The sequence below is a fragment of the Corvus moneduloides genome, chromosome 2 (genome assembly GCF_009650955.1).
Source record: "Corvus moneduloides isolate bCorMon1 chromosome 2, bCorMon1.pri, whole genome shotgun sequence".
Lineage (NCBI taxonomy): Eukaryota > Metazoa > Chordata > Aves > Passeriformes > Corvidae > Corvus > Corvus moneduloides.
The window spans coordinates 117,573,272-117,717,450 of record NC_045477.1 but is presented as its reverse complement, the minus strand read 5'-3'; the positions used below and the strand labels follow the sequence as shown (position 1 = coordinate 117,717,450).

The 144,179-nt window shown below is 42.9% G+C and overlaps 2 long non-coding RNA genes across 2 annotated transcripts; both read right to left on the bottom strand.

Annotated features, from left to right (window-relative positions):
• Positions 1-77,355: 77,355 nt before the first annotated feature.
• On the bottom strand, positions 77,356-104,685 carry LOC116440335. Its single transcript, XR_004238564.1, has 3 exons — positions 103,281-104,685; positions 80,125-80,177; positions 77,356-77,752 (listed from the first exon to the last, which is right to left on the bottom strand). It is a non-coding gene; the product is annotated as an uncharacterized LOC116440335 (long non-coding RNA).
• A 7,473-nt stretch (positions 104,686-112,158) lies between these two features.
• On the bottom strand, positions 112,159-123,197 carry LOC116440334. The gene is made up of 2 exons (XR_004238563.1): positions 122,933-123,197; positions 112,159-112,513 (listed from the first exon to the last, which is right to left on the bottom strand). It is a non-coding gene; the product is annotated as an uncharacterized LOC116440334 (long non-coding RNA).
• Between the last annotated feature and the right edge of the window lie 20,982 nt (positions 123,198-144,179).

Below are 144,179 nucleotides of genomic sequence, written 5' to 3'. Positions count from 1 at the left end.
GCATTTCAAAAGCAATCAGGCAATTTACCCCTCACATTTGGACCAAGACACAGAGGTGAGAAAGTCAGAAGGGAAAGATAGTTTGGAGAGGACAATTGCTGACTATAGTAGGAAACACTCTGCTAGAACGATAAAGAGAAGCAGGTCTCCTGAGGAAATGGTCAGCAGAGGAAAACACAGGAGGTGGGAGATTTCATCTGTGAGGGTGCACGGAGCAGGGTGAAGAAAATAGTGCCTTCCCTCTCACATTCCTCATTCTCTGCCTTCTTGCTCTAGTTGGGTTTCCGTGTTTCTAGTTGGGGTTCCATGTACTTACTCTAGAGAACACAACAGAGGGAATCCAGACGAACTTCAGTCATGTCTGAATTGCCAGGCAGCTGAAATTAGACCATCACTGCCAGCAATTCAGTGATGCACCTTTCTGCATTCCCATTTTGCAGCAGGACAAAAGTCTCAGCCTCTGACCCTAATCCCTCAAAAAAACCCACCCTAAAATGCCACCACCACCAACTATACTGACTTTGCCAAAAAGAGAATTTCTCAACAATGAGGACAAGGATGAAAGCACCTTCTTACCCCATTAGAGAGCAGCTGCTGTAATTTTTCAGTGCTAGTTTTTGCCACATAGAAGGTGACTGTAGATGATCTAGCTCAGCGCTAGGCTGGAATGAGATGCACAGTGTGCTCCAGGAGATGTGGTGTGGGATGGGGAGCCAAGAGCTCCTTAGGTGCAGCTCACTTCCTGATGGAAACTTCTGTGATGTTGGTCAAGACATTTTAAGTATTCCTGGCCTCTCGTTTTCTGAAGGAGACTTAAGACTACCATTTCACAGGGATATTATGAGGATTTACCTTAAAATGTATTTCTGAAGTATTTATAATGGTTAATCAGCTTTTCCATTATGGAGTACTTATGTTATTTGGCTGGCTTCAGCCACACGAATTCACACAAATGCTATACATAGAATACTTTGGTGGAATATTGTGTTTGGCTCATCTGAGTCACGGTTTCCATTCAAAAAGAACCGATTGTTTTAATCTAAATTATTTTCATGAAGAACCTTGTAATAAATGCTTCGGGAAGAACTCGGAGATGGAGCGTGATAAAATCGTTAGCATGAACTATCTCATCAGAGTCGAAGGCAGATATGACGGCTGCCTACCAGTGAGCTGCAGAATGGGAGCATTTGTGGTATAGCACAGGAAAAGAATGGAAGAATGGGGGCATTTGTGGTATAGCACAGGAAAAGGAAAAGCACTGTTCTAGCGAAGAGAGGACAATGCAGATCACTTCATGTTGTGCCAGCAGCTGGCCCCCGAATAAGTTTAAGATGGAAATTTTGAAAAAAAAAAAGAAGGTCCAAACCATCAGAAGCAACTTCTGGAATGACCTTTCAATTGCGGGAACTGTGGGGAAGTTGGAACTTTTTTCAAGATGGGGATACAGTCATGTTTATAAAGTCCTCAGGGAGATGTTAGCTGGTTTGCTTTCCAGTTCCTAATTTCTGCAGCTCCACCTATTATCTTAGGTCTTGTCTTCAATTCTGCTATCTATCATTAAAGTTCCAATGAAGGTGGGCAGAGCATCTCCCATTTTTTATGTTAGGAGGAAGCCCATGGCTATTTTAAGAGAAATTTATTCGCTGTCTGCTAAGAAGATGGAACATGTAATTCTCCATAAACTAATCTATTTGTTATTTAAAATCATTTACTGGCTTAATGCTCATAGACAAGATTTATAAAGTATTCTGATCTCTTTATTCTAATCAAATCACTTTAATCAAAGATAAAAAATACCCCCAGAAGCTTAAAACACGTGATCATTTTCTTAAAAAAATACAGTAGATGAAAAACTGATACTGAGTTTTGTATGTACACAGTGTGAAAATTTTAATAAGTCATCTGCCTTTAATTAAACATAACATTTTTTGTTATCCTCATGCTATTCTAGGATAGGATGTTTTTGTCATTTTATGGTTTTATTGGTCTATGGAATAGTCCAAACAATTTGAAAATGTGGTTAGATTAGTTTTCCTTTGGGTTTGACCTCAGTAAACTTATCTTGTGGTCCAGCTAGATTCTCTTTACTGTATTTATTACCTCAAGACAGTTGTTGTGTGTTGAATTAATATAGTGTGAAGAAGGGGAGGGGGTGGGGGGGAATTGGGTGTTTTCTGTTCTGTGGGGGTTTTTCCCCTACTCCTGAGAGCAACTTTGAGTCATTCTTCCAAGAGATCCTACTCCCCGCTGCTAAAGAGGGCTGTTGTTCTGTGGAACAGGAGGGTGGGGGAGAGGCGACTTGAGTCATCTCGGCTGGTTTGTCCTGGCATACGTTTCCTGCCCATAAATTGGGATTGGCAGGGCTTGTCAGTGGCAGGCAGCCTGGCCGTTGTTCCGGCTGTGCCTTGGACGGCGTTTGCTGCGCCCGTGTGATGTTCGCGGCCGCACGTGTTTCTTCAGGGCAGGAAAACGGGGATGCAGCGTGGCTCGGTGGAATCTCAGGCGGGCGCTCGGAGGTGTTGGCCTGTGTTCCGTACGGGTTTGTGGGCAGGTGAGGTTTTCAGCATTGCTTCTGGGTGAGCCTGCTTTTATACACTATTCGTGTCTTTTCGCAGCAACCCCTCACAATTAAAACGTAAAGCATTCATTAGCGCAGGCGCTTTTTTTCTTGCGGGAGCCTTTTCTGGCACGGGGGGCTGTTAATTGTTAATCGCTCAATAATGCCTTTCAATAATTCCCGTTTTTTATTGACTCGCGCTATCCGCCGCGCGCAGAAGTTTTTCGGAGCAGCGCCGGCACATCCCTCACCAGCAGCCTCTGCTTTGCGAGCCGCTTCCAGCTTATACGTGAAAATAGATCTGTATACGTGTGTGTATATAGGTAGCAGACAGGGCTTCTCTCGGCGGTGAGGCGGGAAGTGCCGGTTTGCGCCTCTGCCCTCGGCGGGGGGAAGCGAGCGAGGCGATGGCCGCGGTGGCTGTGTAAACCCCAGCTCGGGGGCGAGGATTAGCGTAATGTGCGCCAGACATTCCTCCCGCGGAGATGCTGGCCGGTGCTGAATGCGGCCGTGTCTGTGTGAGGCGAGGGAGTTTCCTGCTTTAAATCACCGAGCAGGCTCCGGCTGGGCGTTCCCTCTCCCGCTCTCTGCCCTTTTTTCCTTCCCCCTCAATGAGTGTCCTTTGTGTAACCCCGCTAATTCAGAAAATTCTCCGCCGTAATTGGAACTGCCCCGTCACGTGGCCGCCGCCCGCCGATTGGCCGCCCTTAATTGGCGGGTCGCTATAAGAGCGGAGCGCGGCGGCGGCGGGCGCTGCTCCGCGCCGCTCCCGCGGCCTCGCCGTCCGCCGGGCCCCGCGCAGGGGCCTCGCCCGCCCGCCCTCGCCGGTCCGGGGCTCCCGGGAGCCGCCTGTCAGCGGGAAGCGCCGCCGGGCTCGGGTGAGTGCGGAGCGCAGCCCGCGGGAGCGCCCGGCCCGCGGAGCCGCGCTCTGCCCCGTGCGCGGCGCTGGGGAAGGAAGGAAGGAAGGGGCGCACCTGTGGGGCGCGGGGGGGAGCGCCGCGGGTGCTGCCTGCTCCCCCCTCCTCTTCTCGCCCAGGGGGAAGTTCCTCGGAGGTTTCTCGGAACCCCGTCTGGATAAAAGTACCCCTAGCACGTGTGTCCGCGACTTCCTTGTCGCGGGGAAACTCCTTTCTCCTTCCCCGGGGGTGGGAGCTGGACCGCGGCGTTCAGGTGTGGGTGGTGGTGGGCGAAAGGAGGATCCCCGGTGTGCGGGGTCCCGCCGAAGGGGGAGGCTGGGGCTGCAGGCGCTGGAAGTTTGCTTTGCCATTGTTTTTCGTGTGTGGAAACTGAAGTGACTTTAAATCACGAGCTAAGCGAGATCGCTTGCGTTCTGCGTGTTAAAACTAGATATAACTTCCCACGTGCATGTTACTTAATATCCTCTCAGTGTCTAGAAAAAAAGTAATGTACTTAAGAGACACAGTTCTCTTCAAGGCAGAAATATAGTGATATATAAATATACATAAATATTCAGGATGTTGGGTTTTACAAGACTTCTGAATATAGTGTGATCCTAGGAACCATGTTACCGTGTGAGTGCATATAAAAACGTTTCTTTCAGTTATATTTCAATACGGTACCTTAATTGCTACATTGAAAACTGCCTGCAAGTCAGATGGGAAACAGTAGTGCCCGTAATACATGGCAGACCTTGCGTATTGGTCAATAAGTACAGAATGGATATATTATGTGGAAGTTGTAACCTGCGTTTCAAATCTGCTGTTAAACTTAGTGAGCTTTATTTTTACTTTCTTTTTGAGCTGTAACTTATTGAACATGCATTTGGAAAGATCTTTGGTTACAGGTTAAAAGGTGTCAAGCAGAGTATGGTCTTCTCCGTTGGTTCTGATGCATAAAACGCTGTTTCTTATTTTTAAATCTCTTGCTTTCATCTGTCTCAGATCCCCATGTGAAGATTTTTACAACAAGGGCAAAAAGAAACTAGCTAGTGTTGAGATTACATTTCTGGTATGAAGCTTGTCTTAATTGTTCAAAGGCCTTTCTCTCTTTCCTAATACAATTTTCGGAAGCTCTTTGAACAATGCTGCGTATAAAAATAGAGCTCAAGGTTCTTGTGTAGCTAAATTTATTGCAAAAACGAATAGGAAATGTCTAATAAGAGAAGCAATAAAAAGAATAGATGTTGAGATAAGCGTGTCTTCCAGAGGCACTCTGGCTTCACAAATCGGGAAGAGTGTAATCCAACTTCTGCTGTTGGAGTCTCCTCCTCAGCTCAGGTGTGGCTGGGCACCATCTGAGGGTAATGTTCTGTTTTCAGGCTTGAGCACACGGCTCTGAAGTTCTATGATTGTGGTGGGGCTGGGGAGCAGCTCCCTGCAGCTGGGTACGTTTTTACTTATAGATTTACCAATTAAAATTCCAGAGGAAGAATTCATAAGGTTAGCATTCTTCCCAGAGGTCCCCCTGCTCCCTTCCCCCCACTCTCCCAAAAATAAAAAGCACATACTACTCTGTTTAAGTAGTCAGAGCTTGAAAAAAATTTAACTGTAGTCAATTTGTTGTCTATTATTAAAATGATCAGTCCCCTCCCAGTGGGTTTCACTCACCTGTTTTGAAATGCTTGTATGAGGTGAGGGCTGACTGATTTAAGCATAAGCTGAAATTTCGAGAATTAAATAAACATGTTCCAGTCAAATTCTGTTTAGATCATGTCTGTTACTTGTATTTTGGTTTGTGTCATACTGTTGACTGTTCCAGTTTATTCATAAAAAAACCCCTTACGTTTTGTAGTATATGATCTCATGCAAAACCACATTTTGCCCTCATTCTGCTAGTAAGTTTTTGCTGTCTGATTTTTGTGAACATATGTAATGAAAATATTTGTTTTAAAAAAGAAAATGCCTGGAATGACAAAATGCTTTGGGGGAATCTGAAATTTTAACCGCAACAAGTAAATTTTGTTATGTGTCACAATAACAGTTTTTACTAATTATTGCAAGTGGTGTTGCCTGACTGACGTAGAGAAGGGCAAACATGAGGAACATGAGAAATGCATTAAAATAGCTTTTTTGAGGGGGGGGGGGGACACTGTTGTAGTTCTGTGTCAGCTGGCAGCTTAGATGCTGAAAGGGTTATGTGGCTGATTCACCTCTGTCCCTGATTTATTCAGTTGTTTGGTAACATTTCAGCAGCGTGTGGATTCTGTAAAATATTTTGATTGTGTGGATAGCAAGGCACGTGTGTGATAGAGCAGCACTGCATGGTGACACCCAGAATTGTCAGATAGCAGCAAGTTCCAGACTCATTGATTTGGGTGTTCTTAGACCATGTGCTGGTGCACATCACATTCCTCTCTCGCACATAACACACACTGACCTTCTGGATATGGATAAGTTTTTGCAACTAAATGGGTTCTTTGAGTGAGAAATCCTTATAATAGCTACAGTGCACTATGGAAACTTCAAATGCGTGGTGTGTACCCTCCTCACCCTGTAGCATCTTGAACTGGTTGGATTCCATAGGTCATTTCAGTGTCTGATCAGCACACAAGCACACTCCCAAGTGTGGTGGTGAGGGATTGCTTTTGGTAGTACCATGGTTCCCCACCTCTTAAACATTACTCTTTCCCCTGCCCAGGAATTGGGGTCTGGGTTAGCTGTTACCCTTCTAGTTAACCTTAACTTAGGGAAAGTTTGTGATAGGCAGGGATGCTTGCTTCCAATCCCTGAAGATATGTTACATTTATTACATGGCAAAGGAAGGAGTTGCCCTTTAGATTATTTTTCTTCACTGCAGTTCTTTGAGCAAATTTTTCTCCTTTAAGTGCTAGTTGCATTGAAGTCTGAAAACTGGTTTCTTTACATGGAATCTGTTCTCTACAAATGCAGAAACACTTCGTTCATCCATCTGTAATTTTAGTACTGCAGATAGTTCTTCTGCCCCTATAATTGTTAGAAATGCATGATTGAAGTAGTTTTCTTTGAGGGTTATCATGTTTGATTTGTTCTTACAAATTACTTGGCACAGCTGAAAAGTGGAGCTGGTGTTACTTGTTTGCTTGGGATTTGTAAGAAAGATGAAACATCTTTCAAAATACGTGTGTAAGAGATGTAGCAATTTTATAGGCTTGTGATAGGCTGTTAATATTTCTTTAAATGCCTTGTTGAAAATCCTCAGCACCAAAAAAACCAAAGTTAAACTTAAGCTGCTGCATGGACAGACTGAGGTGGAGTGCATATCTAAATCCTCTTGTCTCCTACATATGATAATTGTGATCTATTATTGGCTTCAGTTCAGAATGCCAGAACATCATCATCATTTCTGTGAAGATCTTGTATTGCTCATAAAGGCTGATGAGCAGTAGTGATTTAAATAAGTGATTTACTGGTACAAATAGTAGTATCTTAAAAGTCCAACAGTCCCAGGACAGAAAAATCTGTTTTTATGGTTCAGATATAAAGTTTAAGAATGAATTGACTCAAGCAACCTTACAGAGTTGCTGGATGGCTTTGAAATTGATGATGGAGTGATGACCTACAAATTGTTCTTTCACTTTCACACCTTCTGTCTGGCACATAGGAGATTCTCTGGACCATCACCCTGCCCAAATGGTTTGGCTGACAGTTTTTAAGCAGATCCTGATGGCTGTGTTTCTGACCTGTTCTCAGAGATAACTGACACGGGCCTATTGTGCAATTCCCAGCAGAAAAGCTTGCTTTGTCTAGGCTTGCCTAACAATACAGATGCTGCTGAATCTGACTATTCCTGGCGATAAATTTTAACTGAAACTCTTTGTCCAAGAAGAACAGTTTAAACCTCCTTTTCAAGTTTGTGTACTATTATATCCCCACAGTGTCTCAAAAGTCAGGTCATTGCATTGCCTAAACAGAGATTTGGAAAGGTTGGATTGGGTGTGGCTCACAGGAGAACATGCTCTGTAATCTCCTAGAAATTATTCTTTTTTTTGGAGCCTGAGTTCTTTATAATGGTGAAAAATTTCATCTTTGACTATAAAATCCAACAGCAAGATACGCTGGTGTAAGCATCTGACTTCAGGGAAGAAGCTATAGCTGTTCTTTCAAAAAATATACTATATTGGCACAGCTCATACTATGTATTATAAGATGAGGTATTGAACCAGGGAAACTAATGATCTGACAGAATTATTGCCTAGAAACACTGAGCAAGCAACATGTTTCTCAGATGGAAAAACTCGCTGACTTTTCGTATAGCCTTGTTCAGATTCTTCCCTACTCCTAAAATGTACTTTATTTCTCTGTGAGAGCACAAGTGAACATTAGATCATATCAACCAGCAAGAAGTAAGTTTTCTAGGCCAAGCCCTTACTAGTGGTTGCATCCATTTTGAAAATTTCTGGCTGTCTCCAAAGGTTTTTGTAGATGAGGGAGAACAAAACCCCCTTCATTTTGAATATGTGAAAGCTTACTCGTGTTACAACAATACATGCTTGCTTTTAGTACTAGGCAGTGATGCAACCCTCCCAGTGAAATCTGCAGACTGGGCTTATTCTCTACATAACGAGATATCAAAGTCAACATCCTGAAAAAAATTATGTTGGCCTTGTAATGGTCATTCTGCACTCCATCTTTACAGTAATGCTGCCTAATACATGTGTGAGTACCTTTCTGCAGAATTTTGGGTTCCTTTTTGCACATCAGTTTGTGCTCTTGAAAAGTTATGCTCTGTAGTTATTATGTGATGAGATTTGTCTGTTTCATAATCATCTTGAACCAGATGTTTCACTTTTCTTCACCATCAGAAATATCTCCTATAAATAGATGCATAGTGCTGTACGGTTTTGTAGCTGTCTTGGTCATGGTGAAACTGCATGTTGATAAATCAGTGCACATTTTAAGAGCAACATCTGGTCTAAATTTTGTAGCCAGCTGTTCACACCTTAAGGAAATCATCACAGGTCTGGATGGCTTGTGAATAATTAAATATTTTTGTTTTACTAATCTTTTGCTGCCCTTGTCTAACAAGTGTGGGGTTGGGCAATACACGTGAAATGATTTCTATGCTCTACCTTTATTGCAAATACTTGGAGTAGTTGTTCATTTGAGAGGCCCATTTAACAGATATTAAAACCCTGAATAACAGTATTTAAAAGAGCAGACTTTTATAATGCTTATACCCAATCCTACTTTAAATTTCAGGCTTAGTTAAAATTGATATTGTGATAAGGTTCAGCATTTGGAGGTGCGCTTTACTGAATGGGATTTGGATGCTTTGAATGGGAGATGGTCATGTGAATGTGATCAGGTGATACCATTCTTGGTTTTGTATAAAAACTGGAGGTATTTGCCAGTATCTACCTGCAGATACAATGGAGAAGTTTGTATGCTAGCAAGTTGGCAAAAAAAGGGTGAAAAATTTGGGAGTATGAGGAGACAAGATACTTGTCCATCCTGATTTTTCAGGAGGCATCTGCAGAAAGGAAAAGAATTGAAAATTTGATGGGTTTTGAACTATTTCCTTAATTTAACATGTGGGAAGACTAAACTTTCAGGCAAATGTTGCAAGTTGTATCCCAATTCACTAATTAGTAAGATGACGGCCTTTGAATGGAGGAGATCTTCATGTAGCATCAGCAAATATTTAACTCCTCAGACCTATTGGCTTTGGTTAAGCTTCTGGATGAATTAATGAAGATCTAAATATTCATCATTAATGACTATGTTTGTGGTATCACTAATCACTTATCAGTGCAGAAGTCCTTTTAAATCAGTTTAACATGTCTCTTGTAAAGCTTGAGCGTATTTAGGTGCCTGATAAATCACTGATTTCTCAATAAGTAAATGAAGGTAGAAGTGTTCTGCTGGATATGTTTTATGTGTGCTAGTAGTAATCAGTTTGCACTGTGCTTACAAATAGTCTTCTTTTTGGGAGCTTGCTCTTGACAGAGTCCCTAGAGAGTGAAAAAATTAGATTATCATCAGTAATTAGTGCTTCCAATTTACCTCGAACAGCAAAACCAGCCTCCAGGGTGCCAGCTCCCTAAGCAGGCAGGTATTTTGCCCTGTGCAGTGTGACAGGGATGAAGTGCCTGGGTTTGGTGGGCAGCAGCTGAACTGGGCATGCTGTGTTGGGGGCTGAGCTGAGCCCTGGCTGGGAGAGCTCCGCGCCTCCTCCGAAATTCCTCAGGGGAGGAAGGAGTGGATGGGAGGCCTCCCTCCCCACAAGCAGCTGTGGAATGAGAATGAAATCCAATGTTTATTCTTTCTCCCGGAAGCTATAGGAAATGTAGCACTCACGTACATTGCATAATACTGTTTGCAGTTGTGATAGAGAAAGCCTGAGCAGGGCGCAAGGAGAGCGAGGTGTTAGAAACTCTGGTCTTCTCAGGGAGGAACAACCACAGCATGGGCTGTGAAGGTAATAAGCTGCTTTACCAGGGAACTGATCCTTGCGTAAGGGATTCTGAGCATCCTTAGAAGATTTTTGACCTTCCTTTAGTAGGTGCCAGCTGAACCAAGCTGCAGTGCAGCGTCATTAACTCTCAGGAGCATCTGTTGGTGCAGACAGGAGGATGTGCCTTGTGGCTGGAGAGAGGAACTCGAAGTTGAGTGGCTGCTTTGTTTCCATTCTCCTGCCTAGCCCAGACAATCTACTGGTGGAAGCTGTCTGTGATTTATGTGTCTCGTAAAGGAGTTGCTCTCTTGAGCGCTGTAGTGGTCCAGTCCCTGCCACTGTTGTCAGCTACAGGGGTCTGGCTCTGCTCCATGATGCTCAGATGGCTGAGAAGTTGAAATGACTGATGATAGCCAATCTTCACATCCAGAACATAAAAATGCTGCCCTTTGTCAGACAGGTGTAGTGTGAGCTTCTCTCTCACTAGTGGCACCACTTTTCCTGGGAGATCACCTGCCTGTCTGGAACTGCTCAGAAATTGTTGAGCAATATCAGGCAGGTCTCACTAAAGCCTTCTTTAGTATAGCAGCTGGAGAAGGCAAAAATCTCCTGTCATATTCAGAAAATCAAGGTGCTTTCTTCCCAGCTGGCTTCTGGCTGTGGGAAGAATGAACCTCCAAGACTCTGAAATCCATATACAAACTTGGGGGAAGTGTGCTGATGTCACGGTGATGCTCCAGGTTGCAACTGCCTTGCTGGTTTTGTTCAGCTGTTTTCAGTAGGCTGAGTGATGGGGAGGAATGGCTCCTGCCTGAATATGAAAGGTGATGTCTTCCACTAGGTATGTCAGTAATAGCAGCAAGGTAGGAGAAACATTTATGTAAGAAAAAACTGACATGTACCACTTGTTTCTTATACTACAAAAGAAAGCTCTTAGGACTGTTATCCTATCTAGGTGTCTCTTTCTTGGCAATGATGTGTTTTAGTAGCACTATTATATAACGAAATTTCCCCTGAAAGCATATGTGGATCATGCTCTAGAAAATGAGTACAGAAGATGGCAATATATTTGAATTAGAAATCTCTAATTGCCTCTTAGGTATGAAGTACCATGGCATTCCTTGCTCTCCTGTTAGGCACAGGATTCATCTGCTTGGTTACCTGATCTGGTAGGGAGGGGGGAAAAAGCTGTATTAGCAAGCTGAGTGCTGTATTTTCCCCAGGATGTTCTGCTCAAAGAGCTGCATATTGTAGCCAGAATGCCCCACAGTAATTTGTAACTTCGGAGATTGACTTGTTCGGTTTGAGCACTTCCAAAATGCTTTTGCTGCCTGATAAATTTGCCTACTGGAACTTTCTTATTTCTTGGCTGAGGTTAAAAGCAATGCTGTGGTGGAGGAGCAGTATGCAGTTCAATACCACAGAAGCACACATCAATTAAAAGGTGCCTAGATATGGGCAAGGAAGCTTAGTCAAATATTCATTTAGGGGAGGGGGGGGAAACTCCAAACAAAACGCTTGTATGTTGTAGATAAAATTGCTTCTTTGTGATAGCCTGGAGAGCCAAACCCATGGGGAAAACTATTCCTGGGATGTCAGGTAAACCTGTTTCTGAAGGGTTGCATTCAGGAGCCCAGTTAGGTAGGAGCAATGAAGGTTCTGATGGATATCCTGAGCAGCATAGTTCTGTAGTCAGACCAAAGGTGTTTTCTTCCTGGAATTCAGCCTTTACTTTCCCTGATTTATTTGGTCCAGAGTTGCTTCTTTGGCATCTTAGGCTTGTAAGTGCAATTTCTATGGAATTTCAGAGATGGATCTTATGGTTCTGAGATGTGCTGATAATCAAAAATTGTTAAAAGAACTTGCTTAGCAGACACCTTGATTTAAAAACAACACACCCACTTCATTGTGATGCTATTCAGGGAAATGATTCAGTGCAGTTTCAGTGGGTTTAAACAATGGCCTAGTGGCACACCTATTTTGTAGAAAGCAGAGTTTTAAATGGGATGCCTGTTTTCTGCAAGTCTATACATAGCTAACAGCTGCAAGGTGATACTTAGTAGTGTCTATGTCCTGTACAGAGCTTCCCTCACTGCATTCTATTTTCCCGTGCACCAAAGACTTCCAAGTGAATTGGAAATATTGGAATGATTTGTTGGATCCTTCAAGTTTTGCTTTCAGAACTGTTTTATCTTGCAGTAAAACATAGCTGGGGCTTTGAGTTGATTCACACACAGTACATACAGCCAAGTCCATTTTAAAAGGTACACTAGATTTTGGGCTTTTTTCCCTCACTCTACACACAGGCTGTAATACCACGACAGCTTATTTATCTTTATCTCTTTGTTCATGGCTGGTTTGAGTTGCAAATAGTAAAATACTGCGGACAGCTCACGGGCTGGAGCTCAGCTTGCAGTCTTCAGTTCTGTACATAAATTTGTGTTCAGAAGCAGAAATAGTAGAGCTGGGGCTGACAGTGGGTGGCAGGCTGCCGTGATAAAGATGTGTGTGAACACACCTTCGTGCTGAGCATGGTGTGTCAAGGCAGAATCCCAGACTGGCGTCCCTCAAATACAATGTGAACTTTGCCTGCTTTATCCCTGCCCACGTGCACCTCAGGCACACATCTGAGTGTGACTGTGCAGTGCATGGGTACTGTACAAATGAGTCAGTTCCTGTTCCTTTGGCTGAAGCTTCGTTAGGAGTTCTCAAAAAAGTATTTCAGAATGTGGATGTGGTTAGCACACTCATTTTCCAGGCATCTTAAAGGAAACCCACATCAACTGTGAAAGTGACCTTTGAACTCCTCTGTCCTGCCACTGTCAGAACTTGGGCAGTGCTGGATGAGAAGGCTGGTTTGCTTCAATCTGCATCTTCCCTCACAATTTGCACTCTTGCCATTTAGGTTAAGTGCCTGGTTATTCTTCAGGAGAATTTCCAATAGCGTGTCTGTGTATGACTGATCACTGGTGGTATGTCAGCTGCACACGTAGTTAGAAGCAGCTTCTGACAAACTTTGGGTCATATTTAGTTCCTTACCACATTTTAGTATTGAAAGCAGTTAAACCCATTAGAACCTGTAGTGTTATTTCCTAGTTCTTAAGGCAGAATGTGGTAAAAACCACTTGTACTGCATCTCCTGGGGGTTAATATATAGCTTCAGCTAAGTTCTCTTGAAGGCATCAATTATTAAGAGCCTCTTTTTTGAGATGTCAGAGGGATTACTTTCACTGAAAATGTCTGTCTTGTACTATGAATCTCTGTGTATTTAGAATGACATACTTTTAAAACAACTTTATCAGAGTCTTCCTGCCTTATACCATGGACTTTTTTTTTGGTACATATAATTCTTGTGATTATATGCATCAGGATCTAGGCTCTGAATGGCATTATCTCCAAAATTACTGTTTTAATGTATTTCCTTTACTTTCCTGATACATGCAGCTCTGCCATCTAATTGTCATCTTGTGCTGATGTTTGTGTTCTTGCAGTGCATTGGATTTCCCAGCTATCCAGTGATGCTGTGTGAGGCATTCTGTCAACAAAAGGGAGATGTTTCCCCTGGGAGCCTTTAGAAGGCTGCTGCAGTGGGATGGAGAAGCAAGTCTCCAAATGGGAACATACACTTCATTTAGAAGAAAATGCTGCTACCAAATGATGGGAAAATGCTTTGAACCTGTGTTGGAACATAGAATTCTCAGGTCTCTTACCTGTAAATCTGTGCATTATTTACAGAGCTTACTGTGCTGTATAGGTGGAAAACAATTAGAGTGGAAAAGCTGTGTTATCCATAACTCTAAGGCTTGTACATGAGTGACTCTGCTTTATTAGTAAGTAGTTTATTATTGAGCCTTCCTTACAACATTTGACAGGGAAAAGGAATTGTTTCTTGCATTACTTCACATGTTCACAGCAGTAGTTATGAATCTCTTATGGGCAGAGAGATAAAAAGAAGTAAGAGTTATTCTGAAGTTGATCATGCTATTAGCAGATACACAGTGGAGAGCCAAGAGTGCCTGTCATCCTTGCTGCCTATCAGAAGTGTTCATGCACATGTTTTTGTTTGGGCTTCCCCACTCATCTTAAGAAAAGAGTGAGGATGAATGAGATTGGCTTTTTGATAGTAGTTCCTGTGTTAGTGCTGTGTATTACAAGCTATCAGGCTCAAGTAGACTTTAACAAATGATTTATCAGTATAAGTCTACCTGGTGTTTTTGAACTATGTTTTGATAATACTTAGACTTTTTAACAGCTGTTACGCTAAAAAGGCAGTATTTCCTTCATCTGATATTAAGAATAAAAGCATGCAGTGTGAAATCTGAATTTAATATGGACACATTTAAGTTCTCTTAAATTTTTCTCAATGTCATCTTACCTGTAATAGGAATCTAGTTCTAAAGGCTCTGCTTCAAAGATTAAATTTAATTGCAGCAACGGATCTGACACATTCCTGACTGTTGTACAGTATTTCGCAGTGAGTTACTTCCCTTGTCCAGGTAACCTTGCATTTAGATAAACTACTGTGCATGAATATAGAACTCTGACACTTGTCTTCTGTGCTTATTGCAGAGATTGCTACTGATATTTTTCTTTTTAGACCAACAGAACAAGTACTGACACACGTCAGTGTGTCTTGCAGCTGTAGAGAGATGGAGACCACCTCACTTGTGAAACAAATCTCTGTTCTGAACTGCAATCTTCATTCACAATACTGATGCAGACACATTAAATGGTTGATCTGTGTCCTCTGCTTGCTGATTCATACTTAAGCTGGCTTTGAGTTTTGCCCTTTTGAAATGCTTGTAGTGTTCTGATGTACCGTAAGTTTTTGGGTTGCTTGATCATCCTCACTGTCCTGTCTGGGTGTTTGGTGTTTAATCCTACCTTTAGAGTATACTCTGCTGTCATTTCTTCATGCTGCATCTCTGATTATGAAAAAGCCCTTTTGGGCAGGAAGTTGTTGAATTGGAGTAGGCCTGATTCAAAAATGCTCTCATGTTTATTCTAGTGTACTGTGGTTAATTCAGTACTGGAATACCTTAAAATTACTTGGAATAAAAAAAGCAAACAATCCTACAGAACTCTTAAAACTTCTCAGAGGAATAACCAAGACTTTCTCCTGCTCTGCAATGGTGTTTCTAAGAGTAGGAATAGATAATACTTGCATTTAGAATAGATGTCCTATTAAGTAGCAAAATTTAACAACAGCTGAGTGGGCATTGCAGTAAATCAAACTGGATGGAATAGGGCAGGTATAGCCTGGGTTTCTATAATACAGCCTGTAATCACAGTCTGCTTTGAGTTGGTGTTTTAAGTATGTGTTGGGAACCAGGAATAATGGCTTTTCAGTGGAGCTCTTCACTTGGAACCTGTAGTCACACGCTCCTGAAGCAGCACTTACTCAGGCCACATCAGGAATGTCATGAGAAGCTCCAGTTAAATCTGCTGTTGTAACACAGTGTTCATAACTCTCCAAGAGACCTTCTCAAATTGCAGAATGAGTTTAATCACTGTCCACCACGACACACTGTAGTAGTGGGGTGTTAATCTCTCAGCTTTGGTAGCAGATCCTGTTTAATACACAGCTCAAAACTGAGATCCCCTTATAATTGCTGTGGTCTGCTGTTTTGTGATAGCCTGAACCTATTAGCAATCCATATGAGATTAAATATTACTGATATTCCATACTATCCAGGATTTCCCTTCAAGAGGCTTTGCTCAAACTCACTGGTATGCTTGTCCTTATTATTTTTCTTAGTATTGTGAATTCCCGTCACTATAGTCACTGCCTGCCCTGAATAAATTTGCCTTCTTCATTTTAAGGTCACCTTAAATGAAGGACAATATTTCTTCCTGTTTGTCCTGGATATACTTTTGAATTTTTGAGTATTCCTGAGATTCTTGAGGTATCCCATTTAATTGGATACTTGAGTGAGTTACTTTTCTGTTCTTTCCAGTCACATCTTACACAACGGTCCTGGGCTAATTTTTGCCTTTTTTCATGGAGATGGTCTAAAAACAGTTCATGTTATGGAAAAACTGAAAGATAGTCTTGGCAAGATTCTGAGTGGGTAAAACAGCCTGGAGATCATATCTATCATGAGAGAAGATGCTTCTCCAGCTGGTGCCTCCTCTATTCTGTTTCGTGGGAGTTATACACTCGCACAAAATATTTCTATAAGTTCAGTCTTCTCTTCCAGGTTCTGTATTTCCCCTTTTGAAAAGAGGGATAAAGTCAAAGTTAAATTTTCATATTGTAATGTGTTCACATGCATTTTTTTCACCTACTAAGGTCATGGGTTTGTGGTTTTTCTTCCAAATCCCATTTAAGACTTACCCCAGACTTTTGTGCCTTTTTAGCATAGTTATTGTGACATTTTCTAGAAGTTTACTGATTAGCACTTGCTGTGTACAAACTGCTTTTGTGCTGATGGATGCAGCCCCGTGTTTTGGTTCCCTCTTAATTATCTGTATGATAATTAAGAGGTCAAGCATGAGAGGGCAGCCTGGCTTTGACTTACACGTGTCACTCAAATGTTAATGGCCTTATTACACAGCTCAGCTAGTGGCCCATGCAGTACAGTCCTAGATCCAAACAGGTCTTTCTGCTGAAATGCTTAAAGAAGGTAAAGCAGTACTGACAGCCATCTATCTCCCCTGCCAAGGCACTTGTTTGTCCCTGTTTACCTGATCACTCCAGTGAAGTGCATGTATGCCTGTATATTTATGTGGAAGGAGCAGGGGATCCTCACTCGAATGGTTGTCTCAGTAAAACAGTCTTCTTGTTTCCCTAAGGTCCTTCAGTTCTGTGTACTTTAAAACTCCTCTGCTGGTTAACTTGTAAAGCTAGAATTGTGTGACTTCTTCCACAGTGTTCCTGGGAAGACCAGTTTGGAATAAGAATCTTACTAACTTTAAAAGCATTGGTGCCACTGTCCCTTACACATCACTATTCCTGCTTTCTCCTAAGTTAAATATAGAATATTGCCTATCTAGAGCTGCATGAATTGGTGTTTGTAACCTGTGTGTGTGACTGGCTGGTGTTTATTACTTCATGCAGATTTAACACCAGTAAATATTACCCTGGGTTCTGTAGAATAGATGCCTATTTTAGGAAACTTCTTAGCACATTTTACCTGTTGCTCTTCTGCTAAACGTATCTCTCTTCACCATTTATGGTCTAAAGGAAGCAAAGTCATGTGAGCTGTGGGATAAACACACACAGTTAGGTCTCTGTGGCACAGTAGCATGCTGTTGTCATGTGATAATCTTCAGGCAAGATAAAATGTGCCCTTGGCTTTCAGATGTCTCTTGCAAAGATTTCTTAACACTTGAAGAATTGCGAACCTTATTCTTGGTCATTGAAAGTTGCTGCATCTTCTAATTTGCAGAACACTTGCCTAGAACACCAGTTCTGGTTTAATTTTAGATTTTCTGAAGACCTTGACTGCATCTGCATTGTAATCTGGGCATTATGTTCAGATTTGCAGGCTTCTGAGGGCTTTAATGCTCCCTGATGATTTTTTTTGAAGTCCACCTTAAGACTGTGTTGTGCTTTTGTTGAAGTTGTAGATTCTGCATTTTCTTTCACACACTTGTAACTTGCACCCTTGGGTTTCCAGGGTAAAGATTACTGCTGTATAGCAGGTGTGACACCCTGCGTGGACTTGTTCTGTTTGTTGGGATGGTTCTAGGATTTACCAGGGGGAGGAAGGTGGCTGACATCTAAACTGCATGTACTGGAGGGATAAAGTGAGTACCTCTCATTCATAAGACACAACAATGCCCAAACCATGCCTGTAGCCCAGATTCCCAATCCTTCAGGTTTACAACTAATTGGTTTAAAACACCTATCTAGGTAGCTATTTTATTTTCTTTCCCCAGCTTACCTGGACCTGCTTGGGGGCCAGAGTTACTTTCCCTATAGCACTGTAAGGGATGTTATATTATTAGAACTTATATTTTAAGTTCTCAGCATAGATGTTTTAAGCTTCATATTGCACTTGGCTGGAAGAGGGGGGGAGGATGTGTTTACTTCCCCCAGTTGAGTTCGCTTCACAGGAAGGCAAGTAGGAGATGGTGGGCAACAGGACAGTAAATGAATTTATATTTGCCACCCTCTTGTTGCATATTTGTGTGATACAGGACCAGGTAGCTTTGTAACATCAGCTCTGTAATTGGCTAATTAAGTACCTTATTTTGTGAAGTTCAAGTTACACAGATGCTATTCTCCTGTGAAGTATGTACTAACTGCACTTAGGAGAGTAATTATCTTTAAAGTAGGTCCTTGAGAAAGATACAGAAGGATCACACTGTTAATGCTGCCAGTTAGTCTTAGAAATTGTTGGCACTTGGCTTGTTACCCAACTTCTGGATCAAACTGGTCTCATCCCTGGTATGCTTTCACTTGTTTACTAGGTGCTTGCCATTTCATGCTTTTTCTTTCCCTGATATTTTCTTCTTTTTTTTTATTTTTATCTTTTCTTTATTTTCTTTCTGTCATATTTTCTGCATGTAAGTATCCAGCATTAATAAATAACAGTGTTACTAAAGATGAGGGCCCCTGTTTTCCACACAGACTGGGTACTATAGAGGCTGTAACTGCATGGTAGCTTGAATTGAATTGCATGGTAAGGACATAGCAGGGCTTTCAGAGCTCAGCCATCAAAGATTATGTGCTGTAGGGGTATTGAGAGAGGCTTGTTTGAGTAAGTTCACCCAGCATCAGAATTTATTAGTATTTAGTCTTCAGCTGAATCATATCTGCACTAAAATGCAATATTTTGTGATTACCTATTTAGTTTCTGCTCATGTTTCAGCTGCATTGATAGTCAAATTGTTGATATTTGGCATGCTGGGGGTGTGCTGTTGCAAGGTGCATGCATGCTGTTTAGAAAAAGAGAATTAAGCTAGCTAAGAAACTGATAAAATAATTCTTTGACAGCTGTTGAATCCTTAGGATCTCTACTACAGCAATACTGATGTGCTGTGAGCACCAGCTATTTGCTTCTTGAATGGCTGGGTGGGTCTGTTCTGCACATGTTCTATACCCTGATGTGCCTGAAAGTGCTGGTGTACAGTGAGTCTGGCAAAGCCATTGCAGAGGCACAGGGGCTGTGACTGCTGAGGGGAACCCAGAACACACAGGTTGTGGGGGGAAAGTGTTTTTTTCACTTTTTTTTTTCCATCTCTTCTGTGCTTTGGCAGTCTCCTGCACTCTAACCCTTCCTCATGCTTAGAAACATTTGGTTTGTGTCCACACAAGCAGGTCTGGTTGTGGGTGTTTCTCTAGTACATTTTGTGTGCACAGTGCTACCTTCCCTATGTCTTGTAAAAAACTGAGCTGGAATCCTCTGGCAAGGTGTTTGTTTAACACTGTGTGCCTAAACAGAAACGTCACTGGCACTGTTTGCTGCCTTTATATAAAATTCTACCTTACTGCTCATAAAATTGTGATTTGATGAATAAGTTAATTCAGTTTCTCACATTCTATTACCATCCAGTGGATGGTTACAATACACTGGGGTATGAGCATGTACTAACAATAGCTGACAACTGAATGTTACTCACTTGCAGAACAGTGTGGTCCTAATGCAGGCATTAGAGAAACTTAGTTCATTACTTCCTAGCATACAGAAGCCTCTAGCTTAGGGACCTTAACTCATGCTTATACCCTTCCATGGAAGTTTTGTGCCACTCTTCAAAGCTGCAGGCTTGAAGGAATTATTCCATCAATTTCATTTTGAGCAGTTTGCTTAACTCCTTATGAAACCTATTTTATTATGGCTGTAAAACGTATGTTGAATTAGTCTACAGTTTGGCTTGGTCATTTTTTTGTGTGCTCAAATTAGTATTTACAGCATCCTTTATGGATTTCTGCAGCTAAGCCAGTTTCTTATCTGTTTGTATCAAATCCTTCAAAGACCATGTCTGTGAGGTCAATGCAAAAATAAGTCCTGGTTAAAGGTAACTGTGTTTGCATTTATCAGCAATCAAATTTTAAAAACAAGTTAGTTAGTTGGCCTTTGAGAATGTGAGTGGTTTTGCCTTTAGGAAGTTGTTTTAGAAGGCTGTGCCAACTCTATACCTCCCTAGGCTTGCTTGTACTAGTGCTCTCTGGAAAAGCAATTTAAGAAATGTCTTGGGCAGGATTTTCATAAATCTATTCAGCCCAATCAGAAGCTTCACTTAATAGAGCAATGTATAAATAGTGCGGAGAGTCAAGTGACCATCAGCTGGTCTGAATGGGTTTGACCACTACAGTCACAGGGTCTGAGGTATGCAGGAGCTGGGATCACTGAAAACATGCTTTGCTGCAGAGATATCCTGGTGCTGGCATAGTTACATAACTGCAGAGGAATTCATGTGTGTGAGAATGAGTTTTAATTGGACACCTGTATTTAATGTTGGTTTCACCTTCTGTGTCATTACTGTGGAGTTTTAAAAAAGAAAAGTCACTGCCTTGATTAACTTGCCCATTTTGTTAAGTGGTGTGTATTGCAATGCAGAGCTGAACTCCACGATTATGCTTTTCCTTTATAAACTCGGTGCCTACTTGCTTGAAACAATGCACTGATCTGTTTTACTGAATTCAGAACTTAAGACAGAATGGCTCTTTGCCTAAGTTCATATTAGGTAATTAGAAGTTCTTGGCATGCTTGGTAAATGCTGAAATTCCATTGTGTTGTCCATTAAGAATGGGGAACTATTTCTTCAGCTGCAGTGCCAGTGCACTAAATTATGTGTTCTGGCTGTCCCTAGTGATGGCTTTATTAAATCTCAGTGAAACTGTCAGCTCTGGACTTGCAGGGATGCTGGCTTGCTTTTGTTTGGGAATTTACTGAAGCCAACATCCAGGTAATGATTTTTTAAATTTTTTTAAATTTTTATTAAAAGCATCCAGCTTCTCCACTTGTAAATATCACAGTATGGATTCTAGTAAACTAGTAAACAAACTAGTAAAATGTCACCTATTTCTTTATGGTCAGTTCACTTGACACCTGTGGCTGTGATGTCCAGGACAAGAACATTTTACCAAATTCAGTAACTTCACGGAAAGAACTACTGTCCAAACACAAGTAATTGGTATTTGCCTTCTTCCTTTCCCCACACAGCAAAATATTTGTACTGAATAGCTTTTCCCCCCCTTTACTACAGATTTGAATGCTTGTCAGTGCCATCCCTGTCCTTAGAATGTACTAGCCCATGATGTGACTCTCACAGCAGAGCTGTTTGATAAGAACCTGTTTGTTGCCTTTCCTGTCAATTCTGTAGCTTTGGCTTTAAAAGTTATTTGTTTAATCCAAACCAGAAAAAGAATGGTGGCCTGTGTATCAGTTATGTTTCTTGTCCTGATTGATGTACTTGAAGATCATTCAATCGTATTAAACATACCTTGATTCAGCAAGTACAGGTGTGAGTCTGTTAGGAGGTGATTCACAAGTTTTTTAGTCACCTGCCTTTTTATTTAATGCACAACACACATCCAGTAGGTTTTTTCTAATTTGAGCATGATATGGTGATGGGCTCAGTTGCATCTTGCCTTTTTTTGGCAATAAAACAGTATATTAGAACAGTTCACCAGTGTCAAAAGCTCTGTCTGTTGGTTTTATAGAAGACAGATGGTGGCTTTTTTCAGTAACTTGGTATTTCTTGCTTTCATGAGGCAGTGAGACTCCTGTCTGCACAAATATCAAACCCAGGCACTGCTCAGGATTATGGTACAGCATGAGGCTTCAGGTTACATATGTGCGAAGAGCTCCTGCATCTCTGAGGTGTTCACAAACCTCCTCCCTTTCCCGTCCTGCAGGAGCTCTGAATTTGAAGTGACCCAGCCCTTTGTCATCTGAGGAGCTGGACCTTTTCCTGCTGCCCTGGTTAGGGCTGGGATAAAGTTGGGTGCAATGCACACCCTTAGAGGTCTGGGAGAACTTCACAAGTCTGGGAGTTCTTACAAAACACTGCTCAAGAGCTGCCCCTCAGCATCACCTGCCTTAAGACAGAGGGTGATACCTGGGTTCAAGGCTCTGCTCATCCGCTCACCTCACTTTTCCTCTTACAGTTGCAAGAGCTCTGGCTAAAACTTGCAAATGATGGAATAGTTGATAATGTAACAAATCAAAAGTTCTTTCATTAAAATAAAAATGTCTAATTTAAAAATAACATTTGTATCATCAAAGGTCTAGTAAAGCTGCTGTCTGAGCCTTGGCCTCTCCTTGAAGACACAGTGACTGTGCTTTCTCTGGCTTGTTCCAGAATCTGCTTGATTGAGGATTGGAGGGGGAGATATTTTCTCTGAGTGGCCCCAAGCCCAAAGTGCCTGTGGTGGAAAAGCTCTGTCTCCCTTTGTGGGATGATCCTTGCCCTCCTGAATACTGCTAGGTCCTGGCTGAGAGGGAAGCCGGGAGTGTTGTGCTCTGAGGTTGGGAATGGCTTTAGCTCTAAGCTGCAGAATGGTGGCAATACTGCAGTGGGTTATGCTGGCTTGGCTTGAGGAAGATTGAAGCCAGGGAAGGGTGAAATTAGTGCCTGCAGAAGGAGGGAGAAGTGGACAGGTTGCAGTGAATGAATTGTGCAAATCACTGAGGTGAGTGCTCCAGCAGAGAAGTGCCCATGTTCAATGCCCAGCTTCTGTGCCCATTACTCTTGTGCCTCTGGTACCTATTCCTGGGAAACCCCTCTGTTGTGCAAACTCCAGAGGGTGGCATAGGTACTGTATAGGGGCTAAATAATGTTTGTTCATCATTAATAAATGCTATTTGTGTAACTCTGTTGTGGAAAAAAGTTCAGCAGGGCATGCATGATTCTATTACAATGGGGGCATAGTGACTACCACTCTTTTCCAGAAGTATCTGACAGCAAGCTGTTCTCTTACTCCCTTTCCAATAGACCACTCTTGAATAACTGCTAATATTGCTATAGTCTAATCAAACATTAGTGGTAAAAGTGCTCCCAAAAAAATAAATTATTAAAAATACATAAAAATTCTTACACTTGATTATGGATCTGTGTTTAAAAAGAAGAAAAAAGAAAACCACTTGGCAGGCTGATGACAGTGTTAAAATACTCTGTCACTGAAGTTGAAAGTCTTCCCAGTTCCCAGATAAATGTTTTATTTAAACAAATGCTTGAAATATTTAATGAGCTGTTGTAACTTGATGGGCATTTTTTGTTTCTTTTTATCAATAATGATATTTCTTGCAATGAAAATCTTAATGTGTACAAAACTTCAAGGAGTTACCTGGAGTACATTTCAGGCACCACTGGAAGGGCAAGCTAGGCATGTATCCACTGGGATTTTTCTGAGATGTGCTGCACTGTGCTGGGACAGTTCCTGAGCTGGCAGAGAGGAGCCAGGATTTCTTCATTTAATAACAGAGGTAGAAGAATTTCAAACCACCATGAATGGGAGTTTTTTTTATGCAAAGACTTGATGTGCTGGACTGATTTCTAATAGAAACTAACTCTAAGCATCTTCCCTCCTCTGCTAAATTACACAGTTGTACTTTTTTCCTTACTGCAATGTGGGATATGTTTTCCCATTGGAATGTATTGGGTTGACCCTGAGTTGATGGACAGTCTTTAAGACCAATTACGCTTCTCACAATTTACATATTTAAACCGCACAGAAAGGCGGGACTGCCCCTTTTTGTCGGAGCTCGCCTGCTGGAAGGTGGGGGGGCTCCGAGCCTCCCGGCCCCGCCGGGCCGGGGCCACTGCCCCTTTCCCCCTTTCCCAACACTGCGGCACGGACCCTGGGTCGCTGGGGGGGACTGTCCCAGAGCCGCAGGCAGCTAAACCCAGCCATGGACTGCTCACAGCTAAACCCAGCCATGGACTGCTCACAGCTAAACCCAGCCATGGACTGCTCACAGCTAAACCCATCCAGCACGGCTTCTGGGGACAGGCGGGTCCCTCTCCTCTCCATGCGGAGCCGGCGGAGTCAACGGGAGCTGGCAGAGCCTTCTGTCTGCAGCCAGCACACTTCGTGCTGAACTGAAGAGGACACCACGCAGCCAGCAGCACAGAGGGAGCGAGGCTTTCCCCACCGTAAAGCCTGAACAAGAACACCCTTCAACATGGTGGCTTCAGAGCCAGGGAGAAAGAGAAGTGAGCCACATGTGACAGAGCTGAGCATGGCGACGGGAGAAAAGAGGGCGGCGCCGCGATTCTGGCGCGCAGCTTAAAAGAAACCTTCTTGCATGCCGTGGTAAGAAACTGTAGTACCACAAACTGTTTGTCTCTGTAATCCATTTGAAGAACATGGGGGGATGGAGTATCTTTGTGTGCCTGTGAAGATTGTGAAGAGTGCCTATGCCAGGCTATATAGAAGTAGTAAGAGGCTGTTAGAGACTTGTGGTGAAGAAAAGCCTTTGTGTGCAGGCCAAAAGAACTTATCCTTAAAAAGATGAATAACGCAATGTGATGGCCCATGTTTTGTAGTGTGAAGGAACTGTGAGATTTTTCATGGGAGAGATGTTCTACACACAGCAGATTGATTGTTTCCGGGCGGATCTGCTGTTAGTGGCAGTTTGGGAACCACGTGCAACTGAAGGAAAACCCTTTTTTCCTTAAGCATAAGAGAGAGACTTTTCAAGAACTGCAACACTGACTAACATCCCATGTTCTGTTATCCCTTGTGTGAGCTGGGTAAAAGGAGAGAAGTGCTGGAAGGGGGGGGGATTTGCTTTAATTTTGTTTTGTTATTTTCTCTTTACTTTTAATTCTATTAGTAATAAAACTCTTTCATTGTACTGCAGCTGTTTAAGGTTTGTGCCTGCTTTGCTTTTTCTCCTAATTCTTATCTCACAGAAGGAAAATAAGTAAGTAATGAATATTTTGAACCAAAACCACTGCATTTAATTGGTGTTTCCGCCCGGTTTCGAACTCAACCCGCCACACCCATAAATTTACTTTTATTTACTGAATGCTCTTTCTGACTAAGAACAGCCTGGTTTTGCATAATTCATGGATTTTTTAATGTCATGTTGTACAATATTGTTGGAGGATTAAGAAGAAACTTAATGAGACTTCAGTTCTGCTATTATTCTACTTCACATTTGTGAGCAGTTCTTACTATTTGCATTTTGGGGCAGGTCTTAAGTAATACATAGGGATGAAACAGGTTATTTCATAATAAAGATGTAGGAACAGAGTACTTTTTAACTATAAAAGCCGATGACTGCGTACTGGAGGTGACTGTTTGGGCCACACACTTTTCCTTTTCTGTTTGCTGTCCACAAGAAATATGTGTGATACCAGCAGTGGAAAGTTCATTTACGAAGGCTAATCTACAGAACTCTTTCATGTACTGATGTTAATTTTTTTTTTTCCTGATTGTTTCTGCAGGTCGTGTTGGATTAATGCTGTGGATCAATCAACCCAGAACCTGTAGTTGCCCATCAGTCGCTCAGTAGTCAGTGTAGATTCTGTCTTTACAATCAGCAGCTACATCTGGCTACTGGGTCTCTGATGACATCTCCTACCTTCTATCTAGACTTTTTGTTGGATTTGTGTCTTCTCTTCTGGGTGCAGAACAAGTTCACAGTGCAAACAAGTTAACGCCTGAGGTGTGGCCCTAAACAAAGGATTGGATATCTGTTGGATCTGCTTCACAGTGGGAATCAGATTAAATACCTGGATGTTTTGAACTGGAAAGCAACAGCCTTCTCTGTAGCCTGGTCCTGGGGTTTACAGTAGTCAAAGCTGATGGGAATATATACAAATTTGAGCTGAGAAAATAGTTGGATTTCACTTTTTTCAGTGAAAGATCTTTAACCATTCCTGCCAGAGAGAAGGTATTGAAACACCTTTGCTGATTGCATACCTACAGTGTGCTAAGGGAGGAAATGTACTGTGAACTGGGATGTGCATAGCTGGTTTTTATCAGTTCTATGTGAAGACTGTCCAGGTTTGGGGCATGAACCTGGCATACAATGTAGATTTCTGTGTTTGTTAAGCAACAGCTACATTGTCTGCTGGGTTTCCAGCTGCCTGGAAATACAAAGTGGAGGGTTATCTACACTTTTTTTTTTTTTTTTTTTGGGTCAAGTTACCTCCCTTATGTCTCTGAGGAAGACAATGCAATTGATGTCCAGTTGCTGCCTCCCCCCCCCCTGTTCTCACACAAGGGATCCAGCTGGTGTCAACTAGAGCTTGGAGACAGGGTAGATCTGAAATTAGTTGATATAACTTCAAGGGATTGAAGTGTGGAGACACCTGAGCATGAGTAAATGTCAGGCAGAAGCTAATGCCTGCTGCCTGAACAACCATTAGTTTCCCTTGGTAATGGTGCTTCACTTTTTTTTTAAATCCTCTGATGGAAAGCTATATATGTGTGTGCTGTACAGTTCTGGAATTCTTTTTGGAGAAGGGAATAGTGGGGAGCTATTTATAGGCCTGACTTTTTCTTTTTTTTTTTTTTCAGACGTGTGCTCTGTATAGCATGACTTATATACAGAAAGTCCCTAGAAATAATTGGGGAGGAGTAAGATAATGTCTTGAGTGCTGATTCCAGCTGGATCTCTTGTCATTTAGTGGCACCAAACCTAATGTGCTTCACTTGTGCACCACATCCAGCCCTGCAGTGAGAAGAAGGGCAGTTTCAGTTTGAGAACATTGGGCCTGGAATAGCAGGGCACTGTTGTCCTTCCAGACCTGGTCTGCAGTCAGAGTAGTAAAAGGGGAAGCATGTGCATCACATGTCTGTGCTGTTAACCCTTCTCTGGTGAGCTCTGTGCTGATTCCCCATGGAAATCAGGAAAGTTGTGATGGCTTCTCAGCATGAAGCAATGTATGGTTTGGTTAAGCTTGTCTGGACTATGCATAGGTGATTTTAGATCAGCAGGCATCCAGAACCCTTGCTCTGGAAGGGCAGTACTCAGGAGGCTGAAGGGCTCCTGAGTGCTCCTGCCAAAAACTGTGTATTTTGTTAAAACAAATAAAACTTCTCATGCAAAAAACTGTGTGTCTTTTCTTGTTTACTGCATCAAACTTAGGTTTTCACCGGGTTTTTAGGACCTGTAAAGGGACTATAAAGCTGTTCATTATGATGTCTAGTGTAGACAGCCCCTCAATACTTATGTCAGCCTGGCTGTTCTCAAAAAAATACACATTCACTTATGCATTTGTACCTTAAGTAAAAATGTACAGACAGTTGCCAACAGTCAATAGCTGGCACAATTAATCACTCCCTATTGAAATAACTGCAAGTAGCTTTGAAAACTGCTTGTTAAGGCTGAACAAGTATTTTATCTGTTGCTTTATGTTGTTTTCCTCAGTGCCAGTCTGTTGGTATCTGTATCTCTGATATTGCAGAATTGGTAGGGACTTTGATTTATCTGAGTCTTTTCCTTAAATTAACTGGCACTTTCTCTGTGCTGTTACTGATACTTCATTCCATATAGCCTCCTGAGTCCTGACCAGCATATGCACAGTATTCCTAAAAGTGATAATAAGCTGCTCTCTGCTGTGTTTTGGTGGCTCATTTAACTTCAGCAGTACTAAGGAATCAGCAGCTTTTATAGCATTGCTTTGTTCCTCTGTTTATGGTTGTTCAACTTGACCTTTAAGGACTTGTGTCAGAATAAGGTTCATCTGCCCCAACTGTGTACATGACAAACACCATAAAGAACTGAAGAGCAGATCAACCTCATGTTCAGCATCAAGCCCCTCTCCTATTCAGTTTCATTTCCCCACTGTATTTCAGTTAAACTTACCATGTTGAAATCCCCTTTGTGGGCAGGTACTTCTGGTTCCTCTTATTCTTCTGTCATGCTACTTGGTTTTGTATATGGACACCTTTAAAATTTAAAAAAAAAAGGAAAAAAACCCCACACGTTACTCTGTTACCTTACTCTTGAGGTTCTTTACTTTTCAGTGTCTAGCATAGCTAATGGAAGCATTTAAAAGGGGTTATTCTTCCTACTGTGATTTTTTTTTTTTTGTTAGTTCTTTATTCCTTCTGTATGGATTTCAGTGAGACTGGCATAAGAGCATGACTCTTCCTTCCTCTCCCCTGCTGTGAGGGTGCCTTTACTACTCCTGGTTAAACTGCTGCTAACTGCAACCAGAAGTCCTCCTTCAGCTTCAGTGAAAGAAACTGGATCCTGTGACATAACATTTTCTACCTGTTCAACCTTAGTGAGGTTCTCAGAGTTTACATTTTCTTTGTCCTTTTGCTCCCAGCAACACCCATGGCTGTCTTTTCATGACGTTTCTCTGCTGTGATGCTCAGGAGTGTGAGATCTGACTAAGGTGAATGTTGTTTTTCAGACAGGAAAGTAAGACCAAGGCTCGCTCTTGCCTGGCCAGAGCTGTTCCTCTCTTCACAGCACTCTCTGTTTGCTGTGAGGGTGGTGAAGCCATGGCACAGGTTGCCCAGAGAAGTTTCAGGTGCCCCATCCCTGGAAGTGTTCAAAGCCAGGTTGGACGGGGCTTTGAGCAACCTGGGCTAGTGGACAAGGATGGAACAGGATGATATTTAAGGCACTAAATGGTGAGAACACAACTGCTAAAAATCTTGCTTTTATCCCTTCTAAGTACAGAGCTTGGAGTTTGGCATTCAAACCTGATTTTCCCCAACTGCGCCCTCTTTCCTGCCCAAGCAAATAATGGGAACTAAGATAGTAGTGGCAGTTGAATCTGTTTGACCTGGTAGATTGAAGATCACAGCACTTTCCTAATTCTCTATTTTCAATTGCATCTCAGTTTATGTAATATCTTCCCACACTGATATTTCTTCCCATCCTCTAACTTGCTTTTAGAATTGACTTGAATATCTATTTAAATCTTAATAGCAGGAAGAACAATATTTTTACTTTCTGGCTCCAGATAACTGCTAGGAAAGCCTCGCTGCCTACTATTTCTCTATTCTGTGACAAATATTTCTGTAGACTGAACTTTGTTTTCTTGGCTATGTTTATTCTTTCTATGCAAATCAGGATTGAGAGGATACATTTAGCCCAACCTTGATGTACTTGCAGCATATCCTGCCATATCAGTACATGGCAGCAAAAAATACATTCTGTAAGTTTCTTAAGAAAGAAAAAATCCAAACAACCCTGCAGCCATTAACTTTCTGAAATAGCATTAACCAATACAAAACCTGAGGCGGGGACAGCAAAACCCAAAACTATGATTTTTGTAGAACAGAATAATGAATAGATTGCTTTAATTGCCCAAAAGTGTGAACAGCCATTCCTAATGGGAGAGCTCCATCCATTGGATAGGGGGCTTGTAATTAAACTATGGAAACCTGTAATTTGGACTTCTCTTGTGTCCTGAGTAACTGAGCAGATTCTGTGTCTTGTGCACAGCTGCTTTTTGGGGGACTGTTTGGCTGTGGCTGTTTTTGCAGCTCCACTCAGCACAAAGGAATTCCTGAAGAGTTACCTATGGAAGGTCAGGGTAGAAGGAAGGTGCTGAGGGTTAGAGTAGTCTTTTGGAGACCTTCCAGCGGGCACATTTTCTTTCCCTCAGCATGAGCGAGCATTTTGCAAAGGCATAAACACACCTGGGACTCCTCACCAGAAGTACCCTCTCCACAATGGGCTTCGGTGTCCAACTTGAATTATGTTGGTGTGCTTGTGCATTTTCACTGCCGAAATCCCCCTGCTCTCCTGAAGTGGTGTTTCAGGCAAGATGAACAGCGCTGAGTCCTTTATCAGATATCTCTTTCACAGAGGGTCGTAGCACAAATCCTGTAGCATGGAAGTGCTTGTATGCAGTGCTACAGCATCCGCAGAGCCTGTGGGCTTGTTTGTGCTGTGATGTGTTGCTTTGTGCAATAAAGGGAAAAGCGAGACCTTGGTTTTGTGGGTGTTTGCAAAACAAAGCTCTGCTAAAGAGGTGTTTAGCTTAAGTGGTCCTTGGCGCTGGAGAGCACTGCAATTTCTGAATCTATCCTGTCTCAGGCTAGCCAGCTACTCTAAAAGCAGTTAACCAAAACTGCGGAAAGCCTTGAGAATCCAGTTTAATAGTGGCATTTTTCTCTCCTGCTGTGTGGCTTTACAGCTTCTAGTTGTAGCTCACAGAAAATGCGGAATTGTTTTAGGAGACCGCTCTGAGGCAGTGGTGTGGCTCTGGCTGTCTCTGTGTACAGCAGCGAGTTTTAGTTTGAAGGCTTTGAAGAGCAGTTGCTGCTCCTACACGTTAGCAAACTATCCTTTCAAGTTGGTAATTTTTCTATCTACTCCGAAAGTCTTGTTCTGTAGGTTGCTAAGTAACACCCGCATGTATTTAATTTTCCATGTGCTCTGAATGCCAGTATTCCATGCAAAACACCTTTCCAAAATTAGTGTCTGTCAAGCTCCTGAAAGGTAGTGGTGCTGAGATGCAAGTCAATCATGTTGCCTGCTGTAGGTGTTAATTCTTCCATCTAAAGACACTTGCAGAATCACTAATAGGGTGAATCTCCAGTTCCTTTTAGCTACAAGAAAACAGTATCTTCTGAAATACTTGCACACTAATTCCAGAAAGAGAAGTAAGTTGCAGAGAGCACACTTAAAATATCAATTTGTTCATTATGGTGATAACATATCCTTTAAAGCTTAGTTTTCTTTAGAGTGCAGAGTTCTGAAGGGACCTGGACTGAATCATTAGGTAGGTAATTTTCCTGTGCTCCAAGGCTGGCTGACCACTGACTGGGTGGGTGCTGAGGATTTTAGAGAGGGGCAGGCATCATGAAGATGTGAGGGAAGGGTTGATGAAGAGTGTTGGAAACTTTCCCTTTCTTTTAACCCATTTCATCTCGTCGAAGGAACGATTGGATCTGCATCTTCTCTTCTCCCACCTCTAGAAATTCAATATACTGTTCCACTGGACATATGTGCTATACCAGACACTTCAAGTATTTTTCTTCCTGTTTGCCTGTGAGCATACCCTGGTTGCTTGTATAGTCTAGGCAGGTGGGCTGAGCCTGTTTTGAGAAGAGTATCAACACCTGAACAGGGCACTGTATATGCTGAGATCAGGAGCTGCTGTTCCTTTCCTTGAGCGTGCTTTCCCTGTTTCATGGACTTCACACAGCAGAGTGTCTAGTACACTTCCATGGAGCAATGAAGTAACTCTGGATAACTGCAATTACATGCAAAACATGCACATAAAAGACATTACAATCATGGCAGCACAGCCAAAAATACCAGAACTTTGTAGCTGCCGCAACGACTAAGCCAAAAATGAATGAATGTGAAAGTAAACAAACCTGCCACTGCCTTTTGTAACCTCTGTAAGCCCAGGCAGCTGCTGCAAACAGAACTGACTGATGAGGTGTAGGATTAGGAATTGCAAAACCTCTTCCTAATGTCTCCCTCTGTCTGCTTACAGACAGATTAGCTGGCTAAAGATGTAAGAGTGAGCCCTGCCTGTTGCTGAATGGCCAATCTACAGTGCTCTGCAGAAGGTTCTTACTCCTTTCTGTCACCCAGTTCCTCCTGGCTGTGACAGCCACCCCGGGTGTGACTTGGCTGCTGATGGATGTTTTAGCTGCTCTCAGTTATTGCTACATTGGTTTCATTATCATTCCCCTGAAACTTTTATGCTGTTCTCAAAGGCTAGTGATACTCCTTTTTTTTCTTCACCTATGGTGAATAATGCTAAAAAAAGGATTTGAGGTGCTGGTTAGGAGGTATTTCAGAAGCCAAATTTTCATGGAGGATTTTCACCTTAAGTGAACTTTCTGGTAATTTAGAAAGACATGGATTTACATGGTGGAATCAGCTGCCAAGCTCCTGGGTTTCTTTGTGTTTAGCAGTGTTACAAAAACCAAAACCATTCCAGTGGCCAAACTTTCTTCAGTTCTCCCCTAACAACAAGGACAGTGTGATTTAATGTGTTCTCTTGGATTCAAACTTGTGCTGTGTGGTGGGACCACAAAAGAAAGTTGCTGTCCAGAATACATGTTGCAAGTGTGTCAGATCTTCATCTGCCCCATAACACCCCTGTTTTGCAGATGCGGAGTTGGGGCATAGCGAAATTAAAGGCCAGCCTTTCTCCCCCCTCTCCATGTGAAAATCAGGTTTGACTGGAAGTCTCTGAAATGCTGCACCTCCTGAGTAGCTTCTCAGCCCTGAGGGAAAAACCTGCAGAGAACTGAAAGTCATTGTTGTCTTTATTTAAGAGAAGTTGGAAGACAGAGGAGAGGATGAGAGTTTTGGAAGGCTTTGAATGCTGATCAGAAGAGAGAGTTCTTGTCTTTACTGACACAGCCTATATAAATATGAATATAACCCAAGGAAGTGGGAGAGCCAGATTTATTGCCTTTGGATTGTCCTGACCCCTAAGTTTTAGACTGATGGCAGCAGAGGGATGGCTTCCCTTAATAAAGTAACATTGCTCTGCTGCAAAGAAATGGAAGTTCATCCACCCAAAGAGTAGAAACACAATGGGGATTTGGTGGTCAAAGCAGACATGATTGAAGTAGAGGGTGGCTTGAGGTAGGAAACCTGCTCCTTAAAACTGCTGGGCACGTTGATTAAAGCGCCCCTGGATGCAGCAGCCCTAAGAGCAGGATTGTTACACTAGTGTTTTGCTTCTCAAGGCCCTCCTCCTAACAGTGCATTTTGTTTTCACCCATTAAAGGACAAGATGAACTTGATCCCAGTGTTTGTAATGAGAGAGGGCACAGGACTGGAATCTTTCTTTCTGCTTTCTTGTTGTTCTCTGAACTTTGCTACTTACTCCCTGCCCCAGAACAACCAAAGTGGGAGTATGACTGTTGCCCCCTCCAAATCTGGGAGGTACAAGAGACTAAACCTGAAAATTCATCAGATGTTTAGTCAGTTAAAAAACCTAAGTGAACAACAGTATTAGTTTTGTCCAACTCTTATGCACCACAGAGTCTGGAGAAAATGGAATATAAAGTTCAGACCTCAGCAGATAATGCTGCAGGATGTTCTCAGACACAGCTGGTGTTTTGGCTGTCCATAACTGGGACTCCAGGAACTCTAACTGGAGTTTAATAGGCTCTGGTGTACAAAGGCCAGCACCTCTATAGGTACTCATTATGTGTAATACTGTCAGAACAGGAATATAAACTCTCAGAAAGGGATTTAACCACAGATAGATACTTCCTTGAGTGCTGTGTTGACATTCATTGTTTATCTGTTCAGACTAGTCATATTTGGAAACACTGTTCTATTCTGACATATGACTTTTCCCAGGAGCAGCAAGACTCACAAGGAAGATTTCACAATAAAGAAAATTCTGTTCCTCTTTGTGGGAATGTTATAGTAAAGCCATGACAACTCATTTGGCACAAGATTGTTTTGTTTTCAGCAAGGATTCCCCACCCCCCCACCCCTACACATTTTTGATGTGCTTCCATGTGTTGGGATTTTGTTTTGGTTTTTTAATGTCTTTTTTTTTTTCAGGAGGGTGGGGGTGGATCATTTTACATTTAGCCTCCCAGCCATCCACTTAGAAACCAAATCCTGCAATAGGTATGAAGAACCCGAGTCCAGGCTTGTGTGGTTCGGTGTCACCACCAGCAGTGGAGTTGCTCCTAATTTATCACCACATGAACAAGTTCAGCATCAGTCCCTTGGGATGTGCTCAGCTGGTGCAGCACTGGAATTACACATCCTGCTCCAGGCAAAGGGGAGTCGTGGTGTGAAATACTCAGAAGTGGCAAAAATGCACAGGCAACAGCTTGAATACCAGGTAGCAATTCCAAACCTGCAGGACTGGAAAGGCTGAGTGAGATACCTGCAGTAACCAGTGAAGCCAGTAAAGATCAGACACCAGTATCATTCCCTGGCTCAGTGTTGATCCCATGTAAGTCCAGGGTATATTTGGAAGTCACTGGTACTTCTGGAGGTTGCAGTTCTTCTGATGTCTGATCTCCTTGGACTTTTGTTTAACTGCAGTGCGCAGCGTTGAAGTGGAAATTATTTTTACCCTGTTACACCAGATCTTTTTCCAAAGTACAAGGCTAATTAACCAGGTTTCAGTGAGTTACACTGGGGATGACAGTCTAGCAGCTGAAAAGTCATTAGGCTTTTTTGCAACCTTCCCTGGAGATAAAGTGGTTATTTTGGGCAGAATACACATATGGTGAAATCTGGTCCTCAGTGTAGTTCTTGGAAATCTTCCTCATGATCACAGTTTGCACCCACCTAAAATTCCTAAGTTATAAAGAGGGCAGCATTTTCCTGCCTCAGTGTTTACTGCCCCATCCAAAAACTCTCACTTAGGTTTTTAGGAGCTGGAAGAACCACAGGGTTGCACTTTCAAAGAAGAAAGGAGAAAGACGGGAGGTTTTCAAAGATGGGAGTTTTTGAGGATAGCAAATAAAAACCCGATGGCATTGCCAACACTTCTGAAGCGTTTCTGAAAAAGCTGGTAGGCCAGCCTTAGCCTGAATGTGTTTGCTGCTTGTTGCTGAAACTATAGTTCAGGTTATGTTGCTGTTACTATTCTAAAACCTAGGAAGTGGGTGTTTATAAGTGCAGTCAACATTCCCTCTGAGCAAAAAGCTGGCCTTAAAAGGGAGTTGTCCCAACAGCAAGAAGGATTATTTAAAGAAAAGAAAATGCTAAATTTTTGCTGTTCAGAAAAAAAAAATTAAAAAAAGAGGAGGAAGCAAACCCAGGGATGGAATATTACAGCATTGCCCACACACAATTTTTTTTTCCTTTCTTTAGTGGCTTTTATCCAAAGCCATTCAGTACAGCCAGTGATCATTTGTGATGGAAAATGAGTGAAATGCCTTTTTTGCACATTTAATTGTTTTGTTTAATTAGGAAAAATTTCAATAGCAAATGCACAGAAATGCACTTGCCACTGGTAGCATTACAGTATTTTACTCCTCCCAGTCACTATAGTCAAGGACAGGCTCCTGGTGTTTCACTTGCACCTCTGTTTTGTTCAGTGGCTCCCTAATGTTTTGCTGCAGCACTGGAGAGAGATGGCAGTGAGTCTGCCCAGGGGATACCCTCCCAACCTGCCACTGGGAGAGAGGGATGCTGGCTTGAGGTGAAATGGGAGGAGGAAGGAGGTGGGGATGGACAGTCCCAAGACTGCAGGAGCCTGCTGAGACAGCTGCCTCCAAGCAAGGTGTTGTAAGTCACAGTCTAACAAGGACATGGACTATGATACAGTCTGTAGCAGGGGCTCGTAGTCCAGTAAACCCTGCCCCAGACCTGGCGTTATTTAACACTATTTATAAATCACATGATTTCCAGACATCTCCAGTTTCCGTGACATCTACTTTTCTACTTTCAGTCTGATGCTTTCTGTCCCTTTTAATCTTCCTCTTATGCCTCCCCTGCACAGGGATATTCTTAAGGCACCTCGTCATCGACAGAAAGCGAAGCTGCTGCTGGGATTTCTCATTTGTGACCGGAGTTTCTCTTTCCCTCCCTGCTGTTTGTGGCAAGATGCTGGCACTTTCTGTCAGCTTCTTCTGGGTTTCTTGACAAATTGGGTGCTCTCAGAAAAATCAAGTGCAGTGCTCCAGTGGTGTGGGTGTACACATATTTATCCATCCAGATATCACTAATGCACGTGTGCTGTGTGACAGAGGGAAGCTGAGGAACATCTGCACAGGATAACCAGCACTTAAGTCCTGTACAGCACATGCATTAAAATCCTGGCACCTGTAGTCCTCTTAACACAAAATCTCTCAAGTGAAACTTAAATCATGGTTTGAGCCCTTGGGATTGTAAAGCGGGAACAAGCCTTTTCTTTTTTTAACCTTGTGAGACATGAAACAAAAACAACCCCTTCAAACTATAACAACTTATTTTCAAATGTATTGAGAAACATGGGGAGGGAAAGAAATGAAGCAGGATTTCTGCAAAGAGGGCTGCAGTCAGACCATTTGTACTGCACAGTGTGAAATGCACACAGGGCTCCTCGTGTCTGCGGGTTGCAAATCAGTCCCTCATCCCCTGCCTCCTGCCACTCCAAACTGAGTTTGCATCCAAATTGTTTAGGTTGTGTTCGCCAGTGAATCTTCTTTTCCCAAAAAAAGAGGAGAGCTACAGCAGTCTGTGCTCACCAAGGAGGGCAGAGTGTTCTGCAGTGCTAGCTCTGGCACTGCCAAACCCAGGACGGGCTCTCATGTCTCAGCCTTACTGCGGTCTCGTTGTGCTTTGGCTGCAGTTCACCGAACAGGATGGCTCTAGCAGACAGGACAAAAACAAGGTGAAGTGCAGCCAGGGTTACACAGCTGATCTTGGTAAACTGCTGCAATTAAAGCTAATTTGTTGTTTCACTCCTCTGTGCCATCTTTGTGTCACAGTGCCACTTGGCTACAGAATGATGCTGTAGTTGGAGCTCTTGGGTCAGGTTGAAGGAGCATGAAACAACATTTGTGCCTGTGCACTGAGGTTTCTGTCTACATTGGCCTAAGTTTTATAAACTTTTTTTTTTTTTGTGCTAGTCTGCCCATCACAGCACATCATCATGTTTGTTATTCCCCCAAAACTCTGAGAGTAAGGACTGGGAAGTCAAAGAATACTACTGAACAGAGAAAAAGTCACAGGCAAGAAACGCCTGGAAATGTAGAGCTCTCAAAATGTTTTCTCCTTGAATATTCAAAGTGAGGACATTAAGGTGGAGAATTTGGGGGAGGAGTGCAAATTTCCTGTAGTAACTCACAAGGGGTGAGGTTGGAACTGCTAAATCAGTTCTACTCCTTTATGATCAATTGTGATGTAAATGCTGATGGCTGCCTAACAGGCAAAACAAAGTAGGGAAATGATGAGTCATTTGTACTCATAGCTTGTCTGAACAAGTAATGTGCAAGTCAAGTTTCATTTAAGTGCAGCAGAACTTTCCCCCAAGGATTCTTCTCACAAGGCAGGGCAGTGGGAGACCAAGGAGGGCTTTGGAGCTGCAGCCATGGGCCCCTCAGACAGACAATTTCCATCACGCCAAGGCTGCCCAGCTTCAGTGCCCAATATTCTAGCTCCCAACTGCTGCTCAGAGGGAAAAAGCACCTTTAATATTTGCCTTGTAAAGCATAATCTAAATTAATCTCTCTATTGATTATCCTATGTCCTATTGCAATTTTTTGCTTGTTTGTGTGTTTGGGTTTTTTTGCATGAACAAAGATCCTTTAGTGAAAGGATTTTCTTCAGCAGCAGAATACTTTTCCTTCTCCACAAAAGGAGGGATGTCTATACTGATAATCTAAGATACAGCACTCATTAGGAAGTTGGTAGCACAATTCCCAGTGACTTCAGCAAACCCAGGAAGGACACCCAAAGCTCATGGAAATCTCCAAAGGTATCTGTGGTGCAGTAGCACGAACCTAACTGTGACATCCACGCTAAGTGTGCCCATCTGTAGCTCAGAAATATTGTCCTTTTCCTGGCAGCTGTTCCGAAGGCCGATGTGAAGCCCGGTCCAAGCTGCCTGCTGTCATCTGCTGGGATGTTATTGAAATAGATGCATGGGAAACAAGTCATGGTTGTTCAAACCAGCCAGAAGTTGGGGGAAACCAATTTCAGAAGCCAAGGTGCTGTGTATGTATATATATAGCAAAGGTACAATCCTTTGAAACTGTGCAGTGAATAGGATACAGTTGGAAACGTGCTGCAAAGGGAACAAGAACACAGTCTTGCAGTTTTGAAAACTACTGTTTGAATAAGTAATCCAGTTCCCAATTCAGAACTAAAATAGCCTTTCTGTTAGTGCAGTGCTGCAGTCTGTCACAGTTGGCAGTGAGTTTTCCATTTTGGTTGACTTTAGGTTTAAGTAATAGTAAGAATATGCCTGAAGTGCAGTTTCTCTTCACAAAAGGCCTTTTTTTGCACATTATTTATTAAAGGGTGGCCCCATCATTTCAGTGTTGTACAGTTACATGTTTTGGTAAATTTCCATCTATAATATGAAGTGTTATTTGAAACACAAGTGTGTTTTCTACCTAAGTTTTGGTAAATGTATCTTGGACACCTTCTGTCATTCCCAGAATGTAATTTTGTACTTAATTACCTGGCTAATAAAGATTAAAGGTCTGATTCAGATCTTTGTTACAACTGGTGGCATGAATCAGTAGGAGCATTACTGACTTGAGGCTTTTTAAAATTCTGATTAAATTACTAAGGAAAAATTTAATATTACTTAATGAAAGCACATGCCAGGTAAAGCAGTGGGAAATGTCCTATTATTCAGTTAATAGGACTTCAGTGAGTCAGTCAAAGGCTCCTGGAACAATTTAGAAAAAGTTGATGGAAGAACCCCGGGAGGTTTGGATGGTCCCAGTGTTGCTGAGCAAGCAGGTACAGTCAACCAGCATCAGCCAGCAAAGCACCAGGGCACGTGAGTGGCAGAGAGCAGCTCCAAACCACAGCTGGGGATTTCTCTGAACATGCATTTCATGAGACAGAACTGCAGTGTCAACTGTGGGGCAAGAGATAGATAGATTTTGGAAGCAGCAGGAATAATCAGCAGTGTAGCTGATCCTGAGGTGAACCAGGAGCAGTGCAGCAGGGAATCTCAGCCATCAGTGTTCACATGTCTGAAATAGAAAAGTTCACAGGAAAAATTGCAGAGATCAATGTCCAAGCAATCCTGTGCATGATGTATCAGTTGCTTGTGAAGGAAGCACTTCTTTTGCTGAATTCAGCCAGACGTGTGAAACAATCCATCCTATTTCGAATGAGCAGTTGGATGGATTAAACACAAATGTAATTAGCTTTTTCTCTTGTGCTTGATGCCTGTCATTTAAAATGATGAGGAAGCAGGAGAGAGCTCTGCTAAAAGCCTACTGTATTACACTTGTGAAAAATGCTTGGCTGTTCTGTTTATAGACTGCTCCAAAGCTGTAATCTTGAGCAGCCAATAAGGGACTTCACTATCAGCAAAGCTAAATAAGAACAACCTAATCATTGTGTCTTAGCATTTTGCTTATTGCTGTAAAAACACAAAGTGCTCATATTTACTTAGAAGGATCTAGAGTGCACTATGGGCTCCTGTGACTAAAGGAGCTGTCCTCCAGTGTAATTTAAACTTCCTTGCTCATTCATAACCACAACCACAAGGTTAAACTGACCTTCTCTGTTCTTCTGAGTTTCATCCCTGAAAAATGCACTGAATACCCACCCCTGCCAAAACTAGGGATGTTCCCTTCACACGAATTTTAAGTCTAATACAGAACCCTTTCCCAGGTATGTGACTAATTCTGAGTCATATTAACAGAAGTTTTTCATCTTGAATAAGGCAGCATGTGTCCTTCCGTCTCTCACCATATATGACAGATTTCTCTCTTGAAAACTATGTCCTAGTGGTATGAAAACGAACATATCAGCCTCAATCCTTCTTGATGACAGTGCAAACACCCAAACCAAAAGAATGAAAAACTTGGAGGAGACCCACTGTCCTCAGACCACTACAACAGAGAAGAAAAACATTGCATGAGATGCCAGAGCAGGCCTCAAGAAGGGAGCCAAGAGCTCCAAAGAGAAGGTTCTGTCCTCTCTGGCCCTGGAGTGTCTGGGATCTTCCAGCATGCTTTACCCTGTGAAATGCCAATTCAGGAGCATCTGACACAGTGCAGAATTTTGACTGTGATAGGCAGTGAAGTGTTTAGAGAAGCCCAGAAAATGAGATTTTAATTTTGGGACTTGGCAAACACTGCTCCAATTTCTTGCTCTTGAAGCACTGTGCTGTGGGACAAGCATCAGAGATTCACCAACAACAAATCAGTCCAGTGGCATCTGATTCCCAAATAACAGGATTGAGTTGCAGCCGAAAGTTACGGACTGATAGAGACTAAGCCCTGAATAGAAGCTAAATATGTGCATATACACATGGATAAATAACCTTAGAGAGGAAGCTCCTGTGCTGGTTGTACTGACACGGCTTATTAATGACAGTCATACAGAAAGGGGAAACAAACCCATGACAAACAGGCTCATATTAGTTATTTTCAGGCCCCATGATGTAATACCATTTTTCAGGCACTATCACACAAAGTTTCTCTTTCTTGAGTTTCTTTTTCCTCTAGAAGGAACAGAAACTTAGCAAGTGCTGCAAAGCACAGTCAGTCAATGCCTGGAATGTGTCCAACTCACTGAAGCACATGAAAATGCATGGGAGAAATGGGTTGATTATTAAAAAGTCAAGCCTTATAGAAAGTAAAGGGAAATATCAGCAGCTATTTTAGACACTTGTGTTTACTCTCAGTCCTTTAACCTGATTGTTTTAAGGCATGTTAAACTAAGTGTGAAATGTACTTATCAGTTACCTTGCACTGCCAGTTTAGTGTCAATAGGAAAGTCATTGTCTCAGAAACAAACTCTTCATGTTTTGTTTTGTTTTTTTTTAAATAATCTGGAGTAAAAGCATAATCCATCATCATCCAGAGTGGTGAAGAATTTTTTTTTTTAATTGTGAAGGAAACTTGAAATGCCAAATAGCTATGTTAGGGAGCTTTGGTCTGTAACTTACAATTAAAATATTTTAATGTAAATGATAATTAAATGGTCTTGGAACACCTCCAAGCAACTCTGTGTCCTGATGTGTGCCTGATGATGTGTCCCTCAGTGTAGGATACCATAAGAGGTGTTCATAGCACCACCAACCTTGCCCTGTAATGCTACATTTGCTCTCTTAGCATGAGCAGTATGATTTTTTTTCACTCCTCATCTTTCTGGTGCCAATTTCATAGTTAAACCAATTAAGGCTACACCAGGTGGGACTGTAGGAACCATGTGAAAAATAGAGTCTAGCTCTGGGTAATGCAATAGGTGCATTTATCAGCTTCAGCCTTGGTAAGTGGATAGATAAAGCAGAAGCCAAATTGTGGTCCTGGCACCTTCACTTCTTAGCTGTGAGCTCACAGAATAATTTTTTGTCTACATTTAGAGAGTCCAGCTCCTCTTGGCAGTGTTTTCTCCTTGCTCTGTGCAGCACCTTTCCTGCTGAGGTGTTACTGGGGTGTGCATTAGCTTGGCCATGGAGCTTGAGCTGCCTACCCAGAGCTGCAAGGACACCAAGATGAGGCCACACAGGCTTCAGCAGAGGCTGCCACCAGAGTAGAATGATGAGAAGCTTGCTTTCTGATAGTGAACAGTGTGTTAAAAGCCCATGCTGGTACATCTTCATTGCTGCCTTCAGTGCTGGCTGGCACAGATGTGCTATGCCTCCACTTTACTATGTAGATGGATTCATTCCACATCTCCCTTCCTCCCACTGGCCCTTCCATAACACAGTAGGATTCTGTCACACTCTAACATATTTTTCTCCCCATCCTCACGTTTTTCTTTGAAAACACTCGTTGCAGGGAGTGGTGGTGCTGAAGCTTAGTGTGACACCATCTGTTTAGCAGTCCCAGCCTGGTTTCCAATAGCCCACCTGAAATGCATGGTTTCTTCCAGCCTTTCCTTTTTCTGGAGTGCTGGCTGAGCAAGCCACCTTGCTTCTTGCTGGTGTCAGCAACCACAGCCTCTCTGAGCACATCAGGGTGTGGGGAGAAAGTCTTGTTTCACAGCCAACACTTGCAGAGTTTCTGTCAGCTTCCACAGAGCCCAGACTTCACCCAGGATATCCCTGCTTCCCCCACAAAATGTTGCGTAAGTGCTCATGTAATCCCATGCGAGGTAGTAGGACTGGCCCTCCATGGCCACACCAGCTTTGTCCAGGCACAAACCAGTCCTCAAGCACTGTAGGGACGCACCCAAGTCTTGAGTAGCCTGGTTGTGGAAAGCTGACCTTGGCTGGATGCCAGACACCCACAAAAGCCACTCTGTCACTCCCTTCTGCAGCTGGACAGGAGAGAGAAAATGTCATGAAGGTTGATGAGTTAAGTACAGGGAGAGATCACTCACCAAATACCATCATGGGCAAAACGGACTCAAATTAGAGATATTAATTGAATTTATTAGTAACAAAATCAGAGCAGGATAATGAGAAATAAAATAAAGCCTTAAAAATACCTTGCCCCCACCCCTCCCTCCTTCCCAGCTCTACCTCCTCCCATCCAGTGGTACAGGGCGATGTGGAATGGGGTTTACAGTCAGTTCATCACATGTTGTTCCTGCCACTGCTTCAGCATGGGATCCTTCCCAGGGAGAACTGTTCTCCATGGGCTTCTCCACTGTGTGTTGATCCCAAGGGAAACAGTTCTCCACAAATTGCTCCAGTGTGGGTTATTCTTCCCTGGGGTCAGTCCTTCAGGCACAGCCTGCTCCAGCCTGGGTCCCCCACAGGGTCACAGGTCCTGCCAGGAAACCTGTTCCAGGGTGGGCTCCTCTCTCCATGGGTCTGCAGGTCACTGCCAGGACCCTGCTTCAGCACAGGCTTCCCACAGGGTCACAACCTCCTCTCAGCACCCCCTGCTCTGGTGTGGGTTCCTCCACAGGCTGCAGGTGGATCTCTGCATCCCCGTGCCCTCCATGGGCTGCAGGGGTGCAGCTGCCTCACCACGGTCTCACCAGGGGCTGCAGGGGAATCTCAGCTCCGGCACCTGGAGCAGCTCCTGCCCCTCCTTCTGCACTGACCTTGGTGTCTGCAGGGCTGCTCCTCTCACATATTCTCACCTTGCTCTTCTCTGGCTGCAGTTACATCTGCACAATAACTTTTTTCCCTTCTTGAATTTGTTATCACAGAGGTGTCACCACCATTTCTGACTGGCCCAGCCCTGGCCAGGAGCAGGTCCATCCTGGAGCTGTCAGGGATTGGCTCTACCAGATGTGGTGGAAGCTTCCAGCAGCTTCTCACAGCAACCACCCCTGTAACCCCCCCACTACCAAAACCTGGCCATGCAAACCCAGTACAGTGGTCCAGGGCAGCAACAGCAGAGCAGATTTTGCAGATCAGCAGCTGGATGTAGCCTTCCCAGTGATGGGACAGGGGGAGGGAATATGAGGGCTAAGCAATGGCCATGGCAGCATGTGCCCCAGGAATCATGCAGGGTGTACAGCAGTGGTGCCTGGAAGCTGGAGCTCCTTGGTTATTCAGCTCACACTGCATAAAACAAGTCCTAAGGAGCTAAAATATGGCCTTTGCCAGGAAAGAAGTGCAAGACGTCAAGAACAACAACCCTGCCCATATGCCGAGTATCTTGTACTGAATCCCCCATAGCCTGGTGAAGTGCATTGCCAAACTGACCCACTGACCACAGCCAGACAAGTCTCCAGGTGCTGGGCACCAATTCATTCTGAAAAGTGACTGCTCCTGGTTTAGGACCAAATATCCTTCTTTCCCATTAATGCTCTGCTGTTGGCTCCATCTTTTGCCATCACACACCATGAAAACCAAGCGGGAAAAAGTAAATGTCAAGGAGAAGTTAAAAACATGATATGCTAATTAGCAAATGTTCTCAGAGTGTTAGCCCCACATAATAACTACTGACCTGTTTGGGTATATTTTCAAATGCTCTTTCTTTTTTCATGTTGGCTTCTTCTGCGGCTTCGGATTAAGCAGTTGCCTAAAAGCCTTCATTTTAAAGTATGCATTGCACTCACCCATCTGGCAACTTTATGTTGTATAATACAAGGGAGTGCACAGTATGTGGCATAAATTACAGACAAGAAGAATGAACAGCACAGCATGTAGGGTAAATTAAAGCAGGCATTCTTCATGGCCCATAGCAGAGAGGGACAGAACAATTTTGCATCATAAATACAGGAAAAACATGTGTTTTCAAATGAGAATTAAAAAAAATAAATAAATAAAAAAGATATGCCCTCAGAGGCAGGCAGCTTGTTCCTAGAGGCAGCAGCAACCATGCAAAACCACATAAAGGAGTAAAGAAAGGCATAATGGTAGATAACAAGAGGTAACAGATTGCAGGAGGAGGACAAAGAAAGAAACCAAATGCTGAGATGGAGCAAGCCCCAGTGGACTTTTAAAAACAAGAGTGCAAATTGAAAATGAAAGGAGCAGAAAGCACACACAGATCTGAGGATGAAAACCATTCCCACTGTTTTTTTGTGACATGGGCATATGTAATGCACACCGGTTGTTAGTGACATATCACTTAACATCAAAGGGTTCACAAATAAGATCTCCTCTCCATGGCCTGGTGAACCCAGCATAGCCTCAGGAGCCTTCTGCTCTGAAGATCCAGAAGTGCTGACCATCCCATGCTGCTCCTCACCCTCTGGACCATTGTGAGGGCCTCTGTGTGTGTGAGTCCAACCATGCCCACATAGGAGAGAAGAAGGGGGGCAAATTGGACAAAGTGGGAAAAGTTGAGTAAACCCCACTTGCTAGCAAATGCCAGAGCTTTTCTTCTGTGCCTGACCTCTCCAGTCCTGAGTGTTCTACTTGTATTTGTGAGCTTCCACAACAGCTTATGCCAACCTAGGGCATGGTTGTTGCTCTTTCACTGTCCTGCCACGGCCCTTTCCTTGTGCCAGCACTGGTGCCTGCACTGGGAATCACTGCAGGGAGTCTGCCAAACTAACCTTACCAAGAAAAAAATGGGACTAGCTGCAGATCAGTGTTTGCTCTTCTCCTTGCTGGGGGGGAGTTACTCAAATTGTGAGCCAGTTTAAGCTACTGAATGGGCAATTTGAGTTCTGGGTTGGAGGTGCAGGACCGTGGCAAGTTCAGTTTAGAGGAGGTTAAGCTGCCATGGAACGGTGCTCCGGCTGTTTTCCTTTCCCACCCTGAGCTGTTTTTGTCAATTTAGAGTATGTTTTTCTCAAGGCAGGGAGTGTTTCCCATTACGTGTTTGTGCAGTGCCTAGCAAGTTGGAACCCTGATCTGAGGTGGAAACTTGAGGCCCCACCATAGTACAAATAATAAATGTAACACAGTGAAGAACAGATGCATTCACATATGGTGCATTATAATTCAGACAAATAAAAATTCTTACGTTGTATGTTAAAATAATTCTATATGTGCCACAGTTAGCATGAAAACTGAAAATAAAAACAAAGCCATGAGGAGTCCAGGCATTTAGGAGTCCATACCCGACTTCTGCATCCACAAACAGACTCCTCTGTGGCAAGTCCTCACTGCCTTATCATGCAACAGTGCCATGTAACTTTAGTGTTGCCCAGGTTGTGCTGTCTTTTCTTTTAATGTTAATTTCAGAATGCCTTTCCAGCCTTCTTCCCCAGCCAACCGTCCCCTTGACTGCACATATGCGGCTGTACATAAAATATCCACAACTTTTTCATTTTGCACAGCTCCCAGAGAGCACACCATTTCTGTCTTCTTGAGAATGTGGTCCCTAGTGGCAGCATCCTCCTGGGGAGTTTAGGTTTCCACTGGACACTGAATAGGGATCATTGTGACAGAGGGTATTTTTTCCTGTGCTGTGCTGGCATTGGCAATAATAGTAGCAACAGCTATTTGCAAAGAGGAAAGTTATTTGTGGCAATCTCTGGCATGTAGTATTATTTAACTCTTTTGGAAGAGGCACCTTCCAATAAAAGAAAGAATGAATTTTGAAAGAGTTACAGCCATATGGTAGTTCTGAGTGAATTCTATAAGTCAAGTTCTCACAGGTTGACAGAGGTGGAAAAAAGTTCTTAAAGTGTGTCTTTTTTTTAAAATCACACTAATTCAAACTTTGTTTTGCCAATTTTCATAAGATTTATTCTGTATATAACAAGTGATGCAGACTTTGAAGGGTTGTTTTACATTCTTCGAAAATAATTAAATGTTTTAATTCCTTTTTAAAGCACCAAAATCACATCAGGCTCTAAAGTCATGAGTTTTGCCTCTCTAATTAACATTCATAAATACAGCCTTAGCAAGGGTGGCTTTCAAAAGGATGATGCATTTCAGGAATACAAATTTGCATATACAAACTGGATACACCAAATGCAGCATTTCTGACTTCTCAATATCAATTTACTTCTTTTAGCAATTTGCATCCTTGCTAATCAGTGAAACACTAAGAAAAAAAAAAGCAGTTTGGACAATTGCCAAAGGTATATATATCCCAAGGGAGCATAAATCAAGGCACTAGTCCTCTATGCTGAGCATTCATTAGTAACTAACATTAAATTGAAGTCAACCTTTTTACAAGCAAGGAAAACAGGCAATCCTGGAAATTGTTTTACTAGCAGCTCTTTATCCCACTTTTCCTTTCCCGGGCAACTGGAGGAAACACAGTCTAAGCAACACATTTGGCATCAAAGATCTTATATAGTTTGCACTGTATTAATAGATTTAGAAAATGTGCAGAAAATCATATCCATAGAAAAGACACATAGGGCCAAGCTGTTGCCCAGAAGCAGGACATCTATTTAATAGGTGTGGACACAAAAATTAACATTTCTACATCAGTGTCATCTATCTGCTTGAGAAATCCATTCTAGTAGATGTCAAGCACTGACCATACAAAGGATCACAAGCAGTGTTTGGACTTCAGCACTGGTGGTAGCAACTTCACAGTAAGAGTGAACTGAAAAACATCAAGTATTTCTTCATTCAAACCAAACTGGTTCTTGCCAGTACAGTGGGGTAAAATCCTTGCCATACTGTGGATTTAAAGTTGCAGAATAGGGCCAGACTCTCTCCAGCCAGAGTATGAACTCAGAAGTTTGTTTAGGTTGCTGGACCAGTGCCAGTTTACAACTGCTAAGGAGCTGATCCCTACAATCTTTTTCCTTTTAAACCAGTCAGAATGAACCAAGAGAAACTCTTCAGCCCTACGCTACTGCTTGCCTGAGGAAATATTTTGAAAGGATTCTTGCCTAAAATGTAAATATCTCAAAAACTAACTTCTGGGCATATACTTGGTGTATTACTGGAATTGCTGAACATCCCATATAATATGAGCATGTCCTGCATCCTATGTGAAAACCCATGTATCCAGTAATTTTCTGGTACTTTTGGAACAGCTGCTCACTTCTCCAGCAAAGCAGTTAGCACACACTATTAGAAGTGCAATCATGCTATACTGGAGTTCTTTTTCCTTAGTTCTAGTGTGTAAAACCTGGCAACTTTACCTTGGCAAAGGACTAAGAGTTCTCCCAAACCTGCAGTCTGTCTGAGCTTTAGCTCTGCTTAACGTGGGGAACACCCTGGTCAGCACCCTGGGCCTTTGTGGTGTCTGCCAGCTCCATGCCAGTACAAGTGACTGAGAACAGCTCGCCAAACGCTGAGCAGAAATCAACCCCGTTGCTCCAGAGGCATTCCTTAGGGAGAGCAGACTCAGCTGGACATGCCCAATGTTACCTTCTCCCTCTGTCTTCCCAGAGGGAATAATTGGTTGGATTAGTGAGAGGCCAGGATGAGAAAAAAAGCAGGTCATACTCTAGCAGTGAAGACTATCACCACCCACTTGTCACTCCCTTCTCTGATTTTTCTCACAACCATCATCTACAGTGAGAAGAATATGTTGTCTTTTAGGCTCCCACTCCTGTCCAGCTGGCTTATCCTTTTTAAATTCTATTTCTCTAATGATTTTAGCTTTCCTCCCTCTAATCCTGGAGCCCCTTTTTTGACTCAGCACTGATCACTGTGAAAAAATGCAACAACAAAACTTCCTTCCTCCTTTTTCTCCCATTTGCACAGGGCTGGCAGAGTTTCTCAGTGCTTGGGATCTGGTTCATTTGGTGACCTCCTAGTGAGTCACCAGGAGCACACAGCCACAGCCACAGCCCTCTGAAGGCACGTGGTGACCTGCTCCAGCCGTGCAGAGCTGGTGGGGAATCACAGGACTGCAGTGGATGAGTCCACAGCCAAGGAGTCAGCAGCACCCTGATAGCCAGGAGGAGCTGTGGGTTGGCAGGAGCTTCTTCCCTGAGTCTCCTTGGGTGGCAGCAGCTGGCTGGGCATGGAGAAGCCCTGCTGGCCCTTTGTTTTCCACCTGTGAGTGTGCAAGGGCAGTCAGTCTGTCCGTGAGCAGAAGAGCAAAGAGCCAGAACGTGTGCATGTGCAAGGGGTGAGTATGGGGAGGAGCTGTTTGGAAAGAGAGCTCATAACCATGGTTATGTGTTCGTACACATGTGGGTCTGTAGGAGAAGAGAGAGACCAGCTTGTGGACTGGAAGTGATGGGAAAGTTTTGCAGTTTTGATTTTGACAGTTTTTCTGAAGATAGCTCACGGCTTCTTGCACAGTTCACAGAGGAACTGAATTATTCCTTTTCCAGGCTAGCACTTTGACTAAAGCCTTTCTGTGAATTTTTATGGTATTTTTCTACTCACTGTGGTATTCACAGATATCAAGGGGGGTGGGAGCAGAGCAAACAGGCCCCCTAAATCCATAATCACAGTGTGCAGTTACATTCATGAATGTTACCATTGATAAGCAGAGTGTGTTGTACAACCAACCAAGCGTTACCCAAACACAGAGCATTTTTATATGACCCATCAGAGCTGTAAGGAGACATTTTGATGCTGGGAGTATGTCCTCCACTCCCTGCTCCAGCCTGCACTTCTCCAACTCCAAAGCTTCTTCCGGCCACCACTGTTGCCTTCAGGTTCTCTGGTTTGCAGCCACAGTGACAAGACCTGGTACTGGTCAATTGCTTTTTCCCCAGCTCAAAATGCCCCTTTTACCCTGCTGTTCCTCTCCTGTTCATGGAAGGCTTGCACCCTCCTGTAAACCAAGCCTTCCCTTTCCTGGGAACGAGACCTTGGTCTTGTGTTGCAGCCCATCCAACTTGAACAAGTTCTTTTTGCATGTGCTTCTTGTGTGACAGAAGACATCTGAAGTATCTTCCAAACATATACAATCAGCCTCTTCCACTGCAGTCAAGGGGAGGTTTGACAACAGCTGTACAAAAATTGGGCTCAAACTCTCATCTAAAAGACAGATGAATAAAAAAATGCAACAGACATTGCTGCTGAAAATAGATAATTTCTAATTCCCACAGCTCCCTCTTTGTGGTTTAAAATAAGCCTTTCTGCATTAAGACTACAGTTTTCAAACCAACAGAATTAAAAAAACCGAAATGTTCTTTCTGAGTGTTGTTTCAATTACATTTCCATGAGTCTACATACTTTTGATGTGTGAATTTTCCCATTAGATTCAGATTGCTTTGGTTTGGACTCCATCGATGAGGCATACCCTGTGCAGTGGCAGTGGGATGAGACCTCTCATTTTTACATCCGAGGGACCAAAGGAAATGAGTCAGCAAATTGGCAAGGTCCTATCTGATTGCAAAACTGCTGAGCATGATCAGTCTTTGGGATTCAATACCTATCCCCCTGCCTTGCAGCTCCAGATCAGTCTGCTATGGGATCGTGGTTTCAGGGTCATGAATGAGCAGGTACTTTTATTTTCTGTGCTACTCTAGTCTCTAACACATGCATTTGAAGGACCTCTTAGTTATTATCATGAATATTTTTTACTCCTGTGATTGAATCAGCTGCTGCCTGGAAGCATTACATTTAAGTAATGGATTGTTGTTACTAGTGGGTTTTGAGTTAAAACAGACGCCACAAAGATTGTTCTGGCCACAAAGAAGCATGTGCAGGAAATCAGAAAAAGATAACTTGGAGGAGTAAGACTTGGGGTAGCCTTTCAAGAAGCAGCAAGTTGTCTTCTTTTCAGGGTAGAACTTGACCCATTTATGAAAAGTACTCTATGTTTGTGCTGCCTGTGACTGCATTTGATGGTTCAGGAGTTTTCTTCCACTTCTACATTCCCTGACTTCCACCTTAGGCGTGTTCTATGCCTACTTGGTGCAACAGGTCACCCCAAACAGACTAAGATGCATTAAGCATTTATTTCTTTTCTTCATGTCTATTTCTAATGTATTTCATCTGCTGTGAAAAGCAAGTGTGAACCACATTGAAATAATGAAATGTCAATACACAAATAATACCATTTCTCAGGGACAATGTAAAGGGCAGGAACATAAACTTAAGTCTCAAAGGCAATAAATGCCCCTAAATTAGTCTTGAAAAAATGCATTTCATCTGGATAAAATGCATTAAAATTTACATATTTTGGCATTACTTGCTCTTCTTCCCTATTAAGTACATACTGCTTTGCTGATTATAGAATATGGCTACGGAAAGAAGGTAAGTTTGTTCTAAGGAAAGCACAGTAATTGCCCCTATATTTCCATTCAACCACTCTCCAGTTTTTAATGTCCAGTCCCTCCTATTATATTATATCTAAATGCAGTTGAAAATCCATTCCCTTGGGATTTTTCCTCCTGATTTGGTTTGGGACAGGTTTTCATCCCAGGAATGCCCAGAGCGTGGCAACTAATAATGACTCTGCATCTTGGGCTATCACCAGCACTGGGTCTGGGGGAGTTAAAAATTTATATACAAAGAAGCAAAAAGAGCTGTTAAAATTTTGACTTCAGTGCAAGTCATCATTGACCATATGGTCAGGTATTTACCCCAGCTCCGTGTTGTTCAGCAGTCAGAGAGGTTTGAGGGGGGTGGGGGTGAAGCAGGGGGTTGTTGTTTTGATTTCAAAGTTCTGTGCAGCAAACTGTCTCTAAACTGCTGTCACCACAATGCCTCTGAACCAGTGTGCTGTGTGAGTCTGACTGGAACCAGCCCCAAAAAGCACTGTCCTTTATCCTCCGCCTCCCCACACTCTTGCTGTGTGTCCTTCAAAGCTGAGCTGGACTCTGGGACCTTTCTTGCACTGGCCCACCTTGCCTGACTTGCAAGCAGGTAAGACCTGTCAAACCAAGCACAGGAAAGACAATCAGAGAGCTAATACTGGCATTTTCAACTTTGCTCCTACTTTCAGTGGTGAAAAGCAAGTTTGCCTCTCAATTGTTAGGCTACTCAAGTTGCCAGAAGGGCAAATAGCCAATATACACCCACTGGCCACCTCTGCGGGGCTTTATGTTGTTGTTTGTCATTTATTTCTGCGGCTGGTACTAATTTTCAGTTTGTCATCCTTTGACTCATAGAAATTCTTCCCCTTCGAAAAGGATGCATCTCCCTGCCGACCACGGAAAAAATGTGGCATGCAATTCAGTCCCTTCCTGATAACACCGGAGACAAGGAGAGGGCAAGTTAGAACACCATGATGAGGAAGTTCTGTCATTTCCAGAAGGAAACATGATTCACTGCGCAGAGCATTTTTGGGAGCCTGAATCAGAGCTGTCGAGGAAGTCAGTTCTTGGACAGTTTAATGTTTAGTTTAACTATGACTTTCCCGGTGAAACGCGTGCCTCTCCCCACAGCCAATGGGTACGGAGAGATCAGATAACATGCCACCGAGGAGCAGGCGAGAAGATTGCCAAGGAAGTGGCTTTCAAATGTTTCGGGTAAAATGAGAAGTGCCCCAGAAAAATCTGTCCTTAAATGTCATTGCAAAGCAGCGCTCTCCTGAAGGCAGATTTGAGGGAGAAATATTTTCTCACACTTTTCCCGAGCACAGCGCAGGCAGTGGGAGGGACCTGCAGGGTGGCCATAAGGAGCCTGCGAGGAGGGGAGGGCCATGCAGTGAGCTGCAGCCGGGCTCCTTCCCAAAAGGTCTGGAATTAGCGCGCTAGCAGAGAGACGGCTTCATTAGTCATGGCACAGACCTGCTAAGTAAAGCTATCCACAGAAAGAATGAGTTGTGTGTTAGCTGCCAACAGACTGCAGGAGAAATTCAAGTTGTTGTTTTAATTGCCTATTGTACCCTAAAAGAATCACGATTTGATTATTGTAGTGTCCCCCCTCCGCCCACCACACACCCCCTACACGCACACGCCAGAATGCAGGAAACAAGATCAGACTGGAGTGTCTTTCCCTGATCTTTTGCCTTCCCACCTTCCCTTCTTCTCCACAGGAAAGACAGAGACTTACTGGCAAAGTACGCATCTGGGAAGCATCCTCAGCTCAGGAACTGGGCATATTCCTGGGCTACCACAACTGGTTTGGAGCAGGTGGCCAACTACGCCTTTTCTCCCCAAATGTAGTTTAATAAAGTGAGGAGAGAGAAGAAAATCTATGTTATTATTTGTGAAGATTAGCAGACTGTTGCTGTGTTTGTGCCTCGAGGGATGTATGTATATCACTGAGGTCGAGCAGAGGGAACTGTCAAGATATTTACTGTATGGAAATACGTGCAAGGACCCAAAACGTAGTGTAGGAGGGCGGTGTTTATAGCCTGTACATTTAAATAAACAGAAACCATCCTTCAAACTCACTCTTTGCACTCTGTTGCATAGGGATTTACATTTCTGGCCTCGTGTATAAGGAAAGACTGAGTATTAGGGAGAGGCAGTGTTCTTATAGGATGTGAAAGGAAATAATGGGACACACTGAGCATGCCTACGCATCCCTCGAAGACGTCACTCTATCTGGGAGCCAAAAGGTAAGGGAGTGGGTTTGCTGACTATGACACATGGTGGGAGGAGATCTGAGACACAAAGGAGTCATGGGTGTGAACCAGGAAACAAGACCGTGCCCACCCAGCTTTTTTGTTTGCTTGAGGAGGATGTAAAATATGCTTACACCAGTTGTGCTCCAGCTCCAGCGCTAATTGTTAACAATAAAAGGTCACCAGAAAACAATTGCTGGGAACCAGAATTACACAAGGGGCCTGGGTAATTCGATCACTCCTTCGCAGGAGAATGCCATCCCGCCAGGGAGCGGGTGCTGGGAGATCCTTGGGAGGGACTCGCCAGGTCAGCCGAGGAAGGGAGGTGCGCACTTGTGTCAGTCAGACCTCCCCCGCCAGCTCCCTGCTCCCAGAGGGACACGCACGCACCAGACAGTTTCAAGCTTATTTAGGAGTTATTTTAGGGAGTTTAAATGCAAGGTGAAGGGCTGTTCTTTTTCCTATTATCCTGGGAGGAGAATATTGGCTTTGACATCCCTTCCTATGGCAGCGTTGGGACTTTGAGGGGGCGTGCCGGGTAGCTTTGCACAGCAGGAACAAGGACTGCCATCCAAGGGAGGGCCAGGGTGAGCTGGAAGGCTGCTAGTGTATCCGAAAGGAAAAAAGAGGGAGGTACCGCTCGAGTGTCTTATTCCCTCCCAAAATACATCTCCACTTCATGGGTGTGAGTACTGCTGTGGAATAAATTTCTAAGCTAGCATTAAATTCATCTGTGTGAACACCAGAAAGGGCTGAAAAATCCTGCCAGCATGTTGGATAAGTACTTTGACAATCCATCCCGTCCCAGCTCTGTGCTCTTGTGGCTCTCTGGTTTACTTGCACGTCTGCTTGTGTGGTCAGCACACCATGAGCACTCACTGACCGTCCTGGTTATTTAACCTTCAGGACTGAACAAAATTAAGGGATGTCTGAACCAACGAGAGATGCTTTTAGGCTGTGTCCATACTGAGGAACAGCCTGAATGTTGGAGAGAGGCTGAGTTCAGGCCCTTTTGACAGTCAGTGGTGGGTACAGCAACAAAAATACCAACCCTGTATGGATTTAGAGGCGTTCTGGAGCATGCCATGTCTGAGCAGGCTCAGACCCTGTCTGCCCTGCCTTAATTCCAGGTTCACACAAGTTCAACTATTAGTAAATGGTCCAAAGACAGTTATTTACCTTTTCCTATACCTTGCCCTCTAAGAAGTTGTATGTGTATCTAGCCCACCCTAACTTGAAGTCCTGGACCCTGAACTTTCTGTAGCTGCGTCCACCCAGAACAGCACAGCTTTTTTACCCCCACAAAGACTTCCATCAGCCTCAACCTGCTCTCTCCCAGCCCTTCAAATCAATTCCTGCAGCCAGACTTCACAGCTAGGGAGAGAGAAGAGACATATGTGGAAAGCAGCCATTGGGGGACAGTGCACAACTCTTTTCCCTTTCTCCACTGATTGCACATGTCTGATAGTGCCCATGCGATTTTGAAGCTGTTCTGTTTTGTGATGGGCCTTAAGTCTGTTAAAAGAAGCCACTGCCAAAAACCATTTTCTCAAAAATTCCATCAAGTCTAGAGATAGAGGCAAGGATGCAACAGATGACTGAGAAGCTATTCCATAGGTGTTCAGTACAGAAAATTTCTCAAGAAAGCTGTAGGAATAGCATGCAGAAAAGCAGGATGGGGATAATAACTTCTCGAGCAGCTGAAGGACACTGTGAGAGACGTTAGATGATTTATGTGACGAGAACTTGCTGAATTCTCAAACCTTCCCACATGCTGCTCCCTCGTGTGAAGAATTTTGTGTTCTGCAGACAAGGAGAGCTCAAGGAGTGACAAGGCGCATCCTCGTGAGGTCTGGGAGTGAAAAGGGGAACAAAGATTAATTTGGGGCCAGGTTCTCACCGACAACACCAAACACTGTAAAAAGTGGAGGCAAGAGACCTTTAGTTCTCTTTGAAGGTATGCCAGGTATGTGCAGAAGCTGTTGGAGCATGTCTGGGGTCCTGCAGATGCCATATGCAGGTCATAGAGTCTGGGGACTGTGGTGTGCCCAGTAGCTGTGCTAGAAAAGACACTCAGGACACAGGACTCTGGGTGCTGTAGGTATTTTGTCCATCTATGAATCCAGCCCCATTTAGTTCAGTTTGGTCACAGAACATAAGAAAGATGCCAATAATCTCATGAGGATCCAGAGCATTGTTGCAATCCCCACAGATACAGTAAAAATTACCTGTGGGGGAAGGACTGAACAAACTGTATTTGCTTACTGTAAAGAAAAAGATAGGCATGAATGCTGAGAATGTTTTTAAATATCTGACAAGTTACCACAAATAGCAGAACACAGAACCTGTCTTGAGCTAGACAGGTAGAGAGAGGCTTCAGCTGGAATAGGGAAGATTCTTATTAGACACCAAGGAAAACCAACCCCAACCTTTGTGAAAGTAAGATTATGAAGCCCTGTAATGGATTGACTGGAGAAATTCTGGGTCTCCAGACTGGATGCCTTTAAGAGTAGAAAAACAGCAGCCAGGAAGGACAAGGATGTAGCTGATGCTACCGTAGGTAATCTCCTGAGTTCCTTCCAGGTAGTACACAAGCATTACAGGGAAGAAGACAAAAAACTGTTTTCTAAGTTGTCCTTCATTCATTCCTGTTTCCACCTGTATCACTTGTCATTCCAGCTGCATTTAAAATGAGTAAAATTATTCCTCTGTTAACACATGACTGTGTAGTAAAACCCAGGAGTTAGGAACAAGTAGGTCTTGAGAAAACAGGGGGTATGAGAAATTTGTACTTTTATTATGGTGACCAAATCCTCTTTTTTCATAGAGCAGGTCTGATTTTGTTCATTTGCTCTCAGCAAGCAGAGTTAATGGTTACCATTTTCTGTAAAATAGAACTTCCATTACTGAAAAAAAATCATTTTACAGCACTCAGTCTTCAGCCAATAAAGTTTAAAAGCTGCATGAGGAGTTTTACATTTTGAAACATTTACTTTTAAGTGAACTATAAAGATGAGTCTTAATGCCCAGATTTCTGAATCAATAAAAATGCTCAAATGTCTTTGTCAACAGCATAGTGAAACTGAAGCCAAAATGCCACTAAACAAAAGATAAAATCTTGGATGAAATACCCTGGCCTTTACTGTCACTTGTGAGGAGTGCTGTCCCTTCATATAGAGGTATGAGCAAAAAGTGAGTCCTGCCACCATGTCTTACCAATGGGTCCTTATGAAGTGGGCCCAAAATAGAACAGTTAAAATAGTGCAGCGTTTGCTGTGTGCACTGGAACTTTTAGCACATGCTTTTGATGAGAAGATCTTTATGACAGTAAATGTAGATACTCAATGTTATACTTAAGGTTGAATTCCAGCTTTTGTCCTAAATCCTTCCTCCTTCTCCTCTCTGCTATATTTTTAGCTGCTCAAAACTTTTGGAAGCAATTCCTTTTGTGATTACAATTGCCACATTTGCTGTTATCACATCCTGGTAAAAGAATCCATGTTAGATTGATTAATCTTTGTTGGTTTGGGGGTTTTTTTCTACTTGTTTGGATATTCCTAAACTGTAATTTGAAACTCAGCCCTAGCCTAGCTCAAAACTAACAAACTAAACACCCCAGAGGTATGTGAGAGAGACCTGTGAAACAAAATCAAGCCTCAGGCATCAACTGAATCCATAAGGGTTCACTACCCACATCACCTTTTATGGAATCATGGTCCACAGTTGCAATAGAGATTTCAATGAGTAATCTAAAATTGGAAGGAAAAAAACTTCATGGTTCAGCATGTTAAAAGCATTAATGTCCTGGAAAGTGCTAATGTGGCTGTGGTTTGAAATCTCACACTTTCTTGTCCCAAGAGGGACAGGTACACGTGTGCTCTCTGCTGACCCTTAGGTTTGGTCCAAGGAAATGATGCCCCATTCTGATGGTGTTCATAGATCCTGCAGTCTCAGAAACCTTCATGTCAGTGGTATAAAATTAGGGGACAGATTAGTTGAAGCATGATGATTAATCATGACTTGAAATCACCATGTACACCTGTTTGCAGGTTTGGCTTTTCACTGTTGTTTTTTATGAGCAGGTAGTATAAGTGTGTGCTCACCAAAAGCAGCCCCAGCCTTCAAGCAGGGTGACTGAAGAAAAGCCCTTTCAGTACCTGCAGAGCCAGACCTTCAGCAAAAGGCAGGTGTGTTCCCCACGGCAGAGCTGTCAGCGAGAGCATCACAGACAGATTTGCTTAACCAAAACCCCATTTAGGAAAAAAAAGCACTCCTAGCACGTGAAGTTTTCTGTTATACAGAGCCTGAAGTACAGTCCTAGCTTTCCATGGGATTGGGATTTAAGGAGCCTGAAGGAAAAAAGTCACAGCTTCATAGAAGCCATGGTCTACAGTGTAAGCAGCTGTTGAAAAATTAGTGTCTTTGCTAGGATGGTGTGGGGAGATAGGGACTGCAATATTTATCTAATGTATAAATGCATGTAGGCATTTATATCTCAGTGCAACCTGTAAGGGGAAAGCAGCCCAGCCTAATTCCCTTCCTCAGGGCAGAGCTTGGAGTGTGCTGCCTGTCCCATCACGTGTGCAAATCTTCATGGACAAACAAGAACTTTCTCTGGCTGGAAAACAGTAACTTGTAATGCAAGGCATGCCAACCTATGTCAGCAGTATTGCTCCCCTGGCACTGCTCCTCCCCGTTAATTGTAGAGTAGAAAACATTCTCCTTCAGGCTTTTCCTCTAACTACCCCAGTGTGAGAGCCAGGAACTGTGGACATTTGTGTGGAGGGAATTTGGCAGCTGAAACGCGTGGAAGCCTGGCTCTGGCATGAGCCTTTCCAAGAGCAGCATCTGGACTCCTGGTTAACTTCCTGACTGATCTCCTGCCTCAGACAGGATGCCAACCCCGGTAAGTGCACCAAACATAAGGGGAGGGCTGGGCAGAGGCTTGGACATGTCTTATGGTTTAAAAATAGCGGAGCAAATCCAAAGCACATTGGTAGAAAGGCTGTAACTTCAAAGCTCAACTGGAAAGTGCCTCCTCCTGATGTTCGTCTTGCAGATTACTGCCTGGGTTGAGTTTCTGCCTGTCCCCGCAGCAAAGCTGCAGCTGCAACCTCACTTATACAAACAGGTGTATTTGGAGCTCAAACACAAGACCATTTCTGGTGCACAGTGAACAGCTTGGCTCAATTTACAGGGGCATCTGTGTCAAAACTGTTGTGATGCTTGCAAAGTCCATCAGCATTTTGCTTTTCTGGGTGAAGGCGGTAGCTCTGTATGTGCCATTTTCCTTGTTTATCCTCTAGGAGAAACCTTTTACTGGCTTTCCCAAACAAAAGGAGGAAAAGGTGCTATTTAGGTTACATCTCAGCTGTGTGTATGTGTGCGTATATGTGGTATGGGGAGAGTGTGCATGTGTGTGTATAGGAGAGATTTTCCTTCAGTGCTGACTCAGAGATTACAGGTGACTGCAAAGTTATTTGGTTCTTCTTCCACCCAGACAAACCACCTGCCAAGCTTGGCTTCTCCCTTGGTGTTTGAGACATCCACGTTAGCCCCTTACCTTCTGGAACTGCACAACTGTGGAGATGAAGAAGCCAAAACACTAAAGCAAAGGGCCTAGAGCCAGTGTGTAGGTTACGTGCGGGTTCGGTCGGGACGGAGACGGAGACGAATGGAGAGATCTCTATAGGCAGGTCTTGGGACACAGTCGGTTTATTGTAAAGGGCGTGGGTATTGGGGCACTGCTCAGAGCTGCTAGACTCAGCTCTGAGCAGGCCCAAGAGAGTAAGCAGGTGAGAGAGAGAGAGAGGGTGTAAGAGCAAGAGTGGAAGTAAGAGTAGAAGTGGAAGAGAGGAATAGAGAATGAATAGAAGAGAGAATGGAAGTGAGAATGAATAGAAGTGTCTGAAATCCTGGTTACAATACAATAAATCATCTTCTGTACTGAATATTCTAATTGTCACTAACCAATCTAATACAAGATACAAATCCTATAGCATTTACATACAGCCTATAAGAGTTCTTATATTACCATAGAGTGTTACATCTTAACTTCTAAAAACTACTCTTTGGACCCCTTCTGCTGAGCTAGTAGGGTCTGCTCTGACCCTTGGACCTGTTTGCAAGCAGAGGGTATTGTTCAATCAAGAGGGGATTATCTTCAGTGGCCATACCATTGTTTTCTAGTTGTTCAGTAACTAAGACCTGGTATTTCAAAAGTGGCTTTCATTTCGATGTTGCCTGTAGTTTTCATATTCCCAAAATCTTTTGTCAGGCAATCATATTTCCAAGGTTTTCCTGTTTCATCCTCCCCAACACCAGTGGCAGTGTGTTATTCCAGTACCCTGCTCCTACACATCTTGTGCATCCCAACCCATGCCTGGCTTTCACCACCACGGTGTTTTCAAATGTGAAAATGTGACAAGGCTTCTGTAAGTTCTCTGGGACCAGAGTCAATCACTTTTCCTGCACGCCAGCACTCTGTACGTACACAGATGAAAACATGCAAGGGCTTGCAAACTGTATAAACACCATCCAGCACACCCTTTATACAAAGATCACCCACTTTTTTGATTCACCATGTCTCTTTTCACCACAGGGAAACACTTCTGAATAACACACACAAAGTATTTTGCAAGTTGGAGACAAGTGGCATTGGATGAAAACTCTTCAACCACTGGTTTCTCTTGCCCTTCTGCAGTTCTTTTTTTTCCATTAGCATTTTCATCCTGTCATTCTTGTCTAAAGATGAGGAAGAGAACAGAAGAACAGCTAAACCCAAATGCTCTTATCCACGATGTACATTGCAGCCTGAGACTCCTCAGTACAAGTACAAACGATGCTGATTTCCTGCTATGACAAGGTAGCAGGGAGGTGTGCCAGAGGAGGAAAATGATCTTGTTACAAAGAGAACCTTGTCCAAGACAACTTTATTACCAGACATAAACTCAAGAGAGTTAAAAAGCTCATTTTAAAAAATGATCAGGTGCAGGGCAGAAGGATTAAGTCAGGACTTAAAAGCTTTCCTCCAAAGTGTGGCAAATAGATTCTGAACTCTGATCATGTCTGCAGTGCCAGCAGGTGACTGATTCATCTGCAGCATGGGAAGAAGACTTTTTAACACCGTCCATACAAGGGATATTCCACTGCTCGCAGGACACCCTGGCCTACTTCAGTCACTTGGCAATTCTCATCAGGCCATGAAGGCAAGTTAGTCATGCTCCTGTTCACAAAGTTTCTGACACTTCTGCTTTGCAGTAAGCCATGAATCCTCAGAGAGACACTCTGCCTGATGGGTGTCGTGCAACGAGTGCGACTGTAATATCTTAAATTTTTTTCCAGGTTTGTCTGATAAGTGGGTGGCAACAGTTAGAGGCCAATTTGTGCTTTTCCATCACTCTGTCTAGACATATTTGCAGGCACTGCTCTGCCTAAAAGAGGAAAGGGTATATCATATATTACACAATAATGGGTTATTTTTACTTGTAATGCATTAAGAGACTGTTTTCAATCAGAAACCGTTTGATATGAGGGTATGTTCTGGACGATAAATGGAAAAAGTGGAGCATATCCTTTTTTTTTTTCTCTTTTTTCACACAGCAGACAATACCCATACTTTCCATATAGACAGGAAATGGCTTAGGTTTATATATAGAAATACAGTCTATTTTATATGCATACATAATGTATTGATTTATTTTAAAACTGTCACTGTAATTGGATGAAGCTGCAAAATTGATACACACCTATGTAAATACTTCAGTGCAGCCCAGAAAACACAAATCTGGAATCTTTAAGTGGGACTCTTGTCATCAGACTTTGAAGGCATGACATGCATGGTGTGAGGGTCATGTGCTGTTCAGTAGTCACTCAGAGCAACCAAATCTGCTCTATTCAGCATCTGTGTGTCATAATTTATAGCCCTACTTGATTCCTGCAGTATCTTCTCACAGTTCTATCTTCTCACCACCCCTTCATCCCACAACTCCCAATGGGGCAGCAGTTCTTTGTTCTTACTGGCACCACAACAAGTGGGGGTGGGTCCCATTCTGGCTCAGGGCTGTGGGGATCCCCAGTCCCAAATTCCCTGGCTGCCTGCCACCTCTTTTGGCTAGAGCTGTCCACTGTCCTCTTCTGTCTCTGGATCATGAGAAGGTGCTCTGCGTTCCTCAGGAGTGGGATGTGTCCATAGCAGAGCACTTTTCTGCACAGCCATGTGCTGTCTGTAGCCACCCCTTCCCCAGGGGAGCAACACATAAAAAATCTTTTCCTGGGAGGGGCACAGTTCCCAGGCAGAAGCTCAGTTTGGATTTGTTTTGGTTTTTTTCCGTATCTTTGTGCTTGTGCCCCTGAGGACGTGAACATTGGGAAGGTGGTGAGCTGCTCCCAGGTTTCTGGAGTCCAGGCTGCTTAAGCAGTCAAGGAATCCCTGCTTTATCAGTGCTGTTCTGCAGTTCAACAGAGCTAAATCACTTTTTGACTCTAAACTCTTGCAGAAGATATTTGGATTGTTTTAAGATGATCTTTCACTAAGCTGAGACTCCAGGGGTTAGGAAGGTTAGGAGCTACATGTTTAAAACTGTGTTCAGTTCAAATTGGATGAATTCCTGCTCACCAGACTATGAGCCACAGTCAGGCATTATGGTCAGATTATTTAATACATTAGCAAAAGTGAATTTGATGGACACAGCCACCAGCTGGACTGTGATCTGATAAGGCAGTCACAGAGAAGACATAGTAATAGGCCAGAAAAAAAAAAATTGTTTCTTTCAGGCACTGTAAACAGATTTGTGTTTACTTTATTGAAAAGGACTTTTTTTTTTTCCTGTGCTACCAACATGTAATCTTTCACTTGACTTAATATGTGCTTGATATTGTTTGTTTGTTTGCTTTTACATATGCTACATCCCTTAATGGGATTCTTCAGCCCTGTATGTCATTTCATGTAGATAACAAACTTCTCCAGTGCTTCCCTTTATATTTCTCAAGCTCCACATATCCGCATTGCTCTTTTCAATACATTTTTTCCCCAGCTGTTTTTTAATAAGGCAAGAAGTACAGTGAGAGTACTTGGCTACTTCCTACTGCAGCCTTTAATGGCCATGGTTGGCAAAGACTCGCAAAACCCTGTTACAGATAAGAAAATAAATCTCTCTCTACCATGAAGCTGTGGTGTAAGGACTGAAATACTCTCTAAGCCGTAAAAGTTGAACTTGGAGTGAGGAGAACTCCAGCCGTCACCTTGCATATTTCATTTGTTACAGGCCATCTGTGTGCATCATCAGGGATCTCAGGAAAATATTACTCAGCTGTCTTTTATCTCTGTCTAGTCTAGCTGAAGCGTGGGTAGCAGAACACAAAGAAACAGGTTCCTACCCTCAGCCTGATGATAAAAGATGCTGGTAACCTAATAGAAGCAAATGTTCTGTATTGATTAATAATACAGGGCTATAACCCGCTGAATCTGCTGCACATGGAGCAGAGTTTAGAAAACAAATAATGAGTTTCTTCCTTCCTAATAAGCTCCTTATTAGCTGTTGAAGTGGAATGTGAGAGTAGAAAGTAAAGCTCAGGTATCAAAAGAAGTGGTGATGACGGGTTGAGGGGGGTCACTTGTGAAAACAGTGGAAATCAAATCAATTAGGCCTGTCAGCTGGAAAACATCATGGGAAATTAACACTTGTTTGTCTGGATTCCTGCAGCCTGAACAAAAGTGCACAAAAAGTGTATTCAGGTAACAAAGAAAGTGTTGTATTAAAACTGTGGTTTCACTAAAGGAAAAAAAAAGTGTTATGTAAGGCTTACATCCACTGACAGATGAAATAAGTTAATAGGATGCAACTTTAAAACCAACAATGAGCTTTTACCTTTCAGAAACAAATGCATCTGCACAGCAACAATGGAAAGAGGTAAAGGTACCACCTCTGTAAACTTTAGGGCTCATAAAGAGTAGAACCTGGCAGGGCACTGCTGAAAATGGTGAGATTTTGCCTGGTTACCGTGAAACTGAAATTACAGCTGGTGGCATAAATTGAAAAGGCATGCAAAAAATCCAGAGAATATTTGGATCATGGGGCTACAAAGGAAGGTAACCTTGGGGGCAGAGGCCTTCAGGAGTCTTTGGATCTCAACCTCATTTCTGGTTTATTTTGCTTTCTCTCACTTCAAGTTTGAAATATACTGAAAGGCCCTTCCCTCTGCTGAAAAAGAGTAGTTTTGTTTTGTTTGTTTTTTTTTCATATCACACTCCAGGAGAGCAACGATGGTGCCAGGGCAGTTACAATCAGAGCTTCTACTGGATCAGTGCCTGACTGAGGAAAGCAGGAATTCAGGTCTACAGTCTCCAAGGCCTCTGACTAAACTCATTAAAACTTGGACAAAAAAATTAACCAGTGAGATGCATTGGCCCTGATCCCTTCCCCTCCCCTAACTCTAGCAGACACCAGGGAGTTCCCTCCAGCCCCTGGGGCTGCCAGAGGTGTGACCACCCTGGGCACAAGGCAGCGATGCCCTCCTGTGTCAACCTGGACTATGCAGAGCCCAGACCTGGTTACCAAAGGCAGGGGCTCAAGGTTACCTGCACACAAAATCAAGCTTCAGCCTGCCAGATGGGCTGATCTCGTGAGTGCTTTTTATCACTGGTTAATTCATGTAGGTTCTACCGAGAGACCCCAAACTGCCATGAAATGTTGTAGGAATAAGCCATAGGATCAAAAAGTTTCAACGACTTGCACTTGTGCTGAAATAGAAGGGGCTTGTGAATAATTTCTTTATATTTTGAACTTGTGTTACCATTATTGATTTTCATTGCTATTTTTTGATGCAAAGTATTTGAGGTACCTTTCAAAGTCTGACTGAATTCCAGAATAAAAAATGCAATTGTTTTTTCCCTGTTCCCGTGTTTTATGCACTGACTACACATACACATTCTTGGCACACACCACAGCCTTTACAGTGCACAATTTTTAATGCAATTAGAAAAAGAAACAATTCCAAATGACAGGAATAAATTAAAGGAATGGCTTGAAGGTGCAATCACAAATGGCTTAGTATTTTTCATTCAGAGGGAATTGCTTCATGAAAAACATTTCTTCTGACTGTCTAGCAGTTTTTGAATCACCTTGTCCAGTGATTCAAGAGTCACTGCCATCCCTATCTGTAGTCTGAATTATTTTATTTGTAAAAATGTGTATAAACATTTTTTTTCTATACTTGGGTGAAATAATAGAAGAGAGAAGTGTTGTTTAACTTTTATCTTTGTTACTCCAGCCATTGAAAAGCCCTGGTCACTCCTGCTTTCACATATGCCATTTCACAATGAAGTTGGGATATTAAGTCAACCAACTTACACATTTCAATGCAAATAAAATGTAACAAAGCAAGAGCTACTTATTGCCCTTTACAGATCAGTGGTAGGGAAGGTGTGGAAAGCTATTTGGAACTCCCCTGCTCACCCCTGTTAGCACATGCATGCTTCCTTAAAGGAGTGATTACACCTTGCTGTTGGCAGTGCAAAGCTTAGTAAATCTTTACATTTTCACTATGAAAGAAGGGAATTTCCTCTTACTTCTGTGGGCAGCCAGCCAGTGAAAGGTGATGGGAAATACATGACATCCTGTTCTGCCTACCTTTCATCTTTGCTGTTCACAGATGCATTTTGAGTCTGACATGCAGGTGTAATTAAAAACAGGTTGATGCCATGCACAGCTCAGCAGATGCACACAAAATTAGTACCTGCTGTGAATCCAAGTACTTTGGCTTTTGTGAAGCAGCCAGGCATTTGCAAATTGTCTCTTGTAACTGCAATAATCTGAACATAAGGATAAAGTGGATTGTGTGGCTTTCACTAGCACAGAAAAATGGCAAACACTTTTCTCAGTAGTACTCAAAGCAATATAATGCTAACTATTCATGCTGATGTTTTTCAAATAAGTTAACAATTATGCACTGGTGCATTTCACACTTCAAAAAAAAAATCCTTCTTTTCCTACATTCCCTGCTTGTGTAGGCAGCAACACAGCACCCGTACTCTCCAGCTGGCCACTGCTGTGCTGAGGCTGGAAGGGGCTGGTGCTCTAGTCAACCCTCTTTGCCATGGTCTTTAAAAGGTATTTCTAAGGAGGATTCAGTTCTCCAGCCTACTCACTGGAAGCACTGTGCTTAGCATGCCTAATGCTGCTGCCATACCTTCTCTTCCCTAAGAGTCAAATCAGGAGAGGGAGATGCAGGCAGGAGGTGCTTGCTCTGCAATTGCCTGGTCCTGCCCTGCTGCAAACGATGAGAGACTCTTGCCAGGAGGGGATTCTAAGTGGGGACCCACACCAAAGTGACAGGGAGCAGAGGACGGGGCCACAAAATTTGATGGCAGAGGGGCTTTCAGCTGCAGTGCTTCACAAAGATGCCATGCTGGCTCCTCCCTGGCAACTGGCAGCAAGAAAAACACAGTTAAAGGAAGATCCATCTCTTGCCTGCCTCACCAGCAGCTCCGGCAGGTTTTGTTGCTTTCAACACTGGGGCAAAGTTGGCTACCAAAATCCTCCCTGCCTCAGTTTAGTGATCCCAGACCATGAGTAGGAGCAGTCCTTCACCTCCGACAAGCTCAGCACAATAAATCTGTTCAGCTGCACATTTCAGCTCTGTGGTGTCAGACAGGATAATGAGAGCTCCAGAGTCCAAGTGCCACCACTCCAGTCTTAGAGCAGTGCCACTGACCACGCTCCCTGTGAGTCAGCTGGTGGGAGGGGAGAATTAGGCCCAACATGTCTGGGCTGAAGCAATGATTTAATCAAACTGCTCCTTCCACCTCTGACAAGTGTCTTTTTATGCTTCGTGGTGTTTAGTTTGAAGTTGCCAGTTGGAATTTTTCACACCTGTGGTTTATTTAAGTCCTTATTCTGCTATAGCTCTACACATTTGGGACAGTAAACGTGTCCTGTAGAGCTGTGAGGTATTAGGTGAGGGAAACGTTTATGTACAGGTGATGAGAATAAATGAATGATACAGGCATTGCTACATTTTCTATTACTTTCCAAATACAGACAACTGCTACCCATGACCTCCCAGCTCAGAAAACCACTTTTAAATGCTGTGAGGAACTCCTGACTGAGTCCTCCAAGTATTCGGAGTTTGTGTTCTGGCTATTCATGCAAGCAAATTTTTCATACCACATACAAATATTCCCAAGAATGATCACATGGGCCGATTGTGTTCATTAGGAACACTTAATAAGAGAAAAGGAATTACTTCAATTTAATGTAATCACACCTGAGATCAAAATCTATTTAACATAAAGGAAATTAGAAAATATTTACAGAACAAAAATTCCAAAAATAAATGGGAAACCCACACCAAGGGGAGGAGGGGGGGAAGCAGGTAATACTAGCAGATCACACTGTAGGAGAACATTGCCATACTTGAGAAGTGGAGTTACAGAGTAACCCAGAATAATTTCAGACAGTACAGTGGGTTGATCAAGACTTTAATCAACACGTAAGCGGGAGATTATTTTTTTTTCCCTACCGTTAGACATTATTGTGATAGTTTATTAATCATTCATTTTCAAAAATCCTGGCTTCTTCCAGCAGTTTAAAGTTAACCAAAGAATAAGCAATTGTATCTATTTGAATTACCTTGCTTCAGACACAGTAGAGCTTCCATTGTCAGGGCAGCAAGAGCCAAACACTTCCAACTTCTATTCTCAGCTGTAACAATTCAAACTGATTAGTCAAAAAAATTTAAAAAAAAAATAAAATAAAGCAACATATTATCTATTTTTTTGTTATCGCATCTTTTAAGGCATTTTATTCAGAACAGCTGTGTCCCTATTGTGTCTCATCACTGTCCTGTTCATCTCACTTGCACTCTCAAGATAAATGATTTTTAGATGTACATGGCTAGACCTTGCATTTAAACAGGCTCTAATCCCCATGGCCAGAGATACCATGAATAACTGAAATACCAGAGAATGAATAGTTTCACTAACCATGTTTTGTCTTAAATAATCTGAGCACCTGGTAGATCCACACACATTTAATTAATTTGCTGTTTGCTCCATTGCATAATTAACCATTTAATTTCATTGCCCTCTGGTTTTGCTCACTAATTAATTATTTCTTGTTATTTCATTGATCAGCTACTTGTACATTTCTTGCTTTTCCAGCATTCATGTTTACCTTCTTCTTTTTATATCAGCCCTCCTCCCTTTTTTTTTTTTTCCTGCCCAATTTCCATTCCTCTTTCTTTTCTTTCTCAGCTGTTTCTCACTCTTCTGTCTCAGCAGTGGAGCAGCCCAGTCCTCACTGGGGCACAACCACTGCCCCCAGACCCAGAATGGACCCAGCTGGGCACCATGTTCAGGTGTTGGAGAGGGTGGGGACCTCACTGACAGAGCAAAACCTGTTTGAAGTGTGATGATCCCAGGAGACACTGTCATCCCAGCTGCAAATGAGTCATTTCCAGTTATTAAAGCAAACATAACTGGACTGGGTAGACATGATTTAGGACAAATGCTGCTTGCAGTTGTTTGAAATGGGAAGGGTTTAATGACTTTGGGATTTTCTGTTCCTCAGACAGAAACTGCTCACTGGCTGATGTCTTAAACCTACCGTTAATGCTCTGTGGCATCCTGCAGGTTACTAAAAAGAGTGCTGTATGCACAATATAACAAAAATTATCTAGGAAATTAGCTCCTATGGGTACACACAAATCTTTACTAATGCCGAGAATACAGATTTGTTTCCCCTCTCCTCTGTGAACCGATGTGCTCATTGTCCAATCTGGGTTCACTTAATTCTCCCAGAAGTCTTTAAAGCTATTTCTACTAAACATTTTGGGTATTTTCTGTTCTCACAAACTGCTTTAGTGAGCTTGCACTCTCTGCTGCAACCGTTCAGTCAGCGAGTTTTAGGAATGCAATGGTGACTTTGAATTCAATCTCCTAATGTTGGGCTCTCATTATCTAAGTGTAGCCGATGCATTTTATTTCTGTGAAAGCTTGTTTGGATTTCCGCCTGCCCCACTCTGCTCTGGTTTAGATTTCTTGTCTGAATGCTGTCCAGAATCCAGTGCTTACGCTACCATTCACCATATCACTTTTTGCTAATTGCTCCCATATTCGAAGGAGTCACGTGTGCCAAATTGCTGGATTGTGACTGCACTCTCAGGCAGCTTCTAGCACCTCCCCAAAGAGGCAATTAAAACTCCAAACAGTGCAGGGACAGGAAAATTGCCTGTCAGAGGCTCTGGGGGTCATCTGACATTCCTTCAAAAATGTCTTTTTTGTGTGTTTGACCTTTCTAAGAGAGGGAATATCTTTACTGCTGGATTTTCCTCTTTCTTTCAGCAGACTGAAAGCCTGTTTGGGATGATCATTGCTTGAGACGATCAGGTAATGTTTACTCTGATGGATAGGACTATCATGGCACTTCTGCCCAGGTGGTGGTCCAGTGAAGGACTGAAGTCAGCTCTTCATTTCATGGACATGAGGAACGCTGCTGATCTCAGCAAGACTGTATGCGCCTCTTGATCCTGTCAGTAGCAAACTGGTCCCAGAAACTAAGAAACAGCTCAACTTGAGCTGAATCTGCAGAAGAGATCAGTATGTAACCGTGTGTCTTGATGAATTAAGCACTTTTCCTAAGGATTGCTCCTACAGATTGATATGACTCTTGGAAAAGGGTGACACAGAGGCTCTGAAACACAGAGCAAGGTGGGGCCTAGTTACTGCTCAAATCTGGTCCTAATTAGGAGCTTTTTGTTCCTATTACTGAATAAAAGGAACAAAAATTCCCTAATCCAATATTCTACGTAACAACAGGTGAATGTAGCAGGATGAAGGCAAATGACATTTCTGGAAAGGCAAAGAACCTCCTGTGACTGAAGGAACATCATTAAAAGCAGTAAGAATGGTGGTTTCAAAATCAGTTCAGAGTATTGGATCACACAGGAATTCATTTGGCTTAGGTGTAGGCTTAGGAACTAGTGGGGGAAAAAGACATAAAAATGCTTTCTGCCCTGTGCTGATGAGAATCAGTGAATAGCTCCACATCCAGTCCTGCATGTCCTTGGTAATCTGGGAAAAGCATCACTAATGCTGGGTGAGCCCTGAGCCCCAGAGCACCCAGGATGGGTCATGTTTCCCTTCACCTTCCAGAGGAGCCTCCTCTGTCTGCGGGGGGACACCAAAAGTCCTTAAATGTCCAGTGAAAGCTTCTCCATATGAATCTTCAGTCACGTTACACCTGAACACATGTTTTTGGACATCTGTCTTCCATTTGAAAAACAGAAGGCTGAAAAATGTTTCTGGGTCCTTGGAGGGGGGAAGGGGAGGGAAGGGACAGAGGATGCAGCTTTTCCAGCATCAGGATCCTTGAACCAGTTCTCCAGCAGGGTCAAGTGTCTCATTCTTTCTCAAGAGCTCATTTTTATATTTACCCAGGCCCCTCCCTACACACAGGGAGCTGCTCAGGCCTGGCAACAGACACATGTAAGACAAATTATTTGGTGCTGGGTAAAGAGCTCCATAAAACCCCAACCGCTCTTGGTGCTCTAGCTGGCACCTTGGCAAAATATATGTATCCATTCACCCTGAAGGTGGGACTGGCAATAGAAAATCTTTCCATAAAGAGGAAGAAAGCCTTCAACAAAAGGGGGAAAAGCTGTTTTTCAACCAAAGTATTCCACTTCTCAATTTTGTAAACTGATAAAAGGGTGGGCACTCCGTGACTGATGGGAAAGGTGAGGCTCTTCTGAGGTCAACTGGTCCCATGGCAGCAGAAATGGCCCTGTTTGCCAGGTGCCAGCCAGCAGGTGCAGGTTGTCCCAAGGTATTCTCCCTCAGAGGGCCACCAAAATCCCCAAAGAGGACAGCTCCAAGGGATCAGCTATGCCTGAGGTCCGCACATCCCTCTCAGATGTCTAGAAATAGCATCTTTTTCAGATTCAGCCCAAGTTTGCCAAATACTTGAGCTATTTCTTTGTCTCTGGGACCAGTTTGCCAGTGACAGGACCAAGAGGAGCAGGACTGTTCGTGTGACCCTGCTCTGGATCAGGCTGCACAGGGGGCTGCCACAGCCGATCGATCCCTTTGGCCTCTGCTCTGCCGGCTCCGCGGCGGAAATGTCAAGGAGTGAGGAACAAGTGTGGATTTGTCTGGGTTCAGTGGCTTTGAGACAGCACCTGGCAGCACAGTGCCCAGACAGACATGAGCCTTCACAAAAAGTTGGCTCTGGCCCACAGCAGGCTCTGAGCTCTACCAGGCAGAGGGTCCAGGCAGTCGGTAGCTTCCTGAAGGGATGTTTCTGGCAAAAGGGGAACGTGGATGGAAACAGCCCTGGTTTAAATTGCTTAAAGTAATATTTGCTGGGGGAAATAACTTCAGAGAGGGGTGTCTGCAGCCCTGTTGTGGGAGGTGCCTGTCGCATAGGCAGAGGATGATGCTGTGTATGGTTCCTCCATAGTTTGTGGCAGATTCTTCCCTGCCTCTTTGCCCTGACTCCTCCCTGTCATCAATCTGGTCATCAATCCCATGTCTGATTTGCTTTTCTTTCCCTCTCCCTGCCAATTCCTTCCTCTCCTGCTACTTCGTACTAGCAAATCAAGGCAGGTGAATTTCTGAATTTTTCAGGAGAAAATGGCCACTGGCACCACACCAGGGACCTCCCTCACCTCGGGCTGCACTCAGTGCCGGTCAAGTCTCTGGTGAGGGTGGGAGGGGGCTGGGGGGAGCAGCCAAGTGAAGTGCTTCAAGCTGTGAGACATCTTCTGTTTACATTGCAGGCCAAACCTCTTGGATTTGAACCAGAATGGCCACTTTTTGTGGAGGAAGATACATCTGTGGAGAGCAGGAAGGAGTAGCATGTATCCTGGTCATGGTGTTCTCCCAGGGAAAACAATAATGTGAGGCAACACTCTACCTGCTGCAGGCTGCACATTGTCCTGCTCGATGGCAGCAATGGCTGGGAAAGCTGGCATTACACCCTAAATAGGGAGCAGCTCTCCGGTGCAAAAAGTCACCTCTGCGCCGCTGCCACGCTGCTCCAGATTTTCCTTTGGAGGGGCAGATTGCTCAGAAGGAAGTAGCAAGGCAAGCCCAGTGTCATGTGGAATAGCTGAAATTCCTCAAGTTCCTTTTTGCCAGGATTTCAAGCTGTGAAAGACACATGATCTCTGCTGCTTGAGATTTTAACTGAGGATTTTCCCCAACAGAGATGGATAGGTAGCTGTACAATTTTACTTTATTCTTTTTCCTACATCTGAGTTAAATCATTGTTAGGGCCTGCATTTGGAAACAGTAACCTCAGATGGAGTTTATCAAAAGGAATATATGACTCCTTACCCTCAGGAACTGATCTGCCCTAGGATCACTTTTAGAGGAAAACACAATTAATTCAAATTTTTTCTCCTTTTATGCCATTCACATTGTTCACAGCATACCATGAAACTGGAGGTTGAGATCTAGAGGCCTCAAACCCCTCATTGCTGTGTTTGGTCTCAGTCAGGGGCCAGTAACAAGCTGTACCTATAAATCTTTCTTGTATGTCTGTAGCAGGAGCTGCTGTCCATTTTCACATTGATAGGGAATTAAGTTTAAACACTGAACAGCTTCATGCTGATATTCGCTGATTCATCAGAAGTAGATGAGATGAGGAAAAGAGAAGTTTTATTCCTTGCCACGTCAGTCATTTGCTAATTGCCCAGCCCAGTCCATCAGGGGGTACCTGGTTAACTGAAGAGGCATTGCCATTTGAGGGGAGAGGAGAGATGTCAATAATTTGCAGACAGGAATGTTGGTTTCCCTAGCTCCTGGTCAGCCTCGTTCCCCCTTGGTTGTTTTGTGTCCCTCTGCGTGGGCAAGGACCCTTGGTCCCGTGACTAGAACAGTTCCTCAGCAGAGCCCCGGCCATGTGGCTGGAGAAATAAACATCTCTGAAACATCTAGCAAGAATCAGTCCATATATATTTCTTTTCCATGGGCCTTGTTGTCTGATACATGTGTTGCAGTATCCCCGCTGTAACAAATGGTGGAGAAGTGTGAGCAGAACAATCCCTGATCCCTAAGGACAGCGATTGATTTGTGAGTAAACTCTGGGTTTCTCTTCTTGTTTTTGTTTTGCTGTTCCATCTCTAAACTATGGAGGAACCGTGGAAAGACTCTTGGCTCTCAGAGCCACATATGGACATTTATCTTAAACTTGAAAAGATTCTTGAACAACGATTTATAAATTTTAGCTTAATTCAAGCTCAAAAGGAACGGAAACATTTCCTTTCGTGGTTGTTTAAGAACTTTTTCTATGTTTCTTGGGGTGTAATTCTTACCAAAGACTTTTGGAACACCACTTGGACACAGTTAATTTTTGAGTCAAAATATATGCCAATGGAAGAATATTTTCGTGAATATTATTTAATTACCGAGACTGTTGAGCAGTGTCAGCTGTGTCCTTGTGAAGTTAAAACTGCTTCAGGGACTGTGTGGCCCAGGCCACGTGGACCGAGCGCTCTGCGAGCAGCAGCGAGGCAGTTCCCGCGTGCGGGCGGAGCCACACGAGCCGCAGTGTCGGTGGCGGAGCGAGGCACGGCGGGAGCGGCGGGACCCAGCGGTGCCTGCCCGGCCCCGTGCAGCACGTGGTGGAGCGAGCCCTGTGAACGCCCAACCGAGAGGGGCGGCGCGCGGGCGGCGGGTGGCGGCGATGGCGGTGGCAGCGGAGCAGAGCCGTGCCCAGCCGAGACGTGCGCTGGAGCAGGGCGCGGGGGGGTCATCGCTCGGGGGCCTGGCCAAGACGTGGGCGTGGCCTCAGGCAGCAGCAGCGCAGCTGAGAGCAGAGGAGACGGCGCGCGGGGAGCTGAGCGGTGCGGCCCGGCCCGGCCCATGCGGCCCTGAATGCGACCCCGGGAAGAGTGCGCAGGCACGAGCAGCCCCGATGGCCCCAGCAGCCCTGGCAGTTCCAACACGGGAGTGAGCGAAAGCAAAAGAGAAAGCAAAAACACAGCAAGACAGAAAACAGCAGCCACTCGGAAAAAGGAAAAAATCACCGTAGCTAAGGTTTTAGGAATAGTAAAATGGTATAATGTTAAACAAAATTATGCTTTTATAACAAGGTGTGACAACCAGGAAGACATATTCGTTCATAGAACTGGTATTAAAAAGAATAACCCTGAAAAATACATCCCAAGTTTAGGAGATGGAGGAGTAGAGTTCAAAATTGTGCAAGGTAGAAAAGGGTTACAAGCAGCAGAGGTCACTGGGCCTGATGGTGTTTTTGTGAAAGGCAGTATATATGCTAAAAATTGTAGTCATGTTAGACAGTATCCGCATTATAAACAGTCCCTACAGTCTTCCTTTCCTAATCCCACCTTTCCCTTTTACCCTATACACAATATGAACCCTTTCCTAAGTTTACCCCATCCCCGATTTATCCCTAATCTGTTTCCCTCACAAAACCATGCCTTTACCAATTGTTTCCCCAAAAATCCCTTTCCAATGCCGAGTGGGGGATGAAGAGGGGGAGGGAAGAAATTAACTATTGTTGTTTAGAGTTCCAACAGGTACAAATGGAAGAAACCCTCTCCTGCCTCAGTTTCCCACAAAGCATGCCCGGAGAGCCCTGTCTCCCTTCTGTCAGCCTTAAGATGTTCCAGAGAATCTGTTTGGACATTTAAAGACTCGGGAGGGTGGCTTGTTTTGTTTTGAAACTGTTCTTGTTATGTTTATTGAGTTGTTTTCAATGTTAAGTTTTAAATCTCTTTTGTTAAAAATAAATGGGTGAAATGTCGGGGTCCCTCCCCCCCTGCCATGTGGTCCTGGGAGAGGGGCCCTGGGGGGAGGCACGGAGTTTCCCTGCCCCTGGTCAGCCTCGTTCCCCGTTGGTTGTTTTGTGTTCCCCTGCGCGGGCAAGGACCCTCGGGTCCCGTGATTGCCTCAGTTCCTCGGCAGATCCCGGCGATGCGGGTGGAGAAATAAACATCTCTCTGAAACATCTACCAAGAATCAGTCCATATAGATTTCTTTTCCACAGGCCTCGTTGTCTGATCCATCGTGTTGCAGTATCCACACTGTAACACAGGAGTGTTGAAACTGCCTCTTAAATAAAGTTAGAGATCAGCAACCTTTGGGGAGGGGGCGAGAAGATCTGGATTTGAAAAAAAACAACTGTAGGAGGCACCAAAGGAACATGGTGTAAATGAAGGTTAGCATGATTTAGCAAGAAGGCCCTGTGACTTTGAGCTCCTTGGAAGAAAATGAAGTGTAATTTACTTTAATTTCTCTATCAGTCATGTCTTTATGAACCTTTGCAATTCTTGTTATCTGTTCCAGATTTTTTTCCAGAGAAGTATCTTTACTGAACTTAAGATCACAGTTCATTTCCAGATAAGTTCCAGATAATTAGCTAACAAAGGCATTACACATAGAATTCCTTCTCCCTGTGTGTCTGGAGCATCCATACAAAGAGCCGACACCTCTGCAAGTTTCTCTGCAGTGTCCAAGTCTCCACCTTCCATGCCTTTGCTTCCCAGGACAGCTTGAGAGCTGACAGTGCAGGGGCAAGAGGAGAGGAAGTGTCTCCTGGTGACCCCATGCTAACCAGGGCAGTGAGGTACGCCTTTTTACCTTCAGAAAGTTTGCCACAGACTTCACTCAAGGCCAGGATTTTACTCAGGGTCTGTCAAGCTCTTGTCTGGCCTGTGGATTTGAGTGTTTTTGGAGCACATTTACCCAGCATGAATGACCAAGTCAGCAATATGCAGCTGCCAGCTCAGCCATGGTGGCTGCCTGGGAAAGCAGGATGAGCTCCCTGCTGGTTGAAAATAGGGCAGGTAAAAGAACAAGGTACCACGATGCTATCACAGCTTATTTCACTTTTACCCATAGCTTTGAATGAGGCCAATTACTGCTGGTGAAAAGCAACTCTATCACCTCCATTTGAATTTTTTTTTCTTCTAATGCAGATATCTACAGCTTTGTATTATTGCCTTAATTTTGGAAATGAGAAAGAAGAAAAGAGAAGGAATGACACTTGTCCCTGATGATACAGCCATTGTCAGACCCATGAGGGAGGCTCTGAAATGCCTCCTCTTAGTCTTGTTCTCATTCCTCTGGGTTATAAAGACATGACAGATACAGTATATGTTCTGTTCTTACACTCTGCTTAGCAAAATCAGACAATTAGGAAGATTCCTTGAACACAAAAACTGAAGACTGAATGATCCAGAAATGTACTTTCTGCTGTTTTCTTTGCTTTTTTAAATAAAAAAAAAAGTGTTTATTTAAACTCTGAAATAAATTCTGTCTATTTGCTACCAGGTTAAATCTTATTTTATTTCCTCAATTATTCTCTCTAAAGGCTTTTTTTCTCAGCTTGCATTATGTTGGATAACGCTTAGAATTAATATCACATAATGTTAGTCTAAAAATACATGTACCATTATTATTATCAAATAGAGATAAGTGTGCGTTGCCAAGTAAAAAGAAAGCTGTGAAATATAATGCCATGTACTGGGATTTTTTTCATGATCTTCCAGAACATGAAGGATAGACATGGGCTGCCAGATACTCATTTCTGATGGATAAATGCAACTGTGGTTTCCATAGCTATGCAAGGTTTTGTATAGCACCCATCACCATGGTATCTAAGCATCTGTTGCTGCTGCTGCACACTTGAGTCCATGATGCTCTGAAGAGAATTAAATGAAACAAATGAATAGAAGGTCATTGAGCCTGGCCATCCATGATGTGGAGTGACTTAGGCCGGGTTCACTTGTAAAACAGGGTGGTTGTTAATCTGTCTTTTCACAGCTCTTCAGTTGCTCAGCTCCTTGTTTTGGTAGCACCTTACAGGAAAGGCGTGTCTGTGTCTCAGCCAGTGCCTCTCCCACCGTCCCAGGACATGGCCACCAAGGTCCTCAGCTATGCACCAAGTCAGACAGGCTGCTCCATGCAGTCTCACTGCCTTCTTTAGGACCTGTGGATCCCAAGATCCTTCCCACTTGGAATCACGAAATCATACCTATCAGTTAGGTTGGAAAATGCCTTTAAGGTCATGGAGTCCAACCACTAACTCACCACTAATCCATGTCCCTAAGAGCCATGGCTCCAAGCCTTTTAGATACCCTCAGGAATGGTGACTCTATGACTAACCTGGGCAGCCTCTTCTAGTGCTTGACAACCCTTTCAGTGAAGAAATTTTTCCCAATATCCAATCTACACCTCCCCTGGTGTAACTTGAGGCCATTTCCTCTCATCACGTCGCTTGTTACCTGTGCTAAGAGCCTGACCCCATCTGGCTACACCCTCCTGTCAGGGAGTTGTAGAGAGCCAAAAGGTCCCCCCTGAGCCTCCTTTTCTCCAGGCTAAACACCTCCAGCTTCCCTCTGCTGCTCCTCACCAGACTTGTGCTCCAGACCCTTTCCCATCTCTGCTGTCTTCTCTGGACATACTCCAGCACCTCAACATCTTCTTGTCGTGAGGGGCACAGAACTGGACACAGGATTTGATGTGAGAATTTTGTCTGGGATCACTTTCAGAGGTTTTCTTCCCTGGTCTTTCTAGCTGAAGACCTCTTATGCGATTGTCAGGCTTTCATCCTCTCTGCACTACAGGAAGTGTTAAGTCTTGGGAATTTGGCTTTCACTATGCAGTTGAGATCCCTCTTTGGCGGGATCCCTCTTTGAAGATTTATTCAGATTTTTCTTTTCTCCAGGAGATTTCCTTTATCTTTAATCAGGGAGGTTTACATCTTCCTTTTACCAGACCATTGGTTGTTCTCTCCCTTTTAACAGCACAAATATTTCTTTGGGATGGTCTGATGCAGTTTTTATTGGCTCAAATATTGAATAATTCCTGTGCTATCTCATCCTTGGCTATACTTTTTGATGATGCAGATGCTCCCCGTACTTGGAAGGCAGCATCTGAACTCAGAGCAAAATCTTCCTCTAATGCAATCCTCACGTTGTATAAGAACATGTGCATTGACAACACGATTTTACGCATTCAAATCAAGAGAATCAGGGGTGAAAGCTTTTAACTCAGCTGTGCCTGAGACCAGGTACAAGAGTCACTAAGAGTTTTGAGGCATTAATAGGGCCTGAAGTAACCTGGTCCGCAGGTTTTTCTCTGAGAGAGATTTAATACACCTCTGCATGAAGATGTCAGGATCAGGTCTTGGAAGGTGAACAGCCGTGTCTGTATATCACTGTCCTTAATCAAAGGATCATAGAATGGTTTGGATTGGAAAGGACATTTAAAGGTCATCTAGTCCAAGCCCCTGCAATGAGCAGGGACAGCTTCAACCAGATCAGGTTGCTCAGAGCCCCATCCAACCAAGAGGTCACAAATTCACAGATCCTTTCAGACTACACTGCCACTAATGAAGCAGTCCCATCAGCCCTCAGCACCTCTTCCTTCACCCACACCCTCCTTTTGCTTGAGCTGGCACAAAGCAAAGTGGTTTGGAGAAGTGGAAAAAGTCAAAACTAACTCATACAGACTCTTCTTTTTAAACCTGTCCAGTGCCCTGCTCCAGTTCATGGCACAACATGTGCTTGAGAAAGGAGATGGCATTAGGCAAAAAACTCGCAGCTGGGACTGGAAAGCATCACTTCTCCTGACCGGAGTCGTGGCTAATTCCTGGTTTAAGGGAGCTGTGAAATTGTGCCATTAAGGAGGGGTTAGCTGGCTTTTGATTGCTGAAACGACCCCACTAATTGCTGAGCCAGGCCAAGAGTTTCCTCATTAAACTCTGTTCTGTGACTCTGGATCTGTCACATTATCTGTCTTGAGTTCCTATGCTCCAGTCTTTTCATCCGTGTCTTGCAAATTAGCTGCAGGACTTCGGGGGATGATTCCTTAACCAGCCCTTTCAGAAGGACATCCATTTTCGTGGGGGGATATTACAACAGGCATTTGTAGTACCAGGTTTCTTAGCTGACCTATTTCCTCTAGTTTTCTCAGCACGTTATCATTGGTTAAATAAAGCCTCATTAGGAGAGCTGGCTCCTCTGTCTGATTGCAACGTTCTATTTTGTATTCATGGGTTCCTTTACTGTTTTCTGCAGTTCCTAAAAAAGTCTGGCTGAATGTGGGGCAGGAAAGGGAAATCTGCAATGCTCTCTTTTAGACTGCACTAGCAAATACCGTAAAAATCAGATTCTAGAACTTCCTATAAAATCAGATGTTTTGAGAAAAGCCTGGAGCCTGTGCTCACAGAGTGGGTGGATGTCCTGCAAGAGCAGCAATTACTGTACAATAAACTAGTCAACATGTCTTGTGTAACTAGCATGAGTCTTTATTATGGGAATATCACCCATGCTGACAGATCAGGACAAGAAAACCACCCTTCTCCACGCACACACACGCACGCCTGAGCAGACGGGAGGGCTACGAGGATGCACCACAACAGCATCCCCCAGCTCCAGCTGAAATCATGCTCCTCTTCTTTCACTCAGCACCCACCACAAGCCTGGAGATGGCTGATTTTGTGGGACAAATGGAAAGGGGACCCAAAACCATAGATTTTCTTCTCAACCTTCTGCCTGCCACACCCAGGACAGACACCGAACGGGCAGGGGGGTGGCCGAGCTCTCCCAGTGCTGCTTCTGCACTCGCACGAAGAGCCGTCGATGGCAGCAATGTCCTTTCCATTCACTGCATAGTACTCACATCCCCTGGTTTGCTCATGGGAGGGGGCAGACTCCGTACTTGCCACTTGAAATCTCACTTGAAACTTGAAGAGATGAGTGGGAGACAGAGAGACAGTAAAACAAGTTGGCATTTAAATTTGTCAATTAAATCCGCAAAGATTCACTACCTTGGATTTTTGCTGCATCATTCCCTAGTTATCCTCTTTCAATGCCTCTGTCTTCCCTTCTGCAACAGCCTCCTGTGCACATGCTGCCTTACAGAGCACCACAGATAATTTTCTGGTTTTTATTAGCTTTCCAAAAACACATGTAGCTGGACTCCTTCACTTCAGCCCCCTTAAAGTTTTATAGGGTGTCTATTGTAAAGCTAACTTCTTCATTCATTTGCTCATACAGGGAATATTTCCTTTGAACAGCAGGCATGTTCTGCTAGAAAAGTCCCTCTGGGAAAATATGAAGCTTTGAGAAATGTTCTGTCCTCCCTCAAAGAGGTCCCATCTGAACACAGACTACTTCTACTGCGATTTGACTATCAATAACCACCCCCTGCTGTACCAGTATCTGCTGAAGCACCGAGCTCTGCAGCCATCCATAACTTCCAGTGAAATGTAAGCAATTAACCCGATTTTAATGTTACACAGGTATGTTACCGACAGTCATCTGTAATTCTTTAACATTCTTCTCAGTGTAAATCACCTCAGAGGCAGGGCAGCCCCTTTCCGAAGGAATTTCAACAAATGCTGAGTTAATAGCCAAGGAGCAGAGAAATAGCTTTAAAAAGGAAAATATACCTCAAGATTTTTCACTAAAAGAACCCAAACAAACAAACAAACCACAAACAACCCAAGACAAAAGCCTTCAGTTTAAATTAATTCAAAATGTAAAAAGGCTTGGTAATACAGCTGCCCAAGAGAATGATTCCAAAGAAAATCTTTATGGGATTTTTTTTTTTTTAAGGTAACTAAATTTCATATGATTGCACAGGAATAACCAAATATTTCTGCAGATTTGGAGTTTGAAACGCATTTTTGCATTTGAACCCTAATATTTCAGTTGCTCAGAGACCATGTAGGTGCACGGGATCCAAGTGGGTATTGGGTGAAGGAAGGACAAAAACTTCTCTTTCATTTCCTTTCCAAATCCAAAATTCAGTCTTCTGCATTTAGGGTCAAAAACCCAAAAAGCATTCTCCTCCATGTTTGGGCTCTCCCACATGATGCCACCAGTGCACAAGAGTGCACCAGCAGCACACCAATTCCCACTGCATGCACTTTTCCTCTCCCACTGAAGCCATCCCAGAGAACTGCTCCTGCAAAGAGAAGGGAGCAGGCCCAGCTCTATTTTCAGTGTCACCCTGGCAACCGCTTTCCCCTCCATCTGGATGTCACATCAAAGAGAGATCCTGCCACCTCTGAGGTTTAACACAAGCCTTACAACTTCTGGGGAGGTCTCACAGCCTCAGCCCCAGCCCCAGAGACTGGAGAATATCTTCCTGCACACTTCCCTTTTGAAACTTTGGAGCATTTAGCTTTCACACAAAGAAAACCAAGAAAATATGGCCTAGTTATACTTTAAAAATTGGAAATCAAGACAATTAATTTAGGGAGTTTTGTGATTTTAAGTTTATCTTTGGATATTGGAATGCCTGAGGTTAGCAGTACTGCCCCAATTTAGCCCAGAAATTTGAATTTGTGTTTATGCAGCTAATAAGAGAAATAGATTTTCCGTGTGTTTTACTGGAGTGCCTGTAAGGGAGCCATATTGTTTATCCAGCACAAATATCCAGGTTAGTGGGGTGGGAGTTTAGCCTTTCTGCCCCTACGCTCCCGGTGGGAGGCTGGACAACTCCCCCAGAGCAGTGTCTGCTCACCCTCCTTGCCCAGCCAGCCCCAGTCACTTCTGCTCCTCCAGCTTTAGGCCACCCACACCTGACCCCGGTGCTGACCACCCTCAGCCCTCACTTCTCCTGCACCAGTGGCAGCAACAACATCTCTGTGGGAGGGTGAGAAGAGAGGGATTTCTACTGGCATTTTATTCTACATTTATTTTTGTTTTATTGTTGTGTTGCTGATGCTTCAGAAGTCCCAGTTCTTCAGAGCATCCCTTGCTTGTAGAGTCACACAAGCTGGAATGCCTCATGGGGCCATTCAAGGTACAAGGACTGATCCTGAGTCAATCAAAATCAGGAAAAAAAGATATTCACTTGTAATTATTTTCCATGGCCAGAGCTGCACAGTGCAGAGCAGAGAGGACAACATATGGCCTCTTTCTGAGGCAAATGTTGCAGCTGTCCATTGCACAGCCTTGAAGTGCTTTCCACCCAAGCTGCTCATGGTGTTTTGGCCTTGTTAAGTATTATGATGTCCATTTTAAAAACCTGTGCAACCTGTGGCCCATGGGGCTTCCTACAGCCACGCAAATTGTCTGAGATACACTTGAAACTGCAGGGAAATACCATATGCCTTCAGTTCTGTCTTTTCCTCCCATTGGCTGTTCTTTAGTGCATATCTGAAAGAAAAAATAGAAAAAAAAAATATGAAAAAGACCGTAACTCCATAACTTAGGGAAAGTAGTTATTCTCCCACAGTATCAATGAAACACTCCCACAGTCCATCACTGGGTCCACAGTCTCCCATCTGCCACTACTGCCAAGGAAATCAGGAATTACTAGAAACTGTAAGGAATTATGCAGTACCAGAGGTGAGAAAGCAGCATGTGTCTTTTGCTACCTGTTAAGGATGGGGACAGGATCTCTGACCAGGTTGCCAGTGCCTGGGAAAGGAAAGCTGACAGGCAACTTCCACATGCCTACCACAGTCACTCCAGGTCTCTGGAGCTGCTTTTGCCCATCCTCAGAGACACACAGAAGTGGGACAAAAGCTGGGTGGGTGGGAGGAGGATGTCTCAGACACCTGAGTATAACTGAGAGGTGCCCAGCTGGCAGTGACTGGTGCTAACAGCAAGTGAGGGAGCCTGTGCTGTGAAGTTCTACTTCTGTGTCACTTGCCAGGGGCAGTGTCTCAGGCCGATGTAACAAATAAACCTTTTTATAGGTGGATCTAGAAGCCTGATCCACATCCAAGCTCTCCATGACCATGGAGGGGTCTCATCTCCCATTAAATCCTGGTGTTTGCATGTGGGTAGCCACTGGATTAGCTACAGGTGCTGTTCTAGACCAAAACTTTACCTCTGTCTAACATCTTGGAAAAAAAAGGAGAAGAAAAAAGACAAAATCAACTTTTAGGGAATTAATTTACAGATAGATTATTACTAGTGAAGACAATAGAATCTGAGTGGAATAGGAGATTAAAACCCCCCAGAATTCTCTTGTAAGTACTGAAAAAGTATCCTAAATATACAAAGAAATTTCCATTTAGGATGACATTTGAGATGCACTGCAAGAAAAAAACCAAACCCGAATCAACCTTCCCTGTAAGATCATCAATACAGTTGCTCCAGATTAATGCTGATAAAACTGAAATCTGCCTTCCACCCACGTAAGAAATCTGTGATTAGCAGGTGGGAGATCACACACAGTTTGCAGAAAATTTATATATTTAAAAAAAAAAAAAAAAATCAGCAATGGAACAGAGCCGGTTGACTTCCCATTCTGGGTTTGTTCCCAATAGCACTTATGCAAAGTTGTGGGTTTTTTCCTCCTTCAGGCAGATTTTGGTTGTGTGAAGCAGCACAACTTGCCCCAGAGCGCGCTGCAGAGCAGCAGCAGCTGCCTGCCATGAGCTGCTGTTCTGCAGGTCCCTGCTCCCCCGAGCATTGCTACAGCCAGGGCAGGAGTGAGCAGCACTGAGAGTGAGATGTGCCACCCCCTTAACGTGGCTCTAGTGCTGGAGGTGGAGAACATGTGGAGGAACATTTTCTTTCGAGCAGAGGCAGATGGAAGCAGGCACTGAACGGAGAGAACGTTTCTGATATGCTGTGCTCCCACAAAACCCACTGAATGTCTCAATACCAGGATTGCACTGAATTTAAAGGAGAGGAAAATAAGTGGAAAAGCAGAATGACTGAAGGGTCTATCAGATCTGACACTCCAAAAATATGGGAGACAAGTGGGAGAGAGGTAAGCCACACTTCACTCCATGTCTGTAAGCAATGAGTGCTGGTGACAAAAGACACAGATCTTGCTCCTGACAGTGAGTGGGTCTGATATCTTTGATGTATTTAAGTTTCCAGTTTCTCAAGCAGAACAGGATAGTAGAAATTTAACAATCCCACACTCCCAACACAATGAAACATGTAAGATATTTCTAACAGGTCTGTAACATGAAGGTAGAAAAACAAAGGAGAAAAGATTACTGAACTAATGATTAATCTTGTCACTTGGGATGGAGAGGGGATTGTGATTTAAACACGAGGAAAAAAGACAACTTTGGGGATGGCCAGGAGGACCAAAATCACCTTCAGGAGAGGGACTGGAGATGGGAGAGGACAGTGCTCTGCTGACAGGTGTCTGCTGAAGGAGCCACACCACCAGGCTGTGTGGCTCAGAGGCACTCAGGTGGTCCCCAGCACAGCCAGACTGTCAGCACGTGTAGGGACTGGGCTGGTCAGAAGGGCCTCTAACTGCCTGTATAAAAAGAAAAAAACTATATATATATATATATATGGTTTGTTATGTGTTTGGTTTTAGACAGAGAATATAAACGAATGGTTTGGAATTTTTCCTGTGAGGTTCTTGATTTCAGAGACAGGGAGGCTGAATGAGGTTGCAAAAGCCAGTCAAGCACTCACAGGCTTTCTTGCATCTCTGATTCTCTCTCTGGGCTCTGCTCCCCCTTCCTCCTCTGGAGGGGGCCCACCTTGCAGTTTGGGAAACATTGCTGTAGGATAGAAACTGGAAGGTAGGCGAGGAGCTGAAGGCTGTTACAGGGAGTGTTTTAGTTTGACAGGGTAGGAAAAAAATGGAGCAATCTGCAGTAATGGCAAGGGAAAGTTTTGTTGTGTTTGTTTTGCTTTGCTTTTTACTCTGTGCGACTCCTTTGCTATTTCATTGAATTCCCGACCTCTCCCTCTCCAGTATTGCTCCATCCCTCCTCAGCCATCCCCTGAAGCCTCCCACTCACACGTTTGTTAAGGATTAATTATTTCCTTTACACTCATCCTTGCCAGCCCTGGCCTTCCCCACATATTCAGAGCTTTACCAAGCTCCTTCACCTCTGCACAACCCAACTTCTGCTCGCTCAGAAACCCCCTGTTTGAGAGACGACAAACCTCTATCCAACTAGCCAGGACCATTCTTTCTTTCCCTCCCTCAGGGCAAATCACCGGCCCAACCTCGAAGCCAGGCCTTCCCTTGACCTTGACACTGGGCATGTGCTGCCACATCACCCAGAAAGTCTCACATCCCTGCCATCGGTTCCACCTGGGCTCCAAAACCCCTTTATTCTTGTTCTGGCCCTGGAAAACTGAAGAAAGCAGCAGGAAATCCTACAACTGGCCTTTATCAGATCAGTCTGGTCTAGGCAGAAGCTGATGCACTCTGTGCTTGGGCAGCCCAAGGGCTCACAGGAATGCTTATCCCAAGGGGTTGCAGCCAAGCTGCTCCAAGGCACTGTGGCCACCCTGGCTGCCATGCAGGTAGTCCCAAGCACTGACCACACTGCAAATTGCAGGATAAACACTCTCCTTGCCCCCCAAAAACCCAACCCAGCCCACCCAACAGGTGGAGTTTGAATAGCTGCAGTTCTGTCCATCACCTGTATGACCAAAGTGCAATGCAGCTACATGAACTATAGCTTGTGTCCAGGGGAAGGCTGGAGGCAGGAGAGGGGAAGACACAAATCACCCAGGCACAGAGAGGAAAAGATAATGAGGAAAGCATGTATTTATAATACTTTTTTTTGCCTGCAAGGACACCTACACCTTACTCACAACAGGAGTGTCAAACACTCAGATCAACTAGAACTGGGGGTTTGGGAGGTGGAATTTTTGTCTGGCTCTTTCCCTTTTAATGAAAAGTGTTACTCCATCTCAGTAGCTGAAACTTAAGGAGCCTTGTGAGAAAGAGGTACCCTCTCCACTGCCACTCAGGATGAATACATTGATTTAAAGACAAAACAAATGTGTTTGTCCTTGAAACAACTGTGACACTGCTGGCTGGAAGAGCTGTTTGCATTTAAAATGGTATGAGAGTGTGAAGTGTGAAAGTTATATATACAACACAGATTAGAGAAGAGCAGCCTTTCCTCCTTACTAGGAGGATTTTTTTTTCCCCTTTTTTTTTGCCATTTGGAGCCATGCATCACAGGTACTGATCGCGTTCTTCCTTTGCGTCCCGAAAAGCAGGAGGGTGTTTGCCTAAACATGCAAGCACAGAGGCAAGACTTGTGTATTTTATATAGGAAGCTGCTTTTGTTTGCTGCCAGTTGGATACACAATGTGCTCTCTACAGGGGATCAAGATGTAGGGCTGTACAAACACCAAGCAGCAATGCCTTACATAACCGGCCCTGGGGGAGAGTTATGTGTCATGAGGAGAAACAGTTTTGCCAGGAAAGGTAAAACTCAAGAGGCGATGTAGAATTCATGGAAGAAAACAAGAGGCTGGTGGAAAACGCAAACCCAAAGGAAACAAACTATCTGTGCAGATTATCAGCAGGCAGACGGCTCAGTCGGAGCAGATTCACAGTCAATTCACTGCTCATTGCAGCGACTGCATCCTGAACTCTTCCCTCGTGGCATTTGCCTTGTTTGCCAGCACCAGGCACATGGGATTAAAAGCACGGGATGCTGCAGTGGTGCTGGAGATGGGACCAGATCTGGGGTGGGAGCAAAGGTCCACTGACTGTGTGGTTTGGGGAAAGGTGTTTACTGTGAGGCTGGTGGGGAACCCAAGGCAGATGCTGTCCCCTGAGTAAAGTGCTGGGCCTGGAAGAACCAGGGATCTTGGGGACCTGTTAATGCACCTTTGCTCCCCACCAGGGAACTCCCTGGCTGTGTGATGAGAACAAAGCACATTGGGCTCCCCCTAAGAGGGCTGTTCAGAAACTCTCTGTTCCCATACAAACCACTGTGGACCTACATGATCAAAATAACCCCAAAATGGCATGGAACAGTGGTTTTTTTTGTTTTGCTCATGAATGAATAGGTAGGTTCCCCCATGGGTGACTTGGAAAGACAGACCCTCTGGGAAGAGAGAGACACTGGATGAAAGAGTGAAACTATCTTGTAATTTGTTGACAACCTGAATCTTTGCATGCAAGAAGGTCACTCACTGCTGGGCCTGCTGAGAATGTGGCCAACTGTAAAGCAACAGCTTTTCTAAACCTGAATCAAGAGAGGACAGTGAAAATATCACTGACCATCCCAGGGAGTACCCCGAAACTGCAGATTGCTCCCTGATGCACCAACAACAGCTTCTTGCATTTTAAGCCACCCTATTAATACTTATTTCTCTTTGGGACACTCCAGGATATCAAGTGACCTCTCCAAAGCCTTGCAGACCACATGGAGAGCAGGTACATGAAATCAGCCTCACCAGCCCCATCCATTAATTTAAAAAATTAATGAATTAAGACCTAGGAAATTAAGAACATCCCTTCTCCACCTTCCTATTAGCACTGCCTTCAAGGATGATCCCTGTCTATACAAATGTCTTGGAAATGCAGGACACCATAAGGAGCTGAAGGTCTTAACCAAGACATCAGTAAACATCCAAGCCAAGCCAACCTCAATGTTCTCTCTGATGATGTACATTATTCCTGCCACTTCACTGAGGGTCCTTCACCTGACAGCAAGCACTGGCCGATGATCACTGCAGAATTCCAAAGAAAAGATGGAAAACCTAATGTAAGCTGGAAGCAGCAGTGAGCTGCTGCACTGTGTCTGCTGCTAAGCAGGGAAATGGGTTTGATTTTTATAGATGTCTTTTGCACTTCAGAAAAGTACTGTAATTGCAGATACCAAACTGAGTAAGAAATGGCAGTTCTGCTGCCAGTGCAGACGAAACGCTCCCCAAAGCCTGTTATTAATAGAAAGGCAGGGGCATTGCTGCAAGATAAAAAGGCCAGGGAGAACTTTTAGCCATTTTCCAATTAGAAGGGGGGGGGGGGGGGGGGGGGGGGGGGAAGGAAAGTCATTCTAGACATATTCTGAGGTGAAGCAGAAGTCAGATTTATAGCGAACTTGCAGGCCGTGAATACAAATGTCCTGAACACCAAATATCGACTGAGCAGGGACACCCTGGCTGGCTCCCATCCCGGGCCCTGCAGCTGGGAACAGGGAGTGCCACTGCCTTGAGCAAGAGGTCTGTGACCCAGGCTGAAAGCTCTGGAAAGAGGAGGGGAGTTTTGGTGGTGCTGCTGTTGAAAGTAGTAGAGCTTTGCTGAGGGCTTGAGAAGAAGTTGGGAGATACTCCAGATCTGCTCCTACGCCTTCTCTGTCTGTGAAAAATGTTCATAAGACTCAAAGCCTCAGAACTGGCAGCATTTTTTTGGTAGAAAAGTCAACAATTACATCCCAAACTTCCCAGCCCAAAAATCTGAAGGAGATCTGGGGAATAAAAGAATCTCCTTGCTCAAAAGATGCATTGTTACAGTGGGGATTCTGTAACATAACAAATTGTATTTAAAATAGCAAAACCACAGAAAAAGACCATACAGCAAGCCCTGTGGAGAACAGATGCCTAAACAGAATTTCAAGAAGAATTTCTATAAGAAGATAGTTTTGTAAGAAGTGATTTTGCTACTCCTTTGCAGTATTTTTTCTTATGTATAATCTTGCTAAAAAATGAAAATATGGAATTGGCATACCCTCCACCTTTCTCCTAAAACTGCTTTTTTTTTTTTTTTCAAATAGGATTAACTGAACCAAATAACAACCTGAAACCCTGCTTTTAATGAACTCTATGGAACCTGAATTCAATTTGCAATCAGAGAAATATTTGATCCTGGATTTGGCAACTTCAATTTATGCTTGCAGGTCAGACACAACCATTAAATCTTTTCCAGAAGTATTTACAACCCTGAATCTGAAATTATTTGTGGTACTGGTTTAAGTGTTTGCAGGATTGGAGCATAATATACTTCTGAAAAAGGATTAATTGTTAATCTGTAAGGAAAAGGAGTTTGAAGTACAATTGCAGAATAATTTTCAAGTGTGCTGTTCTTTGGAGCGTGTAACACGTTCTTCTGGCCAACAAGATAAATCCTGAAAGCGTTAAAGTATTTTTTAGAATTTTACCTCAAAAACTTGATACTTTGATATTTTCTCAGGACCTCGATAAAAGAGAAGTTCATGATTTTAAATATTTTAGAATGAAACCTCAAGAAATTATAACTTATATTCCTTGATTCCTTAGCAGATTGTAAAACTCAAATTGAACCCATGCAAACTGACAATGAAATAGTGACTGACAAAACTGCAAAACATAAAATACACTTTAACCTCCCAATAAAAATCTATAATTATTCTTCCATTTTTTAAAGCACCGCAAATGGATTAGGAACTTGTCGGAATTACAGCTTTATTTCTATCTCCATCAAGGCAGTAGAGTATGACTGATAGGGAGAAATAAGTGTTTCCTAAATTGATAGGAAAACTTTGCTCTTAACATAAAAACGTGATAAAATGGAGAGATAATTTATGTAGTTCTATGATTTAGTTAAATAATTTATCTCTTCCAAGATAGAGATGATATTTTTAAGAGGCTTTATTCCTGTTGAAACAATTTTTGATAACAGATTACATGAGATGCCAACATATCATTAAGGGTCAGTTTTCCTTTCAATGTAAATCACTACAATTCTATCATGGAGGTTATCCAGTATGAGAGGTAAAAAAATATTTGTATAGCTCTTTGAAAAGTAAGTGTTTAATTAGTATGTTTTTATCTTGCACAATTGAGAAAGTATAAACATAATAATTTCAAAAATAAGTAAAATATCAGATGCTCAGCAAATGCTTTTTAATTTATAATAATGTACTTCATCATATACATTAGGTAGCATAACATTTCATCATGGAATAATTTTCAAAATGTATTTTATATTCAAATTCAGAGCAATTGAACAAAGTGAAATTTAAAATCCTACTTTTGGGGAAGAAAAACCCAATCAAATCTGTAACAATAAACGTGGATTTTTTTTCATATTTCTCGTTTCAAAATCAACACTATATTTGTTTGGGGTTTTTTTTGTTCCTCCCCTCCATGCTCAGTAATATCCCCTTTTTTAATTCATAGAATCACAGATCATCAGATGAAAAATAGCTAACATAATGACAGGCAAATTGCCAACAATCTTAGGTGGTTTTCACTGCTGAAAATCCTGAATTGTGAACACTCTTAAAACCCATAAATTACTGGCTTGGGAAGTGTTCCACATAGGCTGTAAAGAAGAGGCATGTAAGGGAAATGTAAGGCTTTTTTTCCCCTGGAGTGAATGAATGTCCATTTTCAGATCTGTGCCTCACATTCTTTGATCTGCTCTTTCCTTTATACTTTATATAGTTAAAAAAAAAAAAAAAAAAAAGTCCAAATGTAATCTGGAATTGGTTGAAATCCAAACAGGTCACCTGTGCAAAGCTGCCTGTATCTTGACTGTACCTTGACGAGGTCCTCCCCCTGTCTCAGCTATGTGGGAGCAGTTCCCAGCCTCTCATGCAAGTTGGGGCAGTTCTGCATTCCCTGAGCTAAACAAATATTGCACGAGGTACAACTTGATGAGGATTTAGGGATGTTTCAAAAACTGCAGGGAATCACACAGTACCAGTACACCAGGCTGAGCAAAGCATTCCCTGCCTACGTGCACGGTGTTGGGGTGTGAAAGCTGGGGACAGGGCGCTGTGTTAGCCTTGTGTTCACACACAGGAAGGAGAGATTAATGGGAAGGTTTTCCTATACACATATGAGGGACAAAAAAAAAATGTCTTCAGCTAGTAATCTGATTTTGGACTACAACTAAAGAAAAAATTTACACAAGGCATCAGGAATTAACAGGTTCCTTATCTTTGTATCAGTCCTAACATTAATTTGGGGTGCCATGGCTATGCCATAACAGAAGGCAAAGGCTGCAGCTCAGGTAACCAAATGCCTCCATGCATTGCAGGAAAGTCTGTTCCTGTTAGCTGAGGAGCACAGAGAAGTTCCCATAGCACGTGGCTCCCTGAGGCAGTATTAATTCATCCTAATGATTATTATGGAATGACTATAATAAAAAATGACTAATCATTCATTAATGATTATATTAAGTGTTTTATTTTGCATGGATGACAGCCTTGTACCAGGCAGTGGGAAATATCTGCTACCCTATTGCTGCCTGCTTGTCAGTGTATCAATCTTTATTATGCTCAAGGAAGTGGCCAGCATGAACACTTTACTACAACAGGTAATACCAGGAGCTCTTCCCTTATTTAAAGTGAAAAGTGTTCATCTCCTAGCCCAGAAAGTATTGATTTAAAATCCCACTAATCCTGGTTGGGAAATGCTGTATAATGGACCAACACTTTCCACACAGATTTTGTTAGAATGTCCAGTTAAAATACAGAAAAGAAGCCCCGTGATTTCCATATGCTCTTAAAAGATTTTAAGGAAATTATTTTAACATAAGCATTTCTCTTTTCTTTTACTTCTTAATTTTAAATTTCAGCTGATTATCAACAACAATAAGGATGGAGAAAGGTACAAAAAATGTCCTTTTGTCTCTATACACAAATCAAATAATTTTTTTACTGTATAAAAAATTCCAAGGAGCAAATGCCTTTCTCCAATAGCATTGTCAGAATATTATAGATTTTTCTGGTTCCCTCACGTCTGCACTGCTCCTCTCCAGCATCAGTGCTTGCAAGCCACACTTCCTCTGGTTCAGAAGGTAGCTGGTGAGATAATTGTATTGATTTCCTTCACCCCTCCATGTTCTTGGCTCACCTTCTCCCTCCACATCCAGCTTCCTTCAATTACTTCAGGCAGTCTTTGCTGTCCAGCTCTGACCCTGTTACCCAGACAGGACCCCAGCAGCAGGGTCAGTTCCTCCCTCCCCTCCCACTCCTGTGCCTGATCCCAGCGCTTGTGCAATTCCCTCTGCTGATCCTTGCAAACTGGGAAGGCAATGCTGCCAAAGCCTGTTAAACCATCAGCTCTTCCTCCCCTGAGCCACTTGCCAGGGTGGCTTTCACCTGGGACTGGCTGGGCTGTTACGTGGCTTCCCCTGTTCAGACTCTGCTGAGTCTCATCCATCCGCCTATTTCTGACTTGAAGTGTTTCTCCTCATGGATTACACCACGTTGTGCCTGGCAGACAGACAGTCACCTCATGGATTACATGTGGTGTAAGACAGTCACCAAAAGGAAGGGCCAAATTAGGGGGCTAAATGCTCAGAAATGACTACTCACAAAAGCAGCAGCAAGAGCTGCGTAAAAAATGTACCAGCCTGGAGACCTCCAGCTTTGGTACTTCAGTTTGTCTTTTCCCTGGTGATCTTTGCCACAAGGGAAATGAGGAAGGAGTCATAGGCACTTTTACTTTCCATATTAACCAGAGTGGTTAGGGACATTCTTTTTGTTTGTTTGCTTGTTTGGAGGGTTTTGTTTTGGTTTTTTTGGTGGGTTTTTTGGGGTTGTTGTTGTTGTTGTTGATCTTTTCATTCAGTTTGGTTTTTTTATTTATTAATTTTGAGTGGTCTCAGTTTCAGGGAAGATTTAGTGTGTGGCATAAGATATGTGTGTCTCACACACAGTGGTGCTGCCTTTCATTTGCTACTCTCTCTGGGATCAAAGCTGCCCCTGAGCATGAGATGGTGACAGTAATGGCCTTGCTCTGTTTCTTTGCTGTTGAGAAGCAGGTTTGGGTTTGCAGTTTCCTCTTGCTTCTTTTTTGGCATCTGGTGTTACTGCACAGAAAGCCTCAGCAGCATAGAAATCAGGCAGTTTCTCACAAATTTACATTTCTCATGAAGCTTCATTCCAACAAGATCCCTTATTTATGCAGAAGAAGGATACTCCTGTAGTTAGTGCTGCAGTCCAGGCATTCAGAGCTGTGCTCCAGGCTTCTCATGTGGCTGGGGGATTGTGGTACCACCATGCCCTATCCCTATGTGTACAGAGCATTTTCATATTTCCCCCTGGTTCTGGGAGTACAGCATACCTGGGAGATGCTCTGCTGTCACACTGAGTGCTGTGGAGAGACAGAACTGCCAGCTTGTGACGGGGACTCGCTGGAAAGCTTCCCAATTCTTGCTGGGTTCAGCTAACAGTGGTTTCCTAGTGTTGCACATGAGTATTATGGCTGGACGAGCTTTAAATGACCTGGAGAACAGATTTTTGACAAAAATGTGCCTCTTGAATAGTTCTGTAGTGTGGGTACCACGCTTTACATCCCCACACTATTCCTTTCCTTTGGGGGACAGCAGGGATCCCACAATCCTTGGTCTCCAGCTCCAAGACTGCATGAATATAACACATTTTCCAAACTCCCCATCTGCGGTCGCAAAGCCAGAGTCTAAATCATTTGTAAACATAAATTGAAAACTTGCATTCCTGTCATATGTAATTGTGTTTACACAAATATACCTATGTGTGTGCCCATATATATGCATACATCTTCATGAACTGAGTTATGAAAATATATTTCATCATCTTATCAGACTTGACAGTCAGCAGCTGCCTGGGTGCAGGAATCTTCCTTCTTTTAAAACTTCAGAAGGTTCAAACACGTCTCTGTTTATAGGATATAAAAATAATTTTGATTCTGTATTTCAATGTAGCAAAAAGCTTGACAAAGCTGAAATCTTGTGTCTCCCAAACTCCAAATGCTAGTGAGTCTTTCAAAAGTTTGCTGAAGGAATGCCTGACCACTGCTTTACCTCCCAACCCCCTATTTTCTACTCCTTTCAGATAATAGACTGACTTTCCTGTTTAGGTTTGAAACTGTAAAGCTGGTCTTTCAACATCAACAGCCTGTATGCTGAATCCTAAGCTTATATTTACTGACCTGGAAAAAAAAAAAATCCCCATTACCTTCTGAATCAGCAGTCATTTCAATGCTGTGCAGAACTCACAGAAGTAGACATGCAAAATTTAACACCAGTGCAAAGCACACGAGGAGCAATCAGGGCTGGAACAAACAGTTTGATGAACCTGAAAGCTTCTTTAGAAGAATACTGATAGTCCATTTGCAAGTGAGAAAACTGCTTGAAACGTCAGTGATTTTTTGGAGGGGGGGGGGGAGGTTTGTGTGGAGGCTTTTGTTTGTTTTGGACTTCGCTGCAGAAAAATATCGTGTTGGTTTATGTATTTTAGAGTCACTTGTGCGACAATAAGGAATATAAAGCAGTAAATGAAAAGCAGTAAATGCAGCTCTCCATAAGAGTGTAAATGCTTTGAGTGTAAGTGCTTTGAGACAGCAAATATAGGAAGAAAGCTGGCAAACTCTAAACATCTCATCTTTTGAGTCAAAGCACTGTGCAGTGCCCAGCATGTGCTCTAGAAGTACCTATATTCCTCACTGGAGGGAGAAGCCCATTCCCACACAGAAATTTTATGCTTGAAACGAGGTGATCTCTGGGGTACAAGTGAGTCTGTGCATAGAAGCTGCCCCCAGTAAGATCCAGACCTGTGACTTAAGCTCCAGGACACCAAGGTTTTACAAACCAATAACGTGAAAAGTAATGCAGATTTAATAACATTCAAAACCTGAGTTTTGTATTGTAGACCCTGATCAGAACATTCAGTCTCTGAAGTTTTGCTGAGGTTGTGTCTGAGAATGAATTTGCTCTAACTTTTTATTTTGTGGACATCCTCAGGGGAAAAGGGTGAACAGATGAGAACTGTGGAAGTCAGTAAGGTACCACATTAAAACACAGCAGGTCAGAAAGATGTAATTTTGTGCTAGGCTGCTGCAGCATGTAATCATCCTTGAAATGTCTCATTTCTGTCAGGAACAAGTCTACTGTATCAGTGAGTAAAAGAAGTAGGAAGGAACACATCATTGTGAAAATTCAACGTGGTTGATGAGGCACCATAAAAACCCCTCATGTTTAGTATAAACAAACAGACATGACATTATGCCCACAGAAGGATGAGGAAATGCTCCATCAGGAGAAAAGGACATGGAAAGTCCACCTGAAAGAAACAGATGAAAGAAATGGAAACATCAAGAAATGGGGAACAGAGGCAGATGGACACAAAGGTTCTGTTAACGGGCTGGTAAGGGGCAGCCTGACTCTGGGAGTTTACTCTGGAAATTCTGTCACCCAGATAAAGTCCTCACTGAATCAAAACTGGATGGAGTTGATTCCAGTTTTGCATCCCATGTAAAATGGACCTCCAGTTTGCTTCTGGAAGGAGCTTACAGTGTATTAGTCTCTTCTCCCAGCTAACAAGTGATAGTACAAGAGGAAACTGTCTGAAGTTGTACTGGGGAGATTTAGATTGGATGTAAGAAAAAAATTTAGTCACCAAAAGGTTTGTCAAGCATTGGAACAGGCTGCCCAGAGAAGTGGTGAAGCTGCCATCCCTGAAGGCATTTAAAAGACATGCAGATGTGGTGCCTGAGGACCCAGTTTAGTGGTGAACTCTGCAGTGCTGGGTTAATGGTTGGATTCAATGATTTCCAATCTAAATGATCCTATGATTCTATAAGCAAAATTGCATATGCAGTAATTCAACGGGGGACTGAGTCCACCCTGGCTGCCTTTTCTTTTAACCTCCTCCCTTGTCTCCTTCTCATCACCTTTTTGTATTAAAACCTTTGGATCACCCATTGAGATATTCCGTAACAGGTGAATTTGAACATGGGGATAAAAACAACCCGTGCTTTGGAAAGAGCAACCCCAGGCATGCTGTGAAAATCAGGTTTTTCCTCCAAAATGAGAGCCTAGGTAAACCCTGCTTATTCCTGTGAGGAGCTCAGAGATCTGGCTCTCAGAGCACCCTGCTTGGTGGCTGACAGGTGTGGGTGGCAACCTGGGGTGACCCTGGTTCCAGCCCTCCCTCGCTGCCACGCTACCTTGGCCTTATCCGCACTCAGGGCTGCTGTCCTGGTGTTCCCTTCCTGCTGCTGTGGCAGCAGTGGGATCAAACAGAGCCAGTGAGTCAGCCCTCAGAGCCAGGGGAGCTCCATCTCCTGCCAGCCCCACGTAGGCACTCACTGAAGTGGGTCATCCCAGGCCTGCCTGCTTCCCGGGGTGGCTTCTTGGCTTCTGGAGGATGACTCCCTCCTCTGTGCTGCAATGCTCCAACTGTTAGAAGCATCTGCCCTTTGCTGGCACTCAACACTGGGACCTTGGGGATGTGAACTCATTTCTGAGAGTGAATATATTCCAGCCTCTTCCCCTCCACAGCTCCCCATTTTTCCCTTCAGCCCACCTCCCAAAAAACCCCCACCCCAAACCACTATGCCCAAGCCTCTCATCTCTGAAAGAATTGCTATTGCTGAACTGTGAAAAGGAGGGGAAGGAGACAAAAAAAAAGAAGAAATGGTTTCCATGGCAAATTTGCAGGATTTAATCTCAGCACAAAAAGAAGAATTTTAACATTCTTTCCCTGTTTTAGAGCAGGCTGGATAGCAAATGAAATTGTCTGTTGTGTGTTGGCTTTCAAGGGTATCGCACTGATTTATGTCCACAGAGACTTTGTCCCAGTATTTTCTTATTTTGTTCTTCTAATCAGAAAGTTGCTTATCACTGCCCTGTGAAGAAGATGAACATATTTTAAACCAAGAGCTTTGTCTAAAAGCTAGTCAGAAGCCTGCAGAGCTTGCTAGGAAATAACCAAGTTTCTAGAAGTTTCTCCCTTCTGAAACCCGCTGTTGCAAGCACTGATGGCAATGATATTGTTTCCTATTTGGCTCTTCCATGTGGTACTGGATGCCTCAGTGGAAATTACCCTTTCTTAAAATGCTCCAAATGTCTTTTCTAAACTGGCTGCAAATATCTGATTTGTTGGTCTTGTGACCCAAGACACATTCAGCGTATGGATATAGAGAAGACTTCATCTCCCCCTGGAACATCAGCAGTGTCACACTGCTTCTGGCTTCAAACACTTATTTTTTCCCACTCATGTGAATTCAATCAAATTGATCTGGGAGGAGAGTGACTTTCTGATTGGCATCAAGTCTGCACACTCTTCAGTTTTGCAAGATATAAACACATCCAAACAAAGCCTGCAAATGATCAAAGATCATTAAATTAATGGATCTTTTGTCTTCTGTTTCTTTCACTGTGGTGACCATTCTCAAATGTTCCTGATAAATAGCTTCTGTCCCACCCCTCAGCTCCACTTTCTTCTACAAATCACACAAGTTCAGAGCAGATACCAGGAAGTAAATCTCCTAGATATGTTTCCAAAAAAGCAGCACCCATACTGTTGATAAAACCACCTCTGTACTTTGCTGACACATATCCCAGCTTAGCACCCTTTTTATTGAGAAACAATAAAAAAGTGAAATAGTAGGGAAAATACCAGTCTACGTTTAGTTTATGTAAGTGAAGCAAGATTTTTGACTTCTGGTTTTCAGCTGGATTGCTCCTGTTACTCGGAGGGATTTTGATGGAATAGCAAAATCAGTATATGTTTATTTGTAGATAACTAATTGAACAAAAACCTATACATTGAAAAATGCTAAAATGTACAGGTAAAATTGAGTTGCATGAGATCCAGTTCGTTCTTCAACTGTAAGTTCCTCTTCCTTGCTCTTTCCTTGTATAAGAATATTCATGTTTCTATATTATGCTAATTTCAAATATTTTCCTTGAGACCTCTACCATGTTTAGTTAATTGTTAGGTCTCAGTGCACTGAGTACATAGGTATGTCCAAATATCAGCATTAGGGATTTTTGAGGATTCCAGTCCTGCTTGTCCCTACAGAATAACTAATTACATTATGATCTTTGTAAAAATGCGTAGATACGTAGATTAGTTTTTCTCTCCATCAAAATTTCTACACAATGTTCCAAGAAGAAGTAGACCCAACATTCAAACTCAGACCAAAGTTTTTGAACCACCTTGCATTTATTAAAAAAAAACTCAGGCAAAACCAAAAGGATTTGTTTGGGCTCTCTTATATGTCCTGAGACACACCTGTGCAGGAGGTAAAAGGATCTGTCAATCCTTATTATGAGATCAGTGTCTGCACTCCAGGGCTGTTTATTATATGTGCAGCTCCTATAGGTTTTGGTGGAGGTCTGGGTGCTTTCCACCTGTGGAAATTCTGTGTCATTATAGGATTCTAAAGACCTAAACATAAGAATCCTCTTGGCACCACCAGAAAATAAATTGTGATAGAAATGGCAGTTCCTGCTCTAAAGTACCCACAGTTAAAGTTTGGGAGTTTTCTCCATTTTTATTTTCCAAAAAGAAACAATACAATAATCCTAGATAAGTAGGTATTACCCTTTTTTACAGATAAAGGTAGAATTTGCTGCTTCTTATGAATAGTGAATACCAATAAGTAGAGCATAAGCACATGCTTGTTTTATTGTTTAGACTTCTAAAATGCTTGTGAAATTATATATACATGTACTTTTAATTCCTCTGTTGCATTTTTTCAAAAGTTTTAATAAAAAAGCCTAATCAACAGTACATAAACATTCAACAGTGTTAAAATAGCAGATGCACAGGTAAAGTTCATGTTAAGGTGAAAATTTTCAATGAAAATTTATGACAGAGGCACCTTAATTCTGTTGAGTTGGCTCAAGAGCTGCTCAGTCTTTTGAGGAGCTTATTCTAAATCTAACAATTTAAACCTAAACAGAAGAGATTCTGAGAAAGATCTTCGGCTAATAAAGGAAAGTGTTTACAACCCATCTTAATCGGAATATAGTGAAGATGGAATCCATCTGGAAATCATTTGTCATTACACTTCCACCTCTAAACTTTTTTCCCCACTAGCGCTGGTGAAAAGAAAGAGAAAATAATTTCATATCAACAAAACATGTTGTTACAACAGGTTTGGGTTTTTTTCCATTACATTCCCAATATAGAGAAGCTTTCTTTGGCTCTGTTGCTTGCGAGTCACAGACGGTGAAGTGGAAGATGTAAAACTCCATCAGACACAGTTCTCTGAGGATCCCTGCACACGTTAGTCGGCACATCAGCTAATTATTTTTGCAGATTAATCAAATCTGCGTTTGTCCTGAGCTCAGTGCAAAGCTAAGTCCTGCTTATAGAGATCCTGATGATTTCGTTTCCTTCAGCACACCCAAATTCACACGGTGGCTCTAGAAGGAATTTTTAATTGCTGGTAATTGCATATGAGCCTCCTAATGAGTCAGATGAGTTCTTGCTTTCCTACTGCATTCCAATGAATTCATCTGGGTGTGGGAGCTGGGGAAAGCTTGTTAAATATAGAGCCCTGGCACTGAGAGACAAATGCAATGCTGCAGGACTGCTGCTATTTCTTAAGAGTTTGGGCTGGGTGAGGGCTGTCCTCGTTAGCACTTTGTAGTCTTTCATAAATTTCTTTTCTAATTCAAATAGCAGAACTAGAGAGTATTAAATATGCACTAACATGATTTACTTGCTGCCTTCATTTTCATCTTTAGAAATACAAACACTTGTGTATTTGTAGGTCTCTTTTTCAGACAGATGCCAGTACCTGTTTTCTAGGCATGTGCATTAAAGGTTAATCTCATTAAAAAGCCTATGAAGTACAAAACTTACAGGAAAAACTGGAAAAAAAGTATACTCATTAATTACTAAACTGGCTTTGCTGAATTTTTTGCAACAGAGTGCTTCAGAGCAATTGCAATGCTTTTTCTTGGTGCATTAAATACAGCCAACATTAATTGAGTAAACAAAAATCAGACCTTGAAAGTGTTCTTAGGAAGTATCATCATCTGTCATCTTTGTCAAAATTACAGCTGCACAGCATGTATGGATCTCTACATGTACTCTCATCTACAAATGCTTCTTGGTGCACATATTTCTGGAGGTGATATACATTGATTTAATTCATGATTCTAAGATTTTCTGGCCAGTCTCCGTCCACATCCACACACAGAGAGTACAGTCCATTTCTCAGTGTAGCTGTGCTTAATTCATGGTCAAAATGCAAGTAGGGCTGATTCAAAAAGCAGAGTATTTTCACCTCTATATGAAAGCTCTGTAAGAGCTCTCTGGGCAACCTCTGACCACCATCCAAGTCACTGGACTTCCAGTCTGACATCCACCCAGCTGGAAGGCTGCTTTTGCAAGTGCCATTTGCTGACGACACCTTCTATTATGTAGCAGTGAATTAAGTCTGGAGATTGCTTTATTTTTTAGGAAGAAGTTTCAAAGAGCAGAGAGCACTGCAACAAAGGAACAGCTACCCAGGAGTGAGGTCCATGTTCTATACTTCAGAAATGTCTTTATGATAGGAAATCTATCAATTTGATGTGAAAAATACGTCAGTCGTGTTCTGTTCTCCAGCAGTAAGGCCTGGCCACGGCATACCCTCAGTCATACTGTGATGAAGAACATTTCTGGTTCTTTTTAAACAACATGCTCTAGCTAAATTGTCAGGATATAGATAAAATTTACCCAATGATTAATGCATGCTATACCAGCTTGGTAACATTTCAGACCGCTCTGTACTGAATAACAAATCCTATAGATTTCCTTGCATCCTTGCAACAATTAAAAAGGGGCCACAGAAATTTAATTATGGCCAAAGTCGGATTATTAGTGGTTAAACAGGCTAGATTCCTGGGCTTAATTTTGTTACTTGTTCAGAAAACACTGCAGAAACTAGTACAGGATGTAAATGAAGAGGGCAAGCAGGCATTCAAAAGGAAAAAGAGTTCAGGGTGTTTCCCGTGTTTTCAGCTGTAATCCTTTCTTTTCCATGGAGCCGCTGCAGTGGCATGTGATCTATAATGGCTTCTCAGAGGCTGTATCGATATTTGCTGACAGCAGAGTAGGATGATGTGAGTGTTCCAGGCTTCAGGCTCTGTCAAGCAGCACCTTCTTTCCACTTTCCCTGAGCTTGGGTTTATCTTCACCAACTTGTCCCTGTCTCCTCTCCTTGTTCATGTCACTTTCTTCCCACACACATTGGTGCTGACTATTCAGTCAGTCCTAGCCGACAATTCAGGATTTCCAGACCCAGTCTCCTCATTCAGCCCATTCTTCCTCTCTTATTTTTTCTTCTTCTATCCCTGCTCTCATGTACAACTCACTCAAACACACACTTTACACCCATGGTCCATCTCTCTTGTTCCCTATCTGACCTGCCTCTTTCCTCCCCCCACCATATCTTGACTTCTTCTCTTTTCATCTGGTAATGCAAGATGTGATCTGTCCATCTGCATTGGGCTGTTCTCTCCTCTGACAGAAAATGGAGTTTGGGATTCATGCCCCATGAAACAGTTGTATAAACTACATCACTATGACAGCATTTCTTGGAATCAGGCCCTGCAGTAGTAGAAGTCCTTGAACCTTGCTCATGACTATCCACTTTTTTCCCCCATCTCTTGGAATAATGTGCCTTTCAACTCCATGTAGCTTTACATTCTCCTGAATGCTTATTATTCAGCTGTATTTTAAGTGCTCTTCCAGTTTTCCCTCTGCATGTGACCACCCACTTCTCCACCTACAGTCTCTATAATGTGATTTCTATCTGCTGTAGCTTATAACAGTTTAAATTATGCTAATTTTATTCAGAGATTAAAGTAAAAATCAGTTTGACTATTATTCTGCCCATATACTGTACCAGTGCTGGTAGTTATTCACTTCAGAAATGAACATGGCTAATAAGATAAGAAAATTACACTTGCATACAGTTAGTCAGTTTCATATTTAATTATCAAGAAAAAAAATTATTTCCATGTCTTCTTCTTGAAGCAAAATTAACCCTTTTGCCTCTGACTATGCTCACTGTTGAAACTCCAATTCATACCACGCTAAGTGCCCTCTCTAACACCTTGAGATTTGATTTCCTAAATCTCTTAGGCCAGTTCAGTAAATATTTTTTCTTGAAATACCATGGGCAAACACATCTACATGCATCACTGTAGGCCATGGAGGCCGTGCCTTGGCAGCACACACAGCAGGGAGCACACTCCCAACAACCTCACTCCTTATAAAAGCACGAGAGTTCGTTCAGCAAAACATTTCCTGGTCTAATTTTGTTAACGTGTCATGAACAGACTGGTCTCCAAATCACTCATAAATTTAAGATTAAACTTCTTAAACATTTACTGTGGCAACAAAAAAAAAAAAAAAGTGCTTTCAGGATTTAAGATGGCCATGATATGCTGTCAGAAGGGGCCAACACACTCCCACTCTTGCTATAAATAACGAACCAGAACACAAGTACAGGCTGGATTTAACTGAATTTCTTCAATCGCAGCAAAGTACAATTTGCTGCATGGTGAAGAGATAATGTGTCACAACACATTTTGCATAAAGTGAAGAATCTATCCATGAGAAACACTTCTGTTTTGGATTTCCCTCCAGCCAGCACCATGGCAGGGTCCCTCTTGCTAAAAGCTGTCTAAATCTCCATCTGAAGCAAGTGGACACCACCTTGCAGAGGGAAAGAGAGGCTCAACCATCCATATGCAGGTGGAGTTTGCCATGTGGAGCTTCACTCCCGTTGCACGTGGATGGGCAGAGTGCTCCAAGAACTCCTGAACTCACCTCATGTCTCTGACAGAAGTTCAAAATACGTTTTAAACCCTTTGGTTAGTTTTTGATAAAACCACAGGTGAGGGAAGAGAACCAATTCTGCTGAAAGGGGTTAATTTGGTTTGTGCATCACCTTTGAGAATATGCCCCTGTTTTCAAAAAGCATTTGTCAGCAGTGGTGAAAGCCCTTCTGCCAAACCAGCATCCTGTCCTGTGAAAGACAGTTCAGGGGCAGACTAGAAGTAAGAGCACTTCTGGACATCATGTGTCCGAGGGCTAGGATACTTTCGGAATATTGGCAATAAAAGTCAATTTGCTTGTGTTGATTCACTAATATCTGAATGCTCTTGGTTGCAAATTGCAAATTTATCTCTCTGTGACTGCGGAGTTTAATCCACCATGAGCAGCTCAAACGTTCAGCCAAGTCAGTGCAAACCAGCTATTCCATTTAGTCTTTTGACAGCATTTTACAACCACACCTAATTGCTACCAAGGATGTAGAGCAATGGAAAATCAGTCATAACTACTACAGATGCTCTGCGTTTCCTGTTATTGGACTTTCTTTATTTTGTTTATGTTGTGACTGTTTCTGACCTTGCAAAATTTATTTCTTTATCGAATACTCAATGTGTCAATATGGTCCCTATACTTTGATGGGCCACAAGCTACATGTCCATAGTCATATTAAACACTACAGTTTAAGTTACTTAAAGATTAGGTACATTTTTATGGCAATTCAGTATATTTGTCTCAAAAAAAAATCTGGAGAAGTCATACTGTTTTACACTCCCTTTTCCAGCAGATTTTAATTTTTAATATTTTTAAGCACACACACACACACACACACAGAGGTAGATTGTTGTCCTCCCTGTCAACAGAAAGACTTATGGGTGAAATTTGCATTTTATCACCATTGGAAAACCTACAGTGCCCTTGCCTAGAACATCAGGAACATCTAATCCCTTAGCACATGCAGGAGAACCTTTTTTCGCAATAGCAAAACCTGGCTCTCTGCCTGGGAGGTTGAATTTCTTTCAAGCTAGCATGCTTGTGGGGATTTAAATACCTGATTTAGTGTTTTTATGTTTCTTCTTAGTGCGTTGAAAGTGTTTCTGAGCACGTGACTGACAAAACCAGCAAGAAATTTGGATGCCCTGCATTTAAGAGATGCAGACATGTTACAGAGTAATATCGGTTTTATAATAGCTACGATTTGTTATTCTGGACCATTGCAATTACTGGGAAAAAAATAGAGAAAAATGTGTATTTATGTTTATGTAGCACACCTAAAGATGCACAGCTGGGGTGGTGCCTTGGCATGGAATTACTCAGGTGGAGGGAACACCTTCATTTGCTTAAAGCAGGTATTTGTCCCAGCCTTTTCCCCTTGGGTCTTCCCACTTCTGTGACTTCCTGGACTTCCAGGACTGCTCAGCACCACCTTGACTGTCTCACTGTACCACATCTGCCTTCCCACAGGGGTTCTTTCTTCTACCCTCCCCCTTTCTACCTGCTCTAGTGGAAGATGTCCATGCCCATGGCAGGGGGTTGGAACTAAATGATCTTTAGGGTCCCTTCCAACCCAAACCATCCTATGATTCTATGAATGGCAGTAAAGCAACCACGTTTAAAAACAGTTATCTCACAGCAGTGACATTATATCTCCTTTCTGACATGACCTGTTCAGTGTTGCTCTTCAGGAAAGAAGTTCTGTTCTCTCCTGGTTCATCAATAAGTAGCTTTGTATAAATCATTCCCATTAATGATTATGTCTTCGTGATCCAGAAACCTCAAAATGAAGTGCATGACAATTTTTCTGTTAACAGGGTAACAGGTTTTACAGTAGCAGCACCAACTGGAGCCTAAATGAGTGGGTGGGAATAGGCAGAAGCTGTAGGATCTCAATCCAGTCTGGTCCCATGATCACTGTGGCAGTGCCCATGTTCTAACTTGGCTTTATCTACTAGGAATCAGCCAGTCTCTTTAAGTCCTGGACTTAGTTTTAAATGTATCCATTTAAGCTTCCTTGGATCTCTGACACTCAATAAACCATCTGCACTGCCTTTGAAGAAAAGCATTAAACCCTTCGCTCTGGAGGGAAAGTCAAACTCTGCATCAAAATTAGCAATGATCAGCTGTGGTGCAGACCTGAATTACACTCAGCTTTACAAGAAATCAAGACTGGGGCTCTGAAAATGAAAAAAACTATTTGCTGCTCTGCAAAACTAAACACCTTGGTAGATCTGAAATGCTTCAATGGAATGGACTGTCCCTGGGCTCCACCCCATCACAAAAACCTCAGCTGGGCACTGGGATCTCTGCTCTCCTGGCACCTTCATTCTGGTCTCTTTCACAATGCTGCCACAGACGCTCCATATGCACAGAAAGAAAGAGAAGGCTCAGGCTTGGCAGAAGATTGAGCTGGACAGGGTTCTTTTCTGCTGACGAAGCAACAAAATGATTTATTTTTGCCTGAAGTAATGATTGCAGTGTCACAGAAAAGCAACTGGTGCCAGAAAGTTAATCATCAGACCCTTTGCACACTTGCTTTCCACACCCTGAAAGTTCAGCTCTGTGTGTTAGTGCAAGCTCCTCATATTGCCATTGCAACCATGAAATCAGTTAACCTGATGTGACCATTCTGGATTTTACCATCATTTTTTCTTTGATATGTCTTAGCTGCAGTTAAGGTATTGCCAGGTAAATGAAATCCACGTTGCTGCATCACCATTGAACTGCTCAAATTAAAATACACTTCAGTATTTTATTTTGTTATCACACCAAAGTATTAATTACCAAGCTCATGTACAGATCCTCAAATGGAAATCAACACAGCCACTTCTCATATAGACACAAAAAAATTACTTGTAAGGTTTATATAGTTAAATGGTACAGAAATCCTGACTACCACTTAGGAAAGGTATATCTGGAAAGGACTGGAAACACAGGAAAACCTGCAAATCTTGCACGTTGAAAGCTCAAATCTTAATTATTCTTACTTAATGATATCTCATAGCATGACTCCATGCAGCTGAGGAAATAAATCCCTTACCTCCTTATGAGTCCAAGAATAGCTCTTCCTGCACAGAGCAATTGATGAGAGCCTTGCCCAGATTAACGGGAGTGCTTTCTAGAGCACTCTGCTTGGAGGATCTCATCTTTCCAGTACTTGTTATGCTTGTCTGAACTCTTGTTTAACTCCTTTGCTGTTCTGCATTTCCCTCTGAAATATTGATTTTGATCAGAGGCCAGAAAGAGGGTGGGGTTTTCCAACACTTGAGCCATGGCAGCTGGGGCTGCAAGGATTAAAGACATCAAGGAAGAGGGCGTCCACTTCTCCAGGATCAGCACTTCACTGCCACTGCTGGGAGATTTCATAAATATTCACAGCCATTAGCTAATTACAGACGCTTGAATCAGCTCCCATTTTGCTCCTCTTTCGAAAGGTCTTTCTACACTCATTTCCCTTGTCACAGTTTGGATTTCTTGTTAGAAAAGTCAATAGTAACGAAGTTAAGGAAGAAGTTACAAGCCAGATCAATCCCTATCACTTTGTCTTTTGAGACAATTTGGGGAGCCCTGTGTGGGCTGTGCAGCCAGAGCCCATGGGGCTGAGAAGAACACTCGTGGGGTTAAGGTTCAAGCACAGCCTCCACCCCTCCCAGGCTTCAGGTTTATTTCAGTGTGTGTCTACACCAAATAACACAAATTTGGAAAAAATCCTCCAGCTACGTTCCTCCTACACAGCTTTAGATGACATTTGCAGCAAGGAAAATATACAAATTAACTATAAAAGCGTATCTCCTATCCCCGGAGATCACAGGCTTGGTTTTCCTTAGCAAACCTACAGTTCTTTCAGACACTGAGAAGAGCTGGATGCAGCTGCAAGTGGCTATTTCACATCCAGTAGTGGATGCTGAGTTCATCCTTAATGAACAAAACCACACTCCTTCCTCCCACAGGACTTCCCAGCAGGAGATCTGCTGTGCAGCAGGACCAGAGGCTCTCCCTGATGTGCCCTGGATGACACCCATGTTATCACATCTTTTCCGGCAAAGTCAAATCCTTGGGTAATTTTTTGGGGGAGATTGTTTTAATTCAGAGCTGTCAGCCAGGCATGCAAAGGCTGCAGTAAAGAGGAGTGCAAGGTGTTGAGCTCAGCTCTCTGTCAGGCTGGACCAAGACTACAAATTCAAACAGGTCTGAAAGCTCATCTGGGATGGTCTCGGGACATTTGGACAGGAACAGCTTGTACGTCCCCTCGTAGGCAAAAGTAGGTCAACCAGTATCACCAGAAAAATAAACATTTGGGTGTAGCAGTCTTCTTCAGGTGTATGGAATCACTTCCAGTGACATGACTGGACAAAATTTGGAGATTTAGCAGTTCTTCCAGCCTAGGATACATGTGGCATCAGTCATGGTTAATCATCTTAACTGCTGTACAAACTTCTCCCTTGCTTGAGGCTAAGATAGGTCTGGAAATCAAAATGTGCAATGCGGTTTCTGGTAACATTTGCCCCTCTATTGTGTTTTCTTCACCTGAGATACACAAAGCATGCATTAAACATGAAACAGTTGATCTTGGCAAGGTCTTTTTGATATAGCTGAATACACTCATGATTTTATGCTGGAAGCTGGGGCATGGATAAGGTGTAGGGACTGGCTATTGTCACATACTAGTACAGACAGGATATCTGTCTGTTTCATTATAGTTATTTAACAGCAAGTTTTTAAGTTTTTCTTTACTGTTTTATCCATAGGCTTATCTGCTTTCCATGAGGAGTTTCCATAGCTCTCCTTGAGTTAGCTTTAAACTAAATAGCTTAGAAGCAAGACAGCTGTGTTGGGTTTGCCTCTGGGTTTCTGCCCTTTCCCAAATATCATAGAATCACAAAATCATAGAATGGCCTGGGTTGGAAGGGGCCTTAAATATCATCTGCATCCAGTCCTCCTGCCCTGTGCAAATCCAACATTGAGATGATGGGTTTTCCAGTGGCTGCTAGTTTTCAGGTTCCCAGATATCTTATTTAAAGGCTCGATGTGAGTTGCAGAATATGTAACTCAGAGCTTCCCATTTACCCAAAGGGCCTCCAATGGAGATGCAGTTCTTTTTCAGGAATGATTTATATTTTGTGTTCATCCCAGCAGACACAATAGTAATGAGAAACTTGCCCACTACAAGCCAACTTCAACTCAGAGGTGAAACCTCACAGAAGCTGGCTGGCTAGCAGTCCTTCATAACATCTCAATTTCACAGCTGTGATTCTCCTTTTCTAGCAGCAACAATGAAGACACAGGTGAGAGCCTTTACCACTTCATCTCCCTTAGTTTTGATTTTACTCAGGATTTTCAGACCCAGGTTCCAGACATTGTAGAAACCAAAAAATATCAAACCTGTTTGAGCTCGCTATGCTACTCTTATTCATTCACAACTTCTGTTGAATTAATTTTCCTCCCGCAGACTTCACACTTGGGCCTCCCATGAACCTTTTCAAGCGTTCCTTTTTGTCTCCTTCCCCTCTGTGAGCATGGGGCCACCAAAGCTGGTGAAGCAACAGTAATCAGGGGTAGGCAGTGCATGTTGTTAGCAAGGAAAACCCACCAGGGTAATGCTGACCAGCTGTGATGCCCATGTTTTAGAAAGCCCAAGGCCTGCTCCCCATCTGCATAGTTATCTGCTATAGGCCCTAAGGGAGGGTCTTAGGTGGTGAATGAGGCTGCCCAAGAGGGCATCCAGCCAGGGATCTAGGGTTTTGACAGAGTGAAAGAAGAACAGCACTGACCTGAGGCAAATGGACCTGACTGTGGATCACAAAAGCCAGACTCAAGGTGCATCAAGCATAAGCTAACTTCCACCTTGCCAAAATACCTGGGACAACATCTGTCCCTGGAACTCTGCACCGACATGGAGCACGCCAGCCCTCTCCTCCAGCATGCCTCACTGTGGGGGAATCATGTATCAGGATAGGTATGTCACTGCCAGCACCCACGGGGAATCCCAAGCCTAAAAACCCCACAAAAGTATTTTATATCCCCACCTACAGCAATATTGTAGGCTATAAATTTTGTATGTGGTCACTGTGTTCTTCCAGAGCATGTAGGCGGCTGTCAGCTTCCTAATCCTGGATTTATTGGCAGCAATGAGAGGAGAGAGGAGGCTCATTTCAGGGACCAAGAGGACAAACCTATTCTCGGCACCTTGGAGGACTTTCCTGATGGTGGTTAGATGCACTGGAGTCCCTGTGGACCCCATGAATGTCACCCTTCCCAAACCTGAAGATGATCCACCTCTGCAAGCAACCCCCTCATGTTTCCATTACAACCTGCCCTCAATTCCCCTTCCTCTCTCATTCCCACATTCTGGATAATAATTCAGCACCAGCACCTTCACAGCTGCTGATGAGGAGCTGAGACAGAGAAGACAGCTCAAACTCTGTCTGCTTTAAGGGAGGCAATTCCCAGGGCAGCATCAGACCTATGAAACAGAAAAGGAAGACTTTGTAAGAAATGTCAGTGATGGACTATGGCTGTGCCATGGTGCTCACAGGTTGGTTACAGCTCCAGAATCTCCAAATCAGAGCTCCTGGTGCCAGGCTTGGATTTATTACCAGATTAACATGACTTTCCTCACTGTCCTCTGTAAATTTTAGTGTTTATTTCAGAAACGTTTGTTTCTCTGTTCGTACCTATGAAGAGTGCCTTTATCTGGAGTGCTCTTCTATGAAAACCAGGCAAGAAAACATTCCAGAAGAAACTGAAAAGCAAGGAAACCCAGCACTTTCTTTACATTATTCACAGGGACTCTGCTACCTAAACACAGTCAAGCACAATTCGTGTGTCTCACATTGTGCAAACATGTGAGCATCTGGCAGGAGTGCACGACTTACCCATGGCTGGTGTGAGTGAGTGGAACTCTTGCATCCAGCAAAGAGCAACAAGTATTATGCCATATAAATAAGTGACAGCTTTGGAAATGAATTAATTTTAAAAGAGCTGGTCAACCTGAAACCTGTCCACTTTGCAAAAAACCATCTCAAAACATTTTCAGGTTGATATCTTCCCTGAATTTTCCCCATCACTCTTAGTATCTCATTTTTGTATCATTTAAACTTGCTCCCTCTTGCTCTGCTGTGAAGAATATACACACACAGAGACACAAATCTAGAGGAAAACCAATTGTCTATGCAGATTTACATGGTAAGACAAAACCAGGAATGTGTCACAACTGAGGGAAAACTATCAAGAGAAATCAACATGAACTGGAGAGGGAAGGCGGGAGAGGATGTTAGATGACTTTAATCTTGTAAAACTACTTTTTAACATACCTGTAATAAAATTGAGCCTTATCTGCTTACCAGGACAAGCAACTCCAATTCTGCAAGCTTTGCACAGACCTCTAAACCAATGCAGACTTGCACTATTTTAATTTAATTTTGTTTTGTTTTATTACTGACTAACAGCACAGCTACAGCCACCTTCACATATCATGCCTTGATGCAGGGAACTGGGTTTTCACAGCAACACTGGTCTGCAGCAGCACTGATTCCAGGCAAAAAGGGTCTCATCAGGCTTTTTTGCATTTCCCACTTTGGCTTCATCCAGAGCTAAAAAATGAGTCTGTTTAAGCATAACTCACAGTTATCTCTTTCAGCTCGTCTGTAAAATGTTAATGCAACGTGTTCCCATTTAAAGATCCCTTTGCACTGAAAGAACCATGTGAAGCAGTCTCTATAGACAGGAGTGCGCCCGGATTAATCTACCGTGGAAGCAGGAGGGATGAGGAACGTTTCCAAAAGGCACGATGAGATCCACCCAGTGCCAGAGAGCCCACTGGCTGTGTGGGCAGGCGGCATGATCAGGATGGGCGACTCTGTCCACCCTGGTGCCAGGGAGCGCCTCGGCTCGATCCTACAAACCAGGCAAGATGTGACTCACGCAGTTTGCTTGCAAAGGAGGAGGACCATCTGCTAGTCATGAGCAGATGACAAATTCACTGCATTGCGTCTTGTCGCTACTTCCAAATTTGTAAGTAAACACATTTTGTAACCTCTCTCGGAATATTTGAGAGCTTCGATAATGGAGGAAAAGAAAAAAAAAGAATATAAAAAAGGGGGAAAAAAGTTTAAATTTATGTAACGCACGGAGGGGGGGAAGTGTTTTATTCTGAATGGGGTTCGCAAGCGCCCGCTCCAGCTCGGTGGCGGCTCCTGCGGAGCCCCGCGGGCGGAGCGAGGCGCGGTGCGGGCCCGCGGGCGGCGGTGCCTGCGCTCCCCCGGGCGGCCGCGGCTCCGCGCTGCAGCCCCGCGTCCCCCTCCTGGAGCGCGCCCCAGAGCCGGCAGCGTGGAATGGGAGCTCTCTGATCCCTCCCCGCCCCGCGGGATGAGCCCCCGCGGCCGCCCCGCAGCGTCTGCCTGGAGCCAGCAGCACGCCCGCCCTGGGTGGCGCGGGTCTGTCACAGCCACATCCATCCGCCACCAGATCCTGAAGCAGTTCAGGGCACGAGTGTTGACCTTCTGGCAAAACAGCGAGGCAGCAAGGGCTTTCCGCAGCAGTACCTGCCTTGACAACCTCTGCACCCCAAACAGGTCAGCCCAAAACTCAAGTAGGTACCTGTGCACTGAATTTAAGCGTGTATCTCCAAAGGAGTCTTAGGAATTGCACCAGAGGATGTTTAGATTGGATAGCAGGGAAAATTTATTCACTGAAAGGGTGATCAGGCATTGGAGCAGGCTGCCCAGGGAAGTGGTGGAATCACCGTGCCTGGAAATGTTCAAAAGTCATTGAGTGTGGCACGTGGGGGCATGGTTTAGTGCTGAATATGGAGGTGCTAGGTTGCACTCAATGAGCTCACAGGTCTTTTCCAACCTTCATGATTCTAGAAATTTAAACATCCCTGTCTTTCTGTCCCTCAGTAAAGACTGAGAGAATTAATGGAAAGCACGACCAGGGAACACTTATTTGGCTTAGCAAGGACATTGTCCAGACAAAGTATTCCCATGATTTTTGAAGGACAACAGTCTATGATAAGCAAAAATGTGCATTAATCAGGGTTATGGAAGCTGTACATTAAATGCAGACATAAGAAGGACAAAAATCTCAGAACCACCTTCATTTTACATCAGTCCAGCCCTTACTGCTCTTAGCCACAGTGCAGTCTTCACTGAATGCAACTTTACTGCTTTTAGAGAGAGACCGTCCTTTTCCAATCACTCTCATGGTGAATAACTGCTTTGCTCTGAGTCTCTGCCATCTGGACCAGACTGACAGGATGATAAAGGACTAAAACCATGCTGTCTCTGAAAACTGAAATCGGGGGAGTAGGGTGATGATGAACCCTGTAGCTGTGCAACTCAAGTGTTTGCTAGCCCAAGGAAAGCCTCTTGCTGTTCTGCCCCTTCTTTCCCAGCTCTCTGTACTCCACAGTGCACCTGCCCGACTGATTCCCTGACTCTGACAGCTTTCAACACCTCTTCTTCTTCTGGGTTTCAGTAATGCTGATCTTTCAAGTGCTGGAAGATAATGCAGGATGTCCCAGCCTGTCCCAGTCCTCTGTCTCCTTGGTGTTTGTTCACACCTGAGCAAGGAGAGCAGAGCAGCTGAAGACAGAGAAAGTAAGTCAGAGATCAGCAAGAGACCTCTGCAGACCAGCCTGTGAAATCACAAGGAGCCGTGCACAGCCCTGAGGACACCACCTGAGTCTTTCACTGGCCAGACACCCATGGAGCCACCATCCTCTCTTGGTGACCCACTGATTTCTCTTCCTTGCTCAAGTCTCCTTCTGCAGATGCTTCTCTTCACTGCCACACTCTCCAGAGACCTCTGCAGCTGCTTTTCTCTTCTGCTCCTCTCTGTGTCTCCATGTTGTCTCTGTGCAACCTCACCTACAGGGCCAAATTCAAATTCCCTTTCTCTGTTGCTTGTGATTTACACATCTGCTTCCCTGCTCCATCTCTCCCAGCTGAGGCCTCTTTCTCTAACACCACCCAAAAGACAACTCCCCCCCAGCTGCAGCCCAGTGTGGTGGGAGCAGAGCTGACAGCTCTGGGAGGTACCACATGGCCTCAGGAGCATGCTGCCTGTCCCACAGGCATCCTGGGAGACATCTTTGGCTCAAACTTCTCACATCCTCAGTGATTTTTTTAATGTTTTTTCTTTCTCAATACCATCTTTACTTTGTGCCCTTTCCTCTCCTTTCAGCTAAAATTCCTGTGCAGGCTTCTGGCATTTGGAATTTCAGCTACTCCCACCTCTTTTTCTTTCTGGCCTTGAAAAGCACTGTCTCATCCAACTTGTACCCAGCTCAAACACTCCTATGAGCATCCTTTCCTCAGGGGTGGCTTTTGCTCAGCTGCTGCTGCCTCTGGCCCCCTTCCGCTGCCCTGCTATGTTCAGGAGAAGCCCCTTCCTTCTACTTTCAAGGGTCCCTAGAGCATCGTTCTCTAACCAGATATAATTTCTGCCCTTACCTAGCCCTTAATAGAAGCCTAATTTGCCCACTTGATAGATTTTCAGGCAGGCACCTTTGCCCATCACTCCCACCACTCAGGTGTGAGACGGGCCCACCGCAAACACCCACACAGCCGCTCTCTTGTCTTCTGTCAAAATCACTATTACAAACTCAGAAAATCTTTACTGTGGACTGCCCCTGTGCTGGGCTCATTTCTGGTGCTGCTTTTCCATCATTTTGTTCTGCTTTCCTTTCTCTTTGCCTACTTTGTCATTCCCCTTTGCCTCTGCTTCAGTGCTAAGCTCTCTAGCACAGGGCCCATCTTTTTTCCTTAACCATTCAATACTCAATGTGGTGATGTCCTGGTCCTTGATTAAGATTCCTATGGTGATATGAATCATTAGGATTGATTCCCAGTGCTATAGTGTCATTTGGTGCATTTGCTACAGCTCTTGGTAGCAATTTGTACTTAACTTTATTTCAGCACCTCAGTTCTGAAGGTAGGAATTGTGTGATATTAATTACCTCTAATCACGGCTGGCATTAAAAGTGCTGGTAGAAACCCCATAGAAATAAGTACCATAATTCCTTGTCTCAGAATGGAGATACAAGTTTCTCTAGCATTACATTTTTTAACCCATTTTGCTGAAATTTAGTGTAGTTATTTAACTTTCATTTTCTTCCAGTTGCTAACCCCTCACCTAGTTCAAATGATTCATCCCTGCTGCATTCACTGCCCAGGAATGTTGGCTTTCAACAAACTACAGCAAATAATGTAAAATAAACACAAGTGTGCTTTCATCTCACAACAATCTGGGTTAAGTACATATTTCACACACTGCACCACAGGATATGTTAAATTAAAATCAGAACCACCAGATTTTAAAATCCAATGCCAATTCAAACCATTGATGAGTTATTTTGGTATTCACTTATATACAACAGTGGGCATGAGCAACAGCCAGTGCTTTGTTAACCCTGAAATGTGCCACTTGACAACTTTTTGCTGCATTAGTTGAGGAAAACCAAGAATTTTGATTTGAAACTACACTTCGTGGAAATTACTTTTACATACTCTAAAGTAAATCTCCTTGAATGAATCTGAGAGTGTACCAGTAGTTGTGTCTCCATCTTCCTCTTGTTTTAGTGTTGTACATTTCCTAAACTGCTTTCAATCACTCTCTGAAGAAGCAACCTGGAATGGCTTCCTTGAAATGATAAATGTGTTTTTAAATGTCTGCTCCCTCATGCTGCCGGAATCATGCAGTCTGGGGTCTTGCATGTATTCATCTCCTAGTCAAAAGATGTAGGGGAGCTACATTTAAAATAAACAGTGTAAAGAAAAGGTTGCAGGGATGGGAATCTGACAGAAAACTGTTGATGTACTGGGCAAGACTCAGATTTAATGCACTCGTACTTTAGATTTTCATAGTGTAACACTTTATGAATCTAGCTTCTCATTCCAGCAACACTAGGATAGGAATAGTGCTTAGTTGTTGATTTACTTCAAAGATATGCAGAATAGACATTATATTTCCCTTAGACTTTAAATACAAAACTAAAGACACCCTAAAATTTAGAAAGCCTCCTGTTCAGTGCCATGTTGTTATGTTTAGACTCTAAAAGTCAAAAATTAAATGGTGGGACTAGCAAGAAGAAAAGAGAATTAGTGTAGTTCATTTCTTTTCTCTAATTATGGCTTGATTAGGCTGTTGCTTTCCTTCTGCAATGTCTGCTTGAAGAGATGAGCAGGGACCTTTTGGGGAGCTTTGCTTCTGCACTCAGCTCTCTCCGAGTTGCTTGGAAGGATCTGCACTTACGGGGCCGACTGAAGTGTCCTGGGGACAGAAAAAGAAACAGTTTCATTTTAATAGGTTAATGGCTCCTGGACACTGAAGGATCTACCACTTGCCAAAACTACTTCTTGCTTTTCTTCTTTCAGCTTTCATGCTGCTGTAAATCTAGACATCATCTTTCCCTGACCAAGGAAAAACATTGACCTTTTCTGGTGTTGACAAAAACAGCAGAAGACAAATCCAGATACAAATATTTTCATCCATTGCCACAGAAACTCCTTGAGTGCCATATAGCCCTGTCTGGTCAGCTGAAATGTGAACTTGAAATGTGTCTCCCTTGGCTGGGAATGGATGGAAAACCTTTCTCTAACAAAGCAGTGCTATGTATTCTTCCACCCACCTCGGGAGGAGAAACATCTCTGTACCCACAACGCTGCTTTGGTTCTTTTAGGTCAGGTTTTGTATAAGGAAAGTGATGAAACTTACTCTTAGGACTAGAGGCTGGAGGTGGTGATAAGGAGCAGAGCAGTTGGCTTTAAAAGATAAATGCCTTTTAAAAGACATTTTATTCTAGCTGAGACTTTGAGAGACAAGGGAATATTTGTATTCCCAGAATTAGAATGGCTCTTTTGCAGTGCTGCTACAGCAATTAAGGTTTAGAGCTCAGTTCAAAACCTAATACTACCACAGCTGGCAAAGAAGAAAGGATAAATAAGCTAGCAGTTCTCCCTCCTTCAAAATTAAAAAAAAAAAAAAAAAAAAAAAAAAAAAAAAAAAAAAAAGGTAAGAAAATATATAAATGTCAGGATTTTCAAAATTATAGAAAAATTCATTATAAGGGATTTTCTCAGCTGGCTTCAATGATCTTTGGATCTAGTCCTTGGAGACAATACTACTAGGAAAACATGGAGTATCAAGGGAGAAGAGCACTGAATCTCATAGCCACTGTAGAGCAGAATTAGATCTTCCCACATTTCTGATAAGGTCTATACACTTGATTAGAGTAGCTTTTCAGCTCCTTTCAGTGTCTGAAACTCTTTTTCTCTAATCTCCAGTTGTGCCCATATTACAGATTAGGAGAGTGGTAGGGCAGGCTTGTGCAGGGACACAGGGAACAAAAGCAGGTACATCACTGGAGAGGAGAAGCTGAGGAGACCCTCGGTCAAGTTTTGTTCCAAATGTTTCTCTTCTCTACCACTGATTGGTAAAATCATTCACAGTATCTCCATGGGCCAGCTCACTACAGAGCTGCATGGAAATCTTCCATGGTGACACCTTTTGTACCAGGAAAAAAAAAAAAGAAAAAAAAGAAATAAAAAGGAAAAAAAAAAAAGACTAATCTGTTAAAAAAAAAACGGTTTTATCCAAGCAGGACAAATAAAAAGAAGAAAACCCATTTTGAAAAAAAATTTTAGAGAAAGTCTTCAAAGGTCTTGCCTGAACTTTCTGAAAGCAAATGTTTCAGTTTTTCAGCTTGAAAAGATGGTTTACCAGGGTTTGACTTTCATTTTATAGTACATGAAAAAAAATATTTTTCAAGCTGGAGTAAGAATGAGATGTTGAGGTTTTATCAAAACGAAACTTGAGAGCAGTTCAAAAGGGGTTTTTAACAGTGTTTGGGGGGATTTGGTTTAGCATCATAGTAAATTTGGGAAAAAGCATCAGTGCTTTTTTTTCATTCTGAGAAAGAAGTTTTCCAAACCCACCACTTGCCCTGTAGACCAAAAAAATCCATCTCTCACCCATCCTTAATACTCAGGAGCCTGCATCTTTTGCAATGGCAGGGCTGGAGTCGTGCTGTGTGTGCTCGGTGGGAGCATAGCCAAAGAAAAGCACTGTTCTGTCAGGGGCATAGAAACTGCAGCTCGTGGGCAGGAGTGGGTGAGCCTGAGAATTACCCAGGCTTGTCTGAAAATTGGCAGCCTGGTTGGAAAGCATCCATGATCTCCAAGTGCCCAGAGTTTACAGGCCAGCCCAGGAAACAGCCTGATTTAACAACCCTGGGACACCCGGGAGGCCTTTTTTGGTGAAGTGCAAACCTTTAGTCACATGCACACGCCCCACCTCAAGCAGCAAACCCAGTCATTCTCAAAGAATGTCTTGAAAATAATTAAATGGCTTTACATCATGTTCCAGGAGATTAAATTTTTCTGCCTTGCATTTCTTAAAGGTACCAGCTTATAAGGTAGCATGTCAAAGCAACAAAAGGTCATACGTGGCACTACTTTCTGCTTCCAACAAGGAGCAGCCTGGTACATTACAACCCCTTTTCCTTGCTGAGGAGAGGAAAGAGGAAAAAGTGCTACAGTCTTGTCTTAGGCTAAGTAGTGTCAATAGACTTTCTGCATCTACAAGTTCTCTCTAGTCATGAAATGTTCACACAAAATGGGCATTATATTTAAGCAGCAGAGCTGATGCACCCTTTTCCTGCAAAATTAGTTGTTTTGTACACATCCAACTGCTAAAACGTATATAGTGTCCCCCAGTCTCCTTAATACGAGTGAGGAGTGGTGCTTTTGGGATTGCTTTACCTCCTGTGAAGTCGTAAATCTCTTCCAAATATGAAGAATAATATGGAAATTATGTATTGAACATAAAAGTGTTTCTCCTCAGGTGGAATTTGGAGATTCCCTTCATTTCTCCAGTATTTGTAAAAACAAACAAACAAAACAAATCATTAAAAATTAGGAAAAACCTCTAAATAATACCAGTGTAGTATCACTGGCTGAGCTTGGAGGGCTGTTTTGCTTTCCTTTTCTTTCTTTCTTTTCAGTTTCATGAGACTTAAATACCCATATTTTAAGACTATCTGTGGTGAAGAAAAAATAAAGTGTCATCAGCAACAGGCAGAAGCAGCCCTTGGAATAACGCACTGCGAACAAACGCCTCGACCTCACAGCGAGACCTTTCTGTTACACCACCTTTGCAAACTCCTTTTTCACAATGCTTTTCAAATCAGCTTAATTGTGATTCTTAGGGGAATCTCAGCTTCCTTTTCATATCAGGGCAATGAAAAGTTTAGGTGCTATTTTTGACCACTATTCTACATCGCAACCCCGTGTCTTGTTCCAGTTCCTGGCACCCAAAAGCACAGTACAGATATGGCTCTAATAACTTCTCCTGGACAAGTTGCTGGTTTCCTCACATGGAGAAAGGGCATAGAGAAGACTGGAGAGCTCAGGATAAATGAAAAAGCTTCTCAAAATTTTTGTCTCTCCTCTCAGGTTTGACAAAAACATTATGGAGGAGGAAATAGGGAAAAGTGAAAATGACAGTCTATGGGCTTTGTGACAGAATATGAAAGATGGGAAAGGAAAAAGAGGCAAAAGAAAGGGAAGAAATAATATAAAAATGAATGAAAGAGAGGAAATGACCATGGTATGGAAAGAAAGTGAGAGACAAAGTGGCTGAGAAAAGAGGGAGAAGAAAATTTAAAGGAAACATGTGAGGCAGCAAAATAGTAGCTGTACATGTCTCTAGTGGAAAATAATTATGGGGCACGTATAAGCAAATATGACATTAAAAATTACACAATAGCAGATAAGTAAAGGCTATGGGTAGGTCTGGATAGTTCTCCTCCAAATAAGGCAGCTGAAAGTCAGCATTCCCTTATTGCAGCTATTGTGAAGCTAAAGTTCACTTGTACTGAAATGTTTCCTTACTTTGTATCATAGCCTGATAAGTGATTTGTTCCACTGGGAGAAAATGTTTTATCACCATGGCCCATGTGTGTTTTGTTGGCACAGAATCTGAAGTGTAATTATTCAATATAATTTTTCAGCTGGTGGGTATTTGTTTTAATTTTTAACAAAGGCGGGGTAAAACAAGTGTTTTTCCAAAATTCTGGTTTGCACTTTCTGGTCTCTTCTTTTGCTACTTTTCCTCTCTGTCTACAGCCAGATCCACTCCCTAAAGCACCGAGGCACTGCAGCCCTTAAAGCAAAGACCCTTTGAGTGTTTTTAACACGCTCACCCACAGACACTCACACCACTTGTTGCAGTGGCTGTTCCCACTGTCCCTGTGCTGATGGGCTCGAGGAGGCCAAGCACTGTCACTTCTGATTTCATCAAGGGGCACTGCAGGGACTAGACACATAGCAAACCAAGTGCCAAAGCTGCACAAGGCCTACTGCTTCTCCCAACACAACCACTGCTGGGTGACAGCTTTTGCAACACTCTCAGACTTGTTAAATTCCTCCTCTCCTTGATTTCATATGCTGAACAGTAGCCAAAGCCATAATCTGTGATCTTTATACCTCCCAAGAATCTTCAAGCCATACAGTTTAATAAACAGGTGCCCTCTTACAATTAATTTCGACATGGAAATGAGAAAGACCTTTTCCTAAATGTGCCATGTAAACATCACATTTCTTTCAAGATGTTTTTTTTTTCCTCTCAGGTCTATTTACACCATAACCTTTATTTTGCTGGACTTCTTTCTCTTCAGTTCTTGAATTATACAGGCTTTACATTAAAAGAAAAGTTATCCCTTTCCTTTGCCTGTGCAGACATGTGAACCTCTGTCTAAACTGAAGAAGATCACAACTTTCTACCATAAAGCATCTGATGTTTTATGGTAATGGTACCTTTGACCATTTTAACCAATAATCTCTGAAATGTACATAGAAATTAGGCAAAGTTGGGCAATATGTAAACATTATCTGCCAAGAGAGGCTGTTATACTGTACAACTGCTATAAATCACAGGCTTTGTAAAAGCTGATGCTGGACTAAGTATGCTACCTTCAATAATGAAACAATTTTCTTTCTTTGATGATGGGTGACCATGCCCAAGCCACTGACCACATGTCATGAGATATGTCCCATGGGATTTCCTTGGAGATAAGTGGAAGATCAACACACTGGAGTGCTGCTTGACTGCAAGTCTATTAAAAATCAGCCAGAGACTTAAAGTAAGGAGAAAGCAATCATACAGCGAAAAAAAAAGTGACCCTACATAGAAACCAGAACCTAAAACTTTTTTTGGTTAGAGAGCTGACTGACAAGTCCAGCCGTCATTTCCCAACAAGGAAATGAACTTGTTGATTGTTCCCACTGGTCCAAGAAGAAAAACAAAGCAGAATAAATAAACAGGGTTGCCCCAAATAAATATTTGTCTCTAAGTATCAGTGTCAAAATAGCATCCTCCTGGAAACGAACTGGCATGATCCTAAATGTTCTCTCTTTTACTGGGATGAGGAAAAAACTGCATGCAGCCACTGGAGAGCTCATGGACTTAAGGATACAGAACTGGGGAGCTAAGGTATTGCAGGGAAGACCTACCTCTCCTTCATCTGCAAAAATCCTCAGGTCTAAGGAAGAAAGTACCAATAAGTGAGAGAAGTAGCGTAACGTCTCTCACTTCTCAAGGTGACCTGTCTTCCCCTCTCTCTGAGCCAGTGCTGTTGCCTTATTGAGCTGGCTGAAAACCAAAGGGAATTTCACCACTTGAAACTGTTCACATTTAGAAAAAAAGACTTTCAGAATTCCTACAAAGCAGAAATTTAATGACTCTTGCAAGTGTGGAAAATACTTAGTGGGGTATTCTGAGACTTCACTTAAAATGTTGTATCTTAATGCATGGGGTTTCATCTGTGGATTGGTTAAAAGCCTGGCAACAGGAGTACTGGGCATGACCATGGACCACTAACAGTTCCTCTGAAACACTGTCCCTTACAGCCCAAACTGTTCTGTGGTATTTCAGTGGCAGCCTGTTACAATGATCTCTGGAGAGTGATAAGGATCAAAGTGATCACAGAATCATTAGGTTGGAAAAGACCTCTGGGATCATCAAGTCCAACCTTTGACTGATCGCCACTGTGCCACCCAGACCATGGCTCTGAGTGCCATGTCCAGGGACAGTGTCTGCACCACCTCCCTGGGCAGCCCATTCCAATGTTTAATCATCCTTTCTGTGAAAAAATTCCTCCTAATGTTCAACCTAAATCTCCCCTAGCACAGCTTAAGACTATGTCCTCTTGTCCTGACACTTGTTACCTGGGAGAAGAGACCAACCCCCACCTGGCCACAACCTCCTTTCAGGGAGCTGTAGAGAGTGACAAGGTCTCTCCTGAGCCTCCTTTTCTCCAGGCTAAACACCACCAGCTCCCTCAGAACTTGTGTTCCAGACCCTTCACCAGCTTCACTGCCCTTCTGTGGACTTGCTCCAGCATCAAAATGTCCTTCTTGAAGTGGGAGGCCCAGAACTGGATGCAAGACACAAGATCTTCAATGTTTGGGGGGCAGCCAGCAGGCACAACAGGGTGGTGGCACTGCCCCATTCATGGGTCTGACCTTCTGAGCTCCTTACATCTGGGGAGCGCTGTGAAATCAGTGCTGCTCAGTGTACAAATTGTAGCTCCAGTTTGCACAGACATGGAGAAGACACAGGAACACAGATTAGCTTCAGTTCTTATAAAAGCTTGGGATTCGGCACATCTTTCTGTCAGCTTGCTGCACACTTGCATAATAATCCTCTTTATTTAATTTGTTACATTGCAGAGGTATGGAATGGGAAAAGACCTCTTGAATCACCATTCGGGTCCCCCTTCTCAGGTGACTCCACAGGTGACTACATCCCAGAATTATCTTCAAAAATCTGCTCAAACTCCAAGTTAAAAATATTTTGAGGTTTTTTTAACATCATGGCTTAACACAAATATTGAAACTTGAGATCCTGATAGCATTCTGACTGCAAGCTTTGAACTAACCTTTGAAAGCCCTACAAGCAGGTTATTTTGTGCTGTTAGATGACTTCTTATTCTGCAATGACATTTGCCTTTCCTCTGAGTGTGCCACGCTGTGATTAAGAAGTGAGTTGTTTATCTCGTGCTCACAATCACTTGTAAGGACCTCAAATACCCTTTACACATCACCAGCCACCCCTCCTATGCTCTGTTACTTTGTCCTTTAGCTTTATGACCAGTTTAACGTTCTTAAGCCAGATCTGAATGCATGGGACAGCACAGTGCTTGTTCCAGACACACGGAGAGAATGCTGAGGTAGGATTTTATACACATCTCTGAAATCCCATGGTGCATTCTGTTATGATCCCTCCACCCAGAAGTTTTATGGAGCAGTCAAGTTTCAAGGCCAGGAGTTACAAACACGATCATCTGCAGTTTTTCACCCACTCAATCCCTTAATACCTCTAAGGGAATTGCTCTTCCCTCTTATGTGAATGAACTTTCCTGAGCCAAGTAACTTCTGTTTAAAGTAAAATCTGTTCCTCAAGAAAAAAAAAATCCAGCCTTGCTTACGTCAGCTTTCACTATCAAATACCTTCTCTTAACATAAGAGTTCATAAACTATGGGCAAGCCATCTGCTGACTTCATCAGTAAGTTAAACACATAGAGTTTCAACTCTGTGAAGCAAATTTTTCCACATATCCAAGGCTTTTTGAACTCTCTTTGGTTGGTCACATTCATTTTGAAGAAAATGCCAAAGCAGACACAGCACAGCAGAGGGGGTCTTGGAGTCTGGCTTAGTCCAGACATCCAAAATAGGGATGTCTATTCCTGAGGCTCTCCCAAAAGGCCACACTTCTTCTCTGGAAATCTGTAGCACAACTTCCCTGTGCTGCCCACAAGGAGCTGCTTTTTAGGGCCTGGGAAATGGGAACCATTTCTTTGAACCCCCATGAGGAATCCAGGTAAAAGTTGCGGGTCACTGATTCTCTCTGGGGATGGGAACAAGGGAGAGAACCTGCTTTTGATGACACTTCTTTCTCACCAGCTCTGATGCAGTTACCTGTTTAGGAGATAGGTTTTTGTATCTACATTGTCACAGCACTAAAGAGATGCAGAGTCATGGTCAGAGCCCCACTGTGCTGGACATTTCTGATCCAAGACCTAAAGCTGCTCCCTGCTCTGGGAACAACAAAATCTATCTTTTTTTTGCTGCAGACTCAGAGTGCTCATAGGGCTTTTGTTTACTGTTTGTCTCACTATGGTTTAAAGTAAAAAATATAATAATGATCAGCCTGGTTCTTCTGTATTTTTTCAATCATTGCCTTATTTTCTTTCTTCCAACTCTCCAGCAGTGTTTCCAGTGGTTCAAAGGGCTTGAAAGCTAGGACATCAGAAAACAGATTGTCAAGTCCAGCAGACAAATATGTAGTACAAAATAATAATAATTTTCTCTTTTTTAAAAATTTCTGAATCTTTAAATTCCTGACCTGTAACAAAAAGATGTATAAAATTACTGACATTTTAAAGGAAACAGGGAGGATCGTGAGATTTCTACATTAATGATTTATCACTTCATTAGAGTTTACTTTCCTGTATAATTCTCAGTGACAGCTCTGCTCGTTGTGCCTGGCTAGTAAAGGTGTTCAGTAAAGAAACTGGGGCTAAACTCAGTAGGAAGCAATTGAGGAACACTTTTACCACAGAGCAGCCTTATGAAAGCAGAGATTGTATTCCTTGCTGTCACTGTGGAAAATAGTGCTGAGATGTGGATGAGGAAAAATTAATTTATACATGCCGTTACTCTTCATTTTATTCTCTGAATAATAACTGATATGAATTCAAGCCAAGTCATTCAACTCTGGATTTGTTTAGAAAAAAGACAAGGAGTGAAAGAAATGGCATCTGATCCAAGGTTTGACTTGCATCTCATAAAGAGATGGGGAAGATGTAACTGAACTTAATTCCTATTTAATGTTGTGGATTTTGCCTCAATTCTTCTCTAGAAATAAAAATTTAGTGTATCCTTATTTAGTAAAGAAAGGCTGTGATGAAAATGATGAAGCAAAAGGTAGTGGGAAGGTTCTGGATCCTGATAGTCCCTCTGCTTTATCTGCTCTCATCACTATCATTTTTATGGGCACTGGGCTGGACTGAGATGTGGCTGCTGTTTGCACAGCAGATGGATGGTGCTGTGACCAAAGCATTCAGGAGGAATTGGTTTTGTTTCAGGCTTTGACACAGACTTTCTCCATAGTGTTGAACAAATTACCTAAGCAAAGAAAAGGCATAGTGAGGCAAATGCATTCAGGCCAGTGCTTAAACAGTGGAGTTCATAGCATTTCAGCTTTAGAAACAGTATGGTTTTTAAAAACTATATAATTTTTAAAAGAAACATAACATCAAGATTTACCCTGTTATCTTGTGATGTGAGTTTTCCCTACATAACAATTTGGATGATTTTGTTCGTAGTAAAAACAAAATCAAATCCTTTAAGAGCAAAAATAGCTATTTAGAAAAAACAATAATAAGCAGACAACAATAAATGTATGTCATTACTGCACTCCAGAAATGAAGCCCATCTGAAACTCGCTCTCTGAATCTTACTCCACTGAGCTCCTGTGGGCAACCAGACCTCAGTGAAGGAAGGAGAGATGGCAGAGAAGTGGATGAAAAGCTCAGCCAATAAAACCCAAGAGCAGTGCTTGATAAAATAGATGGAAAACAGTAAGTACAAATGTCAAACAAGGAAAGTTGCCCACTTCATTTTCCTCAGCCTCAGAGGGAATGGTTGGCTGAGTTAGTTTTGGTCCCCAGAAAGTGTGGTCTCCCCAGAAATTGCTCTCTGCAAAAGAAATTGGAAGGCCACCTCTGCCAACCCAGATCTTAGGACCATTTCATCACATTGCAGAGATGCATGAAGTATCTGCCATCCTCCCAGGCACCATATGGACCAGACCTTGTGGCTGTTCTCAAGGGATTCAGTAATTATATTGTCGTTTTCCCTCTTGTTTACTGGAGGGGAAAATGCTATCAAATTTTAAAGAACCGAGTGGAAAAGCCATGGAATAAAAGGAAACAGAAGGACTGAGTGCTGAATTACTGAAGAGTGGAAGAAAAAATAACCCACCTTCCAAACTTGTAATGCTTCCAGCAAGAGAAAAGAGGCACCCAAATGCAAAAAAGACAGAGGAAACAGCAGTGACTTCGACGGTCTAAATCTCCTCCTCTGTGCTGTACAATGTGTACAGTTTTGACTTGTGTACACACATGGAGAAAGTGAAATATCATCTCTTCTCTGAAAAGTTAAATTACTCAAGAACTTTGGAACATTACAGGACATGTTCTCTAAAATTTTCAAGCAAGTCAGAGGACATGCGGCAGCTCCACCTTTCTTCTGTAAGACAATATTGGCACCTCAAAAGACATGATGGCCATGGAGAACTTGTTTTTTATGGTGGCTAAGCACACCTGAGGAGTGCCAGCACCATTCCTGGTGCTCTGCCAAAAACAAAATATACAGACCTCTCATTAAAATGAATTCCATGTAAAGGTTCAACCCAGACACTCCAGGAACCAGTGGGAGGGTTGCAAAGTCAGTCACAAGAATATAGGACTCTGCTTTCCAAAAATGCCTTCCTAATGTAGAAATATCATGATCGAAACTGACCTGGACTCTCAACATTGTAAATCCCACTGACAGATACCTTAAAAATGCCTCTCTGGTTTTTGCTTTTGAAAATGCTGTGCCCAAGAACAACTAAAAGCAACTCACCCTGTGGAAAGCACACTGAGGGAACCGCAGACTCCTTTAATGTCACTGGATTTAGAAAGCAGATCTTGTAGCCACACAGTGTCCCCAACTTCCTGCTTACAAACTGCTTTAGCATTGACTCAGTAGGAATAACACCATCCACTGAATCACCCACCCATCTGCAACACCTGCTTCTTCCTTAGCTATTACGCCTTCCCTGGGATGACTCAGTTTGGCTGCTCTGAGCCTGGGAGATGGGAGAAGACCATACCTTAAGATGCACGGGTTGGGGGGTACTCAAGGCCCCCTACTATTTACTGGCTTTCTGCAATCTGGGATGCAATAATCCCTTGTCCACTCCCTGTGACTCCACGCAGTTGGGGGGGTGTTTTGTAACTTGTCCAGCCCTGCCTATCTGGAACACTTTCCTGCCGAGACAGTGACTCACTTCCTCTTTAGGAAGCTCACCCAAAATCCTTTTCACTTTAGCTTATAAACTATTATTAACTCCATCTGTAAAGTAAAACTTTTACTCATCAGTAGTGCTAAATGGGAATTTTCCAGTGATACACACTTTTTTTTTGTTGGAAGATGTTGATTTGTTAGAACATAAATCTTTTTTAGAAACAAACCAGTTTTGCTTAGGCTTTCATCAGAAAAAATGCTTGCATCCAAAGAAGGAGAACAGCTCAGCTTAGCCAAGACACCAGTGGTTAGGTCACTGACATAACAAAACTGAGCTTTTTGGCTACATAGGGATCTGAACCTGGCCCCACTATCCTCCACAGTGCCATAACAGCAATCATCTCTTAGAATGGAGCAAGTTCATGGTCTCCCACTGATGATGTTTTATTAAGTGACCAGTCAGTGCTATCAGAACCTGGTCCTGATATCGTCTCCATTTCACATCAGTGCTTAATCCTTAGGTAACTGGCAGTTCAGCAAAACCACAATTTTTTTTTTTAGTCTTTCTCATTTTCCTGTGAAGCTTCAAAAAATCTCAAGTTGTTCCCACTGAGGAGCAGGATGTTTTCAAAACCTTTAAGGTTGTCACAGAAGAGGAGAACTACAGAAGATTCCAGATGAGTTGTACTCAGTTTTTCTCAGAAGTAGTCCCAGGCAGGAGGTCACTCCAGTCACCTCACAAACACACAGGCTGTAGCAGTGTTTTTCTTAGGACTGGTAGCAAATTTCTTCGTTATGTGCCTCCATCAGGAAAGAGACCACATGAGTCAAAATGTTTCCTCTGAATTCCTTTATAAATATAAAATTTCTGATGAGTGAGGTGATGGGTTTCTTTGGCTGATGGACACTCCAAATTTCCCAGAACATAGGCACAACTGCGCATTTGGATTTTGTTCAGATAATACATTGTGCATTACCCATGTGTCTGTTTTTCCATGGGCTATAAAAGCAAGACTCAATTAGCAAGTGTAGCTTTTTTCCCCCTCTATTTTCACCCATGGCTCAGGATATGTCTTTCAGATGGAGTTTCAGAAATAAACTTAAGATTAAAGTCTGATATTTAAATATACATTCAGTAGTTTAGTCTTTGAAAATGTTCCTTTTTGCAGCCAGAAGAATGCCATTGTCATCTGAACTATATCCCTATTTTCTATTCCCATAGTATCGCTCAGTAGGAATCGTGGGGCTAATGGAACTATTCCCACTCATTTTGGTTTTTCTAATCTGTTATTCATCAAGTGTTGAGCTTCTGGGCATTTTAAGTATCAACTAACTTACACCTCTAGATTGCTCCCCATCTAACAGCCAAGAAGTACTGGAACTGCTGACCACCATGGCCCTGCAAAAGCAATCGTGTGCTGCTCAGCACCCATTTGATCCACACAACCAAACAGGGTGGTACAACTTTCTGAAAAGCAAAGGCTTTTGTTGCTATTTAGGCTGGAACATCCTCCTGTATGAGGACACACTGTCTTTTGGTACTGTTTACTTAACTGCGAGACTCCATGGTGAGAAAGGGCTTCTTTCTGTTAAGAGAACTTCATCATTGGAGATATCTCATTTCTTGGGAAATTGCTTGTCATCTGTTTCTAGGAAAGACATTATTTTAGGGACATTTAGCATTGGCTGTGTCTGCTTTCCATGTACATGCTGTGGACCCATATTTACTGCTAGAACAAAAGGACAAGAGAGGGAAATGTCTGTGCAAAGGAAATTTTACCTAAGAGTGAGGAGTCTCAAAGGGTTTTGACTGCAAAGGAAAGAAAAAATCCAAGCCAATCTGCCTTTTCCACCCCCTCTATTTGTCAGTTGCTCCCCCTCCTTTAGACTGTCAGATTTCACTCCCATTCTACTGTATGGGCACATAAATCTTGCCAGAAATACTTCACTCACTTAACACCTACCTGCTGGAGCTTAGATTCAGAGAGAGGGGAGAAAAAGCAACCTCAAATCCTGGCAATTCTTATAAATCACAGTGTTGCTAATCTCTTTTCAAGAGAGTCAAATGTAAAGTCATGTTCCTTCTTGTGAAAACATTACTAGCCTGTGGGTGTCAACACAGCCTTCTTTTCCAAGAAATCTGTTGCATCCCACAGCGACTCTAGAGAAATTGCACTCTGATGACAGTGAAGAGAGTCTGCTAAAAAAACAGCACACGCCAATTCCATACAACAGCAACCTCAACAAGCACTTGTTTTTGTAAGATCAGCTCTCTTTAATTTCACAAAAAGCAGAACTGAACTTGACCAAGATATGTTTTATGGGAGTTGTTTTTACAACCTCATTGTTGTAAGCTCTTTCCCCACCCCAAAATCACATTTTCAGCTTCCTTATTCATTCCGTGCCAAGATGCACTATCCCATTTCTTTACAGCTCCCATTTAGAATAAACAAGAACATAAACCACCTGGCTGCTACCTTTACACATCCTTCTACACCCTGTCTTCCAACAGTGGGACTGCCTCCTCTTCTGGGAGGACACCTCAGCACCAAATAGGTCAGCCCTTGCAGTTACCCTGTTTCGATAGAAGTCTTGTCTCTTCCTGAGGAAAAGATCATCCCCAGTCCCTCAGACCCTTGTAGAAAACCATCTAAGCATGAGATTTGAGGAAATCCCAAGATGCTTCCCAGATTGTTATCTGGAAGGTGTCCATAGACCACTTGCAGGGAAAGAGCCTTTTTTACAACAAAGTGAAGGAAATAAGAGATGCTTTTTGAAGAAAGAACAGAATCTCAGTCAGTCAGAATGCAGTACATTACTGAAAGGCAGCACCCATTAAGTATTTTGTTCCAGTATTTAAAGGGTGGCTACAAAGAGGATGAGAACTCCATTTTCCACATGGAAAAGACAAGGGGTAATGGGTACAAGTTACTCCTGGAGACATTTTGATTACAAACAAGATAAAAATTTTTACAATGTGAGCAATCAGCCATTGGAATGATCTGCCCAGGGAAGTGGTGAATTGGACACTTAAGATGCAGCTGGAGAGGCTGCTGGGCTATCTTGTCTAGACTGTGCTTTTACCCAGAGAGGTTAGACCAGAGATCCTTGAGGTCCTTTCCAACCTGGTATTTTATGATTCAAATTGCATTTGAAGTCACCTGGAGTGTGGGTTCTCCTCTATGTTAGAAGTTACCAGAACAGGAAAATCATTTGAATTCATGTTCATGATGAGGAGCACCATAAAATGACCAGAGATCCTTCTAGTTAATTCCTGCATTACCCAGACTGAATCATTGGGACCTACAGTTTGTGTGTGTGTGTTGGTTTTATGTATTCATTTGTTTGGGTAGAGAGAAAAGCTCATATACCCATTTGGTGTGTTGCAGTAGTGTCTAGAGCTCAGACCACAACTTTGCTTGGGCTGTGTTCCTGTCCAAAGTAATGACTCGGCGTGTGACAAGTTCATATGAAGTCATGGGGCTGTCTGAGAAGGCTCCACTGCAGACAAAACTTATCCTTTCCAGCCCTCCTGCTTCCCCCTCTGCAGTTGCCCCCCTGCCAGGGTGAAGTCAAGCCCCCGCCTTTTCAGACTGCCCTGGGAAAGCACATACCAGGCTGTGTCTGTCAGCCTTGCATGCACACCTCAGGCATGAACAGGCAAAGTTTCATGCCTCACAGCCCTTGGGGGGTGCACTTGCTGGCTGATGTGCTGTCACCATGGGATACTTCATTATGGGAGGCTTTGTTAAAAAATAAACAAACTTTGCACTACCAAAAAGAAAAAGAAATATTTCACATGAAAGTGCCTTCCCAAGAGGAAACAAGGAGAACTGCTGCTGTTTGTGATTCCCTCTCTCCCAGGCTGCAGCCTGGACTCCCCAGACCCAGGAGAAATCAGCCCAAGAACTGGCTGTGCAATGGGGTTTGGAGCAGCAACCCCACCAGGGATCCCTGCAGTTCCCACCTCACAGCATAAATCAGCCCCACTCCCTGGTCTCACCTCACTGTGACCACCTCTATGGAGCATCTGTCCTCTCCCAAATCTCTTTCTTCCCTGATGATCTACAAGTCTGGGAAAATCTGACAAAACCTTCCCAAACCCACCAACAATAAGGCAGGAAAAGGAACTGAAGAAAAAGTCACTGAAAACTAATGAACTAAAGGACAAAAAGAAACATACACATGTTTTAGAATTACTGTCTGAGATATTTGGAAGGAAAAAAATCCTTTTTCTATTAATTGTTTCCTATTAAAATTTTGTTGCAAATTATGACCCCAATAAGAGCATTGGCATGCTGGCATCTATTTTGTTCTGGTTCATTAATCCATTCTGAGAGGTGACAGCCCATATAATGATTTCTTGGCAAGGCAAAGAGGCAGTTCTTTGGGTAAATCATAACTCCACTGGCATCACAGGGTACCACAATAATTTATACCACACAAGGGCCTATTCCACCATCTGAATTCCCTTGCCCATCACATTGCAGCTTGTATCCAGGCCAGCTTGACTTTTATGGTTAACATCCCCATCGTTTGTTATTCACACTGTGGCAGAAACTTGAAGTCACAATCCGGATGCCGCTTGCACAGGGTTAGATGCTGTGACAACATATGCAAAACGATTCCAAAGATCTTTCACTCTTACTCTGCTGTTATCTGTCACGTTCCTACCCCAAGTCCATCCAAACAGATTTTCACCAAGTGCTTAAATGGCTGAACTTTGGCCAAGAAGGCACCATGGAATTATTCACAGTGGCAGGCCAGATGAAATGTAAGCATCACCAATTCATCCAATTATTTTTCAATAGAAGCTGCGGCCAGAAGGGACTTTGTACATCATTACTCTTGATATTCCAGACATTCTTGTTTGCAGTTTGGTTCTGCAGAAAGAAATAATAGTTTGTTTCATTGACAAGAGAGGACAAGTAAAAATTAGCAGATTTTATGGGACATAAAAAAGCCCATTAGAAAATGATGTTTAGAGAGAGATGTTTTTCATTGTGCAACACAACTCTTTACCATGTATCAAAATAAAATATTGATGAAAAGAATATGACTATGCTTACCAAATATTATTTTTGAGTCATCTATAAGTTTAGAGAGATTTTAAGAGGATAATATAGGAATGTGATGGACAAAAAAAGGGAAAGGTGATTGTAGTTTAAAAGGCATCTTTTTTCTTTGGCTCCGTTCACTGAAGGAGTTATTAGTGGCTTCCCAAAAGTTGATTTTGGTAATGCTTCACTTCCATGCTTTAGTTCATTTACTGTTCCTGTAAACCTGAACTTCAGTACAACTCCAAACCATAAATATGGGCACCTCAGGACTTCTGGATTGCTTGAGATTTGAATCCAGATCTCTGTTCTGCATATGAGCCAGGACAGAAGTCTAGGTCAGAATGCCCTCAAATACTGGGGCTCTACTTGTGGGTCCACAGTATCCTCAGCTGGGGCTTCTCTCCACTGGAAAGGCAATTATTAAACAGGAAGCAAGCAGGGAGAATCTCTTAAAAAATACTTACAAAATGACTGTTGAACAACTTGAGCTGGAATCTGCTTGGAAGTGACTCTATAAATGGAACTACCCGTGAATCAAAAGCCTCTTTAAATTTTTGTTGCAACTTGATTTAAATTTCTGGGTTATTCAAATTTATGTGAAATTGAGATAAACCTCCAAGATTCAGTCACTTTTAATAGCATGAGATACAGACTTCGCAAACCTGCTGTGAAAGCTGAAACCTGGGCCAGCTTTTCATCCACAGGCTGAACTTAACATCAGTAAAAAAGACATCACACTCTTCTCTCATTTCCTATACAGTTTAAGGAAAAGAAAAAAAAACCAAAAAAAACCCCTCAAAAAACCAAAACCAAAACCAAAAAAAAAAAAAAAAAAACCAAGAAAAAACAACTCAGGAATATCCAGGACAGAGAAAAAAATTATTTCTGAAAAACACAGTCCTTTCTCATTCCGGCACTTCCATTTCAATCAGATGCTTTGTTTCATACATTTATCAGCTTGCATGCATCCCCACAATCTCTTTACAAGCAGGGCACACCTCAGAGGTGACCCAGAAACCCTCTCAGCAAAGCACTTGCCTGCACCCGTCAGAGGCTGAGCACAGCTGAATTGGCACCTTAACCCATACCAAGCCACCGCTGCCAACTCCAGGCAGGAATTTTCTAACTCCTTGTTCCAAAAAAAAAAAAATCTCTCCAGCCAAAATCCCCTCCTGGCCTGCAAATATGTTCAGGCATACACCTCTGTGTTGTAAATGAAATATCTGGCTTGCTGCAAAGCCGTACTGAAGGAGCCAACTGGAACCGAGCAGAGCGAGCACTGGGAGAAGGTGTTTGAGCTGTTGAATTTAGTGAATTCGTGCATGCCATATCCAAAGGAGCATTGCACATTTCCCTTTAAGAGTCATGCTGGTGGGGATGGATTTACCACCTGGTCTTTTCATACCCAATAATGGGTGTTTTGAGAAGGACTTCTTGAATTGCCTCATGTGGAAGACACTCATCTTTTGTCCCGCTTGCAAAGGTGAGCAAAGCCCTTATGCCATCCGCTGACTTCAACAGGAAGAGTTACAAGGGACTCAAGGTGCCCTGTTTAGTCCCAATAACGTGATTATTGTGCCCAGACTATATTTTTTCAAGCCCAAAGAAAGTGGGGCCTTTGAAACCACTAATGAACACCAGTCCAAAGACTGCAACTTATATATGTCTTTCGATGCACAAAACATTTCTAACAGGGTTGGTATGAGCTGCTTAAAATTTGATATTATGTTTTTGCTGCTTTCTAGATTTCAGCACTTTTTAAAGGGTCACATTAGTAAGAGAGGGAAAAGGGGAAAAAAAATGAATATTCAGTGGAAGGGATTTTGTGTGTTTCTTAATGAACTAGCAGGGTGACTGATCAGCATTCCATCTGGGGCAATGAAAAGACCAAAGCATGAAATCATAAACTTTCATTCTAAGAGTAAATTGGTACCAAAAACTGTCTGAGTCAGTGCCAACAGTCTGATTTCTGATCTTTGGTTTACATGCATTCAGGTTTATTCCAATGTAATACATGAGGTACTATGAAGTAATAATGAAGTAATAATGAAGTAATGAGGTAATACTGAAATAATGAAGAAAACCTAAATTTTCCCAGATAGCAGTTGTAGAGTATCTAGCAGTCTTGAAAAGCTGTGCAAGGTTTGAAAAGCACCATATCAAACATCTATTGGGCAGAATTTATATATTACCATAATTTTCCTCCAGATTTTACTCTCTTCAGAAGTCAACAAAGAAAAGCAGAAACAAAGGCTGGATGATTCCTCAGGAAACATTGGTCTATTATTTTCTCAAGGGCATGGCTCTCCACACCTAACAGACATCTGTCTGATCTAGTAACAAAAATCCCCAGCAATAAAGACTCTATTAAGCTCTTGTTGAACTTGGCACATGGTAATTCAAATTAAATTCATAAAGGTGAAGAGCAATTGTAAGGCCCCACATGTGTAGGAGGACACAGTTGTGCAGCAAATTGTGGGAGGCAGCACCTGACCATGTAAAACATGAGGGTTCTTCCTTAGAAGAATCCATCCAGTCTCTAAAAGCTGAGCCTTGCAGGCAGATGCTCCTTCTACTGTGTCCTGAATAAGCAGCTCTTCCCCTCTCACAAGCAAGAAATAAAAGTTTTTAAGAGGGGAGAAAAGGGAAAAAAGCATCAGCTTGGGAAAGCATAGCCACTCCCTGTACAAATGAATACCAGGGACACATTTAGCAGCAGTCTGAGTTTACTTAATTTCCCACTTTCCATGTGGGGATGCCCAACAGATGAATGCAACTTCTACACATCATTCACGAGCATCTTCCCATCTTCCACACATTACAGCACAGCAGCTCCTTTCCCATTTGTGTCCACCTTCCCAGAGGCTGGTTCTTCAGTGTTCAGTGTGTGTAGGAAGCTTGCATGGGTTTCCCCTTGCTTAGAAAGAAACTCTTCTATCCCAGGAGGTTTCTGGACCCCACTGCTGTCCTTTGGGAGTTGTGATGTTTCCCAAGAGCTCCCAGTCTGCTGAACTTTGCCTGTGTGAGGTCTCTACATTCGGGTTTTCCCTTCATTCACCAGGAAGGGGAGCAAAGGACACTTTTCTCCTTGGAGCTCCTGGCTGCAAGTTTTACAGTCTGGGATCTGTCTGGGATTTTTTCCTCAATTGGCAGCCTGGCCCTTTGACACCTTTGACACCACTGTGGTGTCATATGAGTCCCCAAGGCCAAGCCCGCTGAGATGCATTTCTTGATACCCAGTATGGAGAGACTTTGGTGGGGTAGCATCCTCAGGAGAAAGTACCAGTGCTTTTCTAAATTTGTCAGGTGACTATTGCCACATCCTACATCAGACTGCAGGCCCAGCAGGCGTTGCCCTGTTATTCGTGAATTTTTGGACTGCAGTGTTGAGGTGCAGTGAGGGATGGCTGCTCCCTAGGAAAGGGGAGCCAGGAGCCCAGACTCGTAACGAGGCATCAATGCATCAGCTCCAGGGCTTGTTGGACTCATTGTGTAGTTCCCTGGCCAGGCAGAAAAATAACTTATTAAAAAGAAAGAAAAGTGTAGCTGTTTCCTGACCAAAGGAACTGACTTAACTCATGGCAGAGGCTGAGAGAATGAAGGGTCAGGACTATGCAGGCAGGAGTGGGAACATGAGTAGAGGAGGATGAAGAAGGGTGCAAGGTGGTGTTCCATAGGTGGCAAACCATAATTCTGATTCACCTGCTGTGGGTGAGCACACATTGGTCACCTCTGTGCTGTGCAGCAGGAGAAACCCTGGAGAGCAGCCCTCTGGAAATGGGAGCTGCATGTCCCCTCCTGGTTACCATTGCTTGATAGCAGGAGATCTCTCCTCTCTGAAGCATTTTTGTGCTTACAGTTAGTTAACAAGCTGTGCTTGTTCTTTCTCTTTTTACCTATGGATGGGAGTAAAGAGCTTTTTACCTCTGAATCACTGGGCTTACAATAAATATATCCACTTTAACAAAATGCAAGACATAGGAAGTGCTCGCAACAGTCAAGAAGAATAGATTATCACATCAGTCTTGGCAATATTTATAGTTTTCCATGCATTTATACATTTCATGTGGTGCAGCTGACGTAAAATACAACCCAGAAAAAACAAGTTGGCCCAGCTTGGAAAAATCTCATATGCTTCAAGGTATTTGCCTAGGCTCACCAAGCTCATTTTTGGTTTTGCATTAAAATTCTACAAGGACACAGAATTAACCCCACACCAGCTGTTTCAGACATGGCAATGTGGTATTTAAAAGTTTAATATTGTAATCTTAAACCTCTAACTTGGGCCAAATCACCCTAATATACTTCCCTTGGAGCAGCTTTTTATAACTATCTTTGGGAGCTGTATATCTGCTGTGCATGAATCTTGTCCTTAATTTTGTGTTTTCTACACAATTTTTTAAAAGCCAAAAATAAGTATTAATTTTACCTGTTTAAGCACATAAAACTCAAATATATATTAAAAAAACTGCACCTACTTAAAAATACCCCAGCAGATATAGAACATATATAGAAATGAGATAGTGTTTTCAACTTAATATTTTTTTAAATAGAGCTGTTTTGGTATGAGAGTATTGGTAGAGGTTTGATACTCTTCCAGATACGTTTGATGCTATAGGTTTTATCCCAGAGAAGTTGTGGACGCCTTGTCCATGGAAGTGTTCCAGGCCAGGTTGGGTGGGGCTTGGAGCAACCTGGTCTAGTGGAAGGTGTCCTTGCCCATGTCAGTGGGTTGGAACTGAATGATTTTTATGGTCTCCAGCCCAAACCATTCTATGATACATGACTACCAAAACATTCCTTTCAAAAGAATGAAATAAAAACGATTTTATTTTTCTCCCTAGCATGGTCTCTTTATTCTAGCTAAAGCAGATTATGATGAAGACTAAATGCTTTTGTCTGATCACTTGGTCATGTTTGCAGAGAAATCTGGATCCTGTCCCTGCCAGGTGAGTTTCAGGACTTGTTAGGGTCCAAGCCAGGCTGATGCAGACAGCTAAAGACCAGGTATGTTTCAGGCAGGCACTGCCCCTCACCACTTTTCCAGAACAGCAGGTAAGAAACTGCAGAGCTGTGGCACATGCAGACAACCTGGGTCTATCCCCAGATGACTTTCTTTGCAGCTTGCCTAGGAATGTCTGTCTCCTACCCTGCCTAACCTCCCCTCCCTCCTCTTTCTCCTCCTCTCCCAAGCCCCAGAGAAGCACAATGTTTCTGTGCCAAACACGCTCCCATTGTTTCCCCTGTAGGACACTGAGTGCAGCATAATTCATTTCCCTGATTTGGTTCAGGAAGAGCACCAAGCAGGAGACTTGAAGAGCTCCATATGTTTAGCCTGTCAGAGGAAAGATCGAATACTCTTTTATTATAAGTACCTTATGTATTTTAATCAAGCAGAAGACAAACATGAATCAATATCTGAGGGTTAAATATGGAAAAATTCAAATGAGAAGTAAGTCACAGTGTTCTAAGATAATGATTAATTATTTTCCCAAACTACAACATGAAGAGATGAATCCTTTATCTCAAGCCCAGGTGCCTTTCTGGAAGAGATGCTTTAGACAAATACAAGATGTTGAACCCAGGTAGAGGTGGGTGAAGTTTTCTGGAAGTCAGACCACTAGCTTACTTGGCCTTGAAGTGCAGATATCTAATAATCACTTGATTATAAAATGTATTTAACTTGAACACAAAGGATTCAAGGCAGAAAAACATTTTAGAAAATTAAAGTCTATCTGCAGTTTGTGCTGTGCAAATCTGTAAAGCCACAAGAAAAGATGATCATAGTCCCTTCACCATGGAAACACAAGTACACTGAAGAAATCAAAATGTTGGTTGTTGTGTGATAGAAGACAAAATGGGACATGAGGGCTGTGAAGTGAATGGTTAAAAACGAATTAAAAAAGAAAAAAAGCAACTTGCTACAGACAGAAATGCATCCTGTAATTGAGATGGGAGGAAGGCAGCAAAAGACACATTTCTTGGGAAGGGCACAGGTAAAACCCGAAGTCCACACTCAGAAAGCCCAACATACGACAGCAAGTTGAGGAGGAAGGTTGTAAGGTAGCATGGCAAGATAGAAGATGATGAAAAATAAAAATCAAGCTATCCTAAAAGTTGGGCCAGTAGTTATTACATGAAAAAAAATCATGCCATTTCACAATTCTGAACTGATTTTAATATCATTCACTTCTCTGTGACAGTGGAAGGACAGCAGTGTGAGGTTGTTGCTGGCCATTTTTCAACTTAGCAATGCTTTCTGTTGCTAAGACACAGATGTGATTTTTCTGATTGCCCAAACATGATTACCAGTGAGTTTTCTATTAGAAATAAATGTGAAAAGTGACTATTTCACTGTGGATACGGAAATCAATGTCACAAACATGAGGAACTACATACGGAGTAGGGCAGCTATAAATTCAGAACCTCTTGGATATTGTTTGTTCTCTCCCTGGAGTAAATCAGGAATAAGTTGGAGTAAGTGCGGGCTAAGGCTTCTTTCACTCTCAGCAGCTTCTGGGAGGGCTTCCCAAAGTCATGGGACGTGGCAGCCTGTCACTGAGGGATAACATGGATTAGGTAAGTACATTTAGCTTCTCCTATCTTTTTCTTCTGAGAAAAAGCACCTTTTTTTTTTTCCCTCAAAGCAATCACAGCAGTTAGCCAATATTGGATACCTTGAGGGTTGTTTCTATTGGGAAAAGAAGCCACTGCTGGAGCTGGGTGCTTTGTGCAAGGCTGATTATTGAAAAAGGATGTCAGGAGCCCTATTTCCCTGAACTCAGCATGGATGGACAATAGGACGCAGTTTCTATTTCAAGACTCTTTTCAGCCAACACAATCCATAACAGAACTTCTTTTTTCCTCTGGTCTCTCTCTCTCTCTCCACAGCTTTATCTGAACAGCAGATGACAAGTAATTTTCTGGTGTGTCCTCATTTTCCATCTCTCTCTATTTCTTTTCCTGCAGACAGGGCATGCACACTCAGCTGGTATTAATTCAGTCCCTACGTCTTTTTGTTCTCTGTGTTCCCATTCAGGCTACCATTTAGATGGGTTTCTTCCATGAGGAGCAAAGAGGCCATTAATTTGTCCACTGTTTCACTGATTCAAAGGTATTAATGCTCACCAGATTCAGAGCAGAGATGTGACTGCATATGGATCAAAGACAAGGTTTGCTGAGGGCCATTCATTCATCAAGACAACGTCACCTCAGCTGTAGCTCCCTCAGCCTCTCCACTTGACTTGCTGGCACGTGCTGTGACAAACCACTGGGGACAAGTTTCTCTCCTAACACAGATCAGTTGCAAGCCAAAAACTTCATTTGCTGAAAGCTGTGCCATACCAGTTTATATCTACTTGAGATGCCACTGTCTAAGGCTGCAAAGTCAAATAAGGGAATTCCTACCCCCAGATGTGAAAGGGCAGCTCTCTTTCTATACCAAAAAGACTAATTTATTTTGTTGTCACATTGCTTGTTCTTTTGTGGCATGGTCTATACTTGATTTGGATCTAAACCACACCCTGGCTCACCATGCTGAAATGCTGTGCGTGATGGACTTGTGGGCAGTGAGTAGACCCTTGACAACTCATAAGATGATGTGAAACACAGAACACGAGGAAGCAAATGCAAAGGCTTCAGGTCACCTGAAGCAGAAATCACTGCTTGCTTATTACTTGTTTTCCAGGGTTTTTTGTAAGTAGGTTGTTTCCTGTCAAGCTGAGCCACTGCATTTCGAAGAGCCCCATGATAGAGGAGCATCTAAAACTCAACTGTCCAAATGAAATTTTTTAAAAATCAGGTCAGATAAATCCTGTCTCTGAAGAGGGTCAAGCAGTAGAAAGAAGAGAGAACAGAAAGGGGGGAAAAAAGTATGGCTGTCTTTCCTGTTCTCATTTAGCCTGAATAAGAAATTAAGGAGGGGAAGAGGGAAGGAAGAGGAAAGACAGAACTAGAACAAAACTATTTCAGGATCTTTTATGGATGACAATCTTTACTATTTACATATGAAACCAGACTGGACAAAGCACTAAAAATACACTGTATCTCATCGGGAACAATCCTATAGCAGCAGGGAAATACAGCAGTTGACATAAATGGCCTTTTTCTATCATTAGCCTCTGTGATTCCATGCCCATTTCATCCACAGCATGTATCCTTCTTACAAGTCTCTCTGTAATAATAGTTCCAGAAATACAATCCACCCAGCCCTCATTCTCTGCACTACTGAAGAACTGGTGCTTTTTAGTGCTTGTCATATTGATATGGACATTGATGACAGACGTCCCAATGCTCCTCTCTATTCCATTAGTTTTATAGCATTATAAGTCATGCAGGGAAAAATGTACATACAGAATGTCTCACACAGGTTTTGGGGTGATTTCTGCAGAAAGAACAGAGGATGCAGTGTGATGCAAAAGTCCTGGAGAAAATGAGCATTGTTATCTGTCATTGATGTACACTGAAATTACTTATCAGTCATTAAACAACTGCCTTGACTTTTACACTTTCTCCCAGCTCTCCAGGTCTAGAGTTACCTGTCTTGATTATACTAAAGGTGTCTTGTCAGCCTTGCAGCAAAAGCTATTTTTACAGGGCAAATTCCCCTGACCTGATAATAACAGGGGATTTGTCATTACCAAAAATATTAGGCATATGAAGAGTTCCTGTTAACAACAGAATAAAAGTATGAGGCGTATGAGGGGTTTCAGTTAACAGCAGAATAGCCCTTAAAGCACTCTCTGGGAAGGTAAAAGGCCATGTAGGGCACCTACTGTAGGTTTTGAACCCTACCCAACACTCAAATACCATATTTTGTCTTTCCCTTTTGAGGTCACCACTTTAGCAGGAGATTCCAGCTTGTTTAAGTATGTGGGTACTCTGATTGAAGCCAAAGTAGTCAGGAACTTTGTTCAATCAGTGTTTTTGTTTCAAGCTTTTCCCCCTGAGGTTATCTGGAGATCACCTTTGATGTGACTTTCTGATTTCTCTGTATTGTTACAGAACTGACCTGGCATGGCATGCAGGTCTATACCAGGCAGATATCATGGAGGTTGATATTCTTCTCCACATACTCAGCTTCTCATTGCAGGCTTGTGGTTTTGTTGCTCGATGTGGGACAAGGGGGACATCTGGGGTTGGCTGGCCCAGATTTCTTGTATGAGGTGCTCTTGCAGCATGTTGTGAAGTCCTAAGGTCAATCCAAATCCAATTGACAGTCTTAGAAATATTTCTAATTCCAAGCTGGCATCATTTCAAAGAAGAGGAGAAGAGGAGATATGTTCTACGCACAGATTACTCAAGAGCTCAATCAGCCCTTTCCCTCAAGTGGAAAAAGGTAACTTCTCTGTCAGAGTTAGAGTAGGCTGCCCTTAACACATTGATCACGAACTGACTTTGGTTGTTTCTGACCCAGTTGCATCATTTTAACAAGAGAATGAGGAGTACTCCTCATGAAACCACAGACTTCCCACTCAACCTGTCTCGCCTGCAATGTTTAATATTCCACTCGACTGACGATCATTGTAGCACTACGTGCAAGGACAGGAGAATCAAATGCCTGACACTTTCTCCACTTGAATTTTGGATTCAGGGCACCCGTCATGCCCTGGCCCCACAGCAGGAGCAGCAGCCAAGGCAGCTTGTGCAAAAGGCCTGAAATGCCATGTTTTACAAGCTGAAATATGAAGTGATAACTTCAGGAAGTTTGTTCATGCTTTGGATTGGGGACTGAGGGAGGAAGCAATTGCATGGTTTCAGAATGAGTGAATTATTTAAGCTAGCCATCCAGAAATGCAAAGGAGGGATGTCAGGTCTCTGGAAGAAGCTAAACTGGACTGTATTCCCTTGTCATCAACAACAACAGCGTGGGTATTCTGAATGCTACCAAGTCCTGGGTTTTGACATGAAATTGTGCATCACCAGAAAAAAACATCTGTTCAAATTCTCTTCACCAACACTTCTGTAATTTAGCAACTTGCCAGTTGCATAATAAAATCAAACCGGGCATGTTGCCTTATGTTTGGCACTTTGGTTTATTTACATTTTGCAAAGGTGCCCAAAGATCATCGGGCAATGACTGATGAGAAATTCACACTATTACTGCAGGTTCTTAGATTATTAGTCATTCTTGGACAACTAAGATAATGTCATACAAAATCTGACAGAGCCAGAGGGCTTTTTTAAACCTGCTTTTCTAAGCTAATGAGGTTTGTCTGTTTCCAGTGTACGTGTATTTTAATTATGTGCAAGTATGAGACCTGCTAATACTCTTTGAACCTGTTCACCAATTTAAAAGAAAAAAAAGTCTCACAGGAAGAGGGGAAAAGTTGTCAAGGATACAAATTTCAGCCAAATTCATTGAAACAGAGAGAGAAAAGGCTAATTAAAATCTACATGGGACAAAGGAAAGGTCAAGAAGGAGAGAAAGAATAAGAGAGACTATAAATGGAGAGAGTGTAAATGACTAGCTATAAGGGAAAACTTCAGTTACAGTTCATATCTTAGTAAAACTGAAGTTGATCAAACTCAAACAAAACCCACAGTAAGCTAGTCTTCCTTTATTCCAATGCTTGGGGAGATACTTGGGGTTTTGGATTCTTTATGCAATTACATTTTCCTGCATAATATTCTTTACACATACTACTCAGCTACATATAAAGGGGTTTTAAACAAGGAGGGGAGGCCGGAATATTTAATGGATAAATTTAGAAGGGAAGGAGGCATTCCACTGTACCAATTGCACTTCACCATCTCCCATTCCTTGGCATCTAGAGAAAATTCCATTAGAAAAACAAGAAAGCATGACAAAGTAAACCACAATTTTTTCCCTACTGAGAGCTTCAGGCATACAAATGAGTTCTTGCCAGATAGTGAGATTGTATCATTTCCAAACAACTGACTCAAAGAAAAAAAATAAAATGCAGGCACCTTGAGAATTCTCTCAGAGTCAAAACTGCAGAGATCGTTTTGCAGAATTAAGCTTTGCTCTTGGATTACAAATGTTTGTGCCAAATTTCAGTTTCCGATGTTTTTGCCTGTGTGTGAGTAAGTGTGAAATTATTAATCCTTGAAAGCAGGGATTCATAATAACGGAGTTATTGACATTTTCTTGGCTCTAGCATTGCAGATGGGATGCTAAAGACAAGAAACATTCCCACTGTTTGATGAAGAGGGTACCCAGGAAACACCAGCAGTAATCATTCTCCAGGCAGAAGATGTTTTCTGTCATCTGGTTCTTGACAACTATAAATAAAGGGTTCAATCTGATTTTTATACACTATTTCGACACTGTAAGAGACAGAATGATATATCCCACATTTTGCAATGGAAGCCATATACACAGTGATGGGATTATAAACAAAGTATGTATGCAATACATAAAAATACAAATGTTTGTATTTTTAGCAGTGTTGTGAAGCAGAGGTTCACAACTGCACGTGCGGGCCTTGGTTAAAGCAGAAACACCATTTCTGGTGCTGTAGCTGAAGTGTTTCAGAGACAAATGTTGGTACACAAGCAGAGGATGAAATCAGTACTTGCTTGCTAGCATAAAAGAACTGCTATTAAAAGCTACCAAAGCGAAATGCTACCACTATTTTCTTTTCTCAGCTATGTCAAACTAATTTATTTGAAAGCAGAAATACAGAAAATTCAGCATGGTACTCAGCCCCAGGCCTGGAAGATCTCTAAATGAAACACCAGCCCTCCCTGGGAGAGCAGGGGAGTTAAAGAACTCTGGCAAAATACAGTCCTCCTCCTGGAGCTCACAGCTGAGCTCTGCTCTTCTGTTCCTCTGCAACAAGATGGGAGCCCACCAGGAAAGGCTCAGAAGAGGTAACCAGTGAAATCTTCATTGTTAGAGGAAAAAAAAAAAAAACCTTGGAATTTTCTTTACTTTGCAACTCAGTGTGATTCAGTGGGCCCTGAGCTTGCAGTGGTGCAAGTCAAAGAGCTTTAACAGCTTAGCCCCACCTGGGCAAGACACCAAACTCAAGCTATTTGATTTTCACCAGCAGGACAGCAATGATGCAGCTATGCTGCTTCCCATCCAGTGACAGCAGGACTGCCAGCACCTCCACAGTGAGCTCCAAGCAGTGGGTTCCCTTCCCTTCCCTTCCCTTCCCTTCCCTTCCCTTCCCTTCCCTTCCCTTCCCTTCCCTTCCCTTCCCTTCCCTTCCCTTCCCTTCCCTTCCCTTCCCTTCCCTTCCCTTCCCTTCCCTTCCCTTCCCTTCCCTTCCCTTCCCTTCCCTTCCCTTCCCTTCCCTTCCCTTCCCTTCCCTTCCCCTCCCTTCCCTTCCCTTCCCTTCCACTCCCTTCCCCTTCCCCTTCCCTCTTCTTCAGGTTTGGCCATTTCATTACCACTTGAGGGGAAAATAACAAACATAAGCCACACAAAACACAGAATTACTGGGGAAACAGGTGAAGGAGATACCAATCCAACATTTGAACATTTAATTTCATTTTCTTGTGATTAAAAGTCTCTTTACATTCTGTTGCTTGAATCAACATGGGCTCCCTTGTCATCATGCCTGAGTTCCCAGGAAAATGTGTTCCTCTTCCCTCCTTACTTCTTCCTGCAGGATTATGGCCATTCAGCCACATGGAATCCATCACCTGCCCAGTTGCAGACAGAGGGAAAAATAAAAAAACTGAGAAAGCTCTAATTGCCAATGTTCACATTATCAAATCTGTAATGAGAATAAAGTTTCACAACCATACCCCAGCACTGGGGGATTGTGCACATCTTTGGGAAGCAGATCTCACCCTCTGCCCATTCCTGCCTGACAATCTGCACTGCAGATTGGCCACAATTTTTCCAGGAGCACAGACCTTCCCTGCATGGCAGTGGTATCAGTTTGCAAGCAAATGACCATGCCGGGAAGTGCGAGTTCTCAGGCTATCTAATGACTGTATCAGCATGGATGTGTCATTGCTGTTCTCACAAGGCATCACAGAGCCTTGCACGGAGCCATGTGAGAGTGAGTGAGAAATCAGCTGAATCTAATCAGAAGGAATGGCATAATTAACACGAATCCTGTGAGGAGCTCTTTGTTAAGTGATACACAGCTCTCTGTTTAGTGGCTCTTTATTCAACCAAGCCCCAGTAAAGCTTCGCTGTCTCCACGGAGCACAATGTAAATAGAAAAAACAGCTTCATTTTCCCCATCCTGTCACTGTAGACCATAATTTAAGCTGATCATACTTTTCCATTTTTCACAGGATTTTTCCACAGTGTGGATAGGGGCATCTAAAGTGTTATTAAAACATGTTAGGGAGGCAAGCTGGCCAGGGGTGCCTGGAGAGGACAGCTCCACTGTTTTCTGGCTTCTCCTGAGCCTGCTTAAATTGTGAGGAAACAAGAATATAATCACAAATTTCTGGTGACACAAGCAAAGTATCGGTGAGGCAAGTTCTGCAGTGCATTTCGAGCTCACATGGGGAGGTTTCCTTGGAAAGTAGCTGTCTCTTTGGGAGATAACTAGATATTGTCAGGAGATGTGGAATCTCACCTGCTCCACAGCACTGCATTGTATGCAAAAAGAAATTTCAGTCAGTAGAAGGCAGGGAGGAAAAAGAAGCATCAAAGTGGCTGTTACTGGAGGAGTAGCTCCAACATGACATGACATACTGCCACAAGCCAACCAGCATTGCTTCTGCCCCGCCATCCACCTCAGAGCATGGTAAAAGCTCTTCCTCCTCCTACTGCCAAGGACTTGTGTGCTAATGGACTGCTGACAGATGGGTGAGAACATTTGTTTTATTTTTTTCCCTTTTTCTTAATTTCTAAAAAGAACCCCAGCCCCTTGGGAGAAAACAAATGCCAGCCATTCCGCTGCAGTCTGAGGAAATATGGGCACTCCCTGTTTATTTACATAGCTCTAAGAAGAAGAAAAAAAAATCAAAACCCTGCCATGTCCTGTGGCATTAGACTTTCTTCCATCACGTGCAAGAAATGTGCTCATGTAACAGTTGTTGACACATCCAAGTTGTGCTCCACAGCTGCTGCTGACCAACAGCAAACAGGAGACCACCACTGTGGTAGGACAAGGACATCTGAGCAGCATGCCCCAGGTTTCAGAGTAAAATCAAGGCAGGAAATCAAGGCCAATACATGACCAAAGACGTAGTTTAGCTGGAGAGCAGCACAGTTAATTCTCACCCATCTTTATTTCACCCTTTTTTAATGCCCGCGATTGCAACAACGTCTTTTCCTGGAATTTCTACAAGTCTGCCAGAGATGTCCTGAGCAGAAATGTGTGTGTCCATGCAGGACATGCATGTTCACAGGCCTTTACCTATCTTCAGTGTCTTGGATTCACTGTGCTTGGGCAGAACATCTGCCTAGGATTCAGATTTACAAGCTGTGCCTTCTTTCTCTGCCCAGAAACTCTGTCCAGACAGAATCTGTAAAACACATGTCCATTTGGCCTGAATTTCTCAATTTTCAGCAGTCCAGAAGGAGTGATATTTCCAGTCAGAAAATGAGACCAGATCAACAAAACCCAGACACACGGCAGTTGTATCTCTTATGACATAGATGGACTGGATGCATCCTCCCCTGGAAAACTCTTTCATCCTTACACCTCCATTTCAATAACTTCTATTACAAACTGGATCCCATGGCATCAATTCACCCTTGTTTCTGCAAATCCCAGCTCAGCCTTGCTCCTGAGCTCCTGTTAGTGAGCCCTGACTGGCAGCTAAGGAAATTAGGGTGTGTTTTTAACTGCAAGGTTTTGGAGACCTAAACCCCAGACAGTCATTAGAATGTAAATGTGAAGAGGCTGGTCATACATGGAAAGGGTGTCTCAGTGGAAGGAGAAATAGAGACCAGCCTTAAATCCATTGCTGGTGGTGACTCAGGAATGGAGGAGAGGGAAGTGTCGATTGAGAAGCAAACCACACCACAGCTGAGAGACACTATTTCCAAATAAGATGCAGTTTGGCCAAGCTATCCCAAGAGCAACAGGTATGTTTGTGGTAGAACAGATATTTCTTGGGAATATGAAGCTGTGCCTTAACTTGAGCAGAAAGGCAGCCACACCAATAAGATAAGAAAACCCCCTCCTAAAATAGTAGTTCAAAACAAATATAGAATAGCTGAATGTAATTTCCCACCCCCAATTCCTTCTTTCTTTTTCTCTCATTAGACACATTAGATCTGCTGAAGGGATTTTTTTTCCCATTCATGTTTCATGAATGCAAAAACATGTGCAACACGTGCAAATTAAGGGTATAATTGACAGACAAATGGCAGCTGCCAAAACCGTGAGGGAAAAGTTTCTAAAAGCTAATGGTTTCACAGATCCTTAGTGTTGCATTTTAGTTTTCTCCTTGTTGTTGTCTGGTATGTAGTAGATTCTGGTAAGAATCCCCCAAACTGATGACTTTTATGATTTGAAGCACCCTGTACGTTATTTATGTCAGGATCAGTAGAACAGTTCATATAAAAAAGATGCGTTGCAACAGTCAGTTCAAAGAGAACAATTTGTATGCAAGTGGAACTGATCAATCCAATAAAAATGATTGCCAAGTCTCCTGAGACTTATAGAAATACTTTCAATAAAAGCATTTTTAATAAAAAAAGCAATGAAATATATCACAGCATAGGATTCAAATGGAAAGCAAAACTTTTCTGACCAACTGAGGAAAAGAATTTACACTTTGATTAAAGTCTGTTTTCATTAAATTATTAAGGCAATGTGGATATTTAGTATGGAATTTGTTTTTAAATCCTGGATCGTTCATTCAGGTCCCATTTGTCCATAGTTATTTCAGGGGAAGTGCCTAACTCCAGGATA